This window comes from Micromys minutus (assembly GCF_963924665.1).
Source record: "Micromys minutus genome assembly, chromosome: 5".
NCBI classification, from domain to species: domain Eukaryota; kingdom Metazoa; phylum Chordata; class Mammalia; order Rodentia; family Muridae; genus Micromys; species Micromys minutus.
Window position 1 is genome coordinate 85,197,751 of NC_137974.1, and position 144,179 is coordinate 85,341,929.

The 144,179-nt window shown below is 42.5% G+C and overlaps 1 protein-coding gene and 1 pseudogene across 2 annotated transcripts; both read left to right on the top strand.

The window, feature by feature from the left end:
• Positions 1-7,096: 7,096 nt before the first annotated feature.
• On the top strand, positions 7,097-111,877 carry CCNY (cyclin Y). The gene is made up of 10 exons (XM_080916686.1): positions 7,097-7,723; positions 53,993-54,067; positions 62,159-62,193; positions 74,132-74,232; positions 77,530-77,565; positions 83,428-83,485; positions 83,579-83,698; positions 90,922-91,088; positions 108,098-108,260; positions 111,166-111,877. Exons 1-10 carry the CDS (start codon positions 7,570-7,572, stop codon positions 111,280-111,282), a joined length of 1,026 nt encoding a protein of 341 aa, XP_080772812.1. The 5' UTR covers positions 7,097-7,569; the 3' UTR covers positions 111,283-111,877.
• On the top strand, positions 20,900-21,219 carry LOC308420593 (large ribosomal subunit protein P1-like; annotated as a pseudogene). The gene has a single exon. The product of its transcript is annotated as a large ribosomal subunit protein P1-like (transcript).
• Positions 111,878-144,179: the final 32,302 nt, after the last annotated feature.

Genomic DNA, 144,179 nt, shown 5'->3' on the forward strand with positions numbered 1-144,179 from the left:
AGGAGGTGAGGTGAGTGAGGTGAGGAGGTGAGGTGAGTGAGGTGAGGAGGTGAGTGAGGTGAGGAGGTCAGGAGGTGAGGAGGTGAGTGAGGTGAGGAGGTGAGTGAGGTGAGGAGGTGAGGAGGTGAGGTGAGTGAGGTGAGGAGGTGAGGAGGTGAGGAGGTGAGGAGGTGAGGAGGTGAGGTGAGTGAGGTGAGGAGGTGAGGTGAGGAGGTGAGTGAGGTGAGGAGGTGAGGAGGTGAGGTGAGTGAGGTGAGGAAGTGAGGAGGTGAGTGAGGTGAGGAGGTGAGTGAGGTGAGGAGGTGAGGAGGTGAGGTGAGTGAGGTGAGGAGGTGAGTGAGGTGAGGAGGTGAGTGAGGTGAGGAGGTGAGGTGAGGAGGTGAGTGAGGTGAGGAGGTGAGGTGAGTGAGGTGAGGAGGTGAGTGAGGTCCGAGGAGGTGAGTGAGGTGAGGAGGTGAGGAGGTGAGGAGGTGAGGAGGTGAGGTGAGTGAGGTGAGGAGGTGAGTGGGGTGAGGAGGTGAGTGAGGTGAGGAGGTGAGGAGGTGAGTGAGGTGAGGAGGTGAGTGAGGTGAGGAGGGGAGTGAGGTGAGGAGGTGAGGAGGTGAGTGAGGTGAGGAGGTGAGTGAGGTGAGGAGGTGAGGAGGTGAGTGAGGTGAGTGAGGTGAGGAGGTGAGGAGGTGAGGAGGTGAGGTTAGGAGGTGAGGAGGTGAGTGAGGTTTAGGTAGGAGAACTTATAACAGGGAACCAGACAAAATAATTCTGCCACCCTCCTTACGATATGATATCGTCAGTTGTTATGGGCCGAGTCCGTCAGCTCTGAAGAAACAGTGGTGGGTTCACAGGCTCATTGCATCTCACATGCCACCAGACAGGAGTCTTACAGCTTTGTCCCAATTACAGTTAAACCCCAAAGCATACCCAGATCTTGCACCATTCCCAAGGCAACTGTGGTCTTTTCTTATGCTACTAAAGCCAGAGATTGGGTACTTATCCAAAGACCAGGGGAAAAGGACACAGAGCGCCTTCTCCCCAATCCTGGCTCAGTACAACCCAGTGAGTTATTTGGACTCCTGAAAAGTTTGATTGTCTCAACAGGAGCCAGTTCATATTTTCTTAGATAACCAATACGCAGTACAAGCTGTCTGGACCACCCTTCTCCTATATTAAAGAACAAAACAGTCCCATACATGTCTGCATGCAATGTATCCAGAAGAACAGGGCATATTCACACACAAGATCACATTCTGCATTGCCTGGCATATTGGCAGAAGGAAACGAGAGAACCGACGTTCTCATTGCGGCTGTAGGCATGGGATTACTAGAACAAGCCAGAACTTTACACCAGCAACTTCACCTTTCCCTCAGAATTTACATAAGCTCTTGACCTAATCGCCTATGTAGAAATGTAAACATCTTGCAAGGTCCTGTGCAACGTGCACACCTCTTGCACCACTGGGGCCCCTTGGCAGATCAGGATTTAACCTTATAGGTCTACTCCTATAAGTTGATCTGGCAAACGGCTGTCACCCATTACCCAGCCTTAGGTGATCTTAGGTATGTAGGTGTTGTGGTAGATACTTGCTTGGCCTTCGCGTATGCTGTGGCCATGGCAGGTGAAAAGGCCTCTCGTGCTATTAAAGCCATGAAATCAGCGATGCTGGTAAGGGACCTACTTACTCATGTCAGCGGATCTACGCCTTCCTGTCCTCCTGTATCACTCTGGGATAGCCTGTAATCCTCAAGGCCAAGCAATCACAGAAAGAGCACACTGGTTTTTGAAGGCAGCGCTTGCTCAGGTCACCTCCCCTGAATCCAAAAGAGATCTACACCTGGATTTAGTGCAGGTCCTTCCTGTTCCATGTGAACTTTCTCTCCTTGGATGAGAAAAGGCTGAGCCTTGCTTACAAACATTGGTCATTTCTGCTGAGGGACACTCCTCTCCCATCAGTTAGGTAGAGGGACCCGATAAACTCTTGGTGGCAACCGCTCACTCTGCTTCTGACAAGGGGGGAGATTATGCTTGAGTTTCCCCCCAGGACACATCTGTGCCAATATGGGTACCCTTGAGAGATGTTCACCTGACCAGGGGGCAATGAAGGAGCCAGAAGACCAGGATGTGGAGATGTGATGTATATACCGTGTTTATTACTATTAATTTTTCTTCAGCCTGGGAGGCTGGTGAGCTCCGGGCTTTGGTGTCCCTGTCCTCTATTCTTTGCCTGTCTCACTTAACTCCCCAGCCTACCCTGTTCTTTTCTCTTCCTACGTGAGTTTGGGTTTGCTCTTCATGGACTTAGTCACGACTACACAATCAGCAGGCACCTGGCCCACGAGGATATTCTCTGCTTTGTCACTAATGTCTCTTTGTATCCAGCGACACAATATGACCATGGAGGACTTTCACGGTGATCTAACCTATGGCACCATGCTAGGCATGGAGCTTCATGATCCCCTTCTGATTACAAATCTCTAAAGGATCCTCCAGGCATATCATGTCCGCCCCTGCCTCGTGGTCCGAGGGTCCCTCGTGGCACTTCCTATTGGAAGTACTTGGGAGTACTGCAGCCTGCACTAGGTATAAAATTCACTGGGGACTGCCCGATATTGTCATCTAAGCTCACACTTGGCATGTAGAGGTTTACCTCACATGAGGCTTCCAACACTGCTGCTTATGTAACAGGGACCTCGTCAGATTCTGCTGTGACCCCACTATGAGCAATTGGGATTTATGTGGCCCCTCTAATTGTCTTTTAAAAAGATTTATTTATTATGAGTACACCGTCACTGTCACAAGACACACCAGCAGAGGGCATCAGATCCCATTACAGATGGTTGTGAGCCACCGTGTGGTTGCTGGGACTTGAACTCAGGACCTCTGCAAGAGCAGTCAGTGGTCTTAACCACTGAGCCATCTCTCTAACCCCCCTCTAATTATCTTGATTTACACTCCCTTACTCTCCTAAAAGGTGGCCATCTCTTTAATGGGACATATTTTCATATAAACAGGTCTTTGGAAATGTGGACTGGGGCAACCCTTGTGAATGTGACCATTGGCAGCCAAATTGGCTGGAGGAAAGCCACCGCAGTCTGTGTCTGACAACTCTTTTTCTTTCTGGTCACCAATACCTCCGTGGTCAGAGACAGCCCTAAATGTAATGAGAAATGTCTCTTGACCGCCTGCTGAATGGGGTATTCGACAACGGCTATCCTGGTGAGGGAAGCAGCTGCCATTCAGATGCCTATGGTAGAAACCAATCTTGCTTTCATGCCGTCACTCTGATGAGTCAGACTCACTCACTGCCCCTACACGGGGAAAGAGAGGTTTTGGTATCGCAGTAACGCAGCTGCCATCATTACAGCCATCATCGTAGGCATTGCTGGGGTGACAACAGTTGCTGTTGCCTTAATCCAGACAGCTACTGTGGTGGTTTCTGTCAATGCTATAGTCTCTGAGTCAGCTGAGGCCCTGCAGGCACAGGAGGTACTAAATCCACATCTTTATCAAGCCATCCACATATTACAACAGCAGATGGACTTTCTGGCAGAAGAGTTGGCTCTTGTTAGAGACATGTCTCTATTGGCATGCCACCCCAGGTTTCACTCAATCTGCCTAACCCCTAACCAAGACAAGTTCCTTAACTGTTCTGTGCTGTTAGGGAAAACATAGCCAACCTCAATTCGACCAGGGTATTCATGTTCTCCCTAGATGCCAGATTCTTGGGGAAAGTGTGGGACCATATTAAGAGGCTGTTTGATGCCTCGTGGATAGCCACTCATGTCATGACGGGAGGAATGGCCATACTAATAATTATTTTGCTTCAGTGTCTTACACAGCCTCTCTCCAGGCAGCACTCCATAGATAAGGTGACCCTCCAGGTGCTGATGGATCTCAAAAATCCTCATTGCACCCCTTTAAGGAAGTGAACAAAGCCTGGATGGCAGAGATCCATGAGGCCACCATGCAGGCTGTTCCTCATCTCCCCCTTGTGTGACATGCCTCCGAAGTGGTGTCTCTTTGAAGACTGATTGTCATTGATGGGTAAGATCCTGGAAGACAGAACAACCTAAGACAGGCACAGCCCAGGATGTCAGGAATCTTCCAAGGCTGGGTCAACAATGTCCAGACTTGGGAAAAGTCTCCCACCAGGAGACTTCGGCTCCCACCAGGCTGTCAAAACCTAAAAACAAAAGGGTAGATGTGCAGCAGGAAGGAGGGGTGGTGCTCGAAGTCACAAAAGCATCTCCTGCAGGAGGACCTAACTGAGGACTTCTTGAGAAACCAAGGATCGCTGGCACAGACAATTGGGAACTGCTGTTTAGAAGAGATGCTTTCTTGGGACCAGTGGGGCACTGTGGAGGGTATTAGAGGAGCTCGCAGCAGGGTTCAGATGAGCTTCCTACGGTGTTTCTTAGGTGAGCTCCACTGGTAAGCCACCTCACCTCCAACCCCCAAGGGCAGTGAGTAGTCCAGGGCACTAATCTTTGTTTCTTTGTTTTAAAGTGGAGAGCAAACACAAAGGAACAGGGAAATAAGTGGGATTAGGGTGCATAATCTGAAATTTACAATTGTGGCTAAACCAAACCAATATTGCTCTTCAGAGTTTAAGTTTCCTGGGTTTGAGACCAGGAGGAGAGAAAGGAGCAGTCATGAAGAATGTGCAGGAGAGGAGAAAGGAGGCCACCATGAGTTACCTGAACTATAAAAAACAAGGCCCTGTGGGCTGGTCAACTGGAGCTAAGAGCAGCCCAGATGAAACATAGTAATAACTTGAGTTAACAATAGGAAAGTAAATTCTAACAACTTGGAGGGTAGACAATTGCCAAGCTATTGTGTCGCCTAAGGCATATTTAAAAATATAGAGACTGATCTTTCATCCAAGAACTGGTCAAAGGCAGGTGGAATTTTTAATAGTATTTGCCACAAACCAGTGCATAGCATCTAGGTGGTGGCTCAACAGGACTGTCAGGAGTTGCTTAGGGTCCTACAGTTAATCCTTCATAAAGTGCCACCGTTTGTCAGTCCAGTGGCAGCTCTACCTGGAGTACTGAGTAAGTCGTGTACATGTAGCGGTTTGTGAAGACTATGTAAATCTCTACTGGGCTCAATGCCTAAATTTCTATTTCAAGCCCAGTGACCATTCTCTCCAGTATCCCTAAAAAATTTCCAAAGACAATGTGGTGAGAGCATCAAAGAGTCAATAGAGGGGACAAAAATAGCCCCTCTAACCAGTGGCTGCTCTACCATTTGGCAAACATGGGTGGGTCCAATTTCCCCAAATCCGGCCTCCCCCTCCACTCCACACATTCTTCCAATGACCCACATGTAGACTCTACTGTTTCCCGAGTGCTTTCCCACTTCTCTCATGGCCTCCAAATATAATACCAGCATAACTACGAACTCTGATTAAATTGGTATTTACTATGTCTGGGTGGATATGTCATGCTCTCACACAACTCTATTTCAAAGAGTTGCAAGGACAGAAAATGTAATTTTGAGCCTCCTTAAACATTAGCCCAGGGAGTCTCAACGTTTGCCCTCCAGGAGTTGCACAAATGCTCCAAACATTCCTGTTGCTAGAAATAGTCCTGGGAGTCATAAAAAGTGGACTCAGACAAAAGCCTTAATTCTGCAAAATGGTGCACTGTGGTAAGTCATGTGGTCGTGTTACTGGGTTTTTATTCCTCAGAAAGGGGTCTTGTGTCTTGCTCTGAGAAGTCAGAGCCTGGTCTCACATTCTTCATGAGACTGGCTAACCAAAAGCAGTGTGTGCAGTTGATGGGCAAAGCACACCTTTTGAGCATGGGATGCAACCTGGAGCACACATTTTGATCTTTCCAAAAAGCTTACTGGAGGAGGGGTTTTTGCCAGATGGCATCTTACAAATTTTTAAAAAAATGGAACTCCCTTTGTCTCATCTTATCCTTTGGGAGAAAAGGTAGTACGTTCCACTCATATTTCATATTGAGAAAGGTCAGTATAGCTTTGATAAAGAACATTTTGTTTTTGGTGCTGTCTACCCAGCGTCCCAGGGCTGCATTTTTCCCCCTAGAATTTCCCTTTTAATGTTGCCTCTCTCATCTGGCCAGCACCACCAGTCTTCAGCCATCTCCCGAGGCTTTCGGCCGCTTATCTCAACATTTGACATTATTACATCTCAGAGCACTGAGCCTCCCCATCCCTTGTAGAGCAACAAAGTATGAACGCCCTATGCGGTGGATGGATGGACCGCACAGGCTTAAAAAGAGTGTGAACAACATAAAGCCTTTAACAAGACGGTACAGATTGCTAATGTTACGTTTCTCCGGTTAGAACCGACATGACCAATGCACATCCCTCCCTCCACCGACTCCTTCACTACGATTTTGGACTCTAGATCTTCCTGTCTTCACGGCCCTACTGGGATTGCAGGAGTGACTGACACCTGTTTATGCCTGGTTGAGGATGGTAGAAGAGCCCCAGTACCCTGCACTATTTGGAAAGGATTGAGGTGGCTTTCCTCACCTTAAATTCTTTTCAACGTTTATCTTGGTTCACGAGCCAACCCACGCACAAAACCCCACGGCAGGTGAAACATGAAACAAGTGTAGTCCAAAACTCAGAACACTACAGCTAATTCGTCATGACTTCAGCCCCTGTCCCCATGCTGACTCCTAAGTCCTCCGGTAGAGACAGACAGAAGGCGAGCTCCCAACTCCACTTGGAGCTCCTTCTAACCAGCAACGCACCGGCCTGCCTTCCCCAAGAGGCTGCAATAAGACCCCCTCCAGTGCGCGCCCCCTCGTGGCTCCTGGGGCCACTGTCTACTTCCTGCCACTGCGACTTGAGAGCGGAAGAGCAGAGAGAGGCATTGGCGTCTAGACGGCGAAGACTTTCAGACAGGGTGCCCGGCTACTGCGCGCTTTCATGCCCGAGGAATCTGCTTCCAGAGCAGCGAGAGGGAGCGGGGCTGCGCGCAGCGGGCGCGGCACAGCGGAAAGGTGGAAACCCAGCAAGCCGGCGTGGGGCGGGGCCCCGGGAGGGGCGGGGCCAAGGAGGGGGCGGGCCCGACGCGGGCAGGCGTGGGGCGGGGCTCGCCAACCGGAGCCCGCACGCCGCCTTCCGCCGTGCAACGCCGCGGGCTCTCCGGCTCCTGCGGTCCGGCCGGCCGGCGTATCCGCGCGCACCCAGCGTGTCCCCGGTGTGAACCGGAACCGCTTGCGGAAATCGCGGCTGGGAGCCGGGCGCTGAAAAAAAAAAAAAAAAAAAAAAAAAAAAAGAGCGCGGTGGGAGGCGGCCTACGCGGCGCCGCCCGCCATGGCCGCGGCAGGGTGAGCTCTGCGTGGGGCCGCAGTCGCGGACTCGGGCTTCTCCGCCACCAACCAGGGGCTGAGGCCGGAGCAGCCGTGGCCGCCGTCTGTCGGTCGCCGTAGCCGCCCTCTCGTCGCCGCCGTCCATGGCTCGGCCTCGCCGCCGCCGTCGCTGCTGACCCGGGCTCGGCGCGGTTTCCGCCCTCCACGGGGCGCGGGCGGCCTGCCTTTGCGCCCGAGCCTGCGCCCGCGCCCCGGGACTACCAGCCCCGGCGGTCAGCGATGGGGAACACAACTTCGTGCTGCGTGTCGTCCAGCCCCAAGCTCCGGAGGAATGCGCACTCGCGGCTGGAGTCCTACCGCCCGGACACGGACCTCAGCCGCGAGGACACCGGCTGCAATCTGCAGCACATCAGCGACCGGGAAAACATAGACGGTGAGCGGCGCCCGCCTCCGCCTCGGCCTATCCCTCCCCTCTCCTCCCCTCCCTGAAGGACTTGGAGCCTCGAGACTCCGCTGCCCCGGGGCTGGGCTGCCAGGGAATGGTGGAAATTTTGCTAGCCACGGCCGGGGAGGTCCTGTGGGTCCAGGGAGGGCGTGTGGCATGCGTGTACTGGGGTGCGTCTACATGCGTGTGCTCCCCAAAGATGACATGGGAGGCCCCAGGCAGTGTGCTTTTGGGATGTTGCCAGTTACGTTTAGGATGGCGGTGGTATTTGCTCTTTCCAAAAGGAAGGGGATTGTGACAGTGTTCTTTACCTGACTGGAGTTGGCCTGCGTTTCCCCAGACAACTCTACCCCTTTTTCCCATTAAAAACTAAACCAGGCCCAAACGAGTATGCTTGTGACTGTCCGTGCACAAAAGTATACATATGTACTACGCGAGTATATGCAGTCCTGCGCACAGACACACTGCACACAGACACATACTTGTCTGGTTACAGGGCAGAGGAGAAAGGTTCACCTCAGAATGTTTAAAAAAGAAAATACCTGGGTGACTTGTGTATTTGAAAAAAAGTTAAAGGAGGCATTATTGCACCTAGTAACTGGTTTTGCAGTATCTTTCTCAGTATTGTTTTGTAATCAAACTCATATTGTACATTGGGCATAAGATACAGTTTATATGATTTTCCAACTTGAAAGATTCAGTTGGAAATATATCTTTAGGCCTTGTTTTTGTTTTTGTTGTTTTTATGGAAAGCCTCACAGAAATAATCTAGTTAAATTCACTTGTAATTTTTCTTATGTGAGTGAATTGATACCTGGTATTGATTCATTCTTGTTGCCTTTGTCGTTTCTTGTCTACACAGTGTCAGTATTTTAAGGACAGCAGCTTTATTAAGTGAGCATCCTAAGGTTACTCACAGTTTATAGTAAATTCTGGCACTATGTGATTTTTTTAGTGTTATTTAAGATTTATTTGTGTGTGTGTCTGTGTGTGCGTGCGCGCGGGTGTGCAAGCTCGAGAATGTGTTACCCGTGTGTGCGGTTGAGATGAGAGGAAGGTGGTGTATCCTCCATCTAAGTTACAGGTGGTTGTGCTGGGAACCTATCTGGGGTCCTAGGGAAGAAGAAGAAGCATTCCTAACCATCTCTCCAGCTCCTCTAGTGTTATTATGTATTCATCAGCTTGGTCTTTTCTTTAGGTGGGTTTGAACTGCAGCTACACATTTAAAAACATGTAGAAGAATATTGAAGTAAGAACTCCTAAACACATAATAAAACGATTTTAAAGTGAAGAGTGAAGAAATGAACCAGTTCATTGTAGAAGATTGCTAACAGTGTTGACAAGCAAAAAGCATCAAAGACTACTTTAATAACTAATTTTACTACACAGGTTTCCATTAGGCCAATTTCATGCAAGTATATAAGGTACTTGACGTATCCCCTCCATCTCCCACTCTCCTCTGTTTTCATACCTTCTTTGGCTAGCTTTATTGAAAGGTTTTTGTATGTTTGTTTTTGAATTAATTGTTAATGGAATTATTTTCTGATTTCTTCCTCAACATGTTCTTTATTGGTATCTAGGAAGCTACTAATTTTTATATATTGTGTTTGTATTGTGTCTTTGCTGAAAGTATTTTATATTAGCTCTAATATTTTTTTTCTGGTGGTCTTTTGGGTCTCTTATGCATAGATTATAGTTACTATGATTTATTTCTTTCCCACTTCTATCTTTTATCTTTCTTTCATCAGATTGTCCTACCTAAAGCAGAAGGAATAATATTGAGTAAGGAGTAGAAATGGACACTTTTGCCTTATTCCTTATTTTATTGGAAATGCTTTCAATCCTGTCCCTCCTACCCCTTAGTATAATGTTGGGTATGGATTTGTTATATATGGCTTTTTATTATGATGATAAGTTCTTTCTATTCCTAGTTTCTCCAGAACTTTAATTATGAAGGGTTAGATTTTGCTGAATTTGTTGAGGTAATCATGAGATTTCTTTTCATGCACCAACTTATGCGATATATTTATTACAGAAACCATTTTGTTTTAAATTGCAGAAATATTTTTCCTTGCCTATATTTGGTGTAGGTTTTGTTTTAAGTGAGAGATTAGAGACACCCCCCCCCAATATTCACATTTCAGACAACTGGATTTAATATCACCATGCACGATAGTAGAGAAATGGATTGTCATCAGCTGTTTGGCACTAGGGCTTTGTCTTAGTTTCTCAGTTGTGGAAATGCCTTCATGAGATCCAGCTGTCAGGCATTCTCTTCTCAATTAGTGATCACTGTGGGGAGGGCCCAGACTAAAATCATCCGTGAGCTGCTCCTGGATTCTATAAGAAAGTGGACTGAGCAAGCTATGTAAGCAGCACCGTCTATGGCCTCTGCATCAGCTCCTGTCTCCAGGTTCTTGCTGTGTTTGAGTTTCTGTCCTGACTTCCTCCAGTGATGAACTATAATCTGGAAGTGTCACCCATAAAACCCCTTTCCTCCCCAACTTGGTCTTTGCTCATGTTGATTCATCTCAACAGTAGAAAACCTAACTAAGACATGCTCTAAGATACACCTAAGTTCATTTGTGAGGCCTTTTTTTTTTTTTTTGAAAAAACAAAACAAAAAACAAACCCTCTAGATGACCACAAACTTGTTCTTCAGAGTTAGGGCAGTTTAGAGCATGAAGCTGGTAGCAAGGTTTGTAGTGGAGGCTGCAGGGTCCTCTGAAGTCCGTCTTTTATGACCATGCTAGTTCGGACCTCTAAATACTAATTTGCCATAAAATTAGTATTTTGCATCCTAAGTTCAACAGATGCATCAAGAATTTATCTAACCAGAAGTTTTCAGCATTGGTGTTATTGAGAGCAGAAATACAAGCCTATTCAATAGTATTAATAGGATTATTTAAAAGTTTTCAAATAATTCTAAGGTGCAGCTGGGCTGGGGCAGTGCAACCTGCTGCTCTAGGGTTATTTTGGTATTGAATCATGTAGTGGCAACGGATTTAGGTAAAGGTGTGTGTAGATTCACTGTGTGTCTTTTTATATCTATGTCTGAATATTTCAATTTCTCTGTTATGGTTGGTCTTCGGTATCTTGTGTTCCGTATATGCAGACCACAAATACTTTTAAACAATTATATCTGTATTGAATACGTGTAAACTTGTTTTGTGTCTGTTTGGCAAACATGCTAATAACTATCTAAATAACAGTTACATTCAGTGTTGTAAGTAATCCAGAGAGCATCTCTGTGTACAGAGGATGTGTGTCAGTTATGTGCAAACTCTTGGCCATTTCTTGGAGGGACTTGAGTACCTGCAGATATCTAACATATCTAATATCTGATATCTAACAGAATCCTGGAACAGTCACCTGCAGCTACTGAGGGACAACTTATATTTTCAAATTATTAGTGAATTTTTAAAATTACATGTCAAGACTTCTTGCACTGTCTTTTTTTCTATCTTGAAAATCATTCCAGGCAACTGCTAGTTTGTTCACCACACTTCCAGACTGAGTTTCTTTAAATGGCAGACATATGTATTTCTCCACCACACACCAAACATAGAAAGGGGCGGCATTTGTTCCTGGCATGTCAGTAACTTGCATTAAGGTATATAGGGTTCTTTGATGCCCATTGGGAACTTGCTAATTAATTCTTGATACTAGTGTGAGCTTATGTGTGGTTTTGAAAGTTGTGGGCAGTTTAACCAACTCCTTGGAGTTATCTTTCATGAAAAAAGACTACTTAACATTGATGGGGAAAGTCACAGTTGCTCTCAATTCTGTTTCCAACACGGCTCTGAGTGTAAGTGTAAGGATGGGGCTAGTCTAACGGTTTTAAAGATGAATGAGGATGGATGGAATGCTGGTTTAGAACACAGGAGTCATGGCAAGACACACACCTACAAAGTGAGTAAGTGTGTAAAAATGCAACGGTAGTACAAATACAAAATGTAAAGCAAAGCCCTAGCTTCAGAATGACTATTTAATTATATAGAATTTCTTTGAAACATAGATTTGGGTCTGGGTAGGTGCTTGCTTGAGTGGGTGCATTAATCTAGCTCCCTGGTTTGTTTATTTACAATAAAAAGGGTTTTAATAAAAATGAAAAGAAGTAGAAAGCCTAGATATGCATATTTCAGAATATAGCGAAACACCAAGTTTGCTTTGAAACTGTTAAGTTATGGGGTAGAAAGAAACAAAAACTCATTTTCTTAATGAAGATCAATTATATGACTTGTGTTTGAAAGTGATTCCCTTAAGCTGTAAAAATGTACAAAGTGAATAGTAGTCACTTCACAGTTGACATCATGTTCTGATGCTTCTGAAAATGCTTTGCTTAAAGCCAGTAAAGACACTCAGGACCAAAATGAGGCTGATAATAAACTTAAAGCACTTGATAAGCATAGCATTAGGAACCTGGCACCAGTATCTGATTTCTTGTGTTAAATGTAAAATATGTTCAAAGAGCTACAACCAGCTGTGTTTGAACCATCCCTAGGGAGAGGAGCTAGAAACCTGGGACCAGAGTCTGTCTAGATATATATGTCAAGGGTGATGGGGAGAGAGGCATAGGTACCATTTGGCCTTGTAGCAGGCTCCTGAGTTCCCCAAATCCTTTAGGTTCTTCAACTCAGGGTAAACTGAAATTTCTGAAAGAATTTTAGGACTAACCAGAAAGCAAGATGGAAGTCTTACTAAAGATATTTTATAGTATTTAAACATGAGGATTAAGAGAAAGAGGCACATAGAAAGTTAAGGTATCCCAGACCATGAGGTGGGCTTTTCAAAAAAATAGTCAAAGTTCACTTTCTTTACAATAGTTATATATAGGACTTTGGTTGGTTTTTAAGACTATAATCTTTAAAGATTGACTGTGGAATCTAAGTGATTCCTTAGGTGTTTGTTGAGGGATCTTGACAGGCTAGTAGATAATAGGGATGTAGGAACTCTGTGTTCACTAGAAACAAAAGTCAGTAGTCCTGGTTCATATTTCCAGAGGAATGAGGCACTATCTAGGTCATATGCATTTAAGCCGTAAGTATGGGTCATTCTTATTTTAATGTTAAAATATCTCAATATAAAAGAGTCTTCAGCCTTCTAGGCAGATGTAAACTGTACTAGAATTCTTGCTATTCAAGAGGCAGAAGGTTTGGGTGAGGTTATTTCGTGAGGTACTTCTTTGACCTCCACTGTTTTTGCAATTCCCATGTCTTTTTATGCCTCAGATAGAACTGGGTAGGGTGAGTCCTGAGGGGGGAGCTAGCTGGGTTTGGAGTTGGACATGGAAATCACCTCTTACTCTTTCCAAAGTCCCAGTGTGATGAACACTATAGTCAGTCAGGGTTGAAAAACTTCCCCTGGTGCCCGGAACAGGGTGGAGTTCACCTCAGCAGGCTTTTGATTCTTCCCCAGAGCCAGCCATGTTGAGATAGATAGAAGTAAAGGGAGGGTTGTATTTTATCTTCTTCAGACAATGGGGTATAAATAATGCTGTATATTAAATGCTCGCTGTCCTGGAGAGGGGCCTTGGGTGCAAGTTCTACCAGTCTTGATTAGGTCGTTAGAAATTCCCTAACATTTCTTTTAGAAATGAGTCTGGCTAGATCCACAGTTTCAGAAACTTCAGAAAATAAATTATCCACTGTTGCTCAGCTCCGAAAACGACTTGGATTTGTTGCTGTAACTCCCTTCCTTGATAAAAATTGAGAAGTGTTGGTCTCACAACTCACACCATTCTGCCTGTCAGGTCTCTTGGTAGCTTTGGAATTCCCATCAGTCCCTGGCCTGGCTAGCTGCACATGAATGACTGTTTTCTTACCATGGGCTGTCAAGCATTTATACAGACGTGGAGAACCTGGAATACTCTTTCTTCACCTTCATTAGGATGTTTACATTCTATATATTAACTTTGACTTTGTAGTAGACTTTTCTATAAAAAAAAATTCAACTATGGTTTTGGTGTGAAAGTGAATTGTGTAGAGACTTCTAAGAGGAATGCAGCCGTGGTAATGCCTCTGGCTAAGTGCTTGATAGCCCCTGGTTGTACTACTAGTACTGAAGAATCTCGGGCTGGTTTTGTTGCTAACTGTTGCCTAGGGTTTGTGATTGTTTTGTCCCTCAGTCATAGTCATTGTCCTCTGCTCTGGATGATGGACACAGACGTAGGCTACACAGCTGGCCCCTGGTACCCAGGGAAATATAGCTGGGTTACACTGAAGGTGGTTAGTGGTTACAGTTAACCATGCCACCGTGTTCCATAAGCCTTGTGGCAGTCTTTGGTGAGTGATGGATTGCAAGTCACTTCTGTTCTAGACTCTTCTGATGTGGGCTTAGCTGAAGGGCGAGTAGGATGTACTGTACATGGGAGTTCATACGCCTACAGATATTGGCACAGCTGAATGGTGAAGACATTCAAGGTCGGTGCCAACTTGGTTTTTGTGGTGTTCTGTACTCAAGGGTCAAGTTTTGGAGGGTAACTAGGAATGATATCCATAGCCTGTAATGCTACCCCATTGGCCATCCGGTCTAGTACCATTCTTGGTACTTAACATGAGGTGTCTGGTTGGGATACAGCTGCCTCAGTTATATGATGATTCCACTTAAATTCTCCCTCCTCCCCCTTCCCCTTCTTTCCTTCTTATATTCAATTTAAACTTTTTTCATATTCAGTTTATATCCTGCTACTGCCCCCCTCCAGGCCACCCCCTCCCAAAATTCTTCCTTTATGCCACCATTCTCCTCTGAGTGGGGATGAGCCCAACCCTAGTATCTGCATGGCCTGGGACTTCAGGTCTCTACAAGGCTATGGGATTCCTTTCCCCCTGTGACCAGACAAGGCAGCCCAGCTAGAAAAACCTATCCCATATAGACAACAGCTTTTGGGATTGCCCCATTCCAGTTGTGTGAGACCCACTTGAAGACCAAGCTGCACATCTGCTATGTATGTGTGGGGAGGCCTAGGTCCAGCCCGTGTATGTTCTTTGGTTGGTGGTTTGGTCTCTGAGAGCCCCAAGGGTCCAGGTTAGTTGACCCTTTGGTCTTTCTGTGAAGCTCCTGTCCCCTTCAGGGCAGCAATTCTTCCTCTTGTTCCATAAAAGCCCTCAAGCTCCATCCACTGCTTGGCTGTGGGTGTCTGCATCTGTCTGAGTCAGCTGTTGGGTGTAGTCTGTTAGAGGACAATATGCTCCTGTTAGCATGCATAACAGAGTATCGTTAGCAGTGTTAGGGATTGGTGCTTACCCATGGGATGGGTCGTCTCAAGTCCATCTCTGTTCCCTTCCCTATGCCTGTGTTACTTGTAGACCAGGCAAATTTTGGGTTGAAAGTTTTGTGGGTGGCTTGGTGTCTCTATCACTCCACTGGGATTCCTGTCTGCCTATAGGTGGCCTCTTCAGGTATCATATCCCCAATGTAGTGAGTCACAGCTACAGTCACCCCTGTTGATTCTTGAGGGCCTCCCTCATCCTAGGTCTCTGTCTAGACCTGGAGGTTCCTCAACCTCCGTGACCTCGTTGGTGGCAGACTTCCATTCTTTTTCATGGCCATCTGGCCATCTCTCCTGTCCTTCCCACACCTGATCCAAATCCCCCATCCCCCTCCCATTCCCCCTCCCTCGCACTTTTCTCTCTATCTGCCTCTTATTTTATTTCCCCTTCTAAATGAGTTTTAAGCTTCTTCATTTGAGCCTTACTCTTGTTTGGGTCTGTGAAGTGTTTAACATGGTACCTGTGTTTTATGGCTAATAATACCAATTATAAGTGTGTATATAACCATCCATGTCCTTTTAGGATTGGGTTACTTCACTCAGGATGATATTCTCAAATTCTGTTCATTTGCATGCAAAATTCATGATGTCTTGGTTTTTAATAGCTGAATAGTATTCCATTGAGTAGATGAACCATGTTTTCTTTATCCATTCTTCAGTTGAGGGATATCTAATTTGTTTCCAGTTTTTTGCTATTATAAATAAAGCTGCTATAAACATAGTTGAGATAGTAGAGCATCTTTGTGAGATAGTAGAGCATCTTTTGGGTGTGTGCCCAGGAGTGGTATAGTTGGATCTTGTTAGAACTATTCCTAGTTTTCTGAGGAAACACCAAATTAATTTCCAAAGTGCACTCCTTCCAGCAGTGGAGGAGTGTTCCTCTTGCTCTCCATTCTCCACAGCATGTGTCGTCTTTAGTGTTTTTGATCTTAACCATTCTGAAGAGTGTAAGATGGAACCTCAGAGTTGTTTTGATTTGCATTTTCTCTGTTGAATAAGAACTTTGAACATTTCTTCAAGTGCATCTTGGCCATTGGAGATTCCTCTGTTGAGAATTTCTTGTTTAGTTATGTACCCCATTTTTAAAAAAAATGTGTTATTAGTGTCTAGCTTGTTGAGGTCTTTATAAGTTTTGGATATTAGCCCTCTTTCATATGTATGGTTGGTGAAGATCCTTTTCCAGTCTGTAGGCTGCCAATTGTCTTTTTTGGCAGTGTCCTTTGCCTTAGAGAAGTTTTGCAGTTTTGTGAGGTCCCGTTTATCTTCCCGTTGTAGATTTTAGAGCCTGAGCCATTGGCATTCTGTTTAGGAAGTTGTCTCTTGTACCAGTGTGGTCAAGGGTTTTTCTCACTTTTACTTTTTTGAGATTTCTCTGGTTTTATGTTGAAGTTCTTGATTTACTTAGACTTTTTTTTTTGGCAAGGTGATAAATACAGATCTATTAGCATTCTTCTACATAGAGACATCCAGTTAGTCCAGCACCATTTGTTGAAAGTGCTTTCATTTTTCCATTATATGGTTTTCACCTTCTTTATCAAAAATTAAGTATCCGTAGGTGTGTAGTTTATTTCTGAGACTTTGATTTGATTCCATTGATCAGCATGGCTGTTTCTGTACCAATACTATGTAGTTTTTATCTCTGTTGCTCTGAAGTACAAGTTGAGTCAGGGATTGTTTTGGCTGTACTGGGTTTCTTGTTTTTCCTTCAAGATCTATAAAAATTATGTTGGAATTTTGATGCAGATTGCATTGAATCTATAGATTATTTTTGGTGAGATGGCCATTCTTTTTTTTTTTTTTAAAGATTTATTTATTTTATTTATACGAGTACACGGTTGCTATCTTCATACACACCAGAAGAGGGCATCGGATCCCATTACAGATGGTTGCGAGCCACCATGTGGTTGCTGGGAATTGAACTCAGGACTTCTGGAAGAGCAGTCAGTGCTCTTAACTGCTGAGACATCTCTCCAGCCCAAGATGGTTGTCCTAGAGCATGGGAGGTCTTTTCATCTGATATCTTCAATTTCTTTCTTTAGGAATTTGAAATTCTTGATATACAGATCTTTCACTGAATTGGTTAAAGTTCCACCAAGATATTTTATATTATCTGTGGACATTGTAGAGGGTGTTGTTTTCCTAATTTCTTTCTCAGCCCATTTTCCATTTGAGTAGAGGAACACTTGTGAGTTGAGTTAATTTTGTATCCACCCACTTGGCTGAATTTGTTTATCAGCTATAGGAGTTCTCTGGTAAAATTTTTGGGGTCACTTATGTATATTATCATATCATCTACAAATATTGATACTTTGACTTCTTCCTTTTCAATTTGTATCCCCTTGATATCTTTAAGTTGTCTTAGTGCTCTGGACACAACTTCAGATTCTATATTGAATAGATATGGAGAGAGTGGGCAGCCTTGTCCCTGATTTTGTGGAAATGCTTTAAGTTTCTCTGCATTTAGTTTGATGTTGGCTATTGGCTTGCTGCCTGTTGCTTTGGTTATGTTTAAGTATGTGCCCTATATCTCCAATTTCTTTAATACCTTTAACATGAAGGGGTGTTAGATTTTATCAAAGGTTTTTTTTCAGCATCTAATGAGATTATCATGAGATTTTTTTCAGTTTACATGGTGGATTATGTTGATGGGTTTTCACATATTGAACCATCCCTGTATCCCTGGGATGAAACCTTCTTGGTCTTGATGGTTGATGTCTTTTCATGTGGTCCTGGATTCAGTTTTTGAGTATTTTATTGAATATTTCTGCATCAGTGTTCATAAGACAAATTGGTCTGAAGTTCTCTGTTAAAGTCTTTGTGTGGTTTATGTATCAGGGTGACTCATCATTACAGAATGATGAGCTTGGCACTGTTCTTCTGTTTCCATTTTGTGGAATCATTTAAGGGGCATTGAAAGTCTGGTAAATCCATCTGGCCTGGCCTTTTTTTTTTTTTTTTTTTTTTTTTTGGTTGGGAGAGTTAAGGGGCTTTTAAAATAAGTTTACCTGGTCTTGATTTAACTTTGGTAAGTGGTATCTGTCTAGAAAATAATCTATTTTGTTAAGATAGTCCAATTTTGTGAACCACAGGCTTTTGAAGTAATATCTAATGATTCTTTGAATTTCTTCAGTGTCAATTGTTATGTCTCCCTTTTCATTACTGATTTTATCTTGATACTGTCTTGTCTCTTAGTTTGGGGAAGGGTTTGCCTATCTTTTTATTTTTTTATTTTTTCCTCCTTGGATATTCTCTGCATTTACCTTTCAAATGTTATCCCTTTCCCACATTCCCACCCTCCAACCCCCTCCATTGCCTCCCTGAAGGTGCTCCCTCTCCCAGCCACCCTCTCCACCTCACCACCTCAGCACCTTGGCATTCCCCTACACTGGGAAAACGGGCCTTCACTGGACCAAAGGCCTCATCTCCCATTGATGCCAGACAATGCTATCCTCTGCTTGCATATGCACCTGGAGCCATGGATCTCTCCATGTGAACTCATTGGTTGGTGTTTTAGTCCCTGGGAGCTGTTGTGGGTTTGGTTAGTTGATCATTTTGTTCTTCCCATGGGGTTACAGACCATTTCAGCTCCTTCAGTCCTTTCTCTAGCTCCTTCATTGGGGTCCCCGTGTTCAGTCTGATGGTTAACTGCAAGCATCCTCCTCTGTATCAGTCTGACTCTTTGCCTATCTTGTTGATTTTGATTTTTCAAAGTTCTTCATTTTGGTGATTCTTTGTATTGTTTTCTTTGTTTCTGATTGATTTTTTTTTTATCCCTGATATTGATTTCAAAATAACTAGTGTACATTGGAAAGTTGTTTCTTTTATATATATATATATATATATATATATATATATATATATATATATTTATTTATTTATGTATTTTTGATGTTGAAAAATGATCAAAGTGTCTGATAGGACATAGTATAATTGTCCTTAGAACTGCAAGTTGAATATGTTATATTTCATTGAGCATGAGGAAATAAAATAGTCTTTATGGAGTTAGTGCGTTCCTAGCTGAAGGGCCTTAGGGACCCTGTTTACCAGCAAGACAGTGTGTCCTTAGGGGTTGCTCCTCAGCACAGCACACAGCAGTGTCAGCTGTGTGACAGGAATCCAGAGAATAAGTTTCTTTTCAGAACTTGTTACTGGATCTGCTGCACCTGTTCTGACCAGTTTGTACATTATGGCTCAGATCACCAAGAAGTGACCCATTTCAGTGCTTTTAAAACCAACACACACAAACCATGTTAGTTTGAATAAGTTATTAGCCAGAGGCTTTTCTTAGTTTTCGAGCTGTGTAGCATCATCTGATCCCTGTAACCCGCCAGGACTCTAGTTCAGGACCTTGAATATGGAAGGTTGCTGTCTGCTGTCATTATCTCAAGGGCTCCACTCTGTGCTTCCACATTGACTCACAGGGTTGTTCCCACATCGGATGTTCACCAGTGGTTGTGTGACGCATCACTTCCTGCCACATTGGCCTCTGCAACTAGTAATACAGCATCTTCAAGACCAGTTTACCTGAGAGAACAAGACAGATCCCCGAATGGAAGCCATAGTCTTTAGATAAACTAAACTCAAATGTGTCCAGAGTCTGCTGACACACGGGAAATGATTCTGTTTGAGTCTGAACACCAGAAGACACACTGTTATCAGTCGTGGAGGCTGCCCGTGACAAACGTTAATTAAGATTCTGTCAGTAATACTTACAGAAGTCTAATAGTTGACTTGGGTAACTCAGTTGGCATAGCACTTTGCCAGCATTTACTGGCTTTCAGTCCCCAGCCCATATAAGTTGGCCCTAGTGGTACAAGCATGAATTTCTGACTCCCAGGGAGTAGAGGCAGGAGGCTTAGGAGTTCAAGGCCATCTTCAAATGAGTGGAGGTGCTGAGCTCATGGAACACTTGGCAAGTGTTGTTGTGTTTCCTGACCGTGGTATTTTGAGGAACATGAGCCACTTATTTCAACCTTCAGTTTGGATTTATCTGATATTTCCTCTGGATTGAATTTCCATCATACATTTTGTCAGTAATGTGGCAAGAGTCACATCACATCAAGAGGCCTGCGTTCCCTGTTTATTCAGACTGAGGATCTGTCTTCTAAACATGTAGGAAGTAATCCAGGTCTGACCTCCTAGAAGCACCTGCTTCTTGTGTTACAGAAACATTACCTAGTGTCTTCCCACAGTCAGCTGTGACTTGTGACTTCTCAGAGCATGCTAAGAAACTGAGGAGATGCAGGTCAGTGGTGGAGCAGGTCCTCTCTCTGACTTCTACTCTGCCGTCTTTGAGACCGTCACTTGGCTTTTCTGCCCCTACTGTTCTGTCTTCCCTGGTTCCACCAATCCTGCCACTAACTGGTAGGATCTGATTGTAATAGGATCTGATGCTCTCTTCTGGTTATCACTGGGGACTTTGTTGCTCTCCCCACTCCTGTGTGCTGTGCATACGTGTATGTATGCCATTTGTAGTCTAGACTGTGGTTTCAGATGCTGTTTCTCAGGTATCTCCCACTGGCCAAGAGCTTACCAGCTAAGCTGGCTGGCCAGTGAGCCCCAGGTGTGTGTCTGTTTCCCAGTGTTAGGATTACAAACCACCGTGGCTGTTTTGTTTTGTTTGTGGGTAGGATATTGAGTTCAAGTCTTCATGGTTATGTGCAAATACTTCAGTGACTGAACTCCCATGCCTCACTACCTATTCTTATAGATGGCTATTTTTTGTTTGTTGCTCATTTGCATTTTTGTGGTAAAAAATGCCATGAAAATGAGTGCTTGAGTTTACCTCAACTCCTGCCAAGGTGCTCGGTCCTTCAAGGAAGCTAAGGCCGAGTTGGGGTGAGGCTTCACTTCATCTGGTGACTAGCACCGTGTAGGCAGTGTACCACATCCACATGGCTTCTGTCTCTAAGCTCCCCTGCATTTACTCTGCCCTCATCCTGCACAACAACGAGATGAAGAGGCGATAGTCACGGCCACAGAGGATGAGATCAATGCCCTCATTAAAGCAGCTGGTGTCAATGTTGAGCCTTTCTGGCCAGGCTTGTTTGCAAAGGCTCTGGCCAGTGTCAACATTTGGAGCCTCTCTACGATTAGGGGCTGGTGGGTCTGCTCCATCCACCACTGCTGCCCAGCTGAGGAGAAAAAAGTGGAAGCAAAGAAAAAAGAATTCGAGGACTTGGAAGATGACATGAGCTTTGGTCTTTTTGACTAACATGTCCAATAAAGAGCTGAACCTGGAACAAAACAAAACAAAACAAAAAATGAGTGCCGGAGTGTGTAGGTCATTGGTAATAAGTGCATTCATACTGTTTTGACCCATTGCTAACAGCATGTTTAGAGCTTGTCATCTTTCAAACTTCCATTCTTGCTCAGTTAGGAAACGCTGGTTCTTCATTCCCCACTCCCCACCCGCTAACCACAACACTTTTATGCTTGTCTTTGAGTTTGATTACACTGTCTACCTCAGTCTTTGTCTTCTTGGGACAGGTTCAGGTGTAATGCTGTCTGGACTCACTTTTCAAGGCTGATATAAATCATGGTATGCACCACTGTTGGTCGTCATTAGCTTGTGGGCATCCAGACTGCTTTCGCCCTCAGCAACTGCATATAGTGTTCACACAGACACGTCTGCTTGAGCCCTGCTTTTACCCAGAGATAGGATTTTGCTAGGACTATCTACTGGGATTAGCCTCCTCTACTCTGCATTTTGTTTGGTTGTGGTTTTCTGTAATGGTCTCTGTTGCAAGAAGTGATTAATTAGGAGTGAGGACTATTCTTATCTGTGGATATAAGAATAAATGTTTAAACTATAGTTAGGGATTATGATGTTTAGTAAAGTGATGGTTGTAATTTCTTCTCTATGATCTATGACCTTACTAGCTGAGTAGTTGGCTAGGTGTCTAGTACCAGACATGATTTCCCTCTAGTTGATTGGATCTTACGTCCAATTAGAGCTGTTGGTCTGGGTGCCATGTTTGGCCCTTAGGATTATTATGGCAGATTATATTTAAGAAAAAATATATAATATAATATAAAAAAGGTCCTAATAAGGAAAATTAATGAAAAGGGGGGGGGGATGAATTTGAAGAAGATCAAGAACAAGAATATGGGAAGGTTTGGAGGGGAGAGGAGAAGGTAGAAATAATGTAATTACGTTATAATCTAAAAAGTTAAACAATTTTTAATAAAGCAGCTTTGTTGACCTTAATCTTTATGCATCCCAAGTTGACCATTTACTCCTTCCTCAGACCCTACAGTGCAAGGACTGTAGGCATGTATCACCAAATCTAACTTGGGAAGGTTTCAGAGATTGAATTTTTTCAAATAAGACAAGAATATAAGGGCTGGAGGGATGGCTCAGCCGTTAACGGCACACTTTCTTCCAGAGGTCCTGAGTTCAATTCCCAGCAACCACATGGTGGCTCACAACCATTTGTAATAGGATCTGATGCTCTCTTCTGGTGTCTAAAGACAGCTGCAATGCACTCATATATAAAATAAATAAATCTTTAAAAAAAGAATATAAATAATATTACTAGGTTTTTGGCATAATCTCAGCACTTGGAAAGTTCAAGGACAAATTGTGTTTTATATCTGGGCATGGTGTTTTATATCTTTAATCCCAGAACTGTTCATGCTCAGATAGGAAGATTTCCTGGATTCCGAGGCAAGCCAAGGAATGTATAATGTTCCTTAAGGCATTTGATACTGATTATTGCACTCAACAGACTCTTTTGTTATTCTGTATAGCATACATTGAACAGCTGTAAGGACCATGACATTATGTTAAGTTTATCAGTATTAAATGTTGCCAGTTTCATGAGCCAGACCTGGTAGACTTGTGAAACCTTGGCACTTCCCTTATCCCAGGTCTCTGTCTCCTCCTGGAGATGCCCCTCACCTCCCCACCCCAGTCAGTTGCAGATTTCCATTTATTTTCATGACCATCTGGCCCTCTGTCCTGTCCCTTCCCACACGTGATCCTGAACCTCCCCATCTCCTTTCCCTCCCAGTTGCTTTTTTCCATTTGTCTCTTATGACTATTTTATCCCCCCTGTATATTACAGCATCCCCCACCCCTTTGGAACGAGGTACTCAAAACTATAATCTTTGTACCTGCAACTTGCAAATGCTGGAATCACAGGTGTGTGCTCCCATATGTAGCACCAGACTGGAAATTAGCTTTACTCACATTGTGTGCACTATTATGGCTGCATGCATTTTCACTTCTGTGAAATGTGGTTCTGTGGGGTATTTTTGGTTTTTTTGAGAAGGGGGAAGAGAGGGCAAGATAAATGTATTCTGGGCTGCAGATGCTGTCCCTGAAATGTGATTTAGTTTCAGTGTTTCCTCAAAAGTTTTGAGTTTTTAGTAAGTTAGCCTTGTAACTCTTTATAATTACTGCAATTTAAAGAAACCACCCCCTTAGTAACAGATCTGAGCTAAAGAGACAGCTCAGTGGCTAGGAGGACTTCTTTGCTCATGCGGAGGACCTGGGGTCAGTCCCCAGCTTCACACCACATGGTGACTCACACCTATCCATAACTCCAGTTTCAGGGGGTGCTGATCTCATTCAGTACTAGACACACATATGGTATACATCCATACGTGCAGGTAGGGCAGGTGTGTGTGTGTGTGTGTCTGTCTGTCTGTCTGTCTGTCTCTCTCTCTCTCTATCCAAACAACAACAAAAAAGCAACTTAGATTTTGGGGCCAGTGAGACAGGTCAGCAGACATTGCCAATCCCTGCAGTCTACACAGTGTAGGGAGCCGGCAAGTTGACACAAGCACACTAGTGGAGGTTTTGTTTCTTTGTCATCACAGTAAAGTTGGTGTAAATCCACTTTGGGGAGTGTTCTTGGTGAAACCTTGAAATGTGACTGCCTACATTCAGTGCTTGCTAAGATGTCCTCATGGGTGATTTCTAAGCTACTTCAGGGGGTGTCCAATTGTTGGTAGGTTTAAGTAGACACATCTGCTTTATTGTTGAGCTTTGGACTTTAGGACTTCGGAAGGTGGAAAATCCCAGCTGCACCCAAAGATTTCTGTCATTGGGTTTTCCTCCTAAAAGTCAGCAGTGTCAAGTATACCACAGACAGCGAAGTTTGTGAAGAATGCACATAGGTAATTACAGTTGGGGAACCTTTGAAGCTGAGTGCCTAGGAGAGCAGTGACTGTCACTGTCAGCTAGAAGACAGTGTTTGCACAGGTTCCTTTAATTATTCATGACAGGGAGACTTTTTTCCTTTTTCCTTTTCCCCTTTCTTTGAAAGAGTTTGACTGTGGCCTGGGCTAACCTGGAAATGACTGTATTTCAAACTTGCCTCATTTGGCTACTGGGATCTAGGTGTGAGTCACCTATCTGGATTTTTGCTTTTCATATTTGAAAAAGCACTTGCCTTATTTTATAGTTGAACAAACTTAGGTTCATAGAGTCTATGGTTTGTGAAATTCAAAAAGATTTTTTGTGTTTTTGCTACCAAGTGAAAGCAATGCTGGTCAGTAGAAATGACAGAGTTAAAAAGACTTAAATATGTTGTTACTTTAGGACTACCTCTACAGAATTAATGCATGTGGAGACAATTTTGGTTAACTTTCCTGAGTTATTGCTGCTTTTGTTTTTCTGTTGTCTTCCTATGCATTAAAACTGTCATTTGAAATGTACTATTAGGTCAAAAACTGCAGTCAAAATGGATTAATTGTGTGTATACACTTGGTGCTACATCTTTGCTTTGTTGTTTAGGAAAACAAGTTAGAGGATTAATGTGTGTTTAGATTTAGGTATTTTGGTTGTTTTTCTAGCACATTCTATATAGGAGGCCCTTCAGCCTGGCCTAAAACACAGTATTAGCCTGGCTGGAGAGCTCAAGATCCTCCTTACTTAGCATTCAGAGCAGGTGGGATCATACATGTGATCTACCACTCTCCTGGCTTGACAGATTTGGGGAGTTCTCAGCCCCCTTCTATTTTGTCCTTGCCATGTTGTCTGGTCAGGGAGACGTTGCTGCAGGGAAGTGTTGTGACAGACTAGGTTGGTTTTATGTCTTGGCTGTTGTGAATAAGGCCTCAATGGACGTAGAGGTGCAGACTTGTTTCTGACATACTGAACCCTCACAAGAAGGCATTAGTAGGACGGGTGGTATGGAAACGGGGACAGGGATGCACAGGAGGCCCAGATGGAGCAGGACTTGGTTCTGGTTCTATTTGGTACAGATGTGGTTGAGGCAAAATGACAACAGAATGGCTTTTCACAGGGTACTGTCTAGTGATGATTTCTCACTGCAATGAATCCAGAAAAATAAAAAACTGTGTTTAAGACAGGTGAATGCTCACATGTTCCTAAAATACTTCTGTACCTACATTTATCCATTGCTTAAAATGTATTGTGGTTAAAAGATAAAACTCAATTCTATATTCTAAGTATACTGGCTGCTAGGGTCCTCAAAGTAATAGTTAAGCCATAGATAGATGAATCACATTTGAATCTGTTTGAAGCAGTTATAGAATATTCTATGTCCAAGTAGAGCTTTCCAGAAATTAGCCAGATCAAATGTGACTCTTCCATGTCTTGTCCTCACTTCTGCCTAGGTTATGGACCTGAGTCATCTCAAGCCAGTAAGACCTGGTTGGTGTCCAGGGCTACACAGCTTATGTGCTTTGTAGTGGTTCTCTGAGATTTTGGAATGCAGCCTGACTAATATCCATGGGTTCCTCATGCTTTTGGGAGCCAGCAGTTCTGTGGAGCTTAGGCTGTAGCTTTTCTTACTGAGAACACTAAATAGGGATGTGTATATCCGTATCAGCAGTTCGGTGGCTTTGAGATTTTATGCACTGGTTGGTGCTGGCTGTAAATGAGTACCTTGGCCCGGGAAACAGCTAAGTTGGTCTTATTACTGCATTCTTAGTTCAACACAAGACAGACCTGTTATCTTAAACCCCTGCAGTTTAGAAATCTGCCCTGGGTATCATTAGACTAAAAGTGCACGCTTATGTGTGCATACACACTTGCTTTTGTGAGTGATGCTGGGAAGTCTGTTTTCTTGCCTTTTCCAGATTCTATAGTCTGCCTATGTCCTTAGCTCATGATTTCCTCCTGTCTCCAAAGCCTGCAGTGTTCATCTTCTCAGTGCATATTTGCCCTCATACCTTTCTCCTCCCATTTTCTATTCTCAATTTCAAATAGTTATGTTGAACTTCTTCAGATAATAGATTCATCTGTTTCTAACTTTGTTCACCTTCTGCTGTATCTGCCCATGTTGCATACACATCTACCGTATATACAGTATATGCAAGAGTTTATAGAAAAGGTGGTGGTCTCAAAGCCTCGTGGAATATTCATTCACACCTCTGTTTCACCCCAGATCTGTTCCCTGGTTCTCATGAAGAGGCAGCCCACTCTGAACTGTACCTTTAGCACATTTACATTTGCTAAAGTCGTTGAGTTTAGGTGGCAGAAGTGCCAGCCGGGTAATGTGTGCCATCCTTTAAGAGAACAGTTGGTGTGGAAACAGGGTTATGAGTGGCGGGCAGATGTGAACTGGGTTTTCCACAGCCTTCGTTGTTTGCATGCCTGTTTTTTGCTTCTAGGCCCCATGTACTTGGTATGCCATATTGTTCCATTAGCTGGAGCAGAGCACCCTCACAGAACAGTGTTCCCGACTTCTGGGGATGTGTGCAGTATCTGCTGCTTGCTAGATTCTGCTGCTCTTTCTCGTAGAGACTGTCTGAATTGTGTTTTGGTTTTCTGCTTACTTTTAGTTCATTAATTTTTGCACTTTGAGAAACCTGAAAGGTGACTCAGGAATAAATTCATTTCCCAACTGCCTTCTTAACATTTGCAGTTTTCCTATCTCTATGAAAAGCTTGATAATTTAAGTGTTTAAAAGTACTCACTTGATTGAAAACATAGGCAACTCAGGGTGATTGGTTAAATGTAAAAGATTTCCATTTATGTTTGTGTTGCTTCTGTGTGGTGTGCACATGCAGTGGCGTGCAGGAGAGAGAACAACCACAGGAGTGAGAGCTTTCCCCTCACAGTGTGCATTCCTGAGCTCATACAACAGGTTCAGACTGGGTGTCAGCGCCTGTACCATGTTTTGTGTTGTTCCCAGAGTCCAGAGCAGTGTATGGTTCTGTGAGAGCCATAGGGTTGTGCTGGTACAGCTTTATGATTCTCACATGACAGCTGGTTTTGGGGCAGATTGACTTTTTGGTGTTCTAATCCTTGCTAACAGGTACTGTACCCATTAGTTAATTCTGACATTAACCTCAGTTTTGAAGGGGCCTTGTAGCCTTAACAGTCTGGATAAAATGACAGGACCAGGATGCACTTTTGAATAACCATAGGGAAATAAAAATAAAAATAAAATCGCTTTGCTGGAAGCAAAATTGACTTTATCCCATGTATGGTGTTTTGCTTGGGGAGGGACTGTATAGCCATGGGCTTTTTCCACCCACATCCAAGTTCATGAAATAACAACTCTGAGAATGAATTGAATTATTTTGAATAATTGCCTAGGCCAAGAGCTCTGGTTTGTTTTGCTAGCTTGTAACTCAGTTACCCTATTTATTCTATGCTAAGTCACGTCATGTGATTGGTCTTCCCACTTCAGTTTCATCTATCTTCCTCAGAATTGGGGTGAATCTCCTTCCTGGGTCTGTCTCTATCCCAGGATCCTTTCTAGTGGTTGACTTACCCTCTAATTATGCCTCAGCTCATTGGCCAGTCAGCTTTTTATTGACAGTTGGTATTTCCATACAGTACACAGGGTTAGTCATTTCAAGCAAAGGCAGCTTTTGTCCCTCTGAATAGTTCTCAGCATGGCTGTGAAATGTATTGGTGCATGTGTCACTGTAAAACCACATTTCAAAGAACTAATCTATTTTGGGTCAAATCTGAGTGACCATGGCCTGCTAACCCAAATTCAAGTTACCTGCTGGTATTCCAGTGAGAGCAAGAAAAGTCTGTACATTTTGTTGTGCCCTCAGATATTATCTGATTACATTCGTAGGCTTTGGTCTGTGACGATACTAGATTCCAGAAAGTTTTCAGTTGTTTATAACAAAGGTGACATGGGTCACATACCTACAGTTGAGGTAGGCAATTCAAAGAATGGCTGTTTGGGGACTAAATGTAATCCAAGATACATTGTAATTAGGTTCTACACCTACACCCTAACCTCTCCACACTCATTGAAATGCTACTCAGTTAATTAGCTTTGTGGGTTTCACTGTAAATTCCTTGCCCCACAGGAATTCTTCAGACTCAGTATTTGGGAGGTTTAGGCAAGAGGGTATTAATAATAATTAATTATTAATACTAATAATTAGTAATAAGCCATGAATTAGAGGCCAAGCTGAGCCATATGAGAATGGCCCAGATAGCTCATGTCTTTGATGGTATGTTCCCTAGTTAGTGAAGAGATTTTAGGAAGCATTAGGAGATGAGGCCTTGTTGGTGTGTCACTGGGATCACTTTTAGGTTTCAGAAACCAACCCGAGGTCCACCTCCTTTTCTCCCAGAACCCCCACCCTGATTCTTGTTTGTGGTTGAGATGTAAGCTATCAGCTATTGCCCCAGGGCTATGCCTGCCTGCCTGCTCCATTTCCCCTTCCTGGTGGCCATGGACTCACACTTTGAAACTGTAAGCAAGCCCCCAATTAAATGGTTTATTTTATAAGTAGCCTTGGTCATGGTATCTCTTAATACTAAAAGAAAAGTAACTAAGACAGAAATTGGTACCAGGAGTGGAATATTGGTGTGACAATCCAGACCACGCTATTCTTTGGGAGATTATTGATAGTGGGCCATCCTACTAGGAACCTGGGAGACAGTATTGTTGAAAGCGATTTGGACTGTGGGGGCCCCACTGGAGGTTTCCAAGGGGAGCAATATTAACAACTGGACTGGACTAAGGGTCATTTTTGTGATATTAGCAAAGAATATGACTTCTTTTTGCCCTTGTCCCAAGAATTTGCCTGAAGCCTAATTGAAGAGATGGAACTAATTTCATTAGCAGAGATTTTAAAATAGCCTACTGTTGACTCTTGTTTATTTATTTGTGATCAACTCGTATGCAGATCTACAATGAAAAAGAATAAGCAGGGAAAAAAAAAACAAAAACAAAATGAAGAGTTTGAGAAGAAAAAGAATACTAGGAAATTTAATATTAGGGCCAGTTCTTGTGCAGAGATATACATTTAAAGAAAGGCCTGACTGGAACTGAGACAGGGAGTGATGCTCCCTGGGAAGGACCCCATCCAGCTAAGCTTCCAACTTGAGAAGAGGAGCTGCCTAAGAAATCCTACAGTAATGGAGGAAATCCAGCAAAGGGAAACATTAACAAGTGAAAGCCTATGCTCAGAGGATGGGGGTGAGGAGCAGGTTCCAGTCCCAGCAAGCAGAAGTTGACCTGCTACTGTATGGTTCTGGATTGCCAGGAAGGCTCAGAGAGGTCATTGTATGAAGGTGTGTAGGAGATCCCAAGGTGTTGAGATGCCTGAGGATGTCTGCTGAGTTTAGTGTATACAAGGGATAGAACTAGTCAACAAAGCTATGAGTGAGCTTTCAAAGGGCCTTCTCAGTGAGACCTTTGACCTCAGACAATAGTGTTTGATGTCAACACCAGGACCAGGGACTGAGGCACTTATTTTACATATTAAAGCAGACCTGGCACCTAGGTATTCCCAGCATCCCTCAGTCCCTACCTGGCAAACCCTGTCCTCAACTCTGCACTTTCCAACCCAGGGACTGGGCTGCCCTCCTGCCCGAGGCTCTTCCCTATAGAATCCAGACATTTTGACCTCTCTCTTCTCTCTGTACTCCCTTTCTTTCTCTCCTCCCCCCTTTCCTCATTTCAACTTCCCTGATCCCAGTCCTTGGATTTCCTGGTAGCTGGTGGAAGAAAGTGTAAGGTGCACAGTTTTAAGAGGATTTCCAGGAAGCTGCAAAATGTTCTGGAGACCTGCCTCTCCACCTGCGGCTTTGTCAGAATCACTGGACATTCTGCTGAAGTCCAGGTGTCTCTAATCTGGAGTCTGCTTAGTGTCTGCAGTGCTGACTTAGGGATGATAGCGCATAGAGAAAATCAGGAACCTGGTTCGAAGTATGAGCAGGGCCAGTGTCTTCTGACTGGTGAGTGGAGCCACTGTCCTGCCACCTTCTAAGCGGCACACATTGTCTTAGAGTGTTCGGATCGTGACTCACATGTGAAGCGATTCCTTGAGGGGGAGGTCTATGATTAAGAATGTACCTCTCAGATCTTTAGCTCTGCAAAATTGAGACAGAGTTCATATTGTTCTTTATATATACATGGACCATATCTATGGTTCAGTACATAGAGGAAACAGGACAAAAAATCCTAAGGATCCAGAGATTGTGTAAAGAAATCATGATAGTGTTGAGGCAACAAGCAGCTTTCATTGCAAAGGAATAAAAGATGAGGTTTATTCTGTAGAAAAAATTAAATACAAAATGGGAACAACTCTGCTATTGAACTAAGATGCTAGCCTACAACACCCATTAACCCTTTGATTTGAAGAAAGTAGGTTTTCAGGATGGTAGGTCTAGCTTTATCTGTTAGGCTTGGCATGAGGATGGAGTGTGGGGGGTAGGGTGGTAGCTATTTAGAGGGTTAAAGATAGCCCAAGGTAAATTGTAATTGGACTATGGACCTGTAATATCCTAATCTCTCCACATCACTGATATTCCAGTCAGTCAGTCTGCCTTTGAAGACATAGCTTCTTTCTCCTATTTGATGACCTTTGTTTTATTTCTTGCCATGGTTAGGCCATATCTGAAGAATTTTGTGAAAATACAGTTTTCACATTTTGACAGAATTGAAGGTATACTGCTGGAAGAGTCTAAAGTCTTTAAAAGGAGGCCAGCAAACCGTAGCTTCTTAGAGTACCTTAGCCTGAGACTACTCAAGAGAATGCCTGACTGGGTTAGAGGTAAATCTCCCTGTGACAGAGGAAGGAATGTAGGGGAGCCAGATCCAAGCCATAGGGCAAGGATGAGGAAACGTTTTTTTTAATGTCTGTTAGCCAAGTGTGCCACACAGCGTACAGTATGTTGACAGCGTGAGCTCCCACGGAGTATGGCTGTGGCTGTGATGGGCTGGGAGGTCGACAGCCATTCTTTGAAAGTACAGATCCTTGAAACAACAATATGGTATTCATAGCTCAGGATACATCTAACCGTGAACTTTGGTTGATTGCCCACAAGTTAGGCATGGTTGAGATTAACGAAATAGTCCCCTGAAAAGCTCAGTCTAAAGGGACCGATCTAATGTCAGTATAAGACGCAGTTCTTAAAAAGAAAATGGGAGAGTTTATTCTGAAGCCCAACAGGAGTGATCTCTCAGGGATTCAGATTCATGTTGCCTTAAATACCATTTTCCAATGGAAAGAAAGGAAAAGAGTGGTGAAGGTTTTATAGATGGAGAATAAAAGAAAGCCATAATAAGTCAAGACATTTAGATTTTTTAAAAAAAGTTGTGTGTGCACAGCTTATATGTGCTTAGTGGATGTGTACCCGCTGTCAGGTTTGCTTTCTGAGGCAGATCACTAGATGCTAGGGTAGGTGAGAGACCTTGGGGCTCTGTGTCTCCCTCATTGCAGCACCAGTTCCTACCATCACATTCAGATCTTCAGACTTGCCCAGCAGCCACCTTACTGACTGAGCATCCAAGGCTCCTGTAGATTGTCCTGAAGCTGTTTGTATTTTAATGTTAATTCCACTTCCCAAGAAGGGCTGCCTAGTCTCCTGACTCCAACTGAACCTTCCCATTTTAATTAATAACAAAGAAAAGCCAGCAACTGGGCTGGCAGGGAGGTAGAGAGCTCTGAGGAGGTCAGAGGACGGAGGGTGAAGGTCGTGGCAACATGGAGCTTCCCAAGGACCAGCTAGACCCAGGTGATAGTGATTGGTGTTAAAAAGCTATGAATATTAAGGATTTTACAGGTCTAATATCTCCCATAGAAGGGCAGTTTGTATCTTTGTCAATTTGATTCAGTCTTGTGCACAGGGCTTGTGGAGTTGAATATATAAACCTGTATGAAAAGCTATCGGGCTGTAGAGTTTTATTTGTGGGATTTTGGGTATAGAAACACCCCAGGACAGAGACAGAGAACAGGAGGTAGTAAACCACCAAGGGAAGTGAGTTGCGCAGACAAGTTGGGCCGTGATGATAGCTTGGACTATGCACCAGAGGTGTGTGCAGCCTCGTATCAGGGTTGGGCCGGAGGAGTGAGACCGGTAAAGAGATAAACCGAATATTATTTTTTAATATTTACTGCAACAGTCCCTGTTCCCCATCTTTCACCAAGGAACTTCACAAAGACACTGGAAACTGCACCAAAATGTAAACATCTCTGCTATAGGTTTCAAGGGCTATTTGGTGACATTCTTAATGTCTGGGTCCAATGGTCTCTTAATACCTCCTAAAACCTGGAGTTGGAAGAATATAGGGCTTTTTTGAATATTGTTAGAGTTGCTTGTTTCATGTAACTAAGCCCATCAGGGCGTGTGCTGGCAAGATGGAAGTCACTGTCAATACAGTGACGCACATGTCATGTTCTGTTGATAGAAACAAGCCACATGTTCACCATGGCTAGAAGAGGTGGTAACCTACAGGTGTAAATGTCAGGAGGGAGCTAATTGGCCTGGGGTCTTGGTGTATTTGTGATGTTGAGAATTGGCAGCATGCCTTCTACTCCATTGGCAGAAAGGAGAGGCTCAGTTCTCTGTCAGAAGTCCTTAACAGGGAAGGGTAAATGCTAACTGATCTCTGAAGTGCAGAGGAGGAACACAGCTCAAGACAGATGCTGCAGCAAAGGCTGCACAGAAAAGTGAGCAACCAGGACTAAGCTGAGCATTGTTGCTAGGGAAGAACAGGAAGAGACCTGGAACCGGGCAAAACACATGGTTTTGCAGGGAGGGAGACGACAGCAGTTTCAGGAAGCATAGCAGCTGGGAGGAAGAGGTGACGCTGGAATGGTAGACTCTGATCCTGCAAAGGAAAAGGGGAGCCTTCAGACTTTGTTTTCTGGGACTGACGAAGAGAGGCCCAGTGTTTGTCATTTGGACCTGCCTAACTACCATCGGTGTTTGCAACACTAAGTGATCGTAGCACGTTTTGATTTTATTCTAGCAAGTTGGTGTTGAGCTCCTGTGACTCCTCTTAACATATTTGAGGAAATCAGACTTTCATCCTTAATTGTGTTAATTTGTTTCTAAAACTCTCAGGTTCCAATAACAATGGAGCCGCCAGCCATTGTGGCTGACCACTGTGCACTGACCAAGAATTGTACTCCCTGCTCCATGCTGTGTGAGTCTCTGGACCAGTTAAGAGGAAGCTACTAGGAATAGTTCACATTTCCATCAATCTGCTCTCTGCTCAGCAGTTTACCAAAAGCTTTCATCATGTTGCTACATGACATTCATTCAGTGAGCACAGTCTAAGATCTCTCACTCTGTGGTCTTTTGTGGATGAGTTGATACCTGAGCTGTAAGTGCTCCCGTGTATATCAGGGAGACCGTATGGAGGAAACAAGGAAAAGAGACCCTTTTGTGCTGCAGTTCGGTTATTCTAGCCTCGCCCATTCCATATGCTCCTATACTGCACAGGAAGGGAGTAGTGCAGAAGCCAAGGAGCCCTCCTGGCTAGCTTAGTACATCAGCCAAAGAAAGCCTCCTGTTCCACATAGCTATCTGACTGGGAGAAACAGCAGCAGCTAGGATGGAATATATCCTCACTTGATGCCAGGAAATTATCCAGTTTTCGTGTGTTAAGGTTAGAATTAAACTTACAGATTTTAGCTGTGGTCAGTCTGTGACTATTAAATCTGATTTTTAAATAATTGGTGAATGTGTTTCAGAACAGGCAACTTTATAAAGTGTTCGCTATGCATTCAGGCTAGTGGCTGTGGTCTAGTACAAACCAGTGATGAGTGATGCCAGACTGCATCATAGCTCAGCGGAGGAGCACAGTAGGGGTTGGCCTCTGCTGCCGAACTTTGGTTGTTACTGAATGGAGACAGTTGGTGTCTGTTCTTCCTCTCCAGAAGGGGTGCTTGAGAGGGAGTGTCGCCGTCGGTCAGTGCCGCCCTCACTGTGCCGTGCTATGCTATGAAATTCTTGGTGTACAAGTGGATAAGGGATGGGCAGAGTCTCCCTGATGTGGTCATTATGCTGAGTGACTCAAACCTTGCCCTGTGACAGAGGAATGGTGAAAATATCAATACAACTAGTGGGCCTGAGGTAGCAGGAGAGTCCTGGCAGACAGGAAGGCTGCTGGGAACTCACTGGGACAGCATGGTCCGGTGCACCAGTGCATTTGGGTTTTCAGATAAGGATGTATGATAAGGAAAGCCTTCAGATATCCCTGGATGGAAAGCTACCTAAAATATGAAATTATTTTAATTAGTTCTAACTAAAATATATGGTATCAGATAAGGAATATTCAACTTGGTATGTAAATTACAGACGATGTTGCTTAAGCTGCTTCATTTCCTGTAGACGTCTGCATCACATGTCTCATATAGTACTGCAGAACAGTTCCTTCTCTGCTGTGTGGCTGAGTATTTATAAAGTCTCAGCCCTGGGTGCCTTAGCACACATGGGTGCTGGGCTGTAGAAACATTACTCCTGGATTCACTCCATTCTTTTCTCTGATTCCCTTTGTTTCTTGAAACCCTGGAGGCTGCCATGAAGTTTTTATACCTCTGATTTGGTGTAGATAGCATTTTGGTGACTCAGTCTTTCTGCATATCTTTACTATGAGAATATGGTTGGGGTGTGATTGGAATGATTTGAGAAGCCAATAAGGTAAAATGCCAGAGTGTAGAGCCCAGGTCAGTTTCTTCATCCTGAGGGGCTCTCAAAAGATCCCTCACTTTACCTCAGCCTCCTTTGAAAATGACAAGCTCTTCTAAATGTCAGAGAAGGGAACTTTCCTAGTGTTTTGTTTTGCTTGTGTTTGAGGCTTTTGCAATACCTACACAAAAGCTTTTATTGGCCAGTTTTGGCTGTCACACCTAAGTGAAATGTGAATGGAGACCCATTTACAACTGCAACTCAAAGACTTGATGGAATTGAGTTCTAATCTCAGAATCTCACTGGAACTGTTTGGCTGGCTCAGGTGGAAAAAACCCGCCATTTGAAGCATTTTAAACCAAGTCATGGCTGGAGTTTAAGCTTACATATTACTGTTTGTTTCTCCCGTTTATTATAACAAACCCTTTCTGACTTAAGGGAGTGCTAGTCTACTGTAAGGCTAACTTTTAGGTCCAGGATGAGGAACAGCCAAGGCCTGGGGGATGCAACCACACATGGGAGAGTAGCTTCCATTCCATGGCTCCTGTTGCAACCTCTTTCTGTCCTTCTCTTCTCCAAGGTCATACCTCCACAATGCCAGTTAGGTCAAGGCAGGATTATGCCTAACAAAGCATGGATGTTTTTACCAGCTCACAAACCCCAGATTCCTGTGGTAGACATGATAACTTAACTGCCGCTGGCCACTCAACATTGTCCATTGCTGAAAACATGGAAGAAGCACTGTTGGTCAGTCAGCCATCTTAGACCTCCATTCAAAGCCCTGCATTCTTTGCATCCAGATATATTTAGAAGAAGGGAGTGATTTCTCTTGGGGTCCATGGGTCTTGGTTTCAAATGTTTCTTGCTTGATCTTCTTTTACCTAGACTCCATGAGCCAGGATCCTTCAAGGGGCTACTTTTTCCCTAAGCCATCCACTGATCTTTGAGAGCCAAAGTATAGAGACAATAAATAGTAACGGCCTCTAGTCATCCAGTTGCAGAGTAAGGAAGTGGTGGAGCTCTCTGTGTAGAAATTCCAAAAAAACCTGCCTAGGCACTGAGATTGTAGCTCACTGAATAACATGAAAGCAGCCCTGAGTTCCATTCCAGGGACACATAAGCTGGCATGGTGGCTCATGCCTGTAATACTTGGTGGAGGTCAGAAGTTTGAGACCGCTGTGGACCATGTGAAACCCTATCTCAAAAATCAGTAATCACTCGCGCCCCCAAACTACACAGCTGATCTTTTAAGCAATTTTGTATTTTTCCTGACTGGGGCACCTGCTCTCTGGACGCCTTTCCATGCTGTCTAATAACTCCAGGATGGGTCAGCCTTATAGGAACTGTAGCCACCATTTTATTTTACTGCCTGTTCTGTATATGGAGGCTTGTGCTGCTTGGAGCATGGGTGTGTGTGTGTGTGTGTATGTGCGCGCGCGCGTGTGTGCGCGTGCTAAAAGTACTAACCAGGACTACTCAGCCTCAGTTTTATCTGGATATTTGTAGTGTTTGAGGCAGGTAATGTGTGTGCAGTTAGATGTTGGGAACTGGCTTGATTACATTTGACTACAAGCTCTGTAACTTCTGACCTCTGGGTCCTTGTTTTGTGATGCTTCTCCAGTCATAAGCATTGATAGCGTTAAGTGGAAATACCATGATTCATTGAGACATAAAGCAAATAAAGTGGTAGAAATCTCTTATTAACTTTAAAAAAAAACCAAAAACCTTACTTTTGTACCTTATTAATCAGTTCTGGTATATAATTGTTGGGACCAAGAAGAGAAGATTGTCTGAAGTATCATTCTGAGGAAGAAAGCCATCGTTGTTTATTTCATTAACTTACCTTCCCCCTCTAAGCTATAGGAGAGAACGTTGCTATTCAAGAGGAAATGATTTGGAGATGGAGGATTAGCTTTGGGGTAGTAAGTGCTTAGTGTACTGGAGGCCATTGGCTAGACTCCTGCACCCCTGCATCCAAACCAAACCAAAGAAATTCTTTAAGATATAGCTACTTAAGCATCTCTCTCTACTGTACATTTCTCCTGCTTATTTTTTCTTCTTTAAATATTTGTATTGCTTGTTTTTAATCCCAGAACTCTGGTGTCAGAGGCTGGGGGATCTCTGTGAGCTCAGGGTCAGCCTGATACACATTAGAAACTCAGGGTCAGACAGAGCTACACAGTGAAATGCTATCTTACCAAACAAACAAACAGACAGACAAACATAAAAACAAATACTGTGTAGAGGAAGGGCCCTTCTAAGACACATCAACATAGAGTTGCTTTCATTTAGTATTTGAAACTACTGAATAAATTGAAATTATGTATCAGCTTTAAGAGTATTTTGTATGTCTTACTCCACTTATAGAATAACCAACTCTCCTTGAATGGCTCACCTTTTTGTTGGTATTCATTTTTATAATGACTTTGTTCTGGAAGAAGCCAAGTGTGGGGGAGATATAAACTGGAATACTGTTACAAGCAGCAGGTAATTGTAATGCACTGTAACGAATACTTTATTAGAACACACACACAACCTTTTTGTTGGGTACCACATGCAAGTTTGGTTTCTATGACTAAGTCTTTTGAAGTACTAGAGAGGAAACTATTTATTCCAACAAGAACTTTGCTCTGCTTTATTACTGATTAGGTAAATGATTAAAGACAGCAGAATTCTTCCATAGACTCAGTTTGAAACTTGCAATTTCTGAGCTCCAATTAGAATACAGTGAGCCAAAGTTCAGATGTTCTCCATTTAGAAACACACAGTAGAACATGAAGTGGGAGCCCTTCAGATAGCATCTGCCTTTCATCCTCTTTTTTTGGATACATTTGGATGGCATCCCCTCTTCTTGGAAATGAAATAGGCTAGGTATCTTCAGCCAGATCCCATGTCTGTAATACATGGGATCTGGCTGTAGAAGGTCAGAGACTACCTCTGCTGTCTCATTGCAAGTATGTTTTTCCTGTCTGCCAGAAAGGCTCTTTCCAGCTTCTCAAAAGCAGGTTCAGGTTCAAAGAGCATGGAAGTTGTTTCCAAATCACCATAGGTGCTCTGATGTTCTGGAGCTTTTGCACAGTAACTTGTGGCTTACAGAGTACCCTCCCTCCTGTGTGTGTGTGTGTGTGTGTGTGTGTGTGTGTGAGAGAGAGAGAGAGAGAGAGAGAGAGAGAGAGAGAGAGAGACAGAGACAGAGACAGACAGAGACAGACAGACATTACTGAGTATTTGCTCAGGGTCACCCAATCGACACATGTAGGAGGTAGTGCTCAGTCTTGTTACTTTTACAGGAGGCTAGCTGAGACCTTTACGTATAAAATGTGTAAAGGCTAGCCTGAGAAAGTATACAGTATCCAGGCTCTCATATTCATCTGTGCTTTTAGCCTTTGCTGAGAGTCTGTTTCCTTTAGGTGTGTGTTTAGGTGACTTGTAATCCACATTACTTTGTATCTGTACTAGTTAGGAAAACATGACTTACAGGAACAAAACAGAGACAGTACAGTGTCTCGGTTCTCACTCAGCCTTTGATGTGTTCCTTAGCAGTGAAGAGGATCTGCTGTGGCTGTGGAACTATTGTCCTAAGCAGTGGACAATACTCAGTGTGTGCAAGAGGTCTGCTCAGTGTCACTACAAAGCTGCACTCTGACAGGACTGCTCACTTGAATAACCCCTAACCTTGGATAGGCCTGATTGCATTGGAATTGGGCATAACAAAGTGACTCACAGAACATTGGCCCAACTTGATTGGGAAGGCAGATGTTTAAATTCTTCATCTTTGACCTAGAATTACCAAGCAAGTAATTCTGGGAATACATTCACATGTTTAAGTTTAGGGATTTCATCATGCCATTTGTAACAACTCCCCACTGGAGACTGGTGAATTTATGCTATTAATATAGCCATTGAAATAGATGTTAAATGTGGTTTTATGATGAATTATAAGTTCAAGGTACTTGTCTTAGTGTTCTATTGCTGTGAAGAGACATCATGACCAGTGAAACTCTTATAAAAGAAAGCATTTAGTTGGGACATGCTTATAGTTTGACAGGTTTAATCTATTGCTTTTGTGGTGGGGAGAAGGGGGCAAGCAGGAAGACATAGAGCTGGAGAAGGAGCTTAGAGAGGGATGCCTGGATCCCCAGGCAGCTGGAAGCCCCTGGGTTAGGGCTTTTGTAAACCTCAAATTCAGTGGCAATACCAGTTCCAGCAAGGTCCTAATTCTTTCAGATAGTGCCACTCCCTAGTGACCAAGCTTTCAGGTCAAAGAGCCTGTGTGGTCTTTTCTCATTCAAGCCACCACAACCCCTGAAGTGAGAGTATACTGAGAGTTAGGTTAGAGTGCCCAGGGCTTATAGCAATGTAAAGAGGATGAGAGCTCGAGAGAACGTCCTCTGCAAGCTACAGACTGGAGTGTGGAGGAATGCTATACTTCAGTGTAACTTCTTTCTTAGGGGAAGATACACAGTTCCTGCTATGTAGCCTCTATAACCTTGAATTCTTGGTCTTCCTCCCTAAACCTCCAGGATGCTGGGATTAGAGGTATGCATCACTGTGCTTGATTACTTTGTAACTTATTTTTTATGTGTTATGTATGTAGTGTTTATGCATGGATATATGAATGTGTATAAGTGCATGGGAAGGGTGAGAGTGTGTTCTGGGTGTGTATGGACACCCAAAGCTGATGTCAGGAGTCATCTTCAGTCACTTTCCACCTTGATCATTGAAGCAGGGTTTCAGTTGATCCCTGAGAATCACAGGTAGAGCTATTCTGGGTACCCAGCTTGCTATAGGGCTCTCCTGGTGATGTAAGCCTCTGTGCTCATGTTTGCACTAGTACTTGACATATTAACTGTCTCCTTAGACCTACATTGTAACTTCTATAGGTGTTACTTTTGTAGTCAGCAGAACTATAAACTAAATGAACAGTTATCCAGGGCAGTGACTCAGCCATTGCCCTTGGTGACCAGGCTTTCTCTTGGGACTCTCTATCTTTGAACTGCAGAAATGTTTCAGAATGGACCTGGAATTTCCTCTTGGCCTTGAGGACACCTAGCTGACACCAGGGAACCCCTTAGTCTTAGTGCTATCTGGTCTTTGTTCACACAGGGCCCTTGCTTCTTTTTTTTTAGCACCTTTCACACATAACATGTCCACTTCATGTACTTAGATCTTTTCACACAGTTATGTGCCTCCTTCTCTGCATAAAGTTACACTGAAGTATAGCATTCCTCCACACTCCACCTCTTACATAAAGTCACACAGCCTTTCCTTCTGTACACAAAAGCCAGGTGCATGCAGGCAGCTAAGACTTTGCTCTGAGACCCTCTGCAGACTTGTTTTTCCCAAGTGGCAGCAAGTTATTAGGAGCTCCCACACTTTGGGAGGGGGTCATCAAGAACCAGAAAAATCCCATTTAAAATACTCAGTTAAGGAATTGCTTTAAAATTTAGTGCTGATTTGAGGACCAGATTCTTTTGTGTGAACCCTTCCTTTCTGGTACAGTTCTGAGTTCACCTACGCACAGAGGCAAAGACTGATGTGGAGAAGGGACTCAGTGTTAGATTGCACTGTAGTGAGAAGCCCTACACCTTTGGGGTTTCCTGTCTTGGTCTCTACAGGTGGGACTATTTGTAACCATTTGCAACACACATTAGTATGTGCATCAAAACTGTATTTGGGTCTTGGCCAAGTAGAAGTAAGATAATTTTGCTATTTGGCTGCTTTCGTTTGGTGATTAAATGCAACAGAGCGCACCATGAAAGTATCCATTCAGCTGTAGCACTGATTGCCCCAGGGCTGATTGAAATGCCTCTGACACTATGGCAACCAAGGTGTTTATTGTGTTTCCCCAGCAGCTGACTGCTCTATGGGTGCTGTCATAACTGAGTTCTGTGCTTGCTTAAGCTTTTAGGTTACCCTGTGGCAATAGTTTTAAGTTCCGTGTGACTTAGAAAGTTTGAGTACTGATTCTACCACTTTCAGCAGGTTACAGGTTGGTGGTAGCCCTCATTAGCTCACTCGGAACAGATGCGGGGGTAGGAGAGATGGCTCTGTGTGTGAGTTTGTGGTGTGGGAAGTGACAAAGATATCAAGCATTCTGTGTTAGCCCCCATACCACGTGCTGCACAGGTGATCGTGTCTGCACACAGCTGCTTGTGCCACACACAGAAAGAGATAGGTGCATGATCGAATTTCCCTAAAAACCCACAGGAAGCATGAAGGAAAATAATGTATGTGAAACCATTGACACTAGGCACAAAGTGTGCTCACAAATGTTAATTGATATGTGTGTAGGTAGGTAGGTAGGTAGGTAGGTAGGTAGGTAAGTAGGTAGGTAGGTAGGTAGGTAGGTAGGTAGGTAGGTAGATAGATAGATAGATAGATAGATAGATAGATAGATGGATGGATGGATGGATGGATGGATGGATGGATGTGGTAGTGTATGTTAGAGTCATTAGGGTGCATACTTAAAAATACAGGTTTCTGTTTCATATACATTAAAAGGAAATTTGTTACAGTCTGGAGATACAGGTGTAATGTTAAGATTTACCAAAAAGTAAAGTATGATGTGAGCAGGTGCCTTTCAGAAATCTTGTTAGAACAGGCCAAATGAAGCCTCAGAATATCCCTTTTCTAAGATTTAACTGCTATGAACTGTGGGCATGAGCCCAGCATTGCAATCCCTAGAAAGGCTCAACGACAGCAGCTCTTGGTGAGAGCCTTGTAGCCAGCGTATGCTACGGGATTAAAGAGAAGAGACTGTGGGTGAGAGATTCGTGTGGCAGTGCTGTAGGCAGGGAAAGTGTGAGAGACGGGAGTTTGATAGATGCCAGTGAATAGCAGAGAAAAGAGTTGGATGAAGAGGATCTTTCCATTTGTGTGAGCTATCCAGTTGGATGTTTAGCTAAGTTCCTGGTCTTGAACCTACGAGAGAGTTCTGTTCTGGGATGGAGGCAGCGGGAGGCCCAGCTCAAGACTGTTGGCTGTACAGCCTGGCAGGTTTTTCTAGAGACCTCAGGTGAAGTCCAAGGATCTTGATGTAGGCTTCAGAAGACAATTGAGGGATGAGTAAGTATGAAATGAAGTTGGAGTTAATATTTAATGTTTTATTATTTAAAATCTAGATTAAAGTGTGGGCATTAAGAGGAGAGGTGTGTACACATAAGTCTGGGTCTTTCAATTGCATTTAGATGTCTTAACAATAGTTATATCTACAAATATGTTAACTTGAAGTTACGTTGTTCAGAGGGATCAGAAGATTATTAAAAACTGTTTTGGCCTGTTATAGTTTAAATGCGTACATTGTACAGCATGAACACGGAAGTCAGAAGACAGCTGACGGTGTGTGGTTCTCTCATTCCTCCAGTTGAGTTCTAGGCATCTAACTTAAATGCCTTTCCCTGTGTCTTAGAGTTTTACTACTGTGGACAGACACCAGGACCAAGGCAGCTCTTATAAGGACAACATTTCATTGGGGCTGACTTACAGGGTTCAGAGGTTCAGTCCATTATCATCAAGGCAGGAACATGGCAGCATGTAGGCAGACATAGTGCAGGCAGAGCTGGGAGTTCTACATCTTCATCTGAAGGCTACTATGAGGAGACTAGCTTCCAGGCAGCTAGGGTAAGGGTCTTAAATGTACGCCCACAATGACACACCTACTTCTACAAGGACGCACCTCCTAATAGTGCCACTTTCTGGGCCAAGCAAACACAAGCCATCACACCCTATGTTGTGGATAACAGATCTACCTTTATTGTACTTTGGTTTGTTTGTTTTGTAAGACCAATACTGTAGCCTCCACTGGCTTCTAACTCATGGTGATCCTTTTAGAGTTCAAGAGTACAAGTATTATCAACATGCCTGACTTGGAATACTTGTTTATATTTTAAGAACTTTCCTTTTATAAATGAGTTTGCAAGGTGGTTTGTGGGGTACTTTATAGTTTTACAGCCTGGTAAAATAAAAACATGGGTCAAAGATGGTCAGTGTTCCCTATACATATGCCAAGACAGTTCCCTAAGAAAAGTGCTGCTTTGGCAATGGAAAAGGAATGATGGTGAACTCGAAGGTGACATAGTTTGGCCTTTCAGGTGTTAGCAGTTTCAGCATTATGGCTTGAGATATTTCTCTCTGAGAAAGAAAAGAAAACAAAATCCCCGAAATTGAAGTGGTCAGTTGTTTGGAAACAGATCTTAAGCCTGACAGTCCTCTCCTTTCTAATGCTTCTTTAATGCCCTCTTAGTAATGCCCTGTCTCTCCATATTGTCTTGAAGGGAGAAGGGTAAGAAAAAGCCAGGAAGTAGCCCATGGACATGCTATGGGCATGTCTGCCGTTTATTTGCCAGCAAAGTTTGAAGAAAATTTAAGAGAAATGAAAGCACAAAGAAACCAGTAAAGTGTCTGCTGGCTATGGAAAAAGTTCAGCTGAGATACAGGCCACCAGCAAGTCAAGAGACTTCAGTAGTTGAAAATTCTCAGAAGAACAAAGTGCCTGCTTGCCTTTTGTCTTTCCGTCTGTCCGTCCGTCTGTCCTTCCTTCCACAGGCATTTGATTTATATAGTTACCTGTTATATTTTTGAGTACTTAGAATTTTAGGATTATTCAGTATTTGCCAGTAAGAGGCTCTTCAATAAATAGTATGCTATTCATAGAATTAAAAGAATGAAATTCCATCATGTTATCTTAAACCAATTTGAAAAACCCAAATACAGTTACTTCCTGTCTCCCATGGTATTTCTTACCAACCATTAAAAGAGCTGATAGTTAACTTAGCTGCTGTGGAAGGGCGGGTTCATTCTGAAATCAGCTTGGGCTGGTCTCAGTATCCCTACTGTACACTCCTTAAACATGAATTACTACAGACATTGAGATTTTCCTTGGGAATGGTATCTGTACTCCCTGTATCTCAGAAGTTCTTATACATATACATGTACAGTCTTGATTTCGTCTTTACCTCCAGACCCAAGGTGAGGCTTTCTGGAAAGGTTCACCTGGTCTGTTTCAGCTCTATGATTGCTAGAAGTAATCATGGAGAGAGGGGCAGGAAGGGGCCTGCCTGCTTCTTTTCCTGTTAATGTCGTTCACAATACTAATGGGGTCTGGACTTAACCTCCTGCTCCATATTTCTCCTCACTTTACCTATCAGTGATGCCATGAGGGCCTCCTCCTCTCACAGATCACATCAGCTGAGACACACATGTGGAGTGTATGTGGCAGTGTTATTTTAAGACTTCCCTTCCCACCTCTCTAACAGTGTTCCTGTGCAGTGACGTCCTACGCGATAGGTTCTTTTACTCCGGGTTGTGTTTCAAAGGTACTGACAGTTTTACAGTGCACGTGGGTTTTTCCCCTCCTTTAGCAGAGAGTACTGCATTTGCAGACGGAGAGACCATTCTCTATGCTAGAATTTCTGATCACACAGAGTCCTTTAAGAAGCTGGAGTGGTTCTAGGGAGTCGTGGTGTTGACAGGTGACTAGGCTGCTTGCTGTGAATATAGTCTTGTTTTTACTATGTTGTAGAATGAAGCCATTGTTAGCCAGGAACAAGTTGTTAGCCAAAGCAGAAGTAGCCAACTTTGAAAATACTTTCAATTTGGAAGGAATAGTGAGTGACAAGTCTGACAGAGCTTTCCCAGATGTTGGTTGTTTGTGGCCTCAGTGTTTCTTCTGTGCTTGTCTACAGTGAGTGCACTTCTTGTTTTCTTAATTTCAGTGCCACTTGATTTTGGTCTTAGTGTAGTGAAAAGGCTAGAGCTTTTTAGTTGGGTAAATGGTTTACCTTTTACCCCCTGGAATAAAATGGGTTTGTCTGGAAAGAACCTTTTGACTTAGCTGATTTTCCGTAAGACAGTGGTACCACATTTCCATTTGTCAGTTAAGTCTGCCGAGGAAGTGTTACAGAGTTGGACCTACTGTCAGTACTCTGTAGAAGTGTGGAGAAAGCATATGGAGTACCAGTGCAATCCTTGGTCAACCTTGCAGAGTCTTCAACAGAAGGTGCAGCTGCTTTCCTGGGACTTCTTTACGTTCTCTCTGCTGCCTGAGTATAATACTTTGTACCCGAGGAAGCCACATGATTTACTAACTATTGCTTATGTTCTACTTAATTCTTAGGCTCTGATATATCTGGGGCTGAGCGAGCAGTCTTTAGGGGAAACAAGGTAGCAGAAAGAAAAAAAAAAAAAAAAAAAAGACCATTACAACAACTGTTCTCAACCCGTGGGTCGCCATTCAGTAGGGGAGGAGGACCGACCAGCCTTGTCACAGGAGTCACCTAAGACCATCAGAAAGCACAGATGTTTACATTATGGCTTATCACTGTAGCAAGATTACAGTTATGAACTAGCAACAAAAATAATTTTATGGTTGTGGGGGTGTCAGGGTCAGGAAGGTTGAAAATCACTGCATTAAAATTTACTACCCATGTGATCCAGATCTGTTTTTGTTTTTTATAGTTTTATCCTCTGTATTTGATATAATGTGACACATTTTGGAGTTAAAGGAGTAGCATTAACTAGAGATCCTCGTGTGTGTGTGTGTGTGTGTGTGTGTGTGTGTGTGTGTGTGTGTGATGCTTCTTTCATTCTTTTTATTTTTTTGAGATGGAATCTCATTGAACATGATTGGGCTAGGCTAACTGGTCTGTGAATACCTAGGGTCTACCTGTCCTCAGTGCTAGGTTGACATACATGCCACCATCCCTAGCTGTTACACGAGCCTTAGGAATCTAAATGACCTTGTCCTGGGCCAGCTCACATCTACTGAGCTATATCTAGCCAGGGCTATCAGATTATTGAGTTTTGAGATTGTGAGGTTTTATTTGGGTAGGTGGGCAAGCCGATTAAGTAGTGGAAGAGCTCAGGAGAGGCTGATGCCATCTGACCCTCACTTTGAGGAATTTGTTGTCATAATATGGCCACCAAGGGTCCTGGGTGAGGTCACCAAGTAAACAAGAAGTGTAGGGTAGGAGGGACTTGTAGTCTGAGAGACAAGCCTATAAAAGTGCTGAGGATCCAAGTGTGTGCTGGAGCAGTGTTTTCCTATAGGTGTGTACAGCTGCTTGATGCAGATGTAGCAGCTCAGACACAAGAACTTGGATGCTGTGGAGTTAGCTATGAATGTGTTAGTGATCGTCTCAGTTACCTCTTTTATAAAAGAGTTGGACAAGCATTTATTGGAGGCTGGTTTACAGTCTCAGAGGTTCAGTGCATTATCATTATGGTGGGAAGTATGGCACCTTGCAGAAAGTCATTGTGCTAAAGAAGCCACGAGGTCTACATGTTGATCCAAAGGCAGCCAGGAGAAGACTCTTCTGCTCTGGATGGAGCTTGAACACTGGGGGATTGAAAGCCCGCCTACACAGTGACCTACTTCCTCCAACAAGGCCACCCATATTCCAGCCAGGCTGCACCTCCTTCTAGTAGTGCTACTTCCTATAGACCAAGAATATTCAAACCACCACAGTGAGATTTAAGGAGAAACACTATATATAGCAGGAAGCATCACACTGATTGATGTTTAGACTAAGGTGGATGATGAGGATAGAGTGTAAAATGAGTGAGATTTAACCTCCTCTGAGGTTTGCCAGAAAGTTTATTAGAAAGTTGAATGGAGCATGGGCCTCAAAAAGTTGTTTTAATGAGCTGTCAGTTCTGAATTGGATGAAGACAAGGCAAGGACCTAAAGGGGAGATATAGCAGCAAAGACGTGGGGTCCATGCTCAGAGAGATGGTCCTTCTCTGAATTGCTTACCACAAGAAGGGTTCAGCTCTGCAGTGTTTAGGGTTAAGGGACACTTACTATTTGCATAGACTGTCAGTTGAGTGGTACTGAAATCACAATTCTCTAAGATCCACAATTTTCTTAAGTTTCGTTTCAGGCTAATTTAGCCTGAAATTTCAAATTAGAGAAGCTCAATCAAATTAGAGAAGCTCAGTCAGATTAGAGAAGCTCAGTCAGATTAGAGAAGCTCAGTCTTGCTGGGCTGAGGAGCAGTGGGACTGGGACAGCTGGCAGCTGGGAGGTAGGAATGGTAATGGTGACAGTGGGGGGTGCTGCTCAAACCCGAGGTTAGCTTCTGATGTCTGCCCCTGGAATGTAAGTCACAGAAAAGAGGGCAACTTAAGGGGCAGACAAGCAAAGAGGGACCTGAGACTCTGAAGTGATTTGTATGGGACTGGTCAGGTGACTGCAAGAGCCTGAGGATGGAGGAGTCAGATGTCAGTCGTGTGGAATTTTAGGGGAAGCACTAGACTTGGTGAGGAGTATCCTCAGCTCCTAACCTGCAGAAGCTCTAAGAAATGGTTGTGGGGGAGGAGACGTTCTCATAGGCTGCATGGAGAGCCTTCTGGGAGATGAGTTGTCCTGATAGGACAGCTAGCATTCTGTAACCTGGACGGAGATAAGGGTAAAGGTCGTTCTTGCCATAAAGACCTGACAGTCCAGAACCAGGTAACTCTCGAGCTGCCTCCTGTTTCGTTATTGCTCAAGATAAGGAATTAGTGTGTCCTAGACTAGTTTTGAACCTGGAGTTCTTGTTTCTCCTGAACATGGAATGTGACATGGTGTAGAGAAGCAGGATTTCTATGATACAGTGATCCAGCTGTGTCGGGGAGTCAGACTCCTCTTCCTACTTCCTAGTGCATGACCTTAGCGACTGGCTTCCTCTAAAGACTGTTTTCAGAAAGAGGGTGCTGGGGAGCTTTAACCCTACAACCTTTTGTTTTTACAAATAAATTGTTTATTAGTTTATCAAATTGTGATATCTGTGTGCCGTAGAGATGGTTCACAAGTTCAGAGTGCAGAGGACTCCAGCTCAGCTCTCAGAACCCACTTCAAGCAGTTTATAACCCACCTGCAACTCCAGCTCAGAGAGCGCCTGCGGTTTCTGACCTGTACTCATATGTGCACAATCATACACAAACATCCTTCACATATGCAATTGGTTTTGAAGTCATAATACCTAAATTTCTTTGCTATTTAAAAGTTTACCAGTATACTATTAAAGATATTTAAGCTATATCTTACAATGCAAATACATGTATTCTAAAGAGTATTATATACGATAAACATGTCTTTTTTTTTAGTATGAAAGAGATTGGTAATAAAGACTTGGCCAGTGTGAATTGAATCGGCATGCGTGTTTATATGAATTGCAAAATTATCTTCTCCTGGCCTATCCCTCTTTATACAAAGGAAGTCTAAGTGGGGCAGGAGAGAAACAGAATTTCAGAAACAGGTGTTCTGTTTTGTAGGAGCTTAGAGCTCTCTGGTCTATTCTTAGAATGGTGTGTGTGTGTGTGTGTGTGTGTGTGTACAAACGTGTTTGTGTGCACTTAGGGAGGTCTTACTTTCAGTTCTTTTTGATGTGTCTGGAAATTGCTTATAGCTGAGTTGCAAGACATCTTATTTCATTGTTGATGCCTGCACATTTATTATTCTATACAAACTCAGGCTTTCAGTTTTCATTGCTACATTTATTCTCTCTGTCTCTTCTGTGTCTCTGTCTCGTGTGTGTGTGTGTGTGTGTGTGTGTGTGTGTGTGTGCGCGTGCGCGTGCGCGCGCGCGCCACAGTGCCCATGTAAGAACTGGAAAACTTCAGGAGTTAGTTCTCTCCTTCTACCATGTAGATTCTAGGGAACAAACTCGCATTGGTAGATTAGGGGCACCTCACCCCCTGAGCCATTTCACTGGCCCCAGCTTTAAACTCCCTCCTAAGAGGCTCGGTTATATGAGCCCCATGCTCTTCTCCTTAGGGTTTCTTTGACTGTGATGTAAGTCCATGAACAAAAGCAACTTGGGGAGGAAAGGGTTTGTTTAGCTTTCGTTCCCACATCAAAGGAAATCAGGACAGGAACTCAAAACAGGGCAGGGATCTGATGGCAGGAGCTGATACAGGGCTCATGGAGTGTGCTTCTTACTGTTTTCCTTCCTATGGCATGCTAAACCTGCTTTTTTATAGAACCCAGGGCCACCAGCCCAGGGATGGCCCCACCTGTAATGGGCTGCGTCCTCCCTCATCATTAATTAATTAAATGGCCCACAGGCTTCATACAGCAGATCTTATGAAGGCATTTTTAAATTGAGGTTCTCTCTCATGACTTTAGCCTTTGTCAAGTTAACATAAAACTATCCAGAACACATGTTAAAATCATGAATTAAAAATTTGTGTCAGACTGCTCTTAAAACAAAATTCTAAAAATCCTAATGTAGAAATGACAGTTTGATCTTTTTTTCTGAAAAATTTAATGCCTGTTAATTTAACTATTTAATTTTTTTTAGTTTCTTTTTTCTTCTGGTTATTTTGAGAACAATATTATGAGCAAGAGGTGTTTCATATGTGTTCTTTGTTTAACAAAAATTTGCAAGTAATACCACCCTCTTCCCCTAGAAGGCAAAGTAGCGTTAGGTGTTTTCCTGGGGGGTAGTTTTACTGGGTTTGTTCCTTACACTGTGGAGTTTGTGGTCCTTGGGGAAGGAGGGGAGTTGGCTCACCCAGTCAGTGCCCATCCTTTACCACTGCAGTGCTTTAAGACACTGGAGTAAAGAAGCATCACTAGGAGATTGGAAGGAGATGATCAGATGTGGAGCATGCTTTAAAAGCTGACTTCTAAGTTCTCTTGTGATGGATTTTTACAAGGAAGTGTACAGATGAGTCTGAGAATATTGAGAAGCTGAGAAGCTTGTCTGGCTGCTAACTAATTCTGCACCTTTCAAGAGTCATCCTTTAGCATCTTAGGCATTCTTTGGGGGACACTTATGACCAATGACATGTTTACTACCCTTTTTCTGGTGTATATTTATGAAAATAATAGGCTAAGGTTTTCAAGTAGAAGCACATGATTAGTTATGCAGACATCTCACTTACCCATATATGGTGTAGCAAGTATAATGCTCCTGTTGTAGTTAGTTGCCTGAACACGTAAGGACATAGAAAACCATTGTGTAGACTCCCGCTCCTCCTGCTACTCCTCACTTCACATACCCACAATCCACAGTCCTCACTTATTCCACAATTCCTTCCCATGTTCAAAGCATTTGCCTAATAGTTTTCCCAACTCCAAGGAACTTAGTACTGAGATTTCGTGATGCTCTAGAAAACCATGTGTTTACCTCAGCTTAATTCTAGTGACCAAGTAGGATCATAATGAGGTGAAATGGCTGGTTTTCCTTCAGTTAAAAAAAAACAAACCAAAATGGTGATGCTTTTACATACACAGAAGCAATGTTTTGTTTTTTCATTATGGCACTGGTTTGAATGCTTCTGATGGGTTGCTGTTTGAACTGGTTTGCTGGCAACAGAGGGGCCTGTTCTAGTTGCTTCATTTGTTAACACAGTTTCACTGAGGTTTCTCCAATTTGGTGTCTTCCCACTAGAATCTCATGGAAACCAAGAAACTGGGTAAGCTGAGCTATCTTGAAGCCAGAACCAAAGTGAGCCGTACTGTGGGAGAGGAGGCAGCTTTTGGAAATGCTAGACACTTGAGTTGTTGATGTGAATTGCAGTTGGTCTCTGACAGCTTCTCCAGGTAGAGATTAATGGAGTCTTTTCAGAATGGAAGGGTAATGGACTGAGGGAAGCTGTCCTCTCCAGATGTTTCATCAGGTTTGTGCACCCCTCCCCTCCCTCCAGCCCACGAGAGTCACATCTAAGGCACAGCATAGTTTATGGGCCCCCTTTACCAGGTAGGAAGTACTAGGCAACTTCAGTTAATGTTATCAAAATGTTATCAAAATGATCTGCGATGGGCCCTGTCTCCCAGGTGGTTGTTGATTTTCTTACCACTAGCCATTAAGCAGGCCCTTACTTAGAGTAACTTCTGCTCCTCCCAACATGTGTAATTAGCCCACTTTACCGAGAAGGAAAATGAGACTGAGAGTTGGTAGAAGTGAAGTCAGATCTAGGTATTTTATAATGTAAAGTATGTTATTTCCACTCCATTTTTGGCTAAGGGGAAATCATCCGCTTTCCAGAATAATCTCCTTGTATGTGAACTCCCTTTCGGAATTTCAGGTGGTGTCCCCGTGGCACTTCACAGCTGTGTGGCATGGGCAGTGGTAGGTGGCACTGGAAATGAGAAACGAGAAAATGAGAACTGTGCACATTGGTTCACCCCCCAGTCACTGTTTATTACTGTTCCTTGTCCTGTGGAAAACGGAACCAAGAATCCAGTCATTAACTTTGGCTTACAGCTGTGGGGCCTTCTGGTGATAGCCATATGGTAGAAACCAGGAGTGTATTCTTTCTCCTGATCTTGCCCTCCGCCTACGAAGCCACCTAGTTCTGACCCCGAGGGCTCCCTGATTGCTCTGTCAGTGTCCATCTTTTTGAACTGCTGGGTTAAACTGAGGTTTCAGCTACCTGGACCTTATAGTAATGTTAAATCTCAACACAAGAAGTATTTTTGTTTGTTTGGCGGTTGTTTTGGAGTTTTGCTTGTTTCTGAGGGGGTGGTACAGAAACCCTCTGAGAGCAGAGCCAGGACCTTTACACAGTGCCCTTTCTTCACTCACCTGCGCCAGAGCCACCCGATGTTTACACTCAGTGTTGGATTTTACTGTTACGTTTTATATTTGGGGGCTACTACTAAGGGTTAGGATTCGAAAATAAAGCCATGTACCAATAGTTAAGAAAACGTTTCCTGACACGTCTAACTATTGAAGGTGCTACTCACTAACAGTGCAGTGTGCTCTGTTCAGAAGCAGAGGAAGATTTCCTCTAGAATTTTCACTTGAAAATGTGAAGTTTGTGGAGTTCTGTGAACTTCCCCTTTAAGCACAGGCTCTAGGCCTTCTGGGAGAAACAAGGTTTGATTATGTTTATAAAGTGTGCTCATTCAGAAAAGCAAAAATTGCTCATTTTCGTTATTTGGAGGAAATGAGATAATTGTGTGTACTGTGTGTTTTTTATGCCTGTGCATGTTTTCTAGTGTGTCACACTGCTTCCTGTGGTGACATACGTATGTCTGTTCCAGTGTCAGGACAGTACTCTTGGCGGGTTTAGTGGTTGGTAGAGACTATGTTGTCTAGGTCGACTGAAACTTAATATGCACGTGCTCTTCTTGGAAGTCCTTTCAGTCTGTGGTGGCCTCATTTTTAGTTCTGGTCATCAGCCTAGCACTGCAGAACACTGTCTGAGATATGAAAACAAGTTCTCAGTTTGAGAAAAACTCAACGGAAGTATTATCTGTTGCTTCTGTTTTTCTCACAGCCCTTTCTGCTGAGTTTTACTGGTAAAGAAGAATGAACGTGGCTTATGATGGATGTTACATGTCCGAATGTGTGAGGTTTTGACAGCATCTGGGCAGCCTTTGTGCTGACACTTGGCTCAATCAACAGACACACCTGCTGTTCTAATTGATTGCTTTCTGAAAATTACATGTTCTGGTTAGGAATATATATTTGCTATCATCTTTGTTATATAGAAGCCCTCCTAAATACTAAGTAACATATTTGCTTCCTCTTTTTTTTTTTTAAGTAACACGTTCCTAACTTGAACAGGAAGAGACTGGTTCACATCAGGACTCGTATTTAGTTCAAGTTGAAGGCAGTTTGAAGGACTGTGCCGTTCTTTCCCATTTTCTCCCCACAGAATCTCCTCAAGGCATTTGCCTGTGAAACTCCAGTGTATTGAAGCAGAACTTAAAGTACCAGAAGGACTTAAGAGTCTGTCAGTGGTTCTTTTTCCTTTTCCTTTTCATTTCTGTGTGGTATGTGTATATTTGAGCACAGCTTTGTGTGCAGGTACGCAAGTGCGTGCATGGGTGTATTGTCTGGGCAGACGTGAACGAGTCTGTGTATGTGGGGGGACCTTGTTCTTTGGTCTATTAATCTTGTTCTTGGAGACAGGATCTTTCAGTCAGACATGTAGCTCACTAATAGACCTTGTCTGTCCTAAGACTGAAATCACACGTGAGTCACCATGCCCTACTCAGCATTTAGGTGGACTCTGATGATTCAGACTGTAGCCTTCTTGACTACCAAGCAAGCCCTTTTAACCACAAAGACGTCTATCTCTTCAGACTTTGTTTATCAAGTTTGGTGAGCAGTGAAAAACTGTTCATGTGTAAGAACTTGCCTCCCATTTGTGTCTGCCTGGAACATGTGAGCACCTGTGTGAAGAAGCATTTAGTATCTTCTTCATCATCATTATGACTAGCCTGCTTTTCCTTTTATTTTCAGCTCATTGCTTCTTGAAGCTGAAGAAAGGCACTATCTGTTTGGAATGGTTTAATTCCAAATAATTTGTTTCTGGTACTGTAAGTGGAGCTGACTAGTCATTCAGGCTTTCCAGAATGTTTAGATTCTCTCTTCTCCCTGAACTTAATTCTCCTGCTCGGATTACCCATTTCCTTAGCTCTGGAGTCAGACAGTTCTTTTGTTATTGTATAACTTAGATAGGGACTTTTTTTGATAGAAAACTAAGTTATTGAGCTAAGTAGAGAAGCTTCTGATTCTTGGAGATAAAGCTAGGGCTGCAACCCAAATGCCCATGGGAATGGGAGAACAGGAATACTAATGCCCCGTACCTGAGGGGCCTAGTGCTACAAAATAGCTTGAGTCTAGAGGTGTTGAAAATAACGGTGTGCACATGTGAGCACACACAGTCAAAAGGATCGTGCATGTGATTCTCTGTGCTCTCAAAACCTGATTGCTGTGTGTTAGTCTGGTTTTTCTTTTAAGTTTGGATTGAATAGAATTATCTGCCATGGCCCACATCAGATCCCACATGACCCAAATACTTCAAACACTACCATTTAGCATGATCCTGCCAGTGACCTGAAATGACCTCAGACCTTATTACTTCACTTCTGAGAAGCACATGCCCTGACAGAGGTATAGAACTTACACAGAATCGTGTGTAATAGTCTGCCCTACCTTTTCAGGGCCTCTCAGTGTAGAGAAGACTTTTCAAAAGACAGTGGAGTTTCAGGCCAGAGCTCCCCTCTAGAGCATATCAGATATGGGTGGGGTTTTGTTTTGTTTTTTTCCAGAGTTTTCAATAACAGTGTTGTTAATGGAACCAAAAGACTCTACTAACACAAAAACTGGCTTCCACAGTCACAGAATATACCAACAGTTTAAGATGAAGAAGTTGAAAATTAATCGTGACTACCTAATTATCAACTTGTTATTTACTTATTTTTTTCTTTCTTTCTTTAAAGATCTAAACATGGAATTCAATCCTTCAGACCATCCTCGGGCCAGCACAATATTCCTCAGCAAATCTCAGACAGACGGTAGGTTACTATTTCATTTGCTTAAAAAAATATAGTTAACCTAAATGTGGACACTGCTAGGATTTGATTTTCCATTTGTGATAGAGTTCCCTTTAGAGACCATGAAGTACTGTGTGTAATGGTGCCTTGTTTATTCTGTGGTAATGCGTTACATTTTTACAGTCTCTCATTCGAAGCAACTGTCTTCATTTTGCTATGAGCTGGTTACCTGTGTCGTATTCTACAGTGAAAGTTAACTGAGTCAGAAACTTCCCTTTGGGTCCTAAGGTTTAGTGCCCGACACTTACAAAGTTCTGAAAGATGAGATGTATTCACTTGTCAGACAGTTAGTAAAACAAAACGAAAATCTAGCCCTTAAGTAAAAGCGGATTAACTCCCTCTGTCCCTCACTGTAGGCCCAGTGAGCCTGCTCATAAGATGCACATCCTTTCTTGACATTTCTTTCCTTCTCCCCTTGACTCTGGACAGATTGATGGCTCTAATTCAGTTTAGGTCCTACAGAGACTACAAAGAAGACAAACATATCTAACACAGCAGTTTATGTATGAGAATTGAGCAGGGGGTGGGTGTCAGCTTTGACTGGATACTGTATTGACACAGCAGGGACGATTGGATTGTCAAGCAGAGTACTTGAAGAAAGCCTGCAAGAATAAGAAAAGAAAAATCAATAAGCACCAAATACTGGTGAAGGATGCTTTCAATCTACTAGGTTAAAATAAGTAAAGTCACCCCAAAACTTTTCTCTTTGCCAAATGAAAAGCTGCCGAGAGGTACAGCATATAATAAGCAAAAGAAGATGGGATAGGGGACAGTGGTCAGAATGAGGATCAAAACCGATTTTCCCCAAATACTTGAGAACAGGGAGGTGAGAAGCTAGTGTCAAGCTGCCTGGTGGCAGATAGGGCTCTTCTGTTGAATTAAGATGTCTTCCCTATAATCTCTGGGTGAATGACACACTGTGATTGTTCTGCTAAAAGGGAATGACCTAACAGGAGGAAGGATTATTCCAGAAATAGACTATGGCCATTCATTTTGCTAGATTCCATCTCTCTTCCTTCTTACTGGACTTCAGGTCTCTGTACTGCTTTAGTCTCTCCTCTACATGCGGACATAGCTGAGTTTGATGTTATAGACAGAAAGAAAAGCGACCTTGTCCAGTCAGTGTTCTTCTCTGCTCTTCCCATGAAGATTGCTCCCTGGCTGGGAGTCAGGGGACACTCAGTCCTGCGGCCCTCACTGCCGTATCTTCAGGCAGAGCCCTTTGCTGAAAGCAATTTTCTTTAAGGAACAATCAATTTATCACTGATTTTAAAAAGTGGGTTGTTTTATATACGTGACAATCTTGGCAACTTTAATGACTTATTTTTGAGTGAGGTGGTTGAGAGAATTGTTATTTATTTGATCAGCTTGCTACAGAAGACTTAAGGTGCCATTGTTCTTCTGTCCGTACATGGCCGGTTAGGACAGTTTCCCCACAAGCTGCCACTGTGCTTACACTCGCCCCATAGCCAAGCATCGTCATCCTCTAGATCTCCCTGGAGCCTGCTTCTTTCATGGGATTCTTGGTGACTCAAGAGTGTACGGTCCTGATGGGAGTCTTTGTTGGGTTTCTCTTTATACATCTAGAACAGTGGTTCTTAACCTGAGGGTCACAACCCTCTTGGGGGTTGCATATAAGACATTTACACTATGATTTATAACATAGTAAAATTACAGTTATGAAATAGCAATGAAATAACTTTATGCTTGGGGTCACCACAACATGAAGAACAGCCGCATTAGGAAGTAGCGAAGCACTGCTTTAGAGCCTGCGCACAGAGCTCAAAGAGTAAGCGTCCTGGACTCAAAGTACCTGCCTCTACTCAGCCTGTCACACCACTAATCTCTGGACAGGTTAGCTCTGTAAACACCTGAGCCAGGACCTCGCTGTCTTCTAGCCCCCAGTCATTGTGGGACAGAGTACAGTCATTTTCTCACTTACTCATTCCTTAGCGGTTTATTGTGTTTGCTTTCTGTGCTGTGCGCTGAGGAACTTGAGAACTGTAGAGTGCTGGGCACCATCTCACCCGTACCTTCTTTCTTTGGCCTGTGAACAATAGCATGCCTCCCTTCTGGCTCTTTTTAATTATGCAGTACATTATAACTAGCCATATTCACCCGTCTGTGTAACCAGACATGAGACCTGAATTTCTTGCCAACAGTGTCCTTTTACCTATAATCAGCCTCTATGTCCCATCTCCCATGTTTCCAGGCTGGTAAGTATCGTTTTATGCTGTACTTCCATGAACAGCCCTTTGAAATCCTGTATGTCAAGAAATCACAGTTTGTCTATCTATGATGACTTACTTTATTTTGCATTGAATCTCATTCAGAGTGAACTTTTTGGTTTGGATTTTTGAAACAATGTCTTGTTTTGTATTCCATACTGGCCTGGATTGAACTCAACATTCCTCCTGCCTCAGTCTCAGAACTGAGAGTGCAGGTATGTGCCACCAACCCAAAACCTGTCTAAACTGTTTGCTTAAGAACAGACATTGGTCTCATCAGTTTGTTCTCTCTAAGTATGTTGCCACCAGGTATAGAAAGTTGATAAGACAGGGAAACAGGGTAAAGGCAGGAGCCACTACTCCATCCTCCGTAGCTGAGCCACTGAGATGGGTGGCTTTATGTAGCAGGTAACTTCTCCCTCAGCCTCCAGCTTTACTGTAAAGGGATATAGCCATTGCATAAGCAGTGGTTCTCAGCCTGTGGGCCCACGACCTCTTTGAGGGTCAACCTTTTCACAGAGGTTGCATATTAGCTGTTGTCTTGCATATTAGATTTTCACATTTCAATCCATAACAGTAGCAAAATTACAGTCACAAAGTAGCAATGAAAATAATTTTATGATTGGGGGTCACCACAAACTGTATTAAAGGGTCAAAGCAGAGGCAGGAGGACATATGTATTTCTTGCTCAGGTAGTAAATGTGCAGTTTCTTTCTTCCCACTCTCAATTTAGGATGACTTGCCTGCCTTTGGGCCACCCCTTTCTCCACCAATTGTCCCTGGAGCTGTAGGAGGTAGGGGCCCTGTATGTGATGGGGAGTGGGGCGTGGCCAGGCCACACCTGTGAGGGACACTTTTCGGGTGCAGTAGTTTTGCTCTTCTCTTGAACATTGCCTTTCTTTGAGCGTTGGACCTTTCAATCTAGACAAAATCCTTTGCATAGTAGACTCCAGTGTAGTCAGAATAAAGTGAGCTTCTCTTACTTCACTTTTACCGTAGCCCGATGGTGTTCCCAGGTGCAGTGGTTAGGGGACTCCATCGGGGATACAGACACAGGACAGAAGGTGCTGATTGCCCAGCAGGGTAGGGTTCTCGACCCTTGCCATCATGGTCTCGTTGGTAGACAGCCTTGTGCCGTGGCCTGCTGGTCAGAAGTAATACCTAGTTATCTTTCATCTCTGAACACCTTCAGCTCCCTTCCATCAGCACCATCAGACCCTCTCAGTGTGTTCTGTGGTTAAATGTGCATGTGACTACCTGAGCCATGACATCAAGGAGGCTGCACGAATACAAACATGCCACAGACATCTTATAAGAACAGCTAGAAGCCATATGTGGTGATGCAGGAGACAGACAGACAGACAAACCAAACAGAACAGTTATGGCCTTGGGTGGACATCCTGGAGTTCACAAAGACCACACACTCAGAACAGTAGCCAGCGACTCACCCGTTCTTTGTAAGGATGGCTCCTTTTTTTTTTTCTAAGTGTTTGTTTTTGCTTGCACACAGCTGGAAGTGTGTGGGTGTGTCTGTGTCTTGTGTGTACACATGGCAGACATCCTGAGGGGTGAGGGTCAGAGGCACTGCGTCTTCCTAGAGCTGGAGTTGTAGAAGTTGTGTGCTGCCTCATGCAAGTGTTAAAAACCTGGCAGGGGTCACCTGGAAGAACAGTAACTAATGAAATGTCTCCCCAGTCCCTGAATATGTCTTTCATGTTTCAAGTAAAGTTGGTAACTGCTTCTGAGACGACAAGAAAGGTGGGAAGAATCCAAAAGAGCACCACAGTGTGAATAACTGAAGCTCAGCAGCTTTTTGCATCAGTTTCTTCCTTTGGCTCGGGCTCTGAGGGAGAGGGTGCGCTTCAGCTGAGACTGGAGGCTAGTTCTTTGCTCAACTGCTCCTGCCTGTCTTGCTACTTCTAGTTTCTCTTACTACAGATGAGTTGGTCCTGAACAGATTGAAGAGTTACTTCTGAACACCTTGGAACAAAGCAGGAGTAGGTCAGGTCTGTAAGATGATAGCAAGGCTCTGCAGTAACGGACCCAGCCAACACCTTGAGTCATCAGTAGCGCCTTACCACCATCACGCGCAGATTGCTGTTCTGGTGACTCTGTTAGCCCAGTTGTTTCAGTGTAAGCATGAAGTCCTGGCATCCTCATGCAGGACAAGTAGACATGTGAGCCTATGATAGCAGTAGAGAAACCGGGCACAATGATACATGCCTGTTATTCTCCAGCTCGGGACTGCGGCAGGAGGACTGTGAGTCAGGGTCAGCCTGGTCTGCAAAATAAGACCCTTTTTGAAAAAATGAAATAGTGGAGAAAATTTCCTAAAAAGAGAATCGTAGGAAAAATATAGTAAATATGACAAAGTACCTGTATATTTTAAAAAATGAAAATATAGTCACTGAAAATGCTGATACCTGTAAAAAAACATGGACATGTTTCTGTTGTGTGCTTCTGCCAGTGTGTTTATGAAGAAAATACGCGTTTCAGAAGTGTACATGTCTGTGCGTGCACACAGGAAAGAGACTTAAAACATACACCAAAATACTGTGCTGGGGTTGCTTAGTATATTTTCTCTTTGTGTTATTTCCCAAGCTTTAATTTTTCTTTATACCATTCTTTCTTCCCCATAGTGCTTTACATCTTCCAATCTGACATAAATATGTCGTTTACAATGAGAAGTCGTTTCTGGTTACAGTTAGTTGATTTCTGTGTTTCTGAAGAAATCAAAAAGTATTCTCTGTAGAAACAAGTTGACAGATTTTTCTTGTGTCCTGCTGCCCTTATATTTTCTGTCTTCTTAAAGTTTCCTCTTCTGAGTGTGCACAGCTGTGAAATTGTCCTTTCTGTCCCTGTTGTCTCCTCCTCATTCATTTGTATTTCCTCTTGAATGAATTTTCAGACTATCCAAATCCTCAGAATCTGGATCTAGAAATAAATGAAAGTCTGCCTACAGTTCAAGTTCCCTTCCTGCATTCTTGTGGAAATGACCTCATCAGGATGCCTTGCCCAGGGCTAGGAAGTGTGAGCTAATATCCTCTTCCAGTACACTTTGTGTTCTGGCCATTGTGTTCTTGACCTCTGGTCAAGTTATGAGCTCAACAAAGTGGAAGTTTGCTGTGCACTCCAACCTAGGGCTCACCACGTACGTGTGTGTGTGTGTGTGTGTGTGTGTGTGTGTGTGTGTGTGTGTGTGTGTGTGTTTGCTGTCCTAAGTCTATGTAGAGCAGGCTGGTTTTAAGCTCACAAAGTGAATTAGTTTGAACTCACAAAGTTTAGTTAGTTTAGGGGTCTATGGAACCTCACTGGCAAACAACTCAAAAAGAGGTAACCCATTCTGATATTGTTTGCTTTTTGTTTTTAGTTTTGTTTTGCTAGCACGTGATACCTGGTTGTCTGTATTGTTGAGGTGTCATTTTCCTCCCTCATTATTGGATGACACCATTTAAACTTTTTAATAAGTATATTTATTTTAGAAAGCTTCTGCAGATTTCCCTGTAACTTCTTTATGAGGCCTTTAGCTACCCCTCCCTTATATCCCCCTTTCTACCCTGCTTTCCACTCCTGCCCCATTTAACCTTCTTGCCCCATTATTTCCTATTTCCTCTTCATACCACCTATGTTCTGTCTCACTTCTCTTAAAGCATCCTCTACCCTCGTGACCCCTAATTAATTTCCAGACTTTTGTAGGTACTCCAATTTATTAAACGTGCATATGTAAAAATTCACAGCTAGAACCTGCATATTAGAGACTATGCAGTGTCTGACTTTCCGGGTTACCTCTTGTCACAGTGATTCCAGATCTACCTGTACTGGGAAACCTTGTCATTTCTGTTTTCTTACTAGCTGAATGATTTCCCATTGTACAAATATAACACTTCATTGGGTGATAGACATCTGGATTATTTCCCTTTCCATTGTGACTAGAGCGTCAGTGAATATGGAAGATTGGGTCTTTGGATAGCTTTTCAGTTTTATGAGGCCCCACTTATCAGTTGTGGGCCTTAAAGCCAGTATTACCAGAATACTGTTTAGAACATCTTTTCCTACTCCTGTAAGTTAAAGCTTTCTCCTCTCACAGATTCAGGGTATCATCAGGTCTTATGTCCAGGTCCATGATCTCTTTGAAGTTGAGTCCTATACAAGATCTGAAGTGTTGACCTAGTTTCATTCCATAGATAGCTAACCAGCACACTACTTGTTGAAGATGCTCTCTTTACTCCAGTGTATAGTTTTGGCCTGTTTATCAAAAATCAGGTGGCTATGTAAGTATGGGCATGCATGCATGCATGTATGTATATGTATGTATGTATGTATGCATGCATGCATGTATGTATGTATGTATGCATGCATGTATGTATATGTATGTATGTATATATATGTATGTATGTGTATGTATATGTATGTATGTATATGTATGTATGTATGTATGTGTATATGTATGTATATGTATGTATGTATATGTATGTATATGTATATGTATGTATGTATGTATGTATGTATGTATGTATATGTATATGTATATGGCTCTCCAGTTCTATTATCCCTTAATGCCGGTTGCTGGCTTTATTACTGTAGTTCTGTTTAACTTGAAATCTGGGATGGTGATACCTCCAGCATTTTCATTGTTCAGGATTCTTCTGTCTACTTTGAATTTCTGTATTCTCCTGTGTTTCTGTATTACCATTAGAGTTGCTTTTTAAATTTCTGTGAAATGTATTGGGTGGGTTTGTTTGCTTGTTTGTTTTGAGGTAAGGTTTCACAGTATAGCTCTAGCTGACCTATAATTTGAGATCTACTTGCTTCTGATGCTGGAGTGCTGTGATTTAAAGAACTGGCCCTACACTGGAATTGTGGAGATTGTATTGGATATGTAAATTTGCTTTTAGTAGAATGACCATTTTCATAATATTGAACCCTACTAATCCATGAATATGGGAGGCCTTTCTGTCTTATGGTATCTTCATTTCCTTTTTCCCTCCCTCCCTCCCTCCCTTCCTCCCTCCCTCCCTCCTTCCCTTCTTTCTTTCATTCATTCTTTTCTTTCTTCATTTACACGTGTTTAAGAATAAGGTCCCTCCACTTGCTGGGTGAGTACTTTGGCTCAGCTACATGGGAGGCTTCAAGAGTGTTTCCTGATGAATCTAGAACAATTTTAAGTGTAGACAACTCCAAGACCTCCAACTTCATGACTAGTGGGCTTTGTGGGTACAAACTACAGGAGAAATACTTGCTGGGATGAAAAGCTGGATTTGTGCTTTGTTGACTTAGTGCCTTCTCGCAAAAGCTTGTCCTTCATGTCCTCCACAAGGAGCCACTGGGTTAGTTGATGGACTACTGTATGTCCACAAAGGGACAACACAACATTTAGTGACAGTAGTTTATCACAAGCTTCTCTGTGTTCTCTGGCAACCTTCTGGTTTTTGGGGCTGAGGGTTGCTTGTTCTGATTAAGAACCGAGGCTGAGGGCATGCAGTGCAGTTCAGAGAATGCAGGAGAGGCTGGACCACAGTCCCTGGAGCTCACACACTGGCCAGATGAGCCAAATGTCTTCCACTGTACAGCACTTTTGTTCAACATCACTTGGTCTGCTATTAGGGATATCAATATTCTTAGTAATAATTCATTCATATAATGTTGATCTATAAAAAGGTGTCTGTGTATTGAGCTCTGCTGAAGTTTAGATGTGCAGCTCCTTTACACTCAGTTGGTAAACGAATGACTGGGGACTTTGGGGCAGGAGAGTATGAGCAAAGCTCAGCGGCTCTTCTGCCACCTGCAACATGTAACATCTGTGTCCCATCTTTTGTTTTCACAGTGAGAGAAAAACGCAAGAGTCTCTTCATTAACCATGTAAGTGAAACCGCCTCCCCACGTTTTCATGGTGATTGCATAGTGTGATGTGGGGGGTGAAGATGCCCTGTGTGCTGTGTGGTACTCACAGGAGTGTGGGCGCTGATGAGATGATGCTTTGCTAGGCATTATTGATTCACTCCCACTAGCCAGTCTCCAGATACTGTAGCTCTGCAGTGGAGGGGACATGCCTCTGGAAAGACCACAGCAAATACTACACGGGTCCAAACAAAGCAGAGGCTGTTAATTCTGAACTTACATTTCTGCTGCTTCCCACATTTCTGGGATGATGGTTGTTGTTGTTTACTTTTTGTTTGTTTTGTAGCACAGTTCCTTCTGTAAATGTAATTATTTTTTAAATCTGCTCTGCTTCCTCTTTCTCTCCTACTCAGTGGCTGTGTGTGGGACAGCTCCTCACACTTCTGTTTGTGTACTCAAAAACAGTTTGTATGTATAGGAGACTAAACTTGGCCCTTTAATTTTAAAAGCATTTTTCCAAAATTTTTCTCTAGTGCCATTCTGAGAGTATATTTCCCCGTGGTGGCTGCACAGGATAGGAACAGGTATACATATCTGCTCCAGCCTCTCCCCACTCTTCCATGGCAAACTGTCAATAGATAGGCTGTAACCACCTCTCCTATTGTAATCACGTTTGTTCTTTAAGAAACAAAGCCGCTTCCACAAGGTGAGGGATGATGTAGTTAGGTAAACTGCCAAAGTAAGTGTGCTGTAAACTCTCGCACTGAAAACCGCGGTGATGAATCTGACCTTACAAAGGCTTGGCTCAGGGGTCCTAGCCTGAGTTTTTGAACTTTTAGATCCTAATATGTGTAAAGATAAATCTTTGTATTAAAGACTCTCAAGGCCATCAGAAGGTGAACGCTGGGGTCATAGGAAGCTGGTGACCCTTCTGCAGCAGTGACAGCTACTGCTCTCTAATCCCTATGGGGCTTTTTTTTTTTTTTTGGCTTGTTTTTTGTGAGGGTGCTATGATGTGTATGTCTGTATGTGTGTGTATGTGTGTCTGCATGTGTCTGCATATGTATTGTGTGTGTGTGTGCGCGCGCGTGCACATGTGTGTGTCATTTTCAGAGGACAAGAGGAGCCATTCTTCTTCAGCTACCTTTTAGGATCTAGAGTCGTCCCTTGTAGGATTCGAATCCTGGGCCTGCCTGTACAGAGGACCTTTGCCTCTCGTCCGAGCTCATCAGTCCTCTGTCAGATTTCTCCACTTCCCTGGGCCTCTACATTTGTTTTGTTGTTGTTGGTGGTTTCTTAATTTTTTAACACATAATAGTTTATTTACGGTTGAAGTCTTTACAAGATAGTTATAAAACAGCCAGTTACACACATCAGAAATGGTAACAACAGTATGAATTACAGCACACATAGCAACATGAAACTGGCTGAAAACAAAGCAGAGGGAGAAAGACAAGCAAGCTCTCTGTAAAAGAAATAATGAGCTGTGTTTTAGGAAAAGTGCAGGACCTTTCTGTTAGAGATTGAATTTCACGGTTTTGTAAGACTCGTTTCCCACACACTCTAATACACTGTAATTTCATTCTTGGAACTGTAACACCAACCTCCTCCTTCTCAACAAACTCCAACATACCCAAAACAAAGGAATCTAGAAGAGGAGACAATAAAATTAGAGACCCTAGGGGAAAAGGAGAACCCAAACAGTAGTCTACTTAAGTCTTGCAGGCAGCATCTCTGGCTCTCTGGGGTGTCTTTTGTAAGCATCTGTGGGACCACAGTGTTAGACATGAAGCAGTGATAGAAACGGCCACGGTTTGTGTGCATTAGAAGGTGTATTCCTGAATCTAGGAAGGGCAGGCATCCAAGATAAGCTCTTTTCCAGTTACTTACCTGTGGTGTGTACTTGGCTGCATTCTCCACATCAGCACTTAGGCTCATGGGGGAAGAGCTGAAATTGCTACCAGACCACTGATCCAATTTAAGGGCGTGTGAAAGAGGAGGTGTTTGGTTGTCCAAGGCCACTCCTGATAGTCGTTAATGGGACGGGGAGCTCTCGCAGTTCCAGTCTCTGTTTTCACTGTGACCTTACTAGCGTCCTATGCAGTCTCGGCATATGTCCCCTACTAAATGAGTAGCCATGTACCAGCATGTAGATGGGGTACTGGGTTGTGCATCCCTGAGTGTTTGTCTAGGTATCGTACAGTGTAGTCAGACAGTTTTCTCACATGTATTTGTGGATAAAGATAGCTGTGTACTAAGTTTCTTTGTAACAGGTGACCCTGGAACTTGTAATCTTTCACACTGCTCACAGACTTGCCTGCAAATGAGCACATGAGTTCTGCTTCCACATAAGACAGTCAGAGTGAGGCTGTCTGCAGACTGGAGTAAGTCAGAACAATTGGGAGTTTCACAGCTTCTCACTGAGAAGGTAAAAGAAGTAGACGGGAAACTGGAGAAATGGTTCCACAGTTGGGAGCCCTTGTTTTCAGAGAATGTGAGTTCAACTCCCAGCGCCCAGCCTCCAACCTCCTATAGCTCTAGCGGATCTGACAGCCTCTTCTAGCTCTTTAGGGATTTACAGACACATACACATGTGTACTTGGAAATAATGACACACATCTTTTCTTAAAGCGGTAGGAGGAGGATGGTCCAACACTGACAGTTGGACAGTCTCCACTCCAGCTCAGCACTCGGTCAACCCTCACCCTTCTGATAACGAAAAACTGAGGCGTAGAGAGACATGCAGCACATGTGCAGCTTAATCTTCATGCAGGTCCCCCCAGCAACTGCGGACATGGCTGTCCATGCATCTGTTCCCTGCCACCTCGTCTGGCTTCCGGAAGGGGATGTGCCTAGTCCTGCAGTGACTTGATGTGCCTGGAAGGGGATTGGGGACATGATAACCAGAGGGGGCATGCTCCCTCTTTCTCGGAAAAGGAGAGGGGGAAGCGGGGCTAATATTGGGATGTAAGATGAATAAATAAATTAAAAAAAGAAAACTAACAAAGAAACAAGTAAGTAGTAGATCCAGGATTGGAACTTGTCTGGATGCTTCTCAGAGGGATTCACTTGAATTCAGAGGTAACAGTTAAAGTTATGCAAGATAGTTTAGTCTAGGATCCAGTTCTGACTAAGGATCCCAAGTTACAGATTTCAAGTTATTCTTAAATTTTCAGACAACCAGTTTCCTTTGTATAACTTTTTTATCTAACTTTATTGTTGTTTGGTTTTTCCTTTGAGACTCTGAAGAACCTGTGTAGGATGCATTGCTCAGGCAGTCTACAAAGGGGGTGTTGTTATTCAAGGAACAGGAAAGCAGTGGCTGTGGCTGAGCTTGAGGAGAAATGGTCAGTTTCCTCTGCTTCCAGCTAAGTAGCAGCTATAGCTGCGTTGTTTACTGTTCTCACTGCTGTAGTCAAATACTTGACAGAAAACAGTTATGGGAAGAAAGATTAATTTTGTTTCACAGTTGGAGGGATGGAGTCCATCCTGGTGGGAAGTCAGTGGTAGTGGTGTCTGGAGCATGAAGCAGCTGGTTACATTATCTTTGCAGTTAGAAGCAGAGATGAGGAAAGGTTGGCATTCAGCACACTTTCTCTTTTCCATGTATCCTGGGGCTCTATCCCATGAAGTTATACCACCCGTGTTTAAAGTGTATCTTCCTGTCAGTTATCTGTCTTAGAGATCTCACCGACACGCCCGGAGGCTTGTTTCCTTGGGGAATCCTAGATTCTATCCTGTTGAAAATCCGCTGTTACAGTCATAGCCACTGGGAAAGTGACCTTCTCTAGAGGAAATGTTCCTCTGGCTCCCAACAGCACACACATCAGGTGGAAAGAAGCCCTGGCCTGTCTCTTGTGAGAAGAGACAGAGAAGTCTCTCTGTCTAGTCTAGTCTCTCTTCTCAAGAGACTAGAGAAGGAACCAGAGGAGCTTAAGGATTAAAGTGTCACTATTTCTCAAGATTTCTTACAGAGGAATAGAATTGTCTGGGAGTTCCAACAGTGGCTTAGATTAATATTCTAATCACCATGCTTGTGTTTGATGTAATTAAAATGGACAGAGAAAAATGTGATAAGTTATTTTTAAAAAATTAAAGCCTTATATAATGGTCTTTATTTAAAATTTGACTTTTTAAAAATAAATTTGTCCAAGTTTTGCTTCTGTTTTTCTCGAAAGTCAGATATTTAAGTATATCTTTAACTAAAATGTGAAAATCTCTGATTATAAATTACAGCATTATAAATAACTGTAGTTGAGGATCTTCCCCAAAATATAGGGACACTGAGTTTGTTTTATTTTTCTATGACCTCCTCCTGCCTTCTGCTAACAGCATATGTAATCTGACTCTTTCTACTACAACATTTAATGAAGTTTGGGGAGGGTGGGAAGAAGAAATCCCTAACAGACAGGATCAGGAGTGGAATGGCTAGCCTTCCTCAAGCTCTTCACTGCATGTATGTGTGAAAACAGGAAGCTGACCAGGAAATACTCTGTAGTGTCATGCTCTTCAGAAAATTTAGAGGGAGGTGCCTCACTGGTGAGATAGATGATTGTTCTAAAACTCTACAAGGAAATAACGCAGGTAGACATCCATGTGTCAGCTAAGCAAGAGTCTGACTAGTCGGACCTAGAGTCACAAGAACTCCGGAGCCCCACTTCTGGCAGTCTTGGAAACGTATGATGGCTGTCCTCTGTGACTCGTGGGGACCAGTGAAGGGAAGGTGGTCTGTAGACTGATACACATGTAGGCTGTGTAGTACTGCTCATGGGTAAGTGAATCTAGTCTTCAGGTTCTGTGTCAGCAGCTAATGGCATTGCTCTAGTGTTTGAGTATAATTCAGGGAACTTTGTTATATAATTATTAAGAACAGGATCCCCAGTGGCCATATATTGTGTTCATCTCATTTTAAAAACACTAGTTTCAGTAGTTTTTGTTTTGTTTTTAATGTAGTGCAGTTGATTGTTTCTTGAATTGTTTCTTGTGAGCTGTGAGTGATTGAAAAAGAATTCCTTAAGAAATGGAATCTTTGGTAGTTTTACTCTGTGTCTCAAACTATGGAAGTAAAGGAGGAAGTGGGACAGTCTGGAGTCTGATGTTTTTAGAATTCTGAACGTTGCTTCTAAGAGACCTATTCTTATTGGAGAAGAAATTTGTCGGGCAGCTAGTATGCTTGGTATCAATGCAGTATTCTTGGAGAATACTAAAAAAGACTCAGTGAAATTTCAGTTATGTAAAGATTTTAGAATCTGCTATGAAGGAATTGGAATTTGAAGTAGTTTCAAGTTGAGAGAAAAGTTTCAAAGTGAAGGACGGAATGCTACCAAGCTCTCTGTACATTCAGTCGAACCTTACCACAATGGGAAGTTACTGTACAGTCTTCTTGATGGATACAAACATGCAAGGATTCTCAGTAAAATACAAAACACAGAAACTACACCATGATCAAGTTGGCTTCATTCCAGAGATCGGGTGGGCACTGAGATGACCCGTGATCATAGCAGCAGCTGCAGAAAGGATTTGGTTGGTTGGTCGGTTGTCTTACTAAATAGGGAAAAGCAAAGATGAAAGGTGTTCACATGCCCACTGACTCTGGGTTCTGTTTGTTTTAGTGCAGCCCTTGAGGTCTTAGCTACAACATTGAGACGAGAGAGAGATGAAGATGATGAGCAGAGGAGGAGATTTACACACAAGACACCTTAAGACGCCCATCGCATTCTCAAGGCACATGAACAGTTACTGTTAAAAATCAGGAGCCTTCCTATATTCTAGTAACAGGCTTTGGTTTTTAAAATAGTAATTCACGGTTCAAAAAATATCTTAAATGTATACAATGAAAACTTTAAAACACGAGAAAAAGAAATTAAAGATACTAGAAAATAGAAAGACCCATGAGTGCTGTCAGTGAGAGGTGCTGTGAATTAAGCCCCGGCCTTCTATATGGAGCTGGAGTGCACGTTGGGCCTTCTGCCTTCTCTCCATTGCTCTGTGCCTGGATTGCTGAGGGAGAGGTGCCGTGTCCTTCCTGCGTTCAGTCTGATTTGCTGCATGGTCAGAATCAGCTGAGAGCCCAGGACGGCCATCAGAGCTCCATACTCACCAGTGGGCCTCTGTGACAGCTCACGTTTCCTGTTCTGCCTCATCCTTGCTTGAGGAGGGATTTCAGGTGGAGAGGAATAGGGAAGAAAGTATGTAAGGCCACATTTATAGTAAGTGCCCTTGATCCTCACCATATTAAATGTCTTTGGTCCTGCCCCCATCCCCCATGCTTTAGCTACAAAATGTTTATTTTTGAGTCTCACCTCTGGGAGACTCTGTGCTGACTAGTTTTATGGAAATTTGACACAGGCCAGAGTCTTTTGAAAGGAGAAAACCACAATTAAGAAAATCCATAAAACCAGTGGTAAGGTTTTCTTAATGGTTATTGATGGGGAAAGACCCAACCCATTGTTAGTGGTGCCATCCCTGGGCTGGTGGACCTGGGTTCTATAAGAAAGCAGATTGAGCAGTCCCTGAAAAGAAAGCTAGTCAACAGCATTCCTCCATGGCCTCTGCATCAGCTCCTGACTACATCATAAGACCTAAATAAGCATCTATAGTGTCCTGTCCTCCAGTACTTAAAACCGAGTATGTCTCTGACCCTGCCCTGCTCTGAACATAACTTAAAACATATATGACCATTATAGTAGAAAGCTGCAGCTATTTCAGAAAACAAAACAAAACCTCCCTTTTTTAATGTCTGTAGAGACCCCAAGTAGCAGAATACCCCGGTGGTTTTGTGAGAATCCTCATGGGCATTTGTGTCCAGTACCATCCTCTCCTCACATCGGGACCGGCCTTATCTGTGTCTCTGGACATTACCTCACTTTTAATGCTCATTTTATTTGATCCTCAACAAGCCCTGAGATGTAAGACCCTTCCATTGGCCTCAAAAATGGGATTCCAAATTAAGGATTCTGTTGAAAGTCACTTAACTTGATTCATGGAGTATATCTTACACGTCAGTGGCCATGCATTCTCACAGTAACAAGGGGCAAGCTTTGCCACCTGCCATGGACAGGTAAGGGACTTGGGAACTGTATTGCTTGGCCGTGTGTCTGTTTGACACAAGCTGGAGTTACCATAGAGAAAGGAGCCACAATTGAGGAAATGCTTCCATGAGATCCAGCTGTAAGGCATTTTCTCAACTAGTGATCAAGGGGGGAGGGTCCAGCCCATTGTGGGTGGTGGTCCTGAGTTTTATGAAAAAGCAGCTAATCAAGCCATGTAACGAAGGTCATCTCTCCATGGCCTCTGCATCAGCTTTGCCTTCAGATTCCAGCTATGCTTGGGTTCCCGACTTCCTCCAGTGATGGACTACAGTCTGAAAGTGTCAGCAGAATAAACTCCCCAACTTGCTTTTTAGTTGTGCTGTTTTATCCCAGCAATGGAACCCTAAGATGGAGACTGAGCCCAAGGTGGCCATGCATGGCCTGAGCCAGTACATTGCTGAGTGTGAAAAGATCTACCTTTATCAGATACCCCAGGCTAGTGGGGTGAGCTTTTAGGCATCCCCTGCAAACAGTTTGTGAGAGTTGTTTATACAGCTGCGCTATGGAGAACAGATCCTTGAGCACTGGTCCTGGAGCCTAGCTTCGGCTCCTTCCCCAGAACCTGTGCATCCTAGCTCCTTGGGTCTGCCTGCCCCTTCCCCATACCATTGCTGAACATGTCCTTCCCTTTAGGATTGCATAGGTTCTCCAGGAGATTTGAGGTGCCAGTTTGTTAGCCGTACACAGTCAGCTCATACAGGGCCCTGCATTTATTGTGGGGGGCAGACTTCCTGTGCTTGGTGGTAGGGCTACCAGCATGCCAGCCTAAGAGCTGCTTCTCATCGCTCAAGTCCAGGTCCTAGACAGAGTCCAGCTGAGTGAATGCAGGTGAGGAGAACGGCACGTTGAGTGCTACTGAGATGAGTACAGGGCACAGAGGACAGAGTCTACCATGGGTTTGGTAGCAAGTTCTGGGGGGCAAACCAAACGGACGGAAGAATGCCTTCAAGGTACATGTGTGCAGTCTAGACAGATGAACTACAGAGTAAGTGCCTGCTGCTCTCCCCCTGATTTGATTAGGTGTGAGTTGTAAGATACATAGTGTGAGGGCTGGGGGTCACTGGAGGGTATAGGCACTTGTTTCTCACATCTGACAGGACCAGTACTGGGATTAGTAACCACATAACCTCAGTAACTAAAATGCAATTACTTGCTTTCGTCATGCGGTCCAGCAGGCTTTCTGTATCCGTGGCCGTTGGTGCTAATAGTAAAGTGTTTTGTTCTGTGGGCATGTGTAGAAACAGTGACTTGTTTCAGTGTTAGTTCATATTCAGTTTAGATCTTGTTTATAACATTCATATTTTACTTTGTAAAATATAAATTGTTTGAAAGAAAATTGCTCTTACCTCAATGGAAATAAACCATTCTTCCTGACAGTCTTCTTTCTGTCTGGCTTCTCTGTTAGTTACCACTAGTTGGAGATCATCTTCTCTGTCCCTGAGACAGCTGTTACTGGAATTCTCAGCTGTCTGTCCCATTAAGCCTCTTTTCAAGTAAAATACTGATTTGAGCATTTTCTTTTGTGATCTAGAATGTCTTAGGCATCCCACATTGAAGGCATTCCTAACATTTTAAAAAACATAATGCTATATACAGAAGCAGAGCCCTCTATAAACCAGCCCTCCCCTAACACTTACAGATTAGCTTCAGCATTCCTCATAGTGACCGTATGAGGCCATGTCTGTTGTTCTAACTGCTCTGCAGATAAGTAAATTCAGGTAAGAGCTCCCTCAAAGTAACCTAGCAGGCAGGCAGTTATCTGACTCACGTTACAGTTGCTGTGTTCCTCTTATTTTCTAACATTTATTGCTATTTCTTGAAATTTTTATACACAGTCATGTATTTACATCACATTCTTTTGCCCCTCCAACCTACTCCTCAACTTTGTCTTTTTGATTCTGTTCATTGTCTGTCTGTCTGTTACACACACATACATACACAGAGAAGCAGAGAGAGAGACACACTTGCTGAATCTATTTAGTGTTGCTCATATGTATATGTGTTTAGGGATGGCCACTTAGGATTAGATAGCCATGGAACTCATCCTTGGAAAAGATCAACTCTCTCACTGAGCAGCCATTAACTGCCTGTAGTTTTTTTTTTTATCTAGGAGTAGGACCTTGTGAGATTTCTCCCTTCTATCTTGGGATATCAGCTAGTTAGTTCATCTTATAAAGTCTTCTTTAGGGGGCTGTATTGTTAGGATTTCATGGGTGCAACTCCGTGTCACATATAGAAAACTCTATTTCTTAGTAGATATTTTCTTCCATGATGTTTTCTGAACCTTGGGTATAGGGTATGTTGTAATGTATCAACTAGGGAGGGACATTTAGTAGGCCTTTGAATTTTGACCAGGTATGAATTTCTGTGATGGTCCCCATCTGCTACAAAAATAAGTTTCTTTATGACCAACAAGAGCCACATTGATCTGTAGATATAAGGATAAACATTTAGACTGGTGTTGGGGATTATACTAGGTTAGGGTTCAGTTCCTCACCTTCCATGGGTAGTTGATTAGGTTATTGGTCCAGGCATGAATTCCCTCCTTTAAATGGGCCTCAAGTCCAATTAGGTTGTTGTTGGCTACCTCCCAGATAAAAGGGCCACTATTGCACCCCTGAATATGTCTTGTGGTTTGTAACCAGTGTCTGCTGTGCCTCTTACCACCGTCTTCTTACCAGCAGATTGGGACACTGCAGGGAGAGGAGTCTCACACGTGTATAAGCATACTGTCTGTTTTCAGAGTCATAGGACAGTAATAAGATATGGCTGAAGCTAAGAACTAGCCTGCATACTGAATAGCATGTAAAATGTTGATGAAGCCGACTGAGTATCCTCTGACTGATGTGAACACAGCGAGTTAAAGCAGTCCATGTTGTGGCATTGTGGGTAGGTGTTAGGTCTTGGCTCTTAGGCACAGGCTCTCCTAGTAGGTGTCTGCTTTCAGCATCCTAGTGCCAAAGACAGCTTGCACTTTTAGAATTTCCGCCAGTGGCTTGAGGCAGGTTGCACCTACAGCAATGAGACACTGAAGCTGAAATTTGAAGGTAGGGGAACTAGTTATAGGAAACATTGGTTTGGGAGTGGAATTGTTTTCCTAGAAAGGATCTCAGCCCTAAGTTTTGAGATGTAATGATACAGAGCTGGGCCACCTCCAGGCCAGGACTCATGCCTCAGTGAGAGACTAAGCTGACCTTTGACCCCTTGGTTTGCTTACATGGAGTATGTTATTACGCACAGACTCAATGATAGTTGAAGGGGGTTCAGGACATGTTCTTTGCTGCAGTGTAGCATACTGCCTCACGCTCCAGTTCTTGGTACTTTGTGTATCAGTTTTATATTGAGGGAATTACCTAAAGAAAGAGTTAAAACCCCACAACATCCAGAAGTAAAATTCTGTTGTCTTTTTGCTTTCTTTGAATTACTAATATTATAACATATCTCTAAAATACTTACTAGCATGGTAACTGATGGCTGAATTCTTATGTCAGAATTTGCTGATTCAGTGGAGGCAGTAGCTTTTACAGCTGCAGTGTACAGATGTCATAAGCACGGCCTTTTCATTTCTTATATTAATGTTACATGATTTTAGTGCTAGTATTATGAGAGAATTACTTTTAATGGCATCCCAAGGTACCGTGAGGAGAATGTTATTATTTCTTCAACCTGAAATGCCATGATAAACTTACTTGAAATCCTAAACTGAACTTGACTTGCTTTCTCCATGCTCCTTCCACACAAGCACCTAGTAGGGACCTTGAGCTGGAGGCCTCAGGTCTGAGGCCGGCCTGACCTCCCAGATGTCTACAGAGTATTCCACAGCTCAGCCACTGGTGGCACCATCTAGCCCTGTTTTAAAGAATCAGACACCTAAATACTGAGCAGTAAATATTCGAAAGAGAACTTTGTGGTTCTTGCATCTTTCGTGTGTTTCTCAGGTTGCTGCAGATGTTTATAGTTTCACTCCTGAGCAGACATCTGGGCCTTAGGTTGGGTACTTTGTATCTCAGGACTTTTGCTGAAAGTACATAAATAAGGCAGGTGATTCTCTGATGTATAAGGGATCTATATAGAACTTGAACTACAAAATGACAATCATAAGGATACCTGTTGTCTAAAGGTCATCCCTGCAAAAGCAGAAGCCCAGTCTCCTGCTTTCTTGTGCAGTGTGTCCTAACAGAGGAATATTTCCATTTATAAACTTGTGTGAATTTAAGCATATTAGCCAAGAGGCTAATTTTAATTGATCAGGGCTTGAGAAATGGGTACAATGGATTCTCAACTTGATTTTAATGCATAAAACTAGGATGCCACCTCAGTCCTCTGCAGGCTTCCTGTGAGTCCCATAAAGAAGGTTGGGACTAGGGATAGTAGCACCTTAGCATGGAGAACAGGACACATTCTGCTCCAGCTAGCGGTTGTGGCAGAGCTTTTGCTAAGACATGTTTTCTTGTCTGATCTCAGGGAAAGGGGTAATGTTATGTCTTGGATCGGGTTTCTATTGATGTGATAAAATAACATGACCAAAAGCAGTTTAGGGAGGAAAGGATTTTTTTTTTTTTTTTCCAGCTTGCTTAAATGTCCCAATCGTAGTCTGTCTGTAGGAAATTCAGGGCAGGAACCAGAGGCCATGGAGAAACACCACTTACTTCCAGACTCGCTGCTCATGACGGACTTAGTGGGCTTTCTTACAGCACCCACGACCACCAGCCCAGGGGTAGCGCTGTGCACAGTGTGCTGTAGGGACACCTCCTCAGCGGAGCTTCCTTTCTTTTGACTGACTTCAGCTTGTATTCACAAAAACGAGCTGGCAAAGATCTCCTGGTGGAACTTTGAGTCTGTGTAACTACTGCCATCTTGTTTTCTAGCATCCTCCAGGGCAGACATCACGGAAGTACAGCTCCTGCTCCACCATCTTCCTCGATGACAGCACAGTCAGCCAGCCAAACCTCAAGTACACCATCAAATGGTGGGTATGCAGACTTCTTTGCTTTTGAGTTTGGGGGTTGTTTTTGTGGTGTTGCTTTAAGACAAGGCCTCTCTAGTTTTGGCTGTCCTGGAACTACCTGTAGACCAGGCTAGCCTCGAACTTACAGATCTTTCTTCCTCTGCCCAAGTTCTGGGATGAAAAGCTTGGGCCACAATGTCTGGCAGGATATGTTTTTAAGGTATTTTTGTTTTATGTGTTACAGGTATTTTGCCTGTGTGTATGTTTGTGCATTATGTGCTCTGGAGGCCAGAAGAGGGCCTAGGACCCTGTGGGACTGAGTGACAGAGTGCTGTGAGCTGCCGTGTGATTGCTTGTAATTGAACCCTGTGCCACCTACAGGAGTAGCATGTGCCTGTAACCTCTGAGCCATCTCTCCAGATGTGTTCACTGAAGGGCCCCAGAGTGTCCACACTTCCCACCATCACCGGCACCAGGCTGGCTATTGAATGTGAGGATCACTGACACTTGTTTATTGCAAATATTGAGAGACTAGCATTTCACCTTATTTTAAATATTGATGACCTAAAATATGTCTATTGGTTTGTGTCTGTACATGTGCAGTTTTGCCCTTTCAGTTATGACTGAAGCTATTCCTGCACTGTGCCAAGGGTATAGTAACTGAAACGAGACCTTTCTCCTCCAGTCCCAGATGGGGACTTGAGCTAATTAATGCCTAGAGTGGGACAGTCTAACCAGGGGCCTCAGATCCTTGTCTTAGACTCACTTTCTGTTTAAAGAAGCAAAGGGCACTGGTTTTCCTGTACTGTCCTGTTCAGTCAGCACACCTTAGAAAGGGTCTCAGAGAACTTTACAGCTCGACTGAAAGTCTCAGATATTTTATCTGTGTCGTTAAGGAAGTTTACATCTAATAACTAACTAATTTTAGCAAATGAAGTACTAAGATTACCACCCATAAACCGTTGTTTTTATGGGCCAGTTTTACTGAGTTAGAGGCACTGTATAGGCTTGTATGTGACAGTCATTACTGTCTAAGCATTGAGGACTATAACTAACTTCCATGGTCAGTGTCTTCGTCCTGTAAGGGGAATGCATGCTTCATCACATAGAGTTCCTTTGCCTCACTGCCCCAGAACGGGTGATGGCTCATGAGCATAAACCTGGGGAAACTGGGCAGAAATGCATTGTACGTAGCACTTAGTATAATTATGTGAGTGACCTCACTAAACACACTCACTTCTAGGATAGAGCTCACTGCTAGAAAATGGACAGTATGGAACCTTTTAGAACTACATAGAGCTTGTGGATAAAAGTGAAAAGTTTGAGGATGTTTGTGCCATGTGGTTCTTGGCAGCTGTCCAAGCTCTGAAGAGCCTGCAGTAAGAGCTACCGCTTTCCATTGAACCCCAGGTCTTCTTCCCAGTACCAAGCCAGAGTCGTAGGTAGAAGAAAAGGACACAACCATGTCAAAAGTCCTGATCTCTCTGAGCCTGAAATAATGTGATCTAGAATACAGGGTCTATGGTAGATCTGTGAGTGTATGGGAAGATACTCTGAAGCCATTTACCTTAGTCACAGACCCTCATCAGCTCAGACTCTTAGTGATTTCAGAGGAAAGACCTGTCACGTGCCTCCTGGTCCTGTGCCAGGGTCTGTTCTGGTTCAGTCTCAGTAGGTGCAGTACACATTCTCGGGGGTCTCAGAGCTGGCTTAGGTCTTTGCTGTCACTCCTGTCATTGTAACCTCTGGAAGTCTCTGAGGCTATTTTTAGTCTCTGGGAACCAGAGCACATTGCAGTCCTACCAATGGTCTATGTTTTTAGAGGAAAAGAAAATAACTTTGAGGCTTTAAAAAAAAAATATTTGAAGACAAAAGGAATAGAATGAATTTTAGACAATGATTAAAAAAATAAAAAAGTAGCCAATCTGCTTGGTCATGATGAAAACTATGGCATTTTCTATTCAGAAGGAAAAGGTTTTGTCACCATGTTGAAGGAGAGTGCCAGTGAATCTGCAGTGAAAGGCCCGGGTGGGAGATCAAAGACACATGCACTCTGCTGGGAGCCCTGGCCACCAAGTCATCCCGTGTAGACAGGATGCTCTCCTGTAGACATAATATAACCCCAAGTGCACAGATATTTGTAAGCCTGTTTACTCTGGTGTGAATTAATTACCAAATAGTACATACAGTTTAAATATTCAACCACAGAGAGTGGTTCAAGTAGTCAACAATGAAATCATGAAATACAGCTAGGAACTTTTAAAATCATGTTCATCAGCGAGTTTTCCTACAGGAAAAGAAAAGAAAAGGCAACAACATGGTTATGTAAGCATAGGAGGTGCCGGCCTCTCTGTTCACACATAGAAGTAAAAATAATTACCGAGTATCTCAAACTGATGGGGGGGGGGGGGGGATTGGTTTTTGGTTTTCTGTGTTTTGTGCTGTGTGTGTGTGCGTGCGTGCGTGCATTTTATTTAGTGACATACTCTTTCTGTGTACCCACTAAATTCTGCTTCCCAAGTGATCGGATTACAAGTATTCATCACCATCCTTGGCTATAAATAAAGTTACTTTTTTCCTGCACTGGGAATCAAATACAGGGCCAAACAAATGCTAGGCAAGCACCCGTCCACTGAACTACATCTTACCTCAGTTTTATGCTTTCTAAACTTTCCAAAGTTCCTGTGGTACGTATATTGTATTCTGTATTAGAAAGTTCCTGTGGTACGTATACTGTATTCTGTATTAGAAAGAAAATTTGAGGAAAGTGACTGCTTATTCACTCATGTATTGAACATTTTTAGACAGTTTTAAAGCGGTGCTTTGGTAAGTTACAGCGCCGTTTTGGGAGGTGAGGGGCAGTGTTGAGTAGCTCGCTGAGGCAGGTGTGAGAGGAACGCCGGCCACTGTTTCCGCAGCCTGCTGCCTTTCTGATGGTTGTGAGAACAACTTCTAACTTGCTAACTGGCCAGGCCAGCAATTGCAGACTCCTAAGTGGCTTAATTTGTAGTGCTTTCATGTAGTACCTAAATTTTGAAAGGGAAGAAAGCTTAAAATCTGATAGAAAAGCTGTCAGTCCTGCTGCTACTCCATTATTTCCAAAAGAATCTAAAAATCTCTGGACTGACTACCAGAGTGCCCAAATATGGAATAATATTATCAGTAATAATAATCTTATCAGAACTCTAGATGAAATGGGGCTTTTCAGATGGACTGTGTGGCTTTTAATTAAATTTATTTGTCTGATCATGCCCAGCACCTGAAATGATGAATGTGTTTATAAAACATTGAATTCCTGTGTGTTTTTTTTTTTTACAGTGTAGCTCTTGCAATATATTACCACATCAAAAACAGGTATGTGGCCTCTTAATTCTGTTGTAAAAGTATCACACACTGTCTTACTGTGTCCTTCCCTGTGTATTCTTTGTATTTATATTCTCAGCGAATGTTTTCATGCACCAAGTGCTGGGTCAGAGCTGAGCTGCCTCTGGAGCAGGGAACGGCCACATGGTGGTGTGGCAGAGCCGACTTCTTGAAAGGCTCAGATTCTTCTTTGTTGCTTATTTTCTGTGCAGCATAACTGAGCATTGTGTGTTTTATAAAATGTTAGATTTAGCTTTAATTCAGTTAGTAGAAATTTTGACATGCAAAACAGAACAAGGTGGAAGGTCTCCCTGATAAAACCATCTTGCAGTGGTTTTGTTAATTTGAAAAGTGAGGTAAAGCTGGATTTTTAAACTACCTTAAACACTACAGAAGGTGGCTCTGTAGAGGTGAGTTAAGTAAGAGCTCTGCCATAGTATAAATGGCTTCTAACGCCTGTATTGAGCCCCTCAAAAATGACTATAATTCCAGCTCCCAGGAATATGATGCCCTGCCCAGGCCGGCTTCCATGGGGCTCCTCCACATGAGAGTGTACCCTCACAGGTAGCACATTTTTAAAGAGAAGGAAAATGTAGACCTGAAAGAAACTGTGTAGTTAAGAGTGTACACTGCTCTTGCAGAAAACCTCACTTTGGTTCCTAATACCCATATCCGGCAGCTCACAACCCCTCAGAACTGCAGCTCAAAGTACATCTGATGCCTCCCACTTCCGAAGAGCCGCATATGCTCACGTGCACACACAACTGTCGAGACATGTGAGAGACATATGAAAAACAATAAAAACAAAGTTTAAAAGGGGAAAAAGGTTAATAATTCTTTTATTTGCTTCTGGCCTGGGCCATTAAGCCGGATCTATAATTCCTCTTTTTCAAAGATATTTAACCCAATAGTAAAGGCTCTGAGTGGTGTCTGCAGAGCACTGACCATAGAACCCTTCAGTGTTTGTTCACATATGTACCAAACCTCTTTTCAACGGTTTCATTTTATTGGGCTTTTACAAAACACGCTGTTAGTTTTAGGCACAAAGGTTGTTTCACCACTGTTGCATGTTAGTGATTAGTGTGGTGTGTTACAGACATAGTGTTGTGCGCACAACTTAACTAATATGATGTGTTACAGACATAGTGTTGTGCGCACAACTTAACTAATGTGGTGTGTTACATAGTGTTGTACGGCACAACTAGTTTGGAAATAGGAGGGTCCTCCAAACCACTGACAGGGGTCCACTTGTGGCCTCCATAAGAACTCAGGCTGTTTTCGTGTGAGGAGAGTGTTGGGCCGTGTGGGGCGGTGTGGATGGCAGCGTCTGGAAAGCAGTACCCTAAGGAGACACTTATATGGACATAGCGAGCTCCTTCTGCAAACACTGATGCCCAGGGTACTGAAGACCTGTGGTGAGACTCAGATGTGCTTTCTTCAAGAGATTTCCTGGTTCTTTTCTTGTTTTGGTGCCGAGGATTTGGCCAACGTTCTGTGGATGTTGAGCCTGCCCTCTGCCACTGAAGTATATCCCAAAGTCAGTTTAGCTATAAATGTTGATAGCAAACAGCTTTATTAAGTGCTTGCTCGGACTTCTCCTGTCAGTTTTTGCATGAATTTTAGTTTTAATAACAGATCGAGAAGTGCTACTTTGATTAACTGCATTTTACAGATAAGGAAATTGAGGCACAGTCTCTCAGTCGGCGCCTTCTTGATGTGAAGAGTCACCGTGACCATGGCAACACTTGAAAAAGAAATGATTTAATCGCAGCTTGCTCACGTTCAGTGGTTTAGTCCATTGTCAGTAGGGCAAGAACTGTGCAGCACAGGAAGACGTAGCGCTGGAGATGTAGCGGGGCGGTCTGTCAGGATTGGCAGACAGCAGGAAGAAAAGGAGGCACTGGGCGTGGCTTGAGCATTCTAAGCCCTAAAACCCACCCCCAGCTACACACTTCCTCCAAGGCCACACTCCTTATTCCTCTCCCTAAGGACCGAGCATTCAAACATGAACCCATGGGAGCCACATCACAGAGAGATTCAGTAATGCCTTAAGACTGTTCAACTAGTCGATGGAGAAATTTGGAGTTGAGCCAGTCAGTCTGCCACCCACCCGTTTTAATACCATTGCTTTTGTCGATGAGTGTTAATAAACTGGGCCAGAGGTGAGTGGAAGTTGAAAAGTATAGAGTTGGTCTGATTAATCTGCAGATGGAAGCCTAAGCTTCTCTGGGTGTGCAGAGCAAGTGACTCGTCTTCAGACTTCATTGTGAACAGTCTATAAACCGCCCTGTGGGGCTAACCATCTTTCAGCGAGATGGATCTAGTACTGTTCACTTGAGACACATAGTTTGGTATGGATGGGGAATGAAACAAGTCTAATTTCTCAAGGGATTCATTACATTTTCTCAGTCATCTTGGCTCAAGTTCTTAATCTTTTTTGTTTTCTGTTCTTCCTCACTGTCTCCCTCCCCAGCCCCACCCCCCAGATGGATTGTATGTTTCCCAGGCTGGCCTCAAGCTTGCTGGGTAATCAAGGGTCATCCTGAGCTTAGAGCCACTCAGTCCTGACGTTACAGGGCACGCTGCACTTTTTTACCAAGCTGTGGCTCAGACCTCTGGCTTCATTCACATGAGGCAGATGCTACCAACTCACCTACATTTCCTACCTTCTTCAGTTATATTCTTAATCTTTTCCCTAAATTACTTGTGGCAGATGTTTCTCTGGTATACTAGGTAGTTTTTAAGGGTTCTCATTCGCTAGGAAAATTAAACAGCGCTCTTGGTGGTCCAAAGTAAGTTTTGTGCTTACCAGAGTTTTGAGTGGCTTGCCACAGGGAAGTTGAGTGGATCTGCTGATTCCTCCTGGCTGGGGGTGTGGGCAGAGGCATCGCAGCCAGGTGCACACAGGGGAACTTGTGCTTCCGTGTTACAGAGTAAGATGGAACCTTTTTTCACTTGGGTTTGTCTACGCCCTTGCTGCTAGTCTCTTATGAACAGGCACAGGGTACAGGTAGAGATACTCAGAACTTTTGATCAGTTCCTATGCTCAATGCTGGAATGGACACTGGGCTGTTTTATAGAGATTCTAAGTTTATAAAGCAGAAGTTGGCATGTTTAATGTGATAAATATATTGAGGATTAGGTCAGTAAACTTGGTGTTCTCAAACTGAGCCTAAATTTTATATACAAACTAAAAATTGTATGGCATTACCCCAAAATCACTGTGAAGTTTGTTTCTTTGCTTGTTTAATCAACTTAACGTAAGCTAGAGTCATCTGCTAAGACACAATCTTAGTTGAGAAAATGTCTCCATTAGAGTAGCCTATAGGAAGTCTATGGGCACATTGAAGGGTGACTTAGGAAATCCCTTCTGACTGTGGGCATTTCCACCCCTGGACAGATAGTCCTAGGATGTATAAGAAATATCAAACTGCCTTCAGCAGAATCCTATCTCCAGGTTTCTGCCTCGAATTTTTGCCTCAACTTCTCCTAGTGATCATCTATGATCGGGACATACAAGCCAAAGGTCCCTTTTCTCTCCACAGTAGTTTTATTGTTTTATCACTTTAGTAGAAAAGCAAAGTAGAAAACCCGGTCACCATTGTGGCTTTTAAATGAAACTTGTAGACAAAACTCAAATATGTTAAAAGTTGAATATTATAAGCAGATCTGTCACTGGTTCAGGAACATGCTCTCTATAGAGACCAAAATTTCAAGGCTCTTGTTGGCCAGAGACCAGCAGCCCAGGGCACCAAATAGACTAGAGTTTAGCACCTAAAAGCACATTGTAGGTCAGACCCAAAGTCCAAACTACTGTGTAAAGCTTCGGTTAGTATCACATAATTCTGTGTAAACTAGAAGCTAGCAATTCAAGGCACTGTGTGGACCAGAAGCCAGTAGCCTAAGGTTCTGAGTGGTCAGCAGCCTAAAGCACTGTAGAGATGAACAGGGCTCAAAACACTATACATCTGAAGCCATCAGCTCAAGGTTCTATATAAGTTGCTTGCCTGCCATGTTCCAAAGCGCTGTGTGGGCCACAGGCCAATATATTGCCCAAAGCAATGTGTAAACCAACAGTTGAAGGCACTGTGAGATTAGACACTAGCCCAAGGTGCTGTTTGGACCACATCCCAGTAATCCAAAGCAGTGTGTCAACCTGAGGCCACAACCCTATTTCCTACATGTAAAGCCATGGCTGGCAGCCTTGTGTATTGAATGGTCCAGTGTTTTTAAACATGGTTTCATTTGTGAGCCTTCTGCATTGGTTTATAAAATATACAAACCAAGCATATGCTGATATGAGGTTACTACAGTATAAAGCATAATTTTACCATTTATTAAAAGGGAAAACAAATTTACATGGTGGTGAGATGGGTGTGCTTATTTATTTATAAAGAAATCTTAGCTGTATATTTGATATTACAGGACACAGACTTGGGATTTTTGATATTTTTATAATTTTTAATGTCGAGGCTGTTGCTTCACATACATACCCAATACAAAATGGCAGAAGTATATGTAGGGCTATTTCAGAAGTTGCTGGAAATTCTGTTCCTTCCATACCAGATTTACTGAGTAATAGTTTATGAAAGTCAAGTCAGCAACCCAAACTGCGTTTTTAAAAATCAGATATTCTAACACAGTATAATACAGAGGTGTTAATTTTAATGCTTCTGTACTGAGAAATGGCAATAGGAAAACACCCAAATTACTTATTTTTCGTATTTAGACCATTATGACTCTATAAAGTCAGATACCTTTGTATAGTAAGAAACACTGTGGTTCATAATTTCCAGGAGTCTCAGCTTTTGTGGGGGGGGGGGGGGCAAACAGTTTCCTTGGCATTGTTTGGCATGCAAGTTACCGTGTGCATACTGTGTGTTCAGAACAAAAGCTGAAGTGCAGTCACATGATTCAGCACAGATGAGTGCTGCTAGAGTTTTCTCAGAATGACTTTGTTCCTAGAGATAATGGTGTGTGTTGTGACAATTTAAGACAGGTTTCTATTGCCTGCCGCCCTTTTCCCCACATCTGTCGCCATGTACTTAATAACCATCAGGGGAAAAATGGTAGAATTAGATCATTTCAGGTTTGGTTCATTTAAAAAGCCACAGGAAATCTTGAGAGGGAAGGTGAAAAACTGTAAAAGCTGTGGAATGCACGAGGTAAAGAACTGACCAAGGCAGTCACCCTGACTGAGAAGCAGGCAGAGATGGAGAGAGGACATGAGGAGGAGGGGGATGGAGAGAGGACATGGGGAGGAGGGGGGTGGAGAGAGGACATGGGGAGGAGGGGGGTGGAGAGAAAACGTGGGGAGGAGGGGGATGGAGAGAGAACATGGGGAGGAGGGGGATGGAGAGAGGACATGGGGAGGAGGGGGATGGAGAGAAAACGTGGGGAGGAGGGGGATGGAGAGAAAACGTGGGGAGGAGGGGGATGGAGAGAGGAAATGGGGAGGAGGGGGATGGAGAGAGGACATGGGGAGGAGGGGGATGGAGAGAGGACATGGGGAGGAGGGGGGTGGAAGAGGAATGAACAAGAAGAATTGACACCTGTATGAAGACACCAAGATGGAAACCATTACGTTGTATTTAGTTAAGCTAAGAAATGAAGAGAAGGGTGTTGGAAAATTAAGATCTATGCTTCTACTTAATTCACCTAGAGTTTTTAATCTTTGTGGATTCTTGAACAAAAATGGATTAAATGATGTACTTGAGAAAACCAGGAATGTCTCTTAAATTTAGCACTTTTTGTCTCTTAAACTACAGTTGAACTGAAATGTGTTTTCTTTCATTTTGAGTGGCATTTTTTCTGAAAAAAGTAAACTCCAATTTCTATTGCTTTCCTTACCAGGGACCCAGATGGACGGATGCTCTTAGATATTTTTGATGAAAACCTCCACCCTCTTTCGGTAATTGCCTCCTTACGTTTCATGAGATGGTTGAGTTAGCAGTCTCTTGCTTCTGTTAGGTGGCAGTCATCTGAAAACTTCTTTTTTTCCTAGAAATCTGAAGTGCCACCAGATTATGACAAACACAACCCAGAGCAGAAGCAGATTTACCGGTTCGTTCGGACACTGTTCAGTGCTGCTCAGCTGACAGCTGAATGTGCCATTGTCACCCTGGTGAGTGTGAGCAGCAGGGACTTACCACTTGTGGAAGTTTCGGAATCCTCTGTGAGAATAGAGGGTGGATGTCTCGAGAGTGGAGTGTATTTCATAGTCCTCTTCTAAAATGGTCTGTGAAGTCCCACTCAAAGCCACTGATGCTTTCAATGCAGATGCGCCCAGCCGGGCGGATACAGGGTAGCATGGACTAAGAGCATCCCCCCGCCAATGTCTGCTTGCCTTCTGTTCACCTCCCACTCTAGTCTTAATGGCAGCATTCCCAGATGGAAAGTGACAGTGGCGTCTATGCATTCATGGCCTAGATGTAAGAAGTATGACTGTGACTGTCTCCTGACTTGTTTTCTGTCGGTCAGTGTAGGATATCCAGTTTGAAACTTCATGGACAGGCTTCGTCAGGTATTTGGGTCATTATCCCTGACCTTTACATCGCACAGCCCTCAGAGGAGGAGTGAGCTTTGCTGTGACTGGGCATGCCTGCAGAGCAGACTGGCTGCCTAATTTCTGGGGAGACTGTTGTCCAACAGAAGCTCACAGAAGGCTTGGTGCCACACTAAGCTTGTATGGCCTGGGAAGCTCGGCAGTAAGCCATTTGCTCATTTGTGTGTTGATTTGTGGCTCCTCACTCCCTGACTGGCTGCACAGTGAGATTTGTTCAGATAACCTTCACTGATCCAGAATGACCATGCGTTCTAAGAGCAAACTGGGAAGTGCATGCATTCTGTTTCCTAACAGGAATCTGCCTTACAAAACAAGAAACACACAGTAAGGTTGATAGTTTCTGGAAAAGAAGGGCTGAAAAGTCAGAAGACAGTTGAGATTAATGGTAAAATTTATGCTGTAAGAACATATTGAGTTATTAATGTAAATAATAATGTATATCTTAATATAGATTAGTGGGTTTTACTGACATTTCTGTTCATGACAGAAAAATATCAATATTGTGAATTAATGATCTCAATCCTTATCTTTCTCCTTCTGTCCTCACCCTGTTCCAGGCCCCTCATGTCAGCTGAGGGCTAGCTGTAGACGCCGTCCCTTCTACGGACATCCCTGGGCCTGCTGTGTCCACTCTGTGCTGTTTACACCACAGATGGGACATTCTCCAGGGCTACATAGACTCTTAAGAACAGAAACTAGTGTTGCTTCGACAACAAAACTAAGATTGTGTGTGTGTGTGTGTGTGTGTGTGTGTGTGTGTGTGTGTGTGTATGTGTGTGTGTGTGTGTGTGCGTGTGTGTGTGTGTGTGTATGTGTGTGTGTGTATGTGTGTGTGTGTGTGTGTGTGTGTGTGTGTGTGTATGTGTGTATGTGTGTGTGTGTGTGTGCACGTGCCGTTGGCATGCTTGAGGGTCTCTTCCCTACTGAGAAATGCAGGAGGGGCTTTCTGGTGTTGGAAGGGCAGACAGAACCAAACTTCCTGATGGGAATCTTAGTTAAAGGTTGCTCACTCAGTGTTCAGTAGAAACACCACGCCAAATAAAACCAGTGCTTCCATTTTTACTGCAGGGGACTGTCAAGACTTTCAGATGGTTCTATAATAAAGTACCATGACTTAAGTGACTTAGAAAACTTAATCTGGATATGATGTTATGCACCCACAGTTCTGAATACTTGGAAGGCTGAGGCAGGAGGATCACTTGTGCCGTGGAGTCCTAGGAGGAAAGAAGAGGTTGGAAGGGGCGATGCTGCTGTGCTGAGGGTCTAACATGAGATGTGCTCAGCACAGCCCCTGCACTGCCCTGCATCCCATCCGTCTGTCGGAAAGTTCTGTACATCCAGTACTAAAGTCCAAATGGGAAGGTTGTAGAAAATTAAAAGCAGGAAGCTGTAGTTATTCCCTTACAATAGTTTGTTTCTTGGCTCCAAGTTTGAGTCTGTAGAGCATCACTGAGTGCTGAGAGTTTGGATATAATTCTCATGCCCTGAAGTAGACGTGATGGCATCTGGGATAGAGTGAAGATGGAGACTCTTCCTGCTGGCCTATCTTATGTTCTTGACCTGGGCCTTATTGGGGTCATCTCTGATTAACTCACCAAATAGCTAGAAGACTAAAAGATTAATATCCAAGAGAAACTGAGTATTGTTTGAATTCAGGCCATTCACATGACCTACATAATTTTTTTAAATTTAGAGTGGAATAATTTCATCACTGTTGAAGTTTTCTTTATAGTCCTTTGCCGAGCTTGAATTTAATCTTCTGCCCCAAAACGCCTTTGAGAACGTTTCTGTCTGTGGTCAGTAGAGTATCTGTGGTTCCACAGTCGGCAGTGACCTGTGCTGTCTAGAGTCCTTAGGATAGTCTTCCACATGACTCTAATGTGATATTTTGATTGAACTCTTAATATTGAAGTTTATAAAAATGAAAATCACACTATATATAGATTGATTATATATTAATTAAATATACTAGTATAAATATAAATACTCATTAACTATATGTATATTTAAGACTACCCACAAACCAACTCTGTTTACCTCTTTTGCATGTGAATGTACTGTTAGCACTGTCTAGAAATAATATGAAAATCAGTTAGTTGTTCCTTGACTTAGCATAGAATTAGAGTACAATAATAGAAAGTTTCTCAAAATGTGGTGTTACTGACAAGTTCTGAATCACGTCTAGTCAGATGTGTTCCCTATAATTAGCTCCCACCGTATATCAGCTGCTTTCCTCACATGTAACATGTTATGATGTATCCTTCTTTCCGTGAGCCCTCAGTAACATAGAGAAATCAAGTTGGTTCTTTTAACAGGTGGTGCCTAGTGTATTATTAGTATCTGTCAACTAAGATAGTTTTAACTCAAAATAAAATTTCATAGGCATCATTTTACCTAGGCCAGTGGAAATTATTTCATTGCTGAGATTTCCCCAACTTGTGTACAGAAGCTGTTACCAAGATTTGGGAAGAGGTTGCATTCTGCTCCAGTTTCTATGAGCTCAGAAACATAGGTAATCCCAGTTTCTGTTTTCTGCCTTCAGTAGCTTTCCCTGATTTACCCTGTAGAGACTGGGAAGAGTCTATTGTTAAGATTTGGGAAAGTACAACTTGAGGTTCTCTAGGATGCCCAGCTGAAAATCAGCCTGGCCCCTCCCAGCCATTTGTTTTATACAAATAAAAATCATGGTCTAAGGCACTTTCTCACTGCTCATGCTCCTGTATGATGAATTCCATTTAAAACTTAGATATCCAAAGGTTGTTACTGAACTCTTGAGTGACTTTCATTTCTGTGGTCAACAAAGGCTTTCATCCTTGTGACAGATCCTCAGAGCGCAGTCTGGATTTTGATTCCTGAGTTTCTTGGTTTCCCTGGGTGGCCTCTGATTCTTACAGGAGTGCAGAAGAATGACTTGGTGGCCACCCTGAGCTCTCCCTCAAAACCTCACTGCTTTAGCTCCCTCCCTCCGTGCCAGTTTGATCCCGAATGCCAGCGGAGTTTCCTTCTGCATCTCCTTGAACTTACAGCCTTGCTGTTACTCCTGTGGGACTGGGGCTGTATTAACAAAAAACATTTTGACAGCATTACACTGTCCCAGCCTTGTACACAGGGTGGCACACAGTGGGGCTGAGACAGACCTCTGCCATCAGGAACTTAGGATTTACTGTAGGAAGAATGAAGACTTAAATATACCGAGGTATTTTCAGATTACTGCTTCAGTAACTCTGGGGTTTCAGCACACTTTGCTGACTTTTGGAATCTGGAGCGGTAGTTCTTGCTGAGTATGATGGCGTACAACTGACACTTTTTCCTTTGTATTCAGTGAGTCCACATGGTATGAGAGCATAGCTGTAAGAATCTGAATCTTCAAGATCTTAAAAATTGGTATTTGTGAGTGAACCACAGAAAACAGAACAGCCATCTTTGGGAACAAGCAAACTGTCATCGTCTCACTTTGTGCGTACCCGGCAAAGTTAGCTTCAGTTGGTAGGAGCAGCACTGAGCACTTGGTTTCTCAATAACTTTGGGTAGAACAATCTTCCTATGTGTGGCTTGGGGCAGGAAGTGCTGCTGTTGGAAGAGCTGGCCCAGGGACCTGCCACACTGACTTGTGATTTTCTCAAGCAGCCAGAGGTTCACTCCCAGAAGGAAGCTTCTCCACCCCTTTCTGCCTTCATCTTCACTCTCAGCCTACTCTCCTCACTGCTTCCCTGCCATCCATGCTGAGTTTAATCTCGCTGGTTACTATGAGAGACAGAAATTCCATTTCCTTCCTGGGTACTTGGAAGTATGTGGGAAACCTCTGAGGTCTCCACACAGGAATGAATCTAACACAGAGAATGTGCCAGGTCTACTTTCCCTCCAGCGTCCTGCCCCATCATCCTTCTCCAAACAAGGGAGGGACGCTCTGTCCCTGCTGCTCTTCATTTCCGGCCTTGGGTCTCCCTGCACAGACTCGGGGTACAGTCAGCCATGTCTCCTTTGCTCTGCATGCTCACAGCCCATGAGGCATCTTGGCTCATCTCAGACACCGAGCACACACACATCAGATTTGTGGTCGTCTTCTGTAGCCTTTTCCCTCTGGAACCCTGTTTCTAATAAAGGTATTTAGCCAACTGCACATTCCAGAAGCCTTGGATACTTCCAAGATGGCATCTTTGACGGCTTTGTGGTGATATCCTGCAAGTATCTGGACTTTATCTAGATGGTTTCCACTGTAAACACTGCTTCTCTCTCCACTTCACCTAGTACATCTGTCAGCCCATGCTACTCTCCTGATTCTCTAGGACTTGCCAAATTGAGCCTCTCCTGAGAGCCCAGTACCATATCTGGCATGGGTTTTCTTTCTTTAGGAAGTTTCCTCCCTCTGTTGGGCTTCCTTTGGAGTTCTTAACCCCCTTCAGTACCTTTATTCTTTCCTCCAACTTCTCCCTAAGAGTCCCAACTGGCATGTGGCTCAGAGGTTAAGAGCACTGACTGCTCTTCCAAAAGTCCTGAGTTCAATTCCAAACAACCACATGGTGGCTCACAACCATCTGTAATGGGATCTGATGCCCTCTTCTGGTGTGCAACTGTATATGCAGGCATAACTCTACATAATAAATAAAAACAAATAAATAAATAAATAACCGAGTCAAAAATTTAGTGAGTAAAAAAGGCATAGAGAGCGTATTAAAAATAAATAAATTGAACTTTATCAAAGTTAAAAATTTTTTTCCACATGTGGCTTTTTCTACATTTTATAAATATTTAGAACTGTACAAATATAAATCTATATATGCAAGAGTAATATATAAGAGTAATATATATTCATAAAACTATACATGTTTTATCTTTTTATAAGACAAGTTCTTATGAGTATTACAAATCTGAGTTTTATTTTTCATACAGAATTTCATTTTGTAAATGAATATCATTAAAAATTCCAGAATGCATTTATGTTTAAGAAAAGCTTTAAATAGTCTAATTTAGCTATGGCTGGAGCTTCCCAGAGGACAACCTTGTTAGGCTCCTGTCTCCAAGCATACCAGTATCATTAATAGTGTCAGGAATTGGTGCTTTCCCATGGGATGGTTCTCAAGTTGGACCACTTATTGGTTGGCTATTACCTTAGTCTATGCTTGATCCCTTGTAGAAAAGAAAAGAATAATTTTGGGTCAAAAGTTTTGTGTGTGGGTTGGTGTCCCTATTATTCTGTTGGGGTTTCTGCCTGTCTGCAGGAGGTGGCCTCTTCAGGTTCCATGTCCCCTATGCTGTGAGTCACAGCTAAGGACGCCCCCATTGGTTCTTGGGCACTTCCCTTATTCCAGCTCTCTATTTTGTTCTGGAGATGCATTATACTGAGTGAAATAAGCCAGGCCCAAGAAGATAAATATTGTGTGATGCACTGGTATAAAATAATCATAAGATACTTGTTCACAGAGACAAAATGTACAGTGGTATTTGTAGGAGTTGGCAGAAGCAGGAATTGCAGGCACTGGAGAACTTGTTTAGAGACATATGTAGAGTTTCATTTGGAGACAATAAAAAAGCACATATTGATGGGTAAAGATGGTTACTGAATATTGAGAATACCTAGTGCTGCAGATCCAATTAGAAATGATTGAGCAATAATGTGACATGTGTATATATATGTATACATATCACATATACAGTACATAACTACAGTGATAACCATATCAGCAGCCACATGTTAATTAAAATTACAGTGGAGCTCAGCTTTTTAAAACTATAAGAAGGCAGGAGGGTCTCTGTGAGGTACATAGTAAAGCCCTGTGTTTGAAAACAAACAAAAGCTCTTTAACAGGCAACATGATGGCTCAGGAGGTAGAGGCACTTGCTGCAAAAGTCCACAGAGCTCACAGAAAAGGAAAGGAGAGTCTGGCTTCCACCTATGCAGCATGGCACATATCCTCACACATCACATAGACACAACAATGCTTTTTAAAAATAAGTACTGTATAGGTTAGGGGCCTCTTGGGCACTGGCTAAGATCAAGAATAAAATACTTTATAGATTAAGAAAAAAATTACTTAAGTTTGTGGCCTTACTCTCTGTGTGAGAAAATACTTTGACCTGTGACTTTGGGATTTTATACCAGTCTCAGTATTGACAAGATGAGCTACATTTTCACTGTTACCATGTGTGACCTCCAGCCTGTCTCGAAGCGTCCTCACTGGCCTCGAGCACTTTAAGAATTAGTGTGTTCTGGTGCATTTACGGCCGCTAGATCATTGTTCTCGTGGGATTCTTGATTGTGTGAATGATTGTGTGGTGCTGTTTCTTGTGCCTTCTCCTGGGTACCTTTCTGCTTGTTTTGTCTAATTCTGTTGGCTTACTATATATATATATATATATATTATTATTATTATTATTATTATTATTATTATTATTATCCTTTAGTAGCCTGTTTCCTAGAGAGGGATAGAAGGCAGTGGGTCTGAGTGGGACGGTGGGTAGACAGAACCTGAGAGAAGCACAGGGAGAGAACTCTCGCTACAGTATAGTGTGTGAGAAAAAATATTTTCAATAAGAGGAGAAAAGGGGTAAAAATGATATTATAAGTGTACTCAACACATTTCTTTATATATGTTTAGTGTGCTTGGTTTTGTTAGCACTTTTGCCATTGCTCTTATAAATGACATTGTTTCACGACTTTAACTACTTAGAGCAGATTATTTATCTGAAGTGTGTTCCAGTAACTCCTGGTTAAAGACTGCTGAGTTTGCTTGGGTGAAGGAGACAACCGAAAGCTTAGCATTGGTTTCCTCATGTCTCCTCAGGTATACCTTGAAAGGCTCTTGACATATGCAGAGATTGACATTTGTCCAGCCAATTGGAAGCGCATTGTGCTAGGGGCAATCCTGCTGGCCTCTAAGGTGTGGGATGACCAGGCTGTGTGGAATGTGGATTACTGCCAGATCCTGAAAGACATCACAGTGGAGGACATGTAAGTGTTTTGGACTGAGTGACAGGGATACCATGCCTATTTTGAGTGAATTTAGCTGAATGTTTTAAGCCAACCCAGCAGGGAACTTGGCTATAAAAATGTAGTGAATTGTATTTCTCATCACTGTGATCAAGAACAGGTGCTGGCAATACTTTCTGGTTTTGGAAAGTATTTGCTGAGACTCTGTTACAGGTAAATATTTCTTTGGGGATTGGTATTTGGTTTCCTGCACCACACCAGACTAGTAATAAAGTCTGTGTTTCTCTGTGGGCAACAAGCCTAACCCAAGAAGTTCCAAAGCCAAATTAGAATGTTTTCATTTGTCTTCAGAGAACACATTCCCTTCTTTGGAATATTGGCAAGTTCAGAAACTGAAAATCAGTTCTGTCTTCTGGGGCTTGATTTGCACAAGTATCATCCTACCACCCTCCTTACAAAGCCCAGTGTAGGAGCCTCCACATGAGGACAGCTGTCCACCTAGTTCCTGGGGTTATGTGGTGATGTTCCATCTGGACCAGACCTTGGATTCTGTAAGAAGTCTTGGCTGAGGGTCTATACACAGGTGTCAGGGGAACTGAGAAGGGAAGGCCGAGTCATAGAAGCACTCAACCCTCTCAGTCACCGGGAGTCTCTTGTGCCTTACTGTCAGTTCTGTTGCTCTTTGGTTGGCTTAGCTCTTCAGCTAACCTCCTTGAGGAAGGAGGTTACCAGCTATATACTAGTCACACCACATTCTTGGCCACATAACCGAGACTGAGAATCTTTATCAACCTGCTTGGGAGAGTCTCCAGGCTAGAGGCACATTGGCTAGTAAATGATATACCCAGAATTTATATTTCTTCTTGTGGGAACGGTTGAAGCCAAAGTGACCTAAACTATATATAATATTGTATATTTAAGTCATTATCTATCTCTAGAGATTTAAGTCCTTTTCTATTCAAAAACCTACAAAATCTGACCAAAATTCCTTCATCTGAAATTTAGTGTAGAGCTCAGACTTGACTGGAGATATCTAAGACTCTGGTTTGGCCCCCAGTTGTTGCAAGAGAGAGAGGATTATTTTGATGAGCATACACTAAATATGTATTCTTTTGTTGGATCTTCAGTACTATAAAATATTATAATTATTATACTGAGGTTGGGATTTTTTTTTCAAATACTGGTTTTCTTGAAGAAAACTGGCTTTTGAAAACATGTTACATGTGATACTGGTATTCATGCGAAATACAGAACTCATACAAAAGTTCTATGTGTTCCATATTTTGTCAAAAGAAAAATAATGATTTTTAGACTAGTTTCTGTTCTTTCTTTAACCCAGTTGGTGACCAAGCTGACTGATGGCCAAGCAAGCCACATGCTAATTCTCACGGATAGGTGATGGCTTTATGCCAGTTTTTGAGCAAGGGGAAAAACACAGCGACTATTTGGGTCCAGAGTGTAGACTATAACGGGATGTGTAGTGCAATTGCCAGTGCCTAGAGGTGGAGACCGGAGGATCCAGACATAGTTCGAGGCCAGAGTGCATATAAAAAGTCCTTTTGAGGAAAATAGAATGTGCCCTTGTCCGTGAACTTCTTGTGCCCTTCACTTACCTCTGGAGACTACAGGCTTCCATTAGGCCTGCTCCTCACTCTCCTGACTAATTAACAAGCAGCCTGTTGAGACTCTTGTGTGATGACCCCTTTGTTTGTTCTGAGTGCCAGAGTTTCTGCTTTGAACAAGCTATCTATGTGCTGAGAAGCCTATATATTCTCAGAGAGAAACCGGGGTCACATGTGGAGACCTGTTGTATACTAGTTTGACTGTCCTGTCCCAGCCCCAAACAAAAGTCCCAAGGCCACAAAATTCTTCCTATTGGGGCATCAGTTAAAAGAATGTTTTGAGTAGTGATCTACCATGACCACAGAAGTCTTCCCACATTTAGCTTGGTTTGTCCATCCCTAAATTTTCTTTTTCAAAATTCTATCTGTCCACTATGAGGTGATGCTAAATAAAACTTTTTTATTAAGTGTGATGGCACACACCTTTAATCCCGGAACATAGAGGCTGATACAGGAGGATCCTTGAGTTCCAGGCCAGCCAGATACCAAGACTTAACCCAGAGAGGAGGTAGACAGGTTTCTCTCATCATAACTTGTGATTAACCCCATTTTAAAATGGCAAGTCTGAGCTAGATCCTGGCCGCCACCAATATCCATGTTCTCAGTCTGAGGCTTCAGATTGTCCCTTTTCTCATTGAGCTAAATTTTCTTTTGAATTTCTTTGCTCCTTAATCTCTTCTTAAATTATCTGTAACAGAAAACATCTGTATGAAATGACACTGTGGTGCTACTTTCTGGACTGTAATAGGATCACCTATAAACGTCTTCACCTCATTAGCACTCAGTTGGTCAGCACAGTATGAAGGGTTAGCTGTGGTGTCACATACCAATGACCTCAGCACTCAGAGTGTAGGAGGAAGCTTTAAAGCTTATAGAATAAACTCAGTCTATTAATGAGGTTGGTATAGCTGATTCTTTACTCCACCAGTTCATAGTTTTGTGTCTGATTATTATGTAGTGACATAAGTTATTTGTACTGTTATCTTACCTTCACTAATATAATAATTACAGAGTGTCACATTACTAGGATTTTGTTGTATTAGTGCCACAGTTTTGCTGTTTTCTGAATTATACACTAAACTCGTAGTCAACTGTTAACACAGATTACCTAAGTCCCTCAACCTTTCTGTTTCTTTTGTATTAGCTAGCCACTAATTGTTTTCTCAATAGCAACACTCCAGAAACTCCACTGGGGGACGAGGAACCTTCGTAAGGCTGGGTGCATAGTCAGCCCCGCCTCCTAAAACAGAAAAGTGTAGTGGCAATTATTAAAGATGAAACCTTCTATCCTGCTCCAGTGCTGGTACCATTAGGACGACCATATGGCACGTGGGGATCCGGCTGCTACTCTGCCACGTGGTCCGAAAGCCGCCCTCACCCAGCTCTCTCCCTTTCAGCTGCCTCTCTCAGCAGTCCCCTAGGCAGGTAGTTACCACGCCTGACACACACATCCGAACATTCTCACTTCGCAGATCCACACACTGCAGCTGCCTCTCAGCCATTGCTTTACACACTGTCCTCCACAGCCCAGTAAAATAATGATTCAACAATCAGCAATTTATCAGATAGATTTATATGTTAAATCCTCAGTCCACAATACAGCCAAACAATAAATTCACTGCCAATTAAAAAAGATATAAACCGCCTACCTATACAAGATAAAATCGATCTAGTTCACCTTTATTTGAACCATCCTCCTCCTCCATCTTCATCTTGATTGTCTCCTTCCTCTCTCCTGCCTCACAAAAACTTTGTCCCTGCCTACTCTCTACTGTCCAATCATGTATCACTATGACATCAACCTACAGAAAAGTGGTGGAAAGAAGCCATAACACTAATTTGCTCCATCTCAGAGGCTACAACTGGCCAGTGAGCTTTAGTAGACAAAGGTGACAGTCTGAGTCATAGGAGACTCGCCCTGTGCTGTGCTTCTCAGCCTATTGAAGTATTCTTTTTCCTGCAGGTAAATGGATATCCCAGCACTAAGACTAGAACTCACACAGAGCCCTGTTAGCAACCAAATTAGATCTTCTCGGAGTTCATACATTCAAGATCTAACCCATTGAACTCATGTGTAGCCATAATTGGCTACAGTGTTTGTAAAGATGATACAAGTTAAAATGGGATCGTCAGGATGGGCCCTAATCAGATGTGTCTGTTGTCCTCACAAATGGACAAGATTAAGCCATAGACACAGAGGGATGGCAGGGTGAGGGTGCAGAGAGAAAGCAGCAATTTCTAACTAAGAAGAAAGGCCACGGTAGATGGCTTGGTATTGACCTCATCCTTCAGAACCACGGGGAGACATTTTTTGCTTAGGACACCCAGTCTCCCTGGTATTTGGTCCTGATTTTGTGAGGACACTGTTCCAAATTTCAGTGGTGGGAAATCTTGCTCTAACAAATTCCTGAAAATTGGGGTGGGTGGGGTAGCTTTGGAACTCAGTTCCAAAGGCTAGAAGAGTTTGGAGGCATGTTTTCAGAAGGAAGGCTAACCCTGGATTCTCGGAGGTTATCGATAGAAATAGGGACATTGATGGCAGTTCTATTGCGGGCTCAGAAGAACACAGCTGTGGGAAGGTTAAGTACAGATGCTGCATCGTGACCAGAAGAACGGCCTCTGGCAGTCTCAGATGAGCCTTGCCCATTGTTTTTTGTAAATCAGAATATAGAATTCAGCCAAGGGGATTTTTTAGTGAAGTACTTGAGGTGTGCTTGACTAGACTTTATTGTCTGAGTAAAATATTAGAGCAGAGGAAATAAGATGCAAACATGCTGATAAAGAATTAAATATTCTGGTTGAACATCTGGAACCACTACAGTCTTCTAGTCTTAGCTTTTCATAGTGTAAAAGGTGAGTCCTTGCTCGAGAGCACTGCAGTATGAATGGATAGTGTGCTAAACTTGGCTTATTTGGCCATGTCACTGCTTTCAACTAAAAGGCACAGGCATGGGACACACTTAGGAATTCTGCAGGATAGGCCTGTAGAGGTATCTGTGGAAACAAGACTCTCCTTTGCCCCAGGAGGATGTGTAGTCCCCACGTAGGACTGTTATCCAGTGACAGTGTCCACCAAGAAGGTTCGTCTCAGCTAGAATTTGCCTTCCTGGGCTTTGAAATTGCTTGAGACTCAACCCCTTTTTCCCTAGGTAAAAGGTTTCTGCCTTTGCAGTGGTAATGAGTGTCCTGTATCTGTCCACCCTTGTCTTCTGGTGGCAGATAACTTCAGATTTGCAGGTTCACAGCTAGGAAGGAATTTTATCTCAGAAACCACACCTAGAATTTTATTCATTCCTGATTTCAATCATATGTAGATTAAACTAGACTAGAGACACAACTGGAGTGCATAAAATGAGGTGGATGAAATGATATGTTCTGTGTGTGAGGACTTGAAGCTTGGAGGGCAGATGACAGTGCTGGGAGCAAACCCAAAGTCACAAGAGAAGTTCTAACCATTTACAGGAAGGGTCTTTGAAGAAGTAAATGAGTTAGGTCAGTAGGGTAAACCCTGGCGTAGTACGACTGGAACACCATAAGCAGAGAACCTGAGAACATCACAACATGGTTGGGACACGGGAGACAAGGAGGAAAACCTCAGACCATAGCAGAGATTGTGTTAGCTGTGTCATTTGTCACAGCAGCCTTGGCAGACGAATATGCAGTAAACCACTGAAAGGTACAGTTACCAAGGAATCTGTAGCCTTGAACCACGTTTGTAATGAGGCTTCACACTGTTATTGGGTGATAAAAGTGAAGACCTTAAGCCCTACTTTTTTTTTTTTTTTTAATGAAATCTTTATCCATTAAATCTTGTAAGTCCTCTAGAGTGGAAGGGAGCATATCATTCAAGTGACTAAGGGAAGAAAGTGCCTCTTAGAGAGGATTCAGGCCTCCTTGGGAGCAAAGAGCCTGGGCCAAGACAAAGGTGAACACAGCCTACTCAGCAGTGGGCTGTGTTCCCTGTGTCCTCAAATCTGACATGTCTCTGGAGTCGGCCTGCTTATCAGCTATGTGTAGAGGGTAGTTATACAGGGTTTGCATGGCCACTGGACAGTCACGCTCCCCCACACCAGGCCAATCTTGTGCAGATAGGCATAAACCACAGAAGAGTTGTTAAGTTCTCACACCATCACAAAGCAGTTTTTGAACAGCAGAGTATTAAATGATAGTTGCTGACCATGGGAAAGCAGATGCTGAGGTCTGGTTGTGTTGAGTTCTATGGGCATGTGTAGATTGTATGCATGTGTGGTGTGGATATGGGTGTGTGCATGTGTATATTGTATGCATGTGTGGGTGTGGGTATGTGTGTGTGTAGATTGTATGCATATGTGGTGTGGGTGTGGGTGTGTGTAGATTGTATGCATGTGTGGTGTGGGTATGGGTGTGTGTGTGTAGATTGTATGCATGTGTGGTGTGGGTGTGTGTGTATAGATTGTATGGATATGTGGTGTGGGTATGTGTAGATTGTATGCATATGTGGTGTGGGTGTGTGTGTAGATTGTATGCATGTGTGGTGTGGGTGTGTGTAGATTGTATGCATGTGTGGTGTGGGTATGGGTGTGTGTGTAGATTGTATGCATATGTGGTATGGGTGTGTGTGTGTGTGTTTGTGTGTAGATTGTATGCATGTGTGGTGTGGGTATGGGTGTGTGTGCAGATTGTATGCATATGTGGTATGGGTGTGTGTGTGTGTGTGTGTGTGTAGATTGTATGCATGTGTGGTGTGGGTATGTGGGTGTGTGTAGATTATATGCATGTGTGGTGTGGGTATGTGTGTGTGTGTAGATTGTATGCATGTGTAGTGTGGGTATGGGTGTGTGTGTAGATTGTATGCATATGTGGTGTGAGTATGGGTGTGTGTGTAGATTGTATACATATATGGTGTGGCTATGGGTGTGTGTGTAGATTGTATGCATGTGTGGTGTGGGTATGGGTGTGTGTGTGTGTAGAGGTCTGACAGCACTGGATGTCTGTTCCCCCACTCCACCTTGTGATAGGGCTCTTTGTCCTTGTCAGTCTATACAGCAAGCTGGCTGCCTAGTGAACTGGGGATCCTCCACTTTGCAACTCTGTCTGGAGCACTGGAATTATAGTTATACACTTGGGTCCAGCTTTTCCTTGGATTTGAAGGGTTCTGAGTCAAGTCATTGTACATTTGAGGTAGGCCATCTATCTAGTCTTTACTCGGACATTTCTAAAAATTTCACTTGGCATTTGTCTGATTTGCTTTTGTTTATAGTAGTCCCTTAAGGGCCATTTTCATATGTATTTTAGGGAGTCTTCAGTGACTAGAAGCCAGGCTACTTGTCTGTATATCACAGACAGATGAGAACATAAAGAAGCTCAGTCCCCTGTAGGTTCCTGGTGTCTGTTGTTTTTGTTCAGTTTGTGGTCAAAGGATGCATAGCAGGAAACTCACTTTAGCATGCAGCACACTGTTGTGCGGGTGGCCGTCTCTTTCTTTCTCCCTTCAACTAACAACCATTTTTGTAGGGTCTGTGTGCTATTCAAAGTACCTCACGTGAGTAAGATGGAGTAAGGTTTACTTGCAGGTAACTGTTCTTGTATGCTGTCCTCAGAGCGTATTTCTCTTATGACTTGTAATCCTTTTTTTTATAAGACTGAATACCTTTCATTTGTGTACCATGCCTCATTTTGTTTACCCACTTGGCACCTGCCAGTGGTCACTTCCTGGTGCTTCCACATTAGTCAGTTTACCATGAACATGGCTGTGAAGGTGCCTTGGGACTCTTAGTTCTTTACTCCTGGGCTGTTGGAACTTTGAGCTCAGTGCTCTAGAAAGACTGGCATGGGATGAGAAGAACTCTCTACTCCATTTCTGAGTTCTGTCTTCAGCTTAACTAGATGTCACAAGGTTATGTCTGCACTGTGCCAAGCTAGTTTAGCAGTTACTTTTAAAAGAAGCTTTTGTTTATTGACTGAAATATGTATCCTAGATCTTGAAACAGAACTGTTTCCTCAGGATGACCCAGATGATGGCAGGAATCTCATGGAGCCTATTTCTTTTGTACCATTGTTAGTTTCCTGTGAACTTACTACACAGTAAACTTTCAGATGCGTCCTTCCATTCATTCTGTGAATTGAAAAATCAAGGCAGTGGAACTTATTCTTATTTCAAAAGTCTTGTTTGGGTTTGCTGGACTGGCTACAGACTTGTCCCCCTTGTCACTTTCTAGAAAGCTGGGAATATAGAAGGTGCCATCTTCAGAGCTCAAACTAGCTCTCAAGGAAATGAAAAGAGATGTTCTTCTTAGAATAAGTTCTGCAGTGATGCCCATTCACCACCAGAAGTCAATCTGTACCCATAAGCTGTTGCCTCATGCTCACTTAAAATTACTTTTATGAAATCTCACTTAAATAAAGCAGAGTTAGTGTTAAAAGTTATTTTTTAATTCTAAAAACCATTGATTTAAAATTCTTAAAAGTATAAAATTCAGCACAGTCTGTACATTTGTTACATGTGAGCTCCTTTCATAAGCATATAATAAAAACAAGCAAAATATTCTTTTTTATGCAAATAAAAGATCTGAGGGCAGTGTGACTTCCTCGGCACCTTATATAACTTGACTGATTTACTTTATTAATTCTTTCAGAATTTTGTGCAGTGCACTTTTCCATCTTCTGACATCTTACTCAATTTCTTTCTTCAGAGAATTAAAGTTCTTATCATATAGATCTTTCAATTGCTTGATGTTGGGTTAAAAACTGGTGCTGGTTGTAGGTTAAAGTGGTGAGGAGTGTCTTAGTCAGGGTATCTATTCCTGCACAAACATCACGACTAAGAAGCAAGTCCAGGAGGAAAGGGTTTATTCAGTTTACACTTCCATATCGCTGTTCATCACCAAAGGAAGTCAGGACTGGAACTCAAGCAGGTCAGGAAGCAGGAGCTGATGCAGAGGCCATGGAGGGATGTTACTTACTGGCTTGCTTCCCCTGGCTTGCTCAGCCTGCTTTCTTATAGAACCCAGGTCTACCAGCTCAGGGATGGCACACAGAGGGAGTCAGATGCAGTGCCCATATTAGCTGTGTTTCTTAGGGTTGGGAGAGGCAGAGAGGAAGAGAGAGATATCTGGGGAAGGCTTAATCTTTTGAACTAGGCTAGAGGTTACTCACAGTCTTTGAGTTCTGATATGGGTCTGTGGGGGTACACTTTAGCTCCAGGACGTCAGGCTGGGTTGAGACTTGCATTTCAACTGAATATGTGGTCAATTTTGATGAAGGTTCCTTGAGGTGCTGAGAAGAAAGGAAATTCTTTTGTGTTTGGGTAAAATGTTCAATAGGTATCCGTTAGGTCCATTTGAGTCATAACACCTGTTTCATTATTTCTTTGTTTAGTTCTGTCTGGATGACCTGTCCATTGGTGAGAATAGTATGTTGAAGTCTCCCACTATATATGTTTAGGGTTCAATGTGTGATTTAAGCATCAACATTGTGTTTTTTACAACTGTGGGTAGCCTTGTATTTGGGGCATATATATTCAAAATTAAGATATCATGTTGGTGGATTTTTTTTCCCCTTTGATAGGTATGAAATGTCCTTTACCAACTCTTTTGATTTTGGTTGGAAATCTATTTTATTAGATGTACAATGACTATTCTTCATATGCTTGGAATTTTTTTCCTAGCCCTTATTCTGAGGAAATGTCTATCTTTGTTACTTAGATGTGTTTCTTGTGTGCAGCCAAATACAGGTCTATTTCACCATCTATTCTCTATCCTGTGTCTTTTTACTGGGAATTGAGTCCATGGATGCTGAGAGATATTAATGACCAGTGGTTGTTAATTTCTGTTATTTTAATTTTGGTGAAGGTACTGAGTGCATGTGTCCACGTGTTCGTCAAAGCATCAGTGTGTCTGAAATTTTTTGTTTTCTGTGTTGTCTTCATTGAAATTAACTTCCTGAAGGCCTGGTGAGATGGCGCTGTGAGTAGCCGGGGCGCAGAGAGGTATAAGCCGAGTACCCAGAAAGCACCCACCCCTCCCCAGTTGGTTCAGAGGAGCAGGAACTCTGCGGTAGGGACTCGGTTTCCAATTGGAGGGCCCGTGAGTGCAGAACAGGTACTCAGGCCATTTGCCACCTGGAACAGCGAAGATCCAGGGACACAGGCCAGGTACATGGGAGAGATGGGAACCAATCACTGACAACAAGACCACTTATAATAACAGACAACAAAATGACAAGAGGAAAGTGAAAGAACTTACCCCAGGGAAACCAAGACAACCTGGCAACACCAGAACCCAGCTCTCCCATCACAGCAAACAGCAGAATGCCAAACACTCCAGAAAAAGAAGACTCAGACCCAAAATTATAACTCAAGATGATGATAGAGATCCTTAAACCAGAACGGGAAGAAAAGCATAAAGAAATAGAAGCTTTTAAAGAGGAAACAAGAAAAACACTCAAAGAACTCAAAGAACTACAGGAAAACAGAACCAAAGAGATGAAGGAATGGAAGAAGAAATTTAAAACCTAAATGGAAACAATAAAGGAAATAGTAAAAGAGATAAGCTTAGAGGTAGAAAAACCTAAAAAAGAAATCAGGAGTCACAGATGCAAGCATCTTCAACAGACTACAAGAGATGGAAGAGAGAATCTCGGGGGCCGAAGACAACATTGAAAACATAGAAAAAACAGTCAGAGAAGATGCAAAAGTCAAAAAGCTCCTAACCCAAAATGTCCAGGAGATCCAGGACACAATGAGAAGACCAAACCTAAGGATAATAAGAATAGAAGAGGGAGAAGAATATCAACTAAGAGGCACAGTAAATATCTTCAACAAAATCATAGAAGAAAACTTCCCTACCCTTAAGAATAAGATGACCATGAGCATAAAAGAAGCCTTCAGAACTCCAAATAGAGTGAACCAGAAAAGAAACTTCTCCCGAAACATAATAGTCAAACCACCAAGTGCCTAAAGCAAAGAAAGAATAGTAAAAGCAGTAAGGGAAAAAGGTCATGTAACATATAAAGGCAGATCAATCAGAATCACACCCAACTTCTCAACAAAGACTATGAAAGCTAGAAGATCCTGGACAGATGTCATGCAGACCCTAAGAGAACACAAGTGTCAGCCCAAGCTGCTATACCCAGCAAAACTCTCAATCACCATAAATGGAGAGACCAAGATATTCCAGGACAAAACTAAATTTACACAGTATCTGACCACAAACCCAGCACTACAACGAATTATAGGTAGAAAACCCAATACAAGGAGGTCAACTACATCCTAGTAAAAACAAGAAAATACCTAAGCAAGAAAACCAAAAGGAGAAAGACACACAGGCACAATTCTACCTGTAAAAGCAAAATAGCAAGAAACAGCAACCGCTATTCCTTAATATCTGTTAACATAAATGGACTCAATTTCCCAGTAAAAAGACATAGGCTATCAGACTGAATACATAAACAGAATCCAGCATTTTGCTGTATGCAGGAAACTCATCTCAGAGACAAATACAGACACTATCTCAGAGTAAAAGCTTGGGGAAAAAAACCTTCCAAGCAAATGGCCCCAAGAAGTGTTCTGGAGTGGCCATTCTAATATCGAATAAAGTAGATTTTCAACCAAAAGTTATCAAAAAAAACAAGGAAGGACACTTTTTACTCATTACAGGGAAAATCTGTCAGGAGGAACTCTCAATCCTTAACATATATGCTCCAAATACAAGAGCACCCATATTCATGAAAGACACCCTACTAAAGCTCAAAAAAGACATTGCATGCCACACAATAATAGTGGGAGACCTCAACACCCCACTCTCATCAATGGACAGATCATGGAAACTGAAGCTGAACAAGGACACAGTTAAACTAGCAGAGGTTATGAACCAATTGGAATTTATAGACATCTACAGAACATATCCTAAAACAAAAGAATACACCTTCTCAGCACCTCACGGCACCTTCTCCAAAACTGACAATATAATTGGTCACAAAACAAGCCTCAATAGATATAAGAAGATTGAAATAATCCCATGCATCCTATCAGATCACCGTGGTCTAAGGCTGGTCTTTAATAACAACAAAGACAACAAAAAGCTCATATACACATGGAAACTAAACAATGCTCTATTAAACGATAGCATGGTCAAAGAAGAAATAATGAAAAAAATTAGGGAATTTCTAGAATGCAATGAAAATGAAAACACAACATACTCAAACCTATGGGATGTAATGAAAGCAGTACTGAGATGAAAACTCATAGCTCTGAGTGCTTCCAAAAAGTAACTGGAGAGAGCATACACTCCCAACTTGACAGCACAGCTGAAAGCTCTAGAACAGAAGGAAGGAGATACATCCAAGAGGAGTAGACGGCAAGAAATAATCAAAGTCAGAGCAGAAATTGGCCAAATAGAAACAAAAAGAACCATTCAAAGAATCAACAAAACCAAGAGCTGGTTCTTTGAGAAAATTAAGAACATTGATAAACCCTTAGCCAGACTAACTAGAGGGTAAAGAGAGAGTATCCAAATTAATAAAATCAGAAAGGAAGGTGGAGACAGAACAGCTGAAACTCAGGAAATTCAAGAAATCATCAGATCCTACTACAAAAGCCTATACTCAACAAAGCTGGAAAATCTGGAGGAAATGAATGAATTCCTAGACAGATACCAAATACTAAAGTTAAACCAGGACCAGGTAAACTATCTAAACAGTCACGTAACACCTAAAGAAATAGAAGCAGTCATCAGAAGCCTCCCAACCAAAAAAAAAAAAAGCCCAGTTCCAGATGGGTTTAGTACAGAATTTTATCAGACATTTAGTGACGACCTAATAAAAATACTCTCCAAACTATTCCACAAAATAGAGTCAGATAGAACACTACCTAACTCATTTTTTGAGGCCACAACAACTCTCGTTCCTAAACCACACAAAGACCCTACAAGGATAGAGAACTTCAGACCAATCTCACTTATGAACATTGATGCAAAAAATACTCAACAAAATTTTTGCAAATTGAATCCAAGAACACATCAAAACAATCATTCACCATGATCAAGTAGGCTTCATCCCTGGGATGCAGGGATGGTTTAATATACGGAAATCCATCAATGTAATCCACCATATAAACAAACTCAAAGAAAAGACGCATATGGTTATCTTGCTAGATGCTGAGAAAGCATTTGACAAAATTCAACACCCATTCATGTTAAAAGTCTTGGAAAGAACAGGAAACCAAGGCCCATACCTAAACATAATAAAAGCACTACACAGCAAACCAACAGCCAACATCAAACTTAACGGTGGGAAACTTGAACCAATCCCACTGAAATCAGGGACTCGACAAGACTGGCCACTCTCCCCCTACCTATTCAACATAGTACTGGAAGTCCTGGCCGGAGCAATTAGACAGCAAAAGGAAATCAAAGGGATACAAATTGGAAAGGAAGAAGTAAAAACATCACTGTTTGCAGATGACATGTTAGTATATTTACGTGACCCCAAAAATTCCACCAGAGAACTTCTACAGCTGATAAACAAGTTCAGCAAAGTGGCTGGTTATAAAATTAACTCAAACAAATCAGTAGCCTTTCCCTACTCAAAGGACAAACGTGTAGAAAGAAATTAGGGAAAAGATACCCTTCACAATAGTCACAGAAACTATGAAATACCTTTGTGTGACTCTAACTAAGCAAGTGAAGGACCTGTATGGCAAGAACTTCAAACTTGTAAAGAACGAAATCAAGGAAGATCTCATAAAATGGAAAGATCTCCCATGCTCATGGATCGGAAGGATCAACATTGTAAAAATGGCAATCTTACCAAAAGCAATCTACAGATTCAATGCAATTCCCTTCAAAATTCCAACCCAATTCTTCATGAAGTTGGAAAGAACAATGTGCAGTTTCATCTGGAATAACAAAAGACCTAGAATAGCGAAATTCATCCTCAACAAGAAAACATCTGTGGGAATCACTATCCCTGACCTCAAGGTATATTACAGGGAAATTGTGCTAAAAACTGCATGGTACTGGTACACAGATAAGCACGTGGATCAATGGAATAGAATAAAAGATCCAGAATTGAGCCCTCACATATATGGTCACTTGATTTTTGACAAAGAAGCAGTAAACATTTAATGGGAAAAGGACAGCATCTTCAATAAATGGTGTTGGTCCAACTGGCACTCAGCATCCAGAAGAATGAAAACAGACCCTTTCTTATCCCCTTGTACAAAGCTCAAGTGCAAGTGGATCAAAGATCTCCTCATTAAACCAGGTACACTGAAATTATTAGAAGAGAAAGTAAGGAAAACCTTAGAACACATAGGCACAGGAGAAAATTTCCTGAACAGAACACCAATGGCTCATGCTCTAAGGTCAAAGATCGACAAATGGGACTTAATGGGATTGCAAAGTTTATGTAAGGCTAAGGACACTGTCAAGAAAAGAGAATGGCAGCCAACAGATTGGGAAAAGATATTTACCAACCCCACATTAGATAGAGTCCTAATATCCAAGGTATACAACGATCTCAAGAACTTATCCACCAGACAATCAAATAACCCTATGAAAAATGGGGTATTGATCTAAACAAAAAGTTCTCAATTGAGGGATATCAAATGCCTAAGAAGCATCTAAGGAAGTGCTCGACATCCTTAGCCATCAGGGAAATGCAAATCAAAACAACCCTGAGATTCCACCTCACACCAACCAGAATGGCTAAGATCAAAATTTCAGATGACAGCAGATGATGGGGATGATGTGGAGAAAGAGGAACACTTCTCCATTGTCGGTGGGGTTGTAAACTTGTACAACTACTCTGGAAATCAGTCTGGCGATTCCTCAGAAAATTGGACATGGTACTACCTGAAAACCCAGTCATTCCACTTCTGGGCATATACCCCAGACTAGCTACAACATACAACAAGGACACATGCACCACAATGTTCATTGCAGCTCTGTTTATAATGGCCAGAAGCTGGAAAGAACTCAGATGTTCTTCAGTAGATGAATAGAAACAAAAATTGTGGTACATTTACACAATGGAGTATTACTCAGCTCTCAGAAACAATGACTTTATGAAATTTTTAAGAAAATGGATGCATCTAGAGAATATCATTCTGAGTGAGATAACCCAGTCACAAAAGAACACACATAATATGCAGTCACTGATAATTGGATACTAACTCCAGAAAGTTCTGAACACCCCAGAAACAACTCACAGGCTATATGAAGTTCAAGAAAAAACAAAGGCCAAAAAATACAAAAAAAGAAAAAAAAAAAGTATATGAAAACCCGTTATGCTTAATCTTTACACACCAAGAAAACTTTGGCTATTTCCAGGTTACATGTTGTTTTACATGTACTTTATGGTCATTGTTCCTAGTAACATTTCAATGCATATTATCAAACCTTAAAAAAATCAAATACTGACAAAAATGTATTCATATACTTTTATACATAAATGCTTAAGATCTGTACATTTTTCTTTGTTTTTTAAAATAAAGTTGTTCAATTAAAAAAATTAAAAAAAAGAAATTAACTTCCCACCACAATTAACTTCCTCATATGTAATTTTACTTCTATATTCTGTTGGACTGGGATTGTGGATTAATGTGTTGAAGTTTGTTTTTGTCATGGAATATCTTGTTTTCTCCATCTGTGGTGTTTGACAGTGTTGTTGCATATAGTAGTCTAGGCTGGTGCCTGTTTTCTCTTAAACTGCAAGATATCTACCCAGGCTCTAATTCTAATGGGTCTGCCTGTATATGGTACTAAGCCTTTTTCCCTTGCAGTTTTCAATGTTCATTCTTCATTCTGTATATTTAGTGTTTTGATTATGTGGTGAGAAGGTTTTCTCTTTTGGTCTAGTCTTGGTGTTCTGTAAGTTTCTTATACATACTGGGCATCTTTTTCTTTGAGGTAAGGGCATTCTTTTATGATTTTGTTGAAAATATTTTTTGGATTTTTGAGTGGGGAATCCTGCTCCCCCTCTCCCTCCTCCTCCTCCTCCTCCTCCTCTCCCTCCTCCTCCTCCCCCTCTCCCTCCTCCTCCCCATCTCCCTCCTCCTCCTCCTCCTCTCTCTCCTCCTCCTCCTCCTCCTCTCTCTCCTCCTCCTCCTCCTCTCCTCCTCCTCCTCCCCCTCTTCCTCCTCCTCCTCCTCCCCCTCTTCCTCCTTCTCCTGCCCCTCTCCCTCCTCCTCCTCCTCCTCCTCCCCCTCTCCCTCCTCCTCCTCCTCCTCCCCCTCTCCCTCCTCCTCCTCCCTCTCTCCCTCCTCCTCCTCCTCCTCTCTCTCCTCCTCCTCCTCCTCCTCCTCTCTCTCCTCCTCCTCCTCCTCTTCCTCCCCCTCTCCCTCCTCCTCCTCCTCCCCCCCCTCTCCCTCCTCCTCCTCTCCCTCCTCCTCCCATACCCTCCTGAGGTGGTTCTTAGGCACAAGTTGAATGGGACTGAGTTTAGCCTGAGAGCAAGATAGTGCTGCACTGGCTTAGGTCTGAAGAGGGATGCATAGAATGTTCAACACCCACTCAAGTTCAGCTTCACAGATAGAGGCCAGGCCCTACCAGGTGGCTTCCTCTGCTGGAAAGTCCTCCATCTCTGGCTGCCCTTTCCTAGCAGAGCTTCATTCTCCTTGCTCAGGACTTTTCTCACTTGTCTAGAAAAACAGCTGGCATGAAAACAAGGCGCCCTAGCTGTGAAAAGTAGAAGCCACACCAAACAATTGCAGTGTGCTGTGTCACAGGGCAGAAGCAGGAACCCCAGAGTGCTGTCCCAAATACTAGGTGCTTACTTTCTGGGGAGTTACTCAGGACCAGCTCTCACAGTAGTAACAAGCATGCATACTTTGAAAGATGAATGAGATGTTCTTGGTCGTGAATATGAAAGTTCACTCTTGCTGGTGCCATTCCTACTCATCAAAATAAAAGTGACTGTCTGTACCTAGACAGCTGTCCTCTTATGTGGAGACCCGTCCAGCAGCCGTCTCCACTGCAGACAAGCTGAGCTAAGGCTGGAGTAGAGGTCGTCTGTCGGTTCTTTAGCGTGTCCACCACACCGAGCCCAATGTCCAGGCTCCTGGAATTTCTTTACGGGCCGGAACTGGAGTTGTCTTTTCATGTAAGAAGCCCGTAAACACTTCCCTTTCCCCTTCCCCATTGCGGAAGTATAGACCTTGGCTCCCTGACCTGAGGGACAGGTATTGTACGTGTCAGGCCTTAGTGATACGAGTCTCTGTAAAGCAGTTTCTGATGGTCATATGCGTCAGGCTGTGTCTTTCTGGGCTCCAGCTCATGTGGATATGCCTTCTCATACTTGTTTATTGGTCATATTACATAGCTGGTGTTCAACCAGGCAGTTAATTAGCTCAATTTTCTGAGTCTTCAGTGGGTAGCAGCCATGCCTGTTCTTAGACAGCTGAGTGTGACCGCTGCTGCTTCTGTTTTGTAGGAATGAACTGGAGCGGCAGTTCCTTGAATTGCTGCAGTTTAACATCAACGTTCCTTCCAGTGTTTACGCCAAGTATTATTTTGATCTTCGTTCTCTGGCAGAAGCGAACAACCTGAGCTTTCCTCTGGAGCCCCTAAGCAGGGAGCGTGCCCACAAACTTGAGGTAAGAGGTTCACACTCCACTGCAGTGCTGCCCATCTCCATCTCTGTGACCACACTCTCGGAGTTCTTCAGCGTGTGCTGCAGTAAAGACACTGAGTCTGTACGTGGTCTTCATTTTTTAACAACTGTAAGGCAGGTTTTCCTGATTGTACACTAATTCTATTTCTAAATGATTCTTTTTAACATTTTGTGTTTATGGTTTTACTTTTTTATTTTTATAAGTCCACAAAAATAAGTATTTTCTATCATGCATTAACAAAACAAAACAAAGAGAAAGAAAAAAAGAAAGAAAGAAAGAAAGAAAGAAAGAAAGAAAGAAAGAAAGAAAGAAAGAAAGAAAAAAGATGGGAAGGAGCTGCCAAGTGGCCTTAGCAATTGAAAATCCAGAAAAGCTATTATTGTCTTATTTTTTTCTAAAGGATTCTTTGGTAGTTGGAACTAAGACCTGCCTCAGTGGGCATGGTCTGGGTTGAAGGCAGTTGTTTCTAACCAATGACTGTTCATCACAGCAGATGTGTTTCCACCGACTCTCCATGTCTGCTTTAGTGGTAGCATGCGTGAAAGGTGTTAAGAAGGAACTCCAGTGACCCTGGTCCATTGTTTCGGATCCTGCTCTGTCCCTCTGGACTTCAGCCCTAGGCAATGTGGTCTGAGCCATAGAGCTGGTTGTAGTTCAGTTCCTGTGCTCTGATGAGACATTGCTAACGCCAGCCTGAGGAAGGAAGGATTACAGTTCTACATTACAGTTCATCCCTGAAGGGAAGGCAGGGCCGGACTGCAGAAGCCGGAACTGGAACAGACCAAAGAGTGGTCCTTAGTGATTCGCTCTCAGGGCTTGGCCAGGACCACCGTCCAGAGGTGGCACTCCCCACAAGCTAGTCTGATACAGACATTTTCTCGTTGTGGGTTGTGACTCTAGCTTATGTGAAGTTGACAAAAAACAAAAAACTAACCAGCACAAAGCCCTAGACCACAGTGGAAGATGAGAGAGTTCTTTTCCAAACTTGCCAAAGCCTTATGTGCCCACAAAATAAACGACAGTTTGTCTCTGTCTTTGTTATAGTGCTCTAACAAAGTTATTTTAAAGTCAAGCCAGAGGTAGAAAGAGGTTTGAGGTTTTTTTGTTTGTTTGGTATGGTTTTGGTTTTGGTTTGTAAGGAAGTATCTTTAGTGTGAATTTCCTTCACATTTATTTTGTTGAAAATTGTTACAGTTTTTTTTTACTGTTGCTGTTATAAAATACCCTGACAGCAACATGAAGAAGAAATGGATGAGGGTTAAGATTTCAAGTTATAGTTCATTATTTCAGAGAGAGAGAGTCAAAGCAGCTAGAGACACAAATAATATTTGAAAACAGAGTAAGAAAAGCAACATTCTTAGTGTTCAGCCAGCTGACCCTGCTGTCCAGGACCCAAACCAGGGCCTGCAGCTCCCTCAGTGGACGTGTCTTCCTGATTCACTATGGGGCTCCCTCAGTGGACGTGTCTTCCTGATTCACTATGGGGCTCCCTCAGTGGACGTGTCTGCCTGATTCACTATGGGGCTCCCTCAGTGGACGTGTCTTCCTGATTCACTATGGGGCTCCCTCAGTGGACGTGTCTGCCTGATTCACTATGGGGCTCCTTCAGTGGACGTGTCTTCCTGATTCACTATGGGGCTCCCTCAGTGGACGTGTCTTCCTGCATCGTTTAAGGTAATCAGGACAGTCCCCATAGACATGCCCACAGGCCACTCTGCTCTAGAGGATTCCTGTTGAGCTTCTCTCTCTCAGGTGATACGTATCATCCCTGTTCCTGCTCCTTGTATTCAAAGTTGCCCATTTGGGCACAAAGGTTCTAGGGTTTGGGTTTGGGGTTTTTTGTTTTAGTTTTTTTCTTTTTCTTCTGTTTTTCTTTTTTCTTTTTTAAATTTTGGAGACAGGGTCTCTTTACCTAGCCCTGCCTGGACTCACTATGCAGACCAGGCTGGCCTCACTCAGGATTCTTCCTGCACCTACTTCCCAAGTGCCTTGTTTAAAGCTGTGCACCCCAGCACCTCAGCAGTCCACTAATGTTAGGATGGAAACTCAGTAAAGCAAGGAGACAGGCTGGGTGCTGAGCCCTGGGACTAAAGAAGAGTTCCAGGGGGGTGCCACTGTCCCTCCCGTGCAGTTCTGCACCACATGCAAAGTACCCTCCGGATTTATCTTTTAAAAATTACTCTGGGGTGGGCTCAAGGTGTTTTGACCTTGTCTACCTGTCAGAGAAGCTGTTGTCACCACACAGAGTCCGGGTGACAGAGGGCACCACTGCTGTCTGTTGCTGCTATGAATTCAGACACACACTATTCATAAGAAACGGCGATTGGTAATCTCAGAAAGTTTAAATACAAGACCCAAGAACTCTGTACATGGTGATTGGGGTGAGACAGCTCAGCATGGTAATCTGTCTGCTCTCACAGCTGACCACTGGGCCGCAACATGGATGCCTGTCTGGTTCTCTTCTCCATCTTCCCTGCTGATACTGGAATTATATTCATAAAATGCAGCCTTTGAGTTTTAGCATGTTCTCTTAAGATTAGTGTTTCCATCCTGGCCTGTGTGGGCTCACCACCCCTCAAAACATTGTCTTATCTCACTGGCACCCACCTGTGGGTCCACTTTATTGGTTGCCATCCTTCCTGTGGTGTCCCTCACCAACACAGAGCCCATTATGGTTGTCCCTCACAGTAGCCTTGGGTATTCCTTCTCTTCCGCTTTCAAGATCATGAGGACACACACAGACCACCACCACCATTTCTAAACAGGGTTGGGGTTGTACTAGGCAGCAAGACCAGTTGAGCCAGCCAATGTGACAGCCTTTTAGAGCCCCTGGCTGAGGCGGGACCTTTTTCCATGCCTTGACATGCAGTGTCTTTCTTCCTCTCAGGCCATCTCTCGTCTCTGTGAGGACAAATACAAGGACCTGAGGAAGCCGGTGAGGAAGCGCTCAGCAAGTGCTGACAACCTGACTCTGCCACGGTGGTCTCCTGCCATCATCTCCTAACAGGGCCTCTTCCTGAGGCCATGCGTCCCTCAGCCTCTCTTTTGTTTAAGAAAAGATGAACTTGGGTGGTTTGTTTTGGGTTTCTTTTTCCTTCTGTTTTTAACACATAGCCCCATCAAGGCTGCCTTCACTCCCACCTCCACACTGCGTGGACACGCAGAGGCATTAAGGGACGTGAAATCAGTATTCAGGAAACTCAGTGTCAAGCCTGCCCGGCCATCAGGAACAGCACTTCTTTCATGGAGGAAACAGACTCTAATCCTGGAAAAGGAAATGAAGGAAAAGGAAGTTGTGTTGAGGTTACTTGTTGCCTTTGCTATTTCTGGGTCCCTGTCTGGTCGTAGATGCCAGGTGGAGCCAGATGACGGGCGGCAGAGGCGAAGGCGTTTCCAAGGCAGGAATGCCACACTGTGCCCTGGAACCCTCGTGCTCTGTAAGAACCCCTGCATTCCTTTTTGCTGCTGTCTTGGGATTGGGGATGGAGATGCTTGTTCATTTTGATTCTGGTTTGGTCTTGGTTCCTCAGAGCAGAGAGTGTAGTTTGTAACCCCGTGGCACACACATACAAATAAACAGTACTGATTGTTTATCTCTGCTCCACTTCCTCTAGCTGTCTTCTGAGCTTTCTTCCTCACGAGTAAGATGTGCTCGTTTCTACACACCTGTTTTCTAGGATTCTCTTTCAACGATAGCAAGATGAACTTGACTGTAGTACTGAACCAAAACGACCCCTCTCCTGCCTGATTCCAGAACATTCTGTCTAGATGACCATGGGTGCTGTGCCTTCCAGTTTCCTTGCAATTGGTTGTTCTTGGTTTGGTTGTCACCTCCTCTCCCAGGTTCTCCTTTTCCACTAACATGAAGGTGTAATTACAAAACTCAATCAGACTTTGTGGCTGAAGGTGAAAGTCCTCAGCATAGGATAGAGAAGCATCCGGGGAGCCAGGTTTTCCTGACCTCATGAGGAGCCGCGTCCGCGTGCTCCCTGCCTGGTAATTCTTCTACTTCCATGTCCATTGTAAGCAATATCCTCCTTGACTTTTATATGCTTCCTTTAAATCAAATTTAGTCTATTTGTATACAGTTTTTTTAAAAATCTAAAATTTAGAAAATGGGGAGTGGGTGGGTGGGTATTCCAGTGGGAAATCACTCAAAGGGAAAATGTTACTATTTCCTGAGGTATTTTTCACAGAGTGATTGAATAAAAAAAAATTCAACTTGCATTCTCATTGTGGGTGCTTGGAGAAGCTACACAAACTGTGAAGGTTCATACTTCCTTAATTATAAGCAGCTTTTGTGTTTTCTGACTGTTTCTGACTTGTTTTGGGGATAAAGTTTTCTATTGAGTGCAGCAAAAGGGTTAAAGGCACCTGTCAGAGAATCTGATGAAGTCAGAGTCTGAGTCACACAAGTGCTTTGCTTCTGGCCATCTTCTTCGGTTGCAGTGACGGAGGTCTGTGAGGTTTTCCTTGTTTGAGATGAATCCTAGCATTTGCTCTGCTATGTACTCCTCCTGTGTGAGCTTGGAAAAGTTTGAGATTGTACGTTAGTGCTGAATACCCTAAAATCGTATGCCTGACCCCTCTCCGTGGAGCACACTTTAAAAATGGAAGGAAGAAAATGTCAAAATCCCAAGAGTGTGGAGCCACAAATGTTAGGATTCAACGCAGTGTGTCCTGTGCAGTTCTGTGTGCGGTGTGAGCAAGTTCTGGCCTGAACTTCCAAAGCAGGAAGTAAAAATTAACTTCCATCCTGTTGCATCTGTGAAGATTTTCTCTGAGTGGGAAACAGGATCAGCTTCTCTCCTCACAAACCTTAAACAGACCTAAAAATGTAGAAAGTGTCATTTTGTATTCCCTCATCTCTAACTCTAAAAGGGACCTATTTTCTTAGCCAAATATGAATACCTCTTAGATGAATTCCTTTCTCTCATGTAAAGTACCTTATTTTACCAGCCCATTTCAGGAAAGAACTGCTGACTTGAGAGCAGAAATCTTATTTTTATTCCTTTTATTTGAATGGGAGATTTGGAAATTGACTTATGTAAATAGTTCGATGCACCTGATACTATTTTGTGGAGTTTATTAAACTACTTTAAAAGATTGCACAGTGTATTTGTTGTATGTGTGTGCACACAGTCTGGTATCTGACATCAACAGTGACTCTTCATAGCCTGGCTTGGTTTTATTCAGACCGTTGACTATTGTTTTCAAGCCTTGTGCACTAGACTCTACCTCTGAATAGGAACATTTCCCCTTCAGTGAGTGTTAAACTGTATTAATTGGTTGTATTTCTTGCACTAAGGATTTCAGTTGTACTCTTTCGTCTGAATTACTAGGCATGTAAGTATAGGCTCATTTAATTTTTCAATACAATAATGAAGACATTTTTATTTTCTGGGTTGTTCTCAGTTTGCCAAAAGAAAGATAAAACAAATCTAATAGCAGTGTTGATAAATCGTAGTGACTGTAACTTCTTTGCAAAGTCGTTCGGTGTCCCGCAGGTAACACTGGATGTGGTTCTCAGTGCAGCCTTTAGTAAAGAGCTTGTGGTCTGTCAGTGATGATGAAGAAAGCCAGTTTCTTCACTGTAGACTTGATTTGAACAGCAAGTATAATTGGCTAGACAATAAACATGGATTTCGGTAAACTTTGTTATACTTTCTCACTGGGAAAAGAAAGGGATTAAGTGTAAGTGAAGTGAAGTTAAAATATAATGAGACTCGAAGGTTCTAGAGGTGCTCTGATGCCTTAATGCACAGGTGAGACCAGCTGTGGCCTCACGCCTCCAGCTGTTGGAGACAGCTCTTCTGTTCTGTGTTCCTTCTCCATGGTCTTTACCTGGGTTATCTCCAACTTGGTGTTTCCCTTGCTTCAGGGGATTTTGCTGCTTAGCTGAGCTTCATGACAGAATTTGGTGAGTTATGATTTTGCATATTCCTGCTGCTTTAGGGGCCATATTTTAAACTTTGAGTTTATATATGTATATATTCTTAGTTCACTATAGGTATTTAATAAGTTAAAATTTATGTACATAGAACAAATACTGTCTGCCTTCCTGCTATATTTTTTTAGTTATGTTGATATAAAATCGGACAGTTTTTTCAGAGTGGTAACACTGGATCGTGATTTTAAGGCTGGCCTACGTGGTCTTTGAAGTAGTAATACTCTGCCTCAAAAAAAGGTAAAATTGAGCAGGTTTTATGGGTGATGAATAAATTAATTCTAAGCGCAGTGAGAGAGAGTGTGTGTGTCTTCGGTGGTTGAGAAACTGAAACCCGCCTGGTTCACCTGGGACTTGACCCAGGCAGGGGAGTTAAGGTAGTGAGCCAGTAGAAATCAGATAGAGCACATGCTTTCCTTAAATACAGTTTCTGTCTTATAAACCAAGCCTTGGCAGCTCTTACAAACACGATGGTCTTCTGAAAAGCAGGCCGCAGATGGTGCCTGTCCTGTCAACAGGAGGAAGCAGAAGCAGAGCCTGCAGCAGACCTGGGGAAGTTACTTAGCTTAGGGCTAGAGACCTCAGCTCTATGAACAGAAAGAAAACTCCAGCCTAGAACAGGAGTACCAGTTCAACCTTACTGAATGCCCTCCCAGAAGCAAGCTGCCTGACAGCTCCGTTAGAGATAAGGGAGTCAGTGAAGCTTGTGCTCACACTGCTGATGACTTTACCAAGCCATACATCATGATACTTGTTAGAGCTTCTTACTGAGTCTGTACATGTCAAGGCCACAGATCCTCTGGTGCCACTTTTACTAGAAACTTCTTCGGTAAGCAATACAGAAATGACTACTTTTATTGATGGTGTGTTATTGGAAGCTGCTTTGTGTGTGCACTACTGCAGGGTGAGCTATGCCCAAGCCAGGATTCGTTCTCCAAGAACCTGTTTATACAAAGAAATGCCCTCCAACATGTCTGACTTGATGGCATTTGGGGTTTATAGGACCTAGTAAACCATCTTGTATCCTTTTGTGATTTGTTTGGGGGCAGGGGACTTAATTTCTTTTGAGAACTTTTGTTTATAAATAGATTAAAATGTGCAATAAAAAACTGTCATCTCAAAATAAATACAGTTTTGACAAAAATGTTAACCATGACTTCATCTTATATGTAATACTTTCTTGATGTTGGTGTTGATCTGATTGTAATGGAACCTAGAATTCTACTCCAAGTCTAGACTGTGACACCACCTTCATCTCCATCCTCTCGTTGAAGGTTGCTGTCAGAGACTTGCTAGTTCATGAATACATGTACTGACTGGTTCTTATGGGATGCTAGGAAACATTTTTTAAAAGCATTAGCCCACCTGAGTTCCCTGGGGTGGTAGTCAGCTTTTGTAAGACCCACTCCAAGAGAGGGTAGCTCTTACATTGGTAGATGCAGTTCTATAAAGGCCATGGTTGTTCCAAGGTCAGCTATATTCTATCCTTTTCCAGCTCTTTTGTAGCCATTATTGACCTTGATCTCAAATAGCATTCCACTGAAATCTAGCTATTGTGTTTTTGTCTGGGTTGGTAGATTCCGGAAAAGTGAGGTGGATATCTGACTTTACTTTCAACTGAAGCTGTTCTAGAAAGAGTGCCTGAACGCATCCTGGAAGCCTAACGTTGCACAAAAAGGATTTTGCCTCCTCTCTGGTGGCATGCCCCACCTGTCCAGAACGCTAATAAGCGACCACCTCCAAGATTTCCATATGAGCACCTGAGCACCTGAGCACCAACTACCGCAGTCTCTGGAAAAGTTCTTGCATTTAAGGGGACATCTGAAAATTGAAGGAACCTGGGAAAAGACCAGTATTTGGGAGTAAAACGTAAAATAACTGTAGTGTGGGATATCATATGGGAGACCTTAGTGGGCGCTGGGAAAGCAGCAGTGGGTCACATACTTGCCAGTCCTATCCAAACACCTGCAGTGCTGAGCCTGCGTTATAGTTTCCTACAGGTGGTAAAGCACGAAACATTCCTAGTCTAGAATATTACACAGAAAATGTGTATTTAATAAGTTAATTTTAATGTAGACTTTAGATGAGCCCTATACTGCATTCAGCAGCTGTGTATTGACCATGTATGATGGTAGACGGTGCTGGCGTTTGGCTCAGTGCAGTACAAACAGACAAGGACTTTGCAGGAGGGCTCATTAATAACCTGACAACTATATACTTTGAGGTATGATGTCTTGAAATTGGATGGTGTGATTATAAGGGGGAAATGGGGTGCAAGTTTCAATTGAGGTATCTGTGGAAGAGGCTAAGAGGGTTACTATGGTGGACTACAGTAGTGTCAAACTTTGAAATAGACCCTATGGCCAAGTGTGTTTCTGGTACTCAAAGGCCAACAATGAGAATGGGTCTGCCCTCTTCACACATGAAACATTGCTAACAAGCAGCTAGTCAATTCATGATGGTACAACTGGGGAAAGGTAGCTCTTTGTATGCCTATCATGTTGCTGCAGATTGTAACTGAACCGTCAGTCAAGGTGCTGGACCTTGCCTTCAGGATTGCAACATTTGGGTGCTAATCAATGCTGTGTATGTGACAATAATGACAGTCAATCCACTTCCTTGCTGTAGGCATGAAAAGAATATCTGAACTTGGCTTGGTAAATGTAAATAAGCCACTTCCTGGACATTGTTTCTTCCTACAGATAATCACTGTTTGATGATTTTTTTTGTTGTTGTTGGAAATCATATTACATCACAACATGAAATCCTTAGAACTCATGTGGAGAAACAGCCAGAAAGCATAATACACTTTCAGTAAGGTGATAGTTGAAAGATTTCAATAAAAACAAAACAAAACCACCAACAACAAAAACTTTATGGGCTGGAGATACGACTCAGCTTAGGAGCAGACTGCTATTCCAGAGGCATCCAAATGATCACAATCAGAAATGAAAGGGGAGAGATAACAACAGAAACTGAGGAAATTCAAGAAATCTTCATCTCCTACTACAAAAACCAACACTCAACAAAGCTGGAAGTTCTAGAGGAAATGGACCATTTTATAGAGAAATACCAGGTACCAAAGTTAAATCAGGATCAGATAAACCATCTAAACAGTCCCATAACCCCTAAAGAAATAAAAGCAGTCTATCAGTCTCCCAACCAAAGACATCCCAGGACCAGATGGGTTAGTGCAGAATTCTATCAGACCTTCATAAAAGACCTAATACCAGGACTCTCCAAACATTTCCACAAAACAGGAACAGGACAAACACTACCCAGTTCCTTTTATAAAGCCGTAATTATGCTTATACCTAACCACAGAAAGACCTAACAGAAAACTTCAGACATTTCTCTTATGAATATTGATGCAAAAATACTCAATAAAATTCTCGTAAAAATGAATCCAAGAGCACATCAAGAGGATTATATCCATCATGATTAAATAAGCTTCATCCCAGGGATGCAGGGATAGTTGAATATACAGAAATCTTATCAGCATAATCCAGTATATAAATAAATAAAAACCACATCATCATCTCATTAGATGCTGAGAAAGCATTTGACAAAATTCAAGACCCCTTCATAATAAAAGTCTTGGAAAGATCAGGAATTCAAAACTCATACCTAAACATAGTAAAAGCATGTTTATAAAATTTGGCAACTCAGTAGCCAACATCAAACTAAATGGAGAGAAACTTGAAGCAATCCCACTAAAATCAGGGATTAGACAAGGATGCCAACTCTCACTCTGCCTATTCAATTTAGTAGAAACCATAGCCAGTTAGACAACAAAAGGATGTCAAAGGGATGTCAAATTGGAAGGGAAGAAGTCAAAATATCACTATTTGCAGATATGATAGTATACTTAAGTGACCTCAAAAATTTCAACACAGAACTCTTAAAGCTGATAAACAACTTCAGCAAAGGAGCTGCATATAAAATTAAACAAGTAAGTAGCCTTCTGCCACTCAAAAGGATAAACAGGCTGAGAAAGAAATTAGAGAAGTGACACCGTTCACAATAGTCATGAAGAATATAAAATACCTTGGTGTGACTCTAACCAAGAAAGTGGAAACGTATGACAAGAACTTCAAGTCTCTGAAGAAACAAATAGAAGATCTCAGAAGATGGAAAGCTCTCCCATGCTCTTGAATTTGCAGGATTAAATTAAAATTGGCCATCTTGCCAAAAGCTATCTATAGATTCAATGCAATCACCATAAAAAATCCAACTCAATTCTTCAGAGTTAGGAAGAGTAATTTGCAAGTTCAATAGAAATAACAAAAAGCCAGGACAGCAAACACTATTCTCAACAATAAAAGAACTGGGGGAAATCACCATGCCTGACCTCAAGCTATGTTACAGATCAGTAGTGATAAAAAGTGGTGTTGGTACAGAGACAGGAAGATAGATCAATGGAATAGCATTAAAGACCCAGAAGTGAACCCACACACCTATGGTCACTTGATCTTTGACAAAAGAGCTAAAACCATGCAGTGGAAAAAGGGTAGCATTTTTAACAAATGGTGCTGGACCAACGAGGTCAGCATGTAGAAGAGTGCAAATCAATTTGTTCTTATTGCTCTATACAAAGCTCAAGTTCATGTGATTCAAGGAGTTCCACATAAAACCAGAAACAGAAAGTGGGGAAGAGCTTTGAACACATGGGTACTGAGGAAAATTCTCTGGACAGAACACCAATAGCATATTCTCTAAGATCAAGAATCGACAAATAGGACTTCAAAAAGTTGCAAAGATTCTGTAAGGCAAAGAACAAAAAGTCTTTAGGACAAAATGGCAACCAACAGAATGGTAAAAGATCTATATCAACTGTACGTCCTATAGAGGGCTAATATGTAATATATACAAAGAACTCAAGAAGTTAGACTCCGGAGAATCAAATAACCCTATTAGAAAATGGGGTACAGAGCTAAATAAGAAATTGTCAACTGAGGAATATAGAATAACTGAGAAGTACCTAAGGAAATGTTCAACATTCTTAGTCAACATGAAAATGCAAATTAAAACAACCCTGAGATTCCAGCTCACACCAGTCAGAATGGCTAAGATCAAAAACTTAGGTGACAGCAGATGCTGGCAAGGATGTGGAGAAAACAAAACACTACTTCATTGTTGATGGGATTGCAAGCTGGTACAACCACTGAAAATCAGTCTGGCAGTTCCTTAGAAAATTGGACATAGGGCTGGAGAGATGGCTCAGTGGTTAAGAGCACTGACTGCTCTTCCCAAAGTCCTTAATTCAAATCCCAGCAACCACATGGTGACTTACAACCATCTGTAATAAGATCTGATGCCCTCTTCTGGTGTGTCTGAAGACAGCTACAGTGTACTTATATATAATAAGTAAATCTTTAAAAAATTATAAAAAAGAAAATTGGACATAGTACTACTTGAGGACCCAGCTATACCACTCCTGGGTATATACCCAAAAGATGTACCAACATATAACAAGGACACATGCTCCACTATGTTCATAGCAGCCTTATTTATAATAGCCAGAAGCTGAAACGAACCCAGATATCCTTCAACAGAGGAATGGATACAGAACATGTGGTATATTTACATAATGGAGTACTACTTAGCTATTAAAAACAATGACTTCATGAAATTCTTAGGCAAATGGATGGAATTAGAAAATATCATCCTGAGTTAGGTAATCCAATCATAAAAAACACCCATGGTATGCACTCACTGATAAGTGGTTATTAGCCCATAAGGTCGGAATACCCAAGATACAATTCACCAAAGTGCAAATGCTTAAGTCCTTAGAAGGGGAACAAAAATATTCACAGAAGAAAATACAGAGACAAAGTTTGAAGCAGACACTGAAGCAAACACATCCAGAGATTGCCTCTACTGGAGATCTAACCCATATACATCCACCAACCCAGACAAGATTGCTGATGCCAAGAAGTGCATGCTGACAGGAGCCTGATATAGCTGTCTTCTGAGAGGCTCGCCAGATCATGACGAATACAGAGGCAGGCGCTTGCAGCCAACCAATGAACTGAAAACAGGATCCCCAATGGAGGAGTTAGAGAAAGGATTGAAGGAGCCGAAGGGGCTTGCAACACCATAATAACAAAATATGAACTAACCAGAGCTCTCAAACTAAACCACTATCTAAGGAGCACACAGACGGACCCATGGCTCAAGCTGCATACGTCTCAGAGGATGACCTCATTGTGCATCAGTGGGAGTAGAAGCCCTTGGTCCTGCCGAGTTTCTATGTTTGTTTCAGGGAAAAGTCAGGGCAGGGAGGTGGGAGGGGGTGGGTGGGGAAGTGGGTGGGTGGAGAAGCACCCTCATATAACCATGGGGAGGGGGTATTTGATAGGGGGATATGGAGGGGAAGCCAGGAAAGGGGAGAACATTTGAAATGTAAGTAAAATATATCCAGTTTTTTAAAAAAAAGGGGGCTGTGCACATTCAGAACTGGTGTTGGCTTAGTTTTCATCTGTGGCAGATTGAATTCACAGGTCTGTATAGCCCAGTGTATAGGGCATACTGCATAGTGGGCAAGGAAAAGTCATGAGGACTCTAGAAAGTCAAACTCAGAAGACGTCACTGCAAGAAGAGGAAGATAATGGGAGGAGAGTTACTAAGCAAATAATAGAGCATTTCAGTTAGGAAGAGGAGGTCTTGGTGTTCTGTTGAAGTCTATAATAGGGCATTGTGTTTCAAATTTGCTGAAAGTTTATCATAAATTATGAATTGGTTTACATGTTAATTAGTTCAACTTAGCTATCCTGTAATCAAGTATCCTATAAATATATACATCATTATTTGTCAGTTAAAAAGTAACCAAGGCCTGATGGTACACTTTTGTGATATCAACTCATGAGGTAGAGGCTAGTGCAGCAGTTCAAGGCCAGCCTAGGCCTGACTCATGCCACCACTTCATGAATAATTAAATAAGCACTTTTTTTTTTTAAGTTGAGCCATCAGGGAGCCTAAGTAAAGGAACAAGTTAGCTGGATGTTTAGAAGGTAGATAGGTAGGAAGCAAGGAATACTTGTGAGAAATGTGGAAACCTAAGTCAGGCTCGCTCCACACCCTCTGCCTTGCTGAGTAGCAGCACCAAGGGGAACTGGTCTCAGTAGAGTCGTGGTCACAAACATAAGGGACTCTCGCAGTCCACCCATGGGTGCTTTCACACATAAATACAGTATAAGGTCTAGTTTGAGATGCTTCCATCTGGCAAGCTTTCTTCTTTGTCCCTTTGCAGTTCCCTGCATAAGGCAGATGTGCCCCATTGTATTTAATATGTTACTGACGCCTAGAAAGGCTGCATGACTTGGGACTTGGGAAATGTCATCATCTACCCACGTTATCAATGTCTGCAGCTGTCCTTCAAGCCCTGGAAGCCAAGACACACCTGTCACTCATGGCCCCATTAGTGTGTCCTGGAGTAGAGACAGCTGAAACATTCTATCTTTAAAAAGACTTAGCAAACAATGTACCTATAAATGCATAATTGCTGTTGGGTGCTTCTTTTATTTTTATAGTTGCTAAATGTAGAAACAAACAGATGGCCGGCTGGCCTGCAGTTGGCGTTTTATAAAATGGTTTTCTGATTTTCTGCCAAGTCTCAGTGTACAAGCTTTGAAGAGTCTGGGAATTAGAATGTTTTATAGCACTGAAGGCTGTGACCACAGTTAAGTAACAAAACCTCTTAGGAATAACACTTCCTCTTAGGAGGAGAACTTTCATTTCCTGTTTTCAATTTACATCACATCCGTCTTGTTCTTTGTACCAGGACGTAGAAAGGTGCCCACACCAGACACTGCATGAACGTGGAGGAGGAGTGAATGAAGAGAAGGATGTGCTAGTGCAAAAGAGCCTTGAATGCCTGCAACAGTGTGAGAAAGTAGGAGTGTTATACATCATTGGTGGGAAGATGCATTTGTGTAGTCCCTCTGGAGGTTTTGTAAACAACTGGAAACAGAGGTACCACTCCTGGGGATGTATCAGAAGAGCACTGAGCATCCACAGACACATGCACATATCCTCATTGCACCACTGTATGAGCAGCAGCAAAAATGTATGTCTACATAGTAGGTTTTATTCACCAATAAAAAATGAAAACGGGCTGGAGAGATGGTTCAAGGGTTAAGAGCACTCACTCTTGTTCCAGAGGTCCTGAGTTCAAGTCCCAGCAAGCACATGGTAGCTCACAACCATCTGTAATGGGATCTGATGCCCTCTTCTGGTGTGTCTGAAGACAGCGACAGTGTACTCATATATATTAAATCAATAGATCTTTAAAAAAAAAAAGAATGAAAATATACAGGAAAATCAACAGAACTGGAGATAGTCTTGGGTAAGTGTAATAAGCCAGGCTCATTAAAGAAACACGCTGTGTGTTCTTTTCCAGATGGTAGATGGAGAACTATTTGAAGGGAGGAAGACAAGGAAAGGTTCAAATGAAGGTAACATGTGTGGATATGAATAAAGAAGATGTTATGTATGAAAATACTGTATGCTCACAAAAAGTGAAAGAGAAAATCTTTAAAAATAAAGGCCTGGCTGAAGAGCTGACCTAGCTTTTCACTTGGTGGACATACCTGTAAAATCTAACCGTTAGAGAAGATGAAAAGCGAAGCTGGCTTTGCTTTGCCACAAACAACTGAGGGAACCAGTCTAAAGAAACAGCCGGTTTATCTTTTAGCTCATGAACATTTATATGTTTTGGTCCAGGATCTGTGGCCCACAATCAGGGTAGATGTGGCTGTTATTGCTTCTGATGGAGAGGTATCCTGGCAGTTGGTAGGCAAGGAAACCCCCAAAGTTATACCGTGCTGTACTCCTCACACGAGATTTATTGGGAAGGAAAAACCCAGGAGGGTGGCTGCCTCTTCTGAGGTGAGAAGCAGCAGGAAGCTGAGACCCTGTGTAAACCCTGCCTCTGCTCAGTTGTCCGCTGCTTCTTGCTGAGCAGAGGCAGCCATCCTCCTGGACTTTTCCCTCCCAATTGTGTGAGGTTTGTTGTATCGTGTGACTTTATGGTATTCCGTTGCCAGGATACCTTTTGGAACAGAGCTGTAACACTCTCACTGGGGAAAACCTCCCCTGATGGAGCAGAGCCTTAACACTTCTGTAGGAGAAGCCTTTCCCTTCAAGGCTTCAATGCCTACATTTTGGCGCCCAAACAAAGGATACTTTGGTACCCATGGTACTTGCACCTTGTAGAACCTCCCTGGAATCCCAACGCTCACCTCTAGCCCACCTGCCTCAGATTCATCTTCCAACTCTCCAATGGCTCAGCATCCTACCCACAACAGGCAATTAGCTAAGCTCACCTTGATCAATGTAAACATTTTCCTGAATCGAAGGAAATGACTGTTGAGTGTCCCCAGCACTCCTCTGGTATTCAGGGAGGTGGAGGTACCTCCAGCCATGGTCTTTAAAGGAGACAGCTGGCCTTCTCTTGACCCCATCCCACCACCCTCAGAGATGCAACTCTGCAGTTTCCTTAGGCCCACTGTGGTATTGCACCCCTTCCTGACCTCTTCTCCCTCCTTTGCTTTGGATCTGCCTGTAAACGCCATGACTCCTCTAGGCTCTTGTTGCTATTACCACTCCATTCATCAACCCTTTCCCGCTGATGAGACTCTAATTATAGCTCAGTTTTCATCTTTACCTTTTGGCCTCTACAAAAGCTGGAGTGCCAGGTGCTGAGTTTCTCCTCTGGCTTAGCAAGGCTAAGCCCCTGACAACCAGTACATGGGGTAACGACCTGATTCAGTCCTCCCTGAGTCCTAGCCAGGCTTTAGTGAAATTTTTCTTCCCATCTCTCATCCATGGGAACAATGTCTTTATATTCTCATTCCCCTTGGGATATCTCTTAGAAAACCTCCAGCCCCTATCTCTGGGACCCAATCTGCAGGGCCCTTTTTTTTTTTTTTTTTTTTTTTGCATTTGCATTTGCAATCAAATTTGGCATCAATATCTCTTAAATAATCAATCCAAATGGCCACCTAATGGTACCCTAGGTCCCAGTATTATCAGGGACCTTTACAAAACTGCTGTGAGAAATCAGGGAATGGAAGGGATTTCCCATTCCCTATTTCTGTTTTGTCCTCTCTGAGATGTTTCCTTTTCTCTGGTCTTCCACCAAACATGCTGTGTAAATGTCCAGTCTTTTAAGTTATCTTTGATGGATCTGTAAGTTGGTTACAGAAAACTGGGAGCAAGAAGCCTAGCAGTCAGGGTAGAAAACCAAGGGAGGAGGCCTGCTGCAGTGCACACCCCTCAGAGGCTGCTGTCTCTCAGCTCTCTCTACTGCCCACTGCCTGTACCCAGAGCTCAAGAATCTCCCATCTCCAAGCTTCTTCATTCTCAGCTTTAAGAGAATGCAGATCTTTTAGATATGAGTGGCATTAGACTGTTGTTTTATGCCTTTCCACTTCACTTAAAAGCTGGCTGTGAGATTGGGGTGCACGGATCCCCTTCCTCTAGACCCACGCATGGTTTTTAAAGGTGTTTTCCAGACTCTGTCCAATAGCAGGCAAGCTGCTTGACCGTATGATAGAGAAAAGAGCAAAACAAATAAAAGGACAGACGATTAATTGGCTTCCAGACAATTCTGCTAGGCTGTTCCCAACAGCAACCTAGCAACAGGCATTGCTAGGAGCACCACCACCAGGTGTGGTTGGCCTGTGTATAAAATGACTGCTCACTAGCCCACACCTCCCCTCCTCCCTCCTTCCCTCTCCTCCCTCCCTCACTGGGCCAGCCTCTGTTTCTGTCCTTCTCTCTCTACCCCCTCACCCACTCACCTCTCTGTCTTTTCTCCTTTTTTGGTCCCCACTTACCTCCCTTCCCCCACAGTAAACTATCCTTACATCAGGTCTGTTGCATGGTGTGATTTCCCAGGGGACACCTTGGCATGAGCCTGCCAGGTACCCCTTACTCCCACTGCATTGTATATGGCATTGTATCGAACAAAACAGACTATTTCAGTGGAGACTTGCTGTTGCTACTCATCTCTTATTCTTTTGGTTTTGGTTTAACTCTCTCACCCTGAATGGGATTACAATACCCCAGAGGCATACTTGCTAGGGATCAATTTATAACGTCCCTCCTGGCTAGTCTTTACAAGGCTACAATTAAAGCAATTACTTTCTTTTAAATCTGTTGTGATAAAAAAAATGTGGTAACCTTTTGTCCCGCACTAGTGCTGGCACCATTAGAGCCACATTGCATGTGAGCACCTGGCTGCCCGCTTCACAAGGTCCCCAGGTATGTAGTTACCATGCCTGGCACACACATCCCATTTTGTGGGCTGTGGGCCCCACGTGTTCTCACTCCACACAGGCAACAGAGCCAGATCTGCACACTCCAGCCACCTCTCAGCCATTGCTTTCACACACTGTCCTCCACAGCCCAGTAAAATCAAGGTTCCAGAAACTTGTAATTTAGCAATTAGATGTATATGTTAAGTTCTCAGTCCACATTACACTGCTAATTAATAAAGATATAAATCGCCCACCTAGACAAGACAAAATCAATCTAATTCACCTTGATCTGAACTATCTTCCTCTGTTTTCATCTTGATTCTTCCTTTCTTCCTCTCTCTCACCTCACAAAAACTTCGTCCCTGTTCCACTCTCTACTATCAATCATGTATCACCATGACAACAACCTACACATCACCCTTTCTGTTTACTTTTTAAAAAACCTTTTCTCTCAAATGTAAGCTGTGCACAACTATTAACATTTGAAAATATTCTAAATGACTATGTTTTCTCAAAGCTAATTAGCTTGGGTAGGCTATAAGACTAAATTAATATTCAACTCCATCAGAGTATGACCAAATATCTATAAACATAGGAACCCTAACATGGTTTCCAGAACTGAGATAGGTTGAAGAGACAAGTATCCACTAGCAAAGTCCCCTGGTAGCAACACGTGAGAGCAGGTTTTCAGCCTTCTGGCCCAGGATCAACTAACAGACCTTTGAAATGCAGAAATCTTGAATGGCTGATACTTTTGGCTCAGCAAAGATTATCAGTGGACTATTCAGTAATGTGTCCCTTTTTGGACAGTATTAGTCTGTAGGTGAAATAGGCAGTTTCTGCACAGTGGCTACCTAGCCACAAAGTATTAGCTCACCCGGAGGTAGAGATTTTCAATTTCTTTGATAGATCCACTAAGGGGGGAACTGTCAGGAGCAGATATGTCTCAACAAAAGATAAATAACATTAAATGTCATATTTTGTGGTTTTCTGAGTTTTTGAAAACCATCTATCTACATAAGGTAATCTGGACTGTTCGCTGTTAACTATTATCAGCTATTTCTGACAAGTATATTTTTAAAAAACTCTAACAGTGAACTAGGAGCCATGACGTTTTTATTTGACCCCTAATTCCTATGTTTAATCAACTCAGAAATTTGCAATTGCATCAACAGAAGCACTGGGTTCAAACCTTGTATTCTTAAATGTATTGTATAGACACAATGCCTATATGAAAGCAACAATATTAATCTCAATTTTAAATCAATAAGAAATTATACCAATGAAAACTTTAAACTTGTATCAAATAAATTCTAGACCAATGTAAAGATTATAACATCAACTTTGTACCAATTACAAAGATTTCTACCAATGTAAGATATAACTTTAGTTACCAAAGGAGATTATGGCTGTACAAATTAATCTAGCTAATTCCTCCCTGTTAAATTATGACCGCTTCTAAATTTCTCATTAAAACAACCTAGAATAACCACCTTCAGCCCCCTCAAAGTCCAGGGAATTGGCTTCTTCACGCTGTAGTATGGGTGTTGAGATATCTAGAAGAGGGGTGGGATGAGAAAGCTGGCCAGGCCTCAAGAAGGGAGGCCACATTGACAATTGCTGTAGTCTCTGATGTCTGATGGTGACAATCTTCAAAGCTATAAATCTTGTAAAGTATAAATCTCAAAACAAAGCTTTAGAATCATTGAGACATCTATAGTTAGAATGACATTTTGTTCATTTTTGTTTTATTCTCTTGAATCCACTTCTTTGGATGTTCTCCCTCTATCAAATCTGATCCATATAACTCTGGAAGTTGTCCAGAGCCTAATCACCCCCTTTAAAAACACAAGACAAAACCTATCTCCCAAAATAGCATGACCTTTAATTGGCAATCAGAAAAGCTGATGTCTTGTAATCTCCCCCAGAGAAATATATTATGACAAAACTTAGGATGACATCCATTTTGAAAATTAAGATGATATAAAAAATGGATATATTAAAACACTGTCAGAGCCTATTCTTATGCCTCTAATAATCTGTCATGTCAGGAAATCAACCTAAAATTCCTATGGAGCCCACATGCAAAGAATAAGAGTTATCCTGCAGAATTTAATATACCATCTTTAAAATAAGCTTTTATTAATATCTGCCTATAGGAAGTAGGCAGTTTTTTATCTATTATGTAATCTGCTTGGAGCGTCAGACTTCCACTCACCAACCACTTCTATAATATACATCTGTTATGCACTCTGCCTATTGCTACAGATTCCTATTTTTAATAACCTTTTTAACTTGCAAATATCACCACTGTATACTTGAAGTCAGTGACTAATTTTTCCCGATCTTAAGTTTTGAACCTTGAGTGAAAGTCCCCATGTGATTCAGATAAACTCTGAACTCTTCTTCCAACTATAAAAACAAACTTAATCACATTTCATTTAATATGTATCATTAAGAAGTAGGTAGTTTCTCTAACTAGGATTTAAACCCAAAATTCCTGCGGGGACAACGTTAGACAGAATAAGGGTGATCCTGTAAGACTTAAGCATTAAATCTTTATACCATCTTTAAAACAACCAGCTTTTTAATACATTCTCTAAACAATTTTTGTTAAAGAATCATGCAACTCCTAATCTCTAACTCTGTGTTCAAGGTAGCCTGCCTTCTCACAGCAGGGGATCTAGAGCCTGTTAACCTAGTCTGCTTCTCTGTTTCTTGAGACATCATGTGACTCAACATGGTGACGGCTCCTTCTTAGAAAATAAAACTTTCTAACTCTTAGGCTGATAACCTTAACTTTCTAGTGGATTCTTGCCTAACACGTTGGTTCGCCACCTGTTGCGGTACATAAAAGTTGTGGTAACCTTTTATCCCGCACCAGTGCCAGTACCATTAAGGCCACGTGGCACATGCAAACCCAGCTGCTACTCTGCCACTTGATCCGCAAGCTGCCCTCTCCACGTGGTACCTCCCTCTCCACGTGGTACTGCCCTCTCCACGTGGTACCTCCCTCTCCACGTGGTACCGCCCTCTCCATGTGGTACCTCCCTCTCCACGTGGTACCGCCCTCTCCACGTGGTACCGCCCTCTCCACGTGGTACCGCCCTCTCCACGTGGTACCTCCCTCTCCACGTGGTACCGCCCTCTCCACGTGGTACCGCCCTCTCCACGTGGTACCGCCCTCTCCACGTGGTCTTCTAGGTGAGTAGCACCACACCTGGCACGCACACATCTCATTCCACTTGAGGCCATACAAGACAAATAAAAAACTCACCTTAGTTCCTAGACAAGGGCCATCTTAAAAATACCAATCTGTATCCCAAGACCCTAGATAAAAAACAGTTGTTTATGACCTACTTCTTCCTGATATTAGCGCCAAACTTAAACGTCTAAAAAATAAAAGACCCTTGACTCCACAGGCAGAAGTCTTATTGGTATATCATGTGAGAGATGAAAAAGCCTGAAAATAAAAATATCTGATGATGACGTTGGGTCTGGAGTCACACAGATGATGAGGACTGTGCAGTACAAATTCAGCAGAAACAATTTACTGTTGATTTCCAAAACTACTTGACTAAGGATATGGCCAGACTTGGGAACTGGAACTACCACCTCCAGCAAATAGCCACAGGTCTTTTAAAGTAAAAATCCAGTTGTAGGAAAAAGCAGACAGTTGAGGCAACTTGTCCTTTACAGGGGTTGCCTGTGTCTTAGGGGAGCAACCCTAATCTGGGTTATTTTGGGCTGGCAGATGTGTCTGCAAGGAAACAATTGCCCCGGGCTAGCTCTTGTGGTTTACTCAGGAAGGGTGTGGGGGGTTGGGTCAAGTTGTTTACAAGATAAATAGGGCAGAGGGCAAATGACAGAGTTTAAGATAATATAGAGTTACCTGGTGTGGTGGTTTGAATATGCTTGGGCCAGGGAGTGGCACTATTAGGAGATGTGGCCTTGGAGGAGGTGTGGCTTTTTTGGCAGAACCTTGTCACTGTGGTGGTGGGCTTTGAGACCCTCCTCCTAGCCAAGTGGGAGCCAATTTACTACTGGCTTTCTTTTAGTGAAGATTTAGAATTCTTAGCTCTTCCAGCCCAACATCTACCTGGATGCTACTATGCTTGATGATAATGGACTGAATTTCTGAACCTGTAAGCCAGCCCCAGTTAAATATTGTCCTTTATAAGAGTTGCCTTGGTCATGGTATCCATTCACAGCAATAAAACCCTAACTAAGACACTTTGAACCTTTAAATGGCTATCTTAGTTTGGATTCTATTGCTTTGAAAAGACACAGCAAAAAAGGAAAGCATTTCATCAGGGCTGGCTTGCAGTTTCAGAGGTTTAGTACATAACATTGGAGCATCTGTCTTCAGCCTACTGGACCAGGATCATCTGACAGACCTTTGCAAAGCAGGATCATGAAGGACTGCTTACCCTGTCTTGGCAGAACTGTCATTTGACTATTCATAATAGTATGTCCTTTCCCCAGACAGCATTTTGTCTGCAAATGAAATAGGTCATTTCTGCCTCATGGCTACCTTGTCACAATCAATAACCTAACCAGGAGGTAATGATGCTCAGTTTTTCTTTAAAGAAAAATGGGAAACTGTCCAGAGCAGACATCTCATTGTCAAATGATTAAATAACATTAAATGTCACCTTCTGTGGAGTTCTGATGTTTCTGAAGACTAAGTATCTTGAACTGTTAAACCTTAACTACTCTTAGCCATTTCTATTTAAATAAATTGAAGGTACTTTATTTTAATTGAATCAGAATCTAACACAACTATGAGCTTGTTATCTGACCCCTACCAAAAAAAAAAAAAGCCAAATTTTAAAAATTCATGTTGTACAATGCCTATCTAGAAATAATATTAATCTCAAATTTTGTATCAATATAAGAAATTCACACCAAGGAAAACTGTAAACCTCTATCATCATAAATTCTGTACCAATATAAGAAAGTATAACTTATATTTGTATCAATTATAAATGTTTCTATTAATTAAGATTATGGATACACAATATTTTGTTCAAGGATAAAATTTAATATCTATTCTACCTATTTCCTCCCTGTTCAAAGTTATAACCATTTCCAATTTTCCAATGTGAAAACTGAACTATAATTTGTAAAATAACCATTACCAGACACCCAAATCCAGGTAATTGGATTGATGACTCTTCATATCTTCTTCCTGCTGAATATGGGTGACAAGAAATTTTTAAAAGGGTAGGGAGGTTTAAGAATATTAGAAAAACTGGTTAAACTTAAAAAGGCTAGCTTTAGCAGCTGTTATCCTCTCAGTATATTTAGGAGCTTCAGAGCTTGACTGAAGTTCTGACTGGATGTGTGTGAAAGGTTGGAGGAGGTGAGATGACCTGGAGTCAGCAGCAATCCTAAAGCTGTTCTGGAAGCGACTGTCTTGACAGCATCAGGACACAGGAGCTGGAACAGCAGGTCAGTTCAGCCTCCCAGTGGATGAGTCTTGTCAGAGTTGTATATTCTGTAATATATGAATCTCACAACCAAATTGTAGTACCGTTAAGATTTTTGTATGGGGGCTCGAGAGATGTCTTAGTAACTAATAGCACTTGATTCCCAGCACCTGCATGGTTTCCAGCCCACAACTGTCTCTAACTCCAGTTTCAAGAATCCAACACTCCCTCTGGTCTTTGTGTCTATGAGGCATGGATGTGGTAAACACACATGTGGGTGAAATAGCCATACACATAAAATAAAACTTCAAAATTACAAAACAGAAAACAGCTAACCAGTACAGCATTCTCTTCTAGCACATTAATAAAACTTCATAGATTAGTTACAAGTGCAAGCTTGAACAACAGAAAATAGTTAACACTAACAAAGAAGTATCACCTCTTGTCTTAGGGTTTTGTTGGTATGAAGAGACACTATGACCAAGGCAACTCTTATAAAGGACATTTATTTGGGGCTGGCGTACAGTTTCAGAGGTTCAATGCTTTATCATCGTGACAGGAAGTATGGCAGCATCCAGGCAGATATGGCACAGAAGGAGCTGAGAGTTCTACATCTTGACCGGATGGCATCCAGAGGAGATTCTGATCTCACACTGGGAGCAGTTTGAGCACAGGAAACCTCTAATTCTGATCCCACAGTGAGCAACAATTGATCCTCTAATTAGGCCACACCTCCTAATAGAGCTACTCCCCATGGGCCAAGCATTTGAACACATGAGTCTATGGGGGCCTATGCTATTCAAACCACCACATTCTACTCCACACCCATAGGTTTGTAACCTTAATGCAAAATGCGTCTAATCTAAACCTCAAAAGTCCCCAAAGTCTATCACAGTTTTAACAATGTTTAAAAGCCCAGGGTTCAATATCTTATTTGAAATTCATTCTATCTCTTAACTGTAATTTCCTATAAAATAAAATTCAAAAAGCAGATGACATATTTCCAACATCACAGGATATGTATTCCAAAATGTCATAAAGAGGAAATGCTGAACCAATGAAGACCAAAAACAAGCTGGGCAAACTTTAAATTATGGATTTCCTTGTGTGATGTCTACCTGCTTTCAGCCTTGGTGACTGGAACACAATTTTTTCTCTTAGGCTGTTTCCATTTCTTGTTAGCATCTTTTCTTGGCAGGTATCCCATGGCTCTGGCATCTTTAACATCTTGTGGTCTCTCAGTCAACTTCAACATTGCATCTTGTTTTTCAAATGTCTGGGGTCCACACATGATCTTCTGGGATCTACCATAGGGCTTGGTAGAACTTTTCCAGCTCTGTCCTCTGTAGCACTCTAGGCTCTGGTTGACTCCACTCTCCTATTGCTTCTGTTCTTGCTGCACATCCCATGGTACTGACATCTCTAATACACTGGGATCTTCTGCTATAATTAGGCTAAACTTTCACCAATAGCCTCTCATAGGCTCTTTTTATGGTGTCAAGTTTCAACTTCCAACTGCCACTGAGGATGCACCAGGATGCACCTTCACCAGCAGCCTTTCCTGGCCTCTCACAGCACCAAGCTTCATGACCCCACCATGCCTTCAGATCCACTACCATGGATGTTTTCAGTCTTCTTTATTTCTTGATATATATCTTATCATAGGCAGGGTTGACTTTTTTTTATTAACCTTGTCTTTAAGCAGCTTACAAAAAAATTACAAAACTTACCAAGTTTAAAATAATAAAACAAAGATATCTTGCATTTTCCTTAACTGTTTGTTTTCAGATTTTGAATTAAACACCCACCTGTTCTCCAACCTGACATACTAGTGACATTAGTGCTTGTTCATGTATATATGATCACAACTCTGTCATGTACCGGGCCATGCCTGTTTGAGTACTGCAGACCTTCATGGGGAATTAGAACCCAGAATGTTGGAGTGTGGTATCATAAGATTTTATAAAGTAGGGCTGTCTTTTGAGGCTCCAAGCAGGTATGAGTGAGCAGTTGCCAGTTCCTGCAATTTCCTCATTCCTCAAGCTGGCAAGAAAGTGTTTCTGCACTCACATCATGAAAATGCTTTCTCTTTTTTTATTAATTAATTTATTTTATAAAATATTATTATAGCTCACAAAATTTTATTACATAATAATATATGATGAATACATGATTTTTTTAAAGGACTGAGGGCTTCCACATTTTGGCCTTCCTTCTTTTGGGGCTTCATAAGGTCTGTGAGTTGTTTCTTGGGTATTCAGAGCTTTCTGGGGCTAGTATCTAATTATGAGTGACTGAATATCGTGTGTGTGTGTGTGTGTGTGTGTGTGTGTGTGTGTTTGTGACAGGGTTACCTCACTCAGGATCATAGTCTCTAGTTCCATCCATTTGCCTAGGAATTTCATGAAGTCATTGTTTCTAATAGCTGAGTAGTACTCCATTGTGTAAATGTACCACACTTACCACACTTTCTGTATCTATTCCTCTGTTGAAGGACATCTAAGTTCTTTTCAGCTTCTGGCTATCATAAATAAGGCTGCTATGAACATGGTGGAGCATGTGTCCTTATTATATGTAGGAACATCTTTGGGGTATATGCCCAGAAAGGGTCTTCAGGTAGCACTATGTCCAATTTTCTGAGGAACCACCAGACTAATTTCCACAGATTGCAGCCCCACCAGCAGTGGAGGAGTGTTTCTCTTTCTCTGCATTATTTCCAGCATCTGCTGTCATCTGAGTTTTTGATCTCGGCTATTCTGACTGGTGTGAGGTGTAATCTCAGGGTTATTTTGATTTGCATTTCCCTGATGACTTAGGATGTTGAGCATTTCTTTAGGTGCTTCTCGGCCATTCTATATTCCTCAGTTGAGAATTCTTTGTGTAGCTCTTTACTTTATTTTTTAATAGGATTGTTTGATTCTCTGGAGTCTAACTTCTTGAGTTTTTTATATATATTTAATATTAGACCTTTATCAGATGTAGGATTGGTAAAGATCCTTTCCCAGTCTGTTGCCTGCTGTTTTGTCTTCTTGACATTGTCCTTAGCTTTAGAAACATTGCAATTTCATGAGGTCCCATTTATCGATTCTTGATCTTAGAGTATAGGTCATTGGTGTTCTATTCAGGAAATTTCCCCCTATGCCTATGTGTTCTAAGCTTTTCCTTACTTTCTCTTCTAATAGTTTCAATGTACTTGGTTTTATGTGGAGATCTTTGATCCACTTGCACTTGAGTTTGTACAGGAGATAAGAAAGGGTCTATTTTCATTCTTCTACATGTTGATTGCCAGTTGAACCAAGACCATTTGTTGAAGAGGCTGTCCTTTTTTGCCATTGAATGTTTTTCGCTCCTTTGTCAAAGATCATGTGACTATAGGTGCAAGGGTTCATTTCTGGGTCTTCAATTCTGTCCCATTGATATACCTGCCTATCTCTGTACCAATACCATGCAGTTTTTTTTTTTTTTTTAAAAACACAATTGCTTTGTAATATAGCTTGAGATCAGGGATGGTGATTCCCTCAGAAGTTTTCTTGTTGTTGAGAATAGATTTTGTTATCTTAGGTTTTTTGTTATTCCAGATGAATTTGCAAATTGCTCTTTCCAACTCTGTGAAGAATTGAGTTGGAATTTTGATGAGGATTGCATTGAATGTGTAGATTGCTTTAGGTAAAATGGCCATTTTTACAATGTTGATCTTTGTAATCCATGGGCATGGGAGATCTTTCCATCTTCTGAGATCTTCAATTTTCTTCTTTAGAGATTTGAAGTTCTTGTCACACAGATCTTTCATTTGCTTAGTTAGAGTCACACCAAGGTATTTCATATTGTTTGTGACTATTGTGAAGGATATCTTTTCTCTAATTTCTTTCTCAGCCTGGTTTTCCCTTGAGTAGAGGAAGGCTACTGATTTGTTTGAGTTGATTTTATATCCAGCCATTTTGCTGAAGTTGTTCATCAGCTGAACAAGTCCTCTTGTGGAATTTTTGGAGCCACTTAAGTATACTATCATATCAGAAGCAAATAGTGATATTTTGACTTCTTCCTTTCCGATTTGTATCCCTTTGACTTCCTTTTGCTGTCTAATTGCTCTGGCCATGACTTCCAGTACTATGTTGAATAGGTAGGGGGAGAGTGGGCAGCCTTGCCTAGTCCCTGATTTTAATGGGATTGCTTCAAGTTTCTCACTATTTAGTTTAATGTTGGCTGCTGGTTTGCTGTATATTGCTTCTTACTATGTTTAGGTATGGGCCTTAGATTCCTGTTTTTTCCAAGACATTTAACATAAAAGGGTGTTGAATTTAGTCAAATGCTTTCTCAGCATCTAGTGAGATGATCATGTGTTTTTTTTTTTCTTTGAGTTTGTTTAGATGGTGGATTACATTGATGAATTTCTGTATATTGAACCATCCTTACATCCCTGGGATGAAGCCTACTTGACATGGTGAATGATAGCTTTGATGTGTTCTTGGATTTGGTTTGCAAGAATTTTATTGAGTATTTCTGCATCAATGTTCATGAGGGAAATTGGTCTGAAGTTCTCTTCCTTGTAGGGCCTTTGTGTGATTTAAGTATGAAAATAATTGTGGCTTCGAAGAATTAGATGGGTATTGTTTCTTCTGTCTCTATTTTGTGGAATAGTTTGGAAAGTATTGGTATTAGGTATTCTATGAAAGTCTGATAGAATTCTGCACTAAACTCATCTGGTCCTGGGCTTTTTTTGTTTGTGAGGCTTTTGATGACTGCTTCTATTTCTTTAGGTGTTATGGGACTGTTTAGATAGTTTATCTGATCCTGATTTAACTTTGGTATCTGGTATCTGTCTCGAAATCTGTCCATTTCCTCCAGATTTTCCAGTTTTGTTGAGAATAGGCCTTTGTAGTAGGATCTGATGATTTCATGAATTTCCTTAATTACTGCAGTTATGTTTTCCCTTTCATTTCTGATTTTGTTAATTTGGATAATCTCTCTGTGCCCTCTAGTTAGTCTGGCTAAGGGTTTATCGATCCTGTTGATTTTCTCAAAGAATCAGCTCCTGGTTTTGTTGATTCTTTGTATGGTTCTTTATGTTTCTATTTAGTTGATTTCTGCTCTGAGTTTGATTATTTCCTGCTATATACTCCTCTTGGGTGTATCTGCTTCTTTTTGTTCTAGAGCTTTCAGTTGTTCTGTCAAGATGCTAGTGTATGCGCTCTCCAGTTTTTTTTTTTTTTTTTTTTTTTTTTGTTTCTTTCTTTCTTTTTTTTGTTTTTGTTTTTGTTTTTGTTTTGTTTTTTTTTGAGGCACTCAGAGCTATGAGTTTTTCTCTTAGTACTGCTTTCATTGCATGCCATAGGTTTGGGCATGTTGTGCTTTTATTTTAATTAAATTCTAAACAATCCTTAATTTATTTCTTTATTATTATTTTGTTTTTGCTTGATCATGTTATCGTTGAGTAGTACATTGTTCAGCTTCCATGTGTATATGGGCTTTTTGTTGTCTTTGTTGTTATTAAAGACCAGCCTTAGTCCATGGTGATCTGATAGGATGCATGGAAGTATTTCAATCTTTTTATATCTTTTGAGACTTGTTTTGTGATCGACTATATGGTCAATTTTGAAGAAGGTGCCTTGAGGTGCTGAGAAGAAGATATATTCTTGTTTTAGAATGAAATGTTCTGTAGATGTCTGTTAATTCTAAATAGTTCATAACCTCTGTTAATTTCGCTGTGTCTCTGTTCAGTTTCTGCTTCCATGATTTGTCCATTGATGAGTGTATAGTGTTGAAGTCTCCCACTATTATTGTGTGTGGTGCAATATATGCTTTGAGCTTGAGTAGGGTTTCTTCTATGAATATGGGTGCTCTTGTATTTGGAGCATAGATGTTCATGATTGAGAGTTCATTGATAGATTTTTTTTTTTTCTTTGATGAGTAAAAAGTGTTCTTCCTTAATTTTTTTGATAACTTTTGGTTGAAAATTCATTTTATTTGATATTAGAATAGCTACTCCTGCTTGTTTCTTTGCATCATTTGCTTGAAAGTTTTTTTCTCAACCTTTTACTCTGAGGTAATGTCTATCTTTGTTTCTGAGATGAGTTTCCTGTATGCAGCAAAATTCTGGGTCCTGTTTATGTATCCAGTCTGTTAGTCTATGTCTCTTTATTGAGGAATTTAGTCCATTGAAGTTAACAGATATTAAGGAATAGTGATTGTTGTTTCCTGATATTTTTGTTGTTAGAGGTAGAATTATGTTTGTATGTCTTTTGGGTTTCTTGCATGTTTATTTTCTTGCTTTTCCTAGGTTGTAGCTTCCCTCCTTGTGCTGGATTTTCCATCTATTATCCTTTGTAGGACTGAATTTGTGGTCAGATATTGTGTAAATTTTATTTTGTCCTGCAATATCTTGGTCTCTCCATCTATGATAATTGAGACTTTTGCTGGATATAGTAACCTGGGCTGGCATTTGTGTTCTCTTAGAGTTCATATGATGTCTGTCCAGGATGTTCTAACTTTCATAGTCTCTTGTTGAGAAGTCTGGTGTAATTCTGATTTGTCTACCTTTATATGTTATATATTTTTTCCCCTTACTGCTTTTAGCATTCTTTTTTTGTTTTGAACATTTGGTGTTTTGACTGTTATGTGTCGGGAAGAATTTCTTTTCTGGTCCACTCTATTGGGAGTTCTGTAGGCTTCTTTTATATTCATGGTCATCTCCTTCTTAAGGGTAGGGAAGTTTTCTTCTATGATTTTGTTGAGGATATTTACTGTGCCTTTTAGTTGATATTCTTTGCCCTCTTCTATTCCTATTATCCTTAGGTTTGGTCTTCTCATTGTGTCCTGGATCTCCTGGACTTTTTGGGTTAGAAGCTTTTTGGTTTCTGCATCTTCTCTGATTGTTTTGTCTATGTGTTCTATGTTGTCTTCTGCCCATGATATCCTCTCTTTCATCTGTTGTAGTCTGTTGGTGATACTTATATCTATGACTCCTGATTTCTTTCTTAGGTTTTCTATCTCCAGTGTTGTCTCTTTTTGTGATTTCTTTATTGTATTTATTCCCATTTTCAATTCCTTTACCTATTTGGTTGTGTTTTTCTGTAGTTCTTTGAGTGACTTCTTTTGGTTCTCCTGTAGTTGTTTGAGAGAGTTATTCATGAGCTTCTTGAAGATCTTCTTCATCATCATGAAGTATGATTTTAAGTCTAAATCTTGTTGTTCTGGAGTGTTGGGAAATCCAGTACATGCTGTGGTGGGAGAACTGATGTTCTGATGTTGCCAGGTTGTCTTGGTTTCCATTGCTTGGGTTCTTGCGTGTAATTGGGCAGTGAGTTCTGATAGCAGTGACTCAGTTCTATCTTCCCAGGCTCAGGTGTGAGAGCTCTTGTGAGGCTGTTCTGGAAGTTAGCCCTCTACCCACAGGTCCTGAGTCTTAATGGCAGAGACCTGGCTCTTTCCCCTGGCCAAAAAGGACACTCTCCCAAAAAGCACTGGGATCCCTGCACTCCGAGAACTCCCGGTGTCACTTCTCCCAGCCTGTGCCTTGGTCCAGGTGGAAGAATGCCTGTGTTCTGGGAGCTCAGCTTTCCGAGGGCCATGAAAATGCTTTCTATAAGGAAGTTGGTTAGGATTCAGGCTCATTCACATGAATTCCAACTAATCAAACTTGTTAAGCCTCATGTAGGATTACAAGGTGGCCATGTCTCAGGGAAAAAATCATTCTAAAATACCCAGTTTACTGATTCTTTCAAAATTCACTTAGTCATATTTGCCATGAATACAGACTAATGTAATGTCCTTCCTTACCAGAGTCCAGCAAAGGTTCTGTTGCCTGTCTCAAAGTGACAAATTAATTTATGCCATTTCTTTTCAAGAAAGATTCATGTAGCTTCTTACATGGACCATGGCTGATTCCAAAAAACACAATGTTTTTATGGCTCTCCCTGTGGTGCTCAGTGATCTCATTTGCATATAACAGAGAGTAGAGATGCTGAAGAAAATAGGTTAGGATGGAGTCCCTGGCCCATGGATTCCTACAAATATGCTCTTCTGCTACACATCAAGCTCCATGAAGCCACTCCACTGAATGTGTGCACTGAAGCCTCGTTCTCTTCCCAACACACACCTCGGGCCTCTACTGTAGACCTCACAATCTGTTTCTGTGGAATGGCCATGACTTAGTTCTTTCGGGACCTGGGAAGTTGTTCAGTGTTCTAATGCCTGCTAGAAATACCCACACTGGTCACCTCTGTCCCTTATTCTGGAGTACTGTCTAGCATATGACAGACCATGAATAAACTGTGGTGGAATGACGTCCCCATGCCTTTTCAAAACAGGTCTTAAGGTAGATAGAACATCGAGCGCAAAGCCAAACCACACTTCTCGTTTGCTCTCATAGCTCCTTCCCTCACGGAATTAATTTTGGTCAAAGAATGTGGCTCAGTTTCTCAGCACCACAGCAAAGGTCAGGGTCGACTTACAGAGAGAAAAGAGAGAGGAGAAGAGAGAAAAAGTGGATTGCGAAGATGGCTCAGAGGCTGTTCAAACCTTAGGACCTGAGTTTCAGCCCCTAAAACCCATGCAAATCTGGACAGAGTCACATGTCTGCAATCTCGTCACTTATGCAATGACATGGCTAAGTAGAGACAGGCAACTGCCTGAAGGCTGGCCTGGCATATGCAGGAACAAACAAGGGAAGTTCTTGTATTAACCAAGAGGAACGGTGAGGATCAATACCTGAGGTTATTCTCCAACATGCATAAGTTTATGCTGTGCCACATGCATCCCCCTTACACACACACACACACACACACACACACACAGGAGGGGGCAGGGAGGGAGGGAAGGAGAGGCTTAAGTGGAAAGTGTTATTTTGGCTGTTTTGGAGGTTTCAAGCCCTATTGGTTTTGAGCATGTGGAAGCTCGTCATGATGGGTGAATCTTGTGATGAGGTAGGTCTGCTCACATGGTAGGAAGGAAGAAGAAAGTAGAAGAGGAGGAGGAGGCAGTAGCAGCAGTGTCAGATCTGACCAGATCCCCTTCCAGGACACATTTCCACCAAAGTGACTTCTGTTCCCTGGGTCCCACCTATGGAATGTGATTCTGGGGACTAGGTCTTCACTATGTGACATTTGAGAATACCTGGACCCACAGCTGTGCTGTGTTTTGTCTTTACTTCTTCTGCTAAGTCAGAGATCTAGATCTGCTTGACTCTTTGAGAATAGCAGCCAGATGGGCATCACCTAGGCACATAGAATGGTGAACACTCACTGGTCACCTAAAGTCAGCCAGAGATTGTGATTCTTGACTTTGGTGGACACATGGGAACAGTCAGCAAGCTCTCTTTAGAAAAGTTAAGGCAAAGTGAGAGAAATTCCAGAGGGTGCTATTCCGTGGGAAGGGTTTTATAGGACCTGGAGAAAGATGATTATCTCTCATTTATCTCTCCACTTCCCCCCATTTACCATTCCCTTTAAATTTAATAATTCTTTCATAATGATGCCAAAGCTCTGTGAAGGATGTAGACTTTTTTTTTTTTTTTGTCCATGCCCTGTCATGTATACCTACCCAGATCATTGTCTTACAGGTGCAGGTCAGGTTTTGTCAGTTTGATACGATCTAGAGTCATCTGGGAAGAGGAAAACTCAATGAAGAACATGCTTCCAAAGGGCTCCCTATAAGCAAGTCTATAGGAAATTTTATTGATTGATGATTGATTTTGGAGGGCCCAACCCACTGTGGGCAGTACACCTTCCAGGCAGGAGGTCCTGGGTTGTATAGAAAAGCTACCTAAGCAAGTCTTGGGAAGAAAGCCATTAAGCACCATTCTTCCATGGTCTCTCCTTCAGTTCCCGCCTCTGGGTTACTGCTTGGTTTTGTCACAGTAATAGAAAGTGAACAGGACACATGTCAAAGTCATCTAGTTGGCGAGGGGTACTGCTCAGTGCTTTATGGCTTGCCTAGTATGGTCAGAATCCTGGGTGTGATTTCTAGCACCACGATGAGACACCAGTAATAGCATTATTAGTAATAAGCAACTCTTCAGAGACAGGGAGAGGAGGGATGTTGTTCCCCAATCTGGTTCTGATTTTATTTTGTTTTTCTGCTTCTGGGCATGGAACCTGCACATGCCCAACTTCACCACCAAGCTATACTCCCTAGCCCTACTCGATCATGTCTGTTTTGATGAGAAAACAATGTATGATGATCATATTGTTGGGTCTGTGGAAGCCTGGGCTAGACAAAATGCTCTGTAGTAAATATAGTGACTCCGTCTTACCTACCTTTCATTTCTGATGCTTAAGAGAAACATATGAATTGAAAAGACCACCTCGGGAGGTTTCAAATTGCCAGTATTTGGAGTGGGACATCTTGGGGGTGAGTTCACTGTTGCTCTCCTTCAAGACACCCCTGTCCTGTGCTCTTAATGACTCAGTGGTGACACAGGGGATAAAAGCTTGGAGAAGTTCAAAGTAGCTATGAATATTTGGAAGGCTGCGTTTAACAGCTGTGCGTTTTAAAATAGACCCAATTCTATCTCTTACCTTCTAGGATTTCATGACAGACAGGATCACACAGATGGGGAACATGAAGTCTCTTGTGTGTGTGGTGTGATGCGTCCAGCTCTGGCTCACATGCAACCTAGGTAAATACTTACCACTGAGCCATCTCCCTCAATTGAACACGTCTCATCTGTGCTCTCCAGAACGTGGCCTGCTGTAAGGGGAGGTTCTGATACTAAGGTCCAGTTCCCTAATTGGTTCTTGATTTGCCAGTAAAGAAGGCCGGGAGCCAGTTACTGGGCAGAAGGTAATGGTAGGAGGATCCCCCAGTTCCTACTCATACGTGCCTGGTTCAGGGTCATCATGGCTGACATAGCCCTGCCCCCTACTCCAAACCTCTCCAGACCCTGAGCTTCCCTTCCCCTCCCCCAGCTTCTCCAATTCCTATATGACCCAGTCATTTTGTCTACTAGCTATCTTGATTCCTATGGGCTTCCTGTTCTCTCTTCTTTCTTTTATTTCTTACTCCTCCCACCCCTTCCTCTCATGGCCTGGTTCAGTCTGGACCCTTCTTTTGGCTGAGCTCTTACTGGGATCTACCGTAAAAACGCTCTCCTCAACCGTAGCTAGAAGCAGTCATGTCTTTATTTTTCATCACACTGTGGGAACTTGTTTCAGCTCTGCACAAACAGTTACGTTGTTGAAGCCGAATCATTTTTTTTTTTTTTTTTTCTGGAAGCCAAGTGTCATGTGAGTTTTCCTGGGGAGACATGAGTCAATGTCTTCTGATCCCAGATGGGTCACAGATGACAAGAGATAATTCCATACAACCTAGGTGGGTGAGCCAGTCGGTTTACCGAGGTTAGTTACAGGAGAGTGATGACTCGAAGGTCATCCTTCTCACCTTGAAGCCCTGCCAGCTTCATCCCTGATGCGTTCTGAGGGCCAGCCATTGTTGTGGTAACTGCCTTTTAAAATCCCAACCTTAGAGCTGGGAAAATAGCTCATTCAGTAAAGTGATTTGTGAGAACATGGCCCCTGGTAGGTTTCCCATGCTCCAGTGGACATCCCCACATCCGTGAATGGGAAGTGTTACTGGACTTAAGTACATTCCCCCAAAGAATAAAAGACATGAAGTTTGGAGGGGGCATGGTGAGGGGATATGAGGGGAGTTGGAGATACTGGGTTGAATCACCTGTAACACACATACATTCACACACATGTACACATGAGGAATGTTGATTCAATTTAAGGGTCATGTGCTTGGGGAAAATCTACTGTTTGTCTAAAGGAACATAGCAATACATGACTAAGGAGATAGATCTATATTCACAGATCAGTGCCTCACTCAACTCTCATCAGAAAAGATTCTTCTCAAAAGGAATGATGATTAACAAAGAGTTCCACTTGGTGTGCTCGGGGAGATGGTGCAAGTCTTGCAGTCCTGTCGCCTTCTTTCTCTGCTTCTCGGCTCCTCCAAGATAAACAGTCTCCTCCAGCACATGCTCCCACTGGGAAGTCTTATAGGTGCTGATGGCCCCAAGCAAGACAATAAATTTCACCCCCCACACTATCTAGCAACCCACTGATAATTCAAAAGTGGTTTGTTTCATTTCTGTGTGTTTAGATGTTTTCTGTAGTTTTTCTGGCTGTTGATATTTGGGTTTATTTCGTTAGGAGTTAATGACTGTATTTCTTAATTAAAGCATTTTATTTATTTACATCCCTTTCCTGGTCCTCCTCCCCGAGTTCTTAACCCCATATGCCCTCTCCCCTTTGGGTCTAGGAGGGTGCTCCGCTACCCACCCACCCATTCACCCCTGCTTTTAGGAGCTTCATGTAGGCCAAATAATGAACTAGAAACGTACTTATGTCATGTCTTACTCTTGGCCCTTAATTGGGCATCATTGTCCTCAAATCACAAATGTGGAAAGTGTGCGTATCACCTTCTCCAAGTGGCTAGCATGTGAAAATGTCACGCAGGCATGAAAGACATCAGGCATCTCGACGGGAAGCCCACCTTTGCCAGCGGCTCTGCTTCTGTCTCTACTGCCTTTAAAGCAGCAGCCTGACTCTCATCTACCTTTATTTCTTTTGATTCTTTTTCTCCTCCAAGTCCACTTCTGTCCTGATTGTCTTTTTCTCTCTTCACAGCTAGAGCTATTCTTTTCTCTCTCTCTGGGAAGCTGGAACCTCAGTCTTGTCCCACAGAAAATTTCAATTAACTATTTTGTTGGGGGTTTTCTATTCTGAAAATACTTCCAGGAGCTGCTCGTGCAGACAGAAAGACATTCTTGTTTACCATATACTTACACTGTGGGACTGTTTCAAATAAAATACAGAGAAGCCATTGTTCTTTGGAGGAGTTTCTGAGGTGAGTCTTCTTGTAGGATGAGGCTGAGGGAGGAGAGACGCAGTGACTTCACTGGCAGCTAGGGAACTGGCGGGGCTTTGCCAATGAGGACTGCCCAAGTCAGTGTAGAACTGCTGCTCACATTGTGGTGCAGATCTGTGCCTACCTCAGTGGTGCAGAAATTAGCAATAAGGTCAGGGTCCTGGTAGGCTGTGTGTGGTGTGTTTATACTTTAGAGAAATGGTGAAAAAGATGAACTTCTTTCACAAGTGGCTGTGGACATGCAGAAATGGCCTCATGTGTTCATATGTGCAGAGGTGCCATGTAGATCCAAATGCAGGCCCTGGATGTCAGACATTGTTTTTTTTTTTTTTTCCTATTGCCATGATCAGACACCAAAAGAAAATATTTAATTGAAGGCTCAAAGTTTCAG

Excerpts from the sequence above, each read along its gene's own strand:
- CCNY (XM_080916686.1), top strand. The coding sequence starts at position 7,570 with ATGGGGAACACAACTTCGTGCTGCGTGTCGTCCAGCCCCAAGCTCCGG. Across the intron at positions 54,068-62,158 it reads CAGCAAATCTCAGACAGACG|TGAGAGAAAAACGCAAGAGT; the intron begins GTAGGTTACTAT and ends TTGTTTTCACAG. Across the intron at positions 77,566-83,427 it reads TATTACCACATCAAAAACAG|GGACCCAGATGGACGGATGC; the intron begins GTATGTGGCCTC and ends TTTCCTTACCAG.